Here is a 111,461-nt window from a genome sequence, read left to right as displayed (position 1 = left end):
GTAATTATTTCGGGGCATAAGCTAGCTGGGCAGGCGGCCGGGGTGTTGGGGACACAGCCCCGCTGCCGCCCTTATTACTTTAGTGTATCTCACAGTGGAATAGCTAGGCCACATGGTAGATTTATTTTGTGTCTGTGTTGTGAGGAAAGGCCAAATTTTCCCACAGTGGTTGCCATTTTGTATACGTTTGTGTGTGTGTGTGTGTGTGTGTGTGTGTGTGTGTGAGAGAGAGAGAGAGAGAGAGAGAGAGAGAGAGAGAGAGTGCTCACGTGAGTGCCATGTCCAAGGAAGCCAGAAGAGGGTGTCAGATCAAATCCTCTGTACCAATGAGAGTACCTGGAGTGAAATTTGGGTCCTCGGGAAAAGTAGTAAGGGTTTGGTGTTCTCCCAACCCAGTTCACCTCCTTGATGTCCAAAGGTCTGAACTGGGATAAAGCCATTTCTCCTCTTTTGTTCTCATTTTTGCGTCATTCAGAATCCATTACACAATCCAAAAATCTCCAAGAATTACGCTGTGTTTTCTTCTAAGAACTTTGGAAGTTACTTTAAGGTTCCCATGCCAAATATGAGTATAGATAGCATCTTCACACACATGTACACTTGTCCTCATTTCTTCCCCCACACTGCTAGCCTTTGTGCCCCTAACTCCACAAAATGCTACCCCTTCTTCCCCAACTCTCTTCCCTGTCCCTTACTCAATATGTCTTCCCTCTGACGGTTCCTTTTGTAATTTCATTTCACATACGTATCCACACTCACACATACACACACGCGCACACTCATGTGAGAGGAAACATACTATTTACCATTTGAGTCTGGCTTATTTCATTTAACGTATACTTTATTCAGTCATCAAGAAAAAGAAAATGGCATTTTCAGAAAACTGGATGTAACTGGAGATTTCCACGCTAACAGAGAGAATGCAAAATGATTCCCAAACCAGAAGTATTTCTATGTACCCACGATATCGGAAGGCTACTGAATTTTTTGAAAGTATGTAAATTCTCTTTTTCTTACAATGAACATCAAGGCCTTTTTGTTTTTTTTTTCTTTCCTTTTTTTGTGAACAGAATTAACAATAAATATGGGTACACAGGCATCTCAGGGGTCTGTTAACACAGAGGGTGTACACCCATAAACTGATTAGCTAGGTCACATGGTATTTCTATTAGAAACACTATGTAGAAAATGTTGAGATCCAGGAGCTTCTTGGTGCAATCTTATTAGGGTTTTTTAAGTGTAGCTTTGGGTTATCTACAATAAGGATATATTAACTTTTCCCTGTCATGTTTGTGTTCATTGTGTTTCTTTTTATTCTTTCTCAAGCTAAGACTTTGAGTAAGAATTATGTAAGCGGGCACTTGTAGGAAGCACAGCTTACAGAACGCATTGGAGGAACCAGAACTGTTAAACACACGGGCCTGTTTTCTTCAAAGGAAGAACATGATTGGCGCTTGGTCACCTGGATGGCTGGAGTGGATGTTGTCTTGACTACCTGGTGATATTTTTGCTATTCTGTGGAGTCAGTCTACCTGAATCCCTCCAAATCCTGGGGTGTTTAGGCTTTAATCCTGAGCTTTGTGACTCGAACCCATCCTTAGGACAGAGGGCCTATGTACTTTGTATCCTCCTCCAATAGAAACCATTAGATTATTGCTTATGCTCATGACAAGTGCTTCCTCCTCAGGCCCTACCTCAGCACTCTTTACCAGTCAATAGAACACATTGCAAAGGTCACAGGTGTTTCCCACTTTGCTAGGTAGTCTATGAACCTGTGCCTCTAGCTTTGTTGTGATAATCGTCACATGGAAACCTCTTTCCAAAGTTTTACTGTGCCTAAGTGTGTAAGAAAAATAAACCACAAGGTAGACTCTGGAAGTTTTGTTCCAGTGCCTGAAAAATTGGTGCTGCCTCAAGTTTCCCTCTTCCCTCAGGCAGGTGGTTTTCCTGCTATCCATGACACTTGTGTGGTCCCTCATAGACACCTTTATCTCATTCCCTGCTGTAGAGGAAATTCTTTTTTTTTAAATATTTATTTATTTATTATGTATACAATATTCTGTCTGTGTGTATGCCTGCAGGCCAGAAGAGGGCACCAGATCCCATTACGGATGGTTGTAAGCCACCATGTGGTTGCTGGGAACTGAACTCAGAACCTTTGGAAGAGCAGGCAATGTTCTTAACCTCTGATCCATCTCTCCAGCCCCGAGGAAATTCTTTCATTCATTTCCTACTTAATTTAGTCAGCTAAAGCTTTGTTTTCTATAACCTTTATTACACTGGCATTTGTTCCTCTATTCTTAGTTTCTATAGGGTTTTTATCATGAAGGGTGTTGAATTTTGTCAAAGGCCTTTTTTTTATGCATCTCTTGAAATAATCATGTGAGATCTGCCCTTTTCTGCTTGTGTGTTACATTAGATTTATTGATTTGTGTGTATTGGACCAACAAACTTGCATCCTTGGATCAAACAAACTTGGTGAAGGTGTGTGATTTTCCCCAGTTTGTTCTTGGCTTTGACTTGCGGGTGTTTACTGAGAATCTTTGCGTCTCTGTTTGCCAGGTAGTTTTTTATTTGTTGTGCTTTTCTCTGGTTTGGAGCAGGGCTGTGCTGGGCTCCTGGAGTGAGTTTGCTGGTGTGTCTTCACTTCCTGTCTGAGGAACAGTTGAGGAGCTTTTCTTTAGAGTGTTTTTGGCTGGCTGTGTATGTGAGTTGCTTATATCTTCCTGATTTAATTTATTTCGGTTATACTTGTTACCCTTTTAAACAATCAGTTGGTGGAAACATGAAGGTTTACTCCTGGACTCAGAATTGGATCTCATTGATTTAAACGCCCTCATTTTCCCTTTTCTGCTTCACCCCTCTACAATATTCCCACCTACTATCCTGTTTCTTCACGGTGGTGCTCACTTAAAGAAAAGCCAAAAGAAAAGTGGCTAGGGGGAGACAAAACTGCTGGTTCTGAATTGATACCAAAGCTTGCCTGGCTCCTTTATCTCTGTGTACGTCTGTGGTGTCTGTATGTATGCGCATATGGGCGAGCACACTGGTGTGGAAGTCAGGCGGACATTAGGTGTCCTCCCGATAGCTGATCAACAAGCCTTGGGGATCCTGCCTCCCCAGCACTGGGATTATAGGTATGCTCTACCACATTCAAACTCAGGTTCCCCGTGTGTGTGCAGCAAGCACATTAGCGATTGAGCCCTCTCCCAGGCTCTACTTTTGCACGTCAGAGGCAGGGTCTTTCTAGGCTGCAGAGGCTGGCCTTGAACTTGTGCTCCTGCGTCTTCCTCTCTACTGTGAGGATCACGGGTTTGTCCACCACACCTGGCAGCAAAGCTTCCTTTGAATAAATACATTGTGTTGACTCTCAAGCATGGAGACTCTGAGAACGATACAGAGGATTTTGAGATAGAATGTTTCTGCTTTGCATACAACCGTATTTAATAATTTGCGTGTATGTGATGTGCATGTGTGCACACACATGCTATGTCACACAGGTGGAGCTTAGAGGTCAATTTTTCAGAGTCTGTCTCTCCTTCCAGCTTGACCTGGGATCCGGATATTGAGCTCAGGTCAGCACGTTTGTAAAGTAATCACTTTTATCCCCTGAGCGCCTCCGTGGCTCCACACATTGTATCTGATGCTATAATTTTTGAGTACCGTAAAGCTTTTGTCCTCAGTTTTAAAACGTCTATGGGCTTCACGCTTGCTGATATGCACAGCAGAGAAATCTAGGAGCTGTGGGTAGAATTTGTGTAGTTAGCAGTTAAACACAATACGTAGATTAAAGAGGCTTTATATTGTGTGTGTCCAGCACTTTACCTTCATGCAGTGTGCATAAATGCATGCTAGAAAAAGAGTCCCCTTCGTTTCCTATGCAAATGTATACGAGTATCCATGCACACGCTGTCAGTAAGCTTCGTCTCTTTGTATGAACACCAGTTACCTTTCCCTGCCTTGCGTCACTGTTAGCGAACTTGTCTTAACCATAAGTTAGACATTTTATGGCATTTTACTTCATATCAGCAAGTCCTTCCAGACGCACTTCACAGTATTCTCTGAGAATAAAGGGTTCCCGGAACCAGTTATGAATAAGAATTGAGTCTAGATGACTGAGAAACTAGTGACAGATCGCAGGGGTCTGTGAAAACCGCTGGCTTCATGAATTCAGCGGGCATCTCTTGCACGGGCCACATTTCCACCCAGATGAACGAGGGAGCGAATGCCTTTGGAGTCTCCTTTCTGTCCACAGACCTTCTTTGTCTGTAATTGTACCAGAGCTGATGGATCATTTCCTTGAAAGGTCTGGTGGTCAAAGTGTAGATGATTGGGTTCAAAGCGCTGTTGATGGGCAGAATAAAGATCACAACCCAAGAGGTGATAGTGTCTGGAAGAGAAAAAGTGGAAAAATCTGAGTGTTCATAGATGGCACAGGCATCTCTTGTGTCTCCTATCTTCAGCCCCCCTTTCCTTTTTTGAAGACCAAGTCTCTGGTATTTTCGGGATGTCTTTCTGGAGTGTCAGTGTTAAAGGAATGAACGCCAGTGCTGTGAAGGCATGGGGTTCTTTCTGCGTGTTTTTTCCTGACTACATTGAAGTGCCATCAAAAGAGCTCTATTGGGAGTGTTTACACGAAGTCACGACATATCATTATGAATCCATTTAAAGAAAAACCATGTTCTTTACCATTTATCACCCTTTGATATATGTATATATGTATATGTATGTATGTGTATATATATATATATATATATATATATATATATATATATATATAATTTCTTGAGACAGGGTTCCTCTCTGTAATGGCTCTGGCTGGCCTGGAATTCACTGTTGACCAGGCTGGCCTTGAACTCACAGAGTTCCACCTGCCTCTGCCTCCTGAGTGCTGGAATTAAAGGCGTATGCCACCATGGCCCGGTTGTTGCAAATGTTTCGATTAATAGGAAGTATGTGAGACCCAGGGCAGGCTGGTGACACGTGGGGCCCAGGCCACATACCTGCCATGGCAGGCAACACAGGTTTCCAGGAAAAGCCATAAACTGATACCACCCAGGGAGGGACAGTAGCTAATGTTCCAACCGTTAGATGAAATTAGATAAGATCACCAGATGTCCCTGAGCCTAGGACTCACCTATTCCCCTTTGCCAGGACCCCTGGACAAATGTCAGCCAATCAGGGTCCTGAACCCTGGAAATCCCCTCACTTCAACCTCTACTGTGATAAAAACCCTATCCCAACTGGGCTGAGCACTCTCTGCTCTCAACCGCTCAAGGGACAGGTGGCGAACCCAAGCTTAAGCTTGGTTGACTGAAGGCTCTTTGCTTTTACATGTGAGTAAAACCACTCTGTGGTGGTTTTCTGGGGGAACCCATGATAAGGCATAACAAGAACATGTTATATTTCTCATAATAGATTTATTTTGAATTCTCTTTTTTGTGATTTATTTGATTTTCTTCTGCTTTTCTTGGTAGCACTGCTAGGGATGGGACCTAGTGCTCTGTACACGCTAGGCAAGTACTCAGCTGCTCCCAGACCTGTTTGTTTTAAAAATCCACACACATTTTAAGGCTTGCGCAATACACATTGTGTGTGTGTGTGTGTGTTTGTGTGTGTGTGTGTGAGAGAGAGAGAGAGAGAGAGAGAGGGAGGGAGAAAGAGAGACATGCAGGTATATGTACACATGTGTGTTCATGCATGTGGAGACCAGAGGTCAATGTCAAGTCTATTTCCATTGTTCCCCACATTATTTTTTGAGACAGGACCTCGCAGTGAACTCGATTCCAAGAGTCTTGTGTAGGATGAATCATAAAACTCTTGATCCTTTTGTGTCAAGGTTATCTACTCAACACCGTCAAGATTCAGGTATCACGCAGCATGTGCCAGAATCTCCTTCTCAGGGATGGCAAGGATGCTCAGCGAGTCAAGATTCGTGCTAACGAGCCTGACAGCCTGAGTCTGGTGCTCAGGATTCTCATGGTGAAAGGGGAGAATTGACTCCAGCAGACTGTCCCCTGACTTCCCCGTGTGTGTCATAGCACAAGTGTGTATGCACATATGCATACACATGCGAAATACATAAGTGTGAAAAAATAAAAGTTCCTTCCTTTATACACATGAGTCATGAATGATCTGTGTGCATTTTGGATCCATCCATGTGTCTGCAGACACTCTGCTGCTGCTCTCTCTTGGCTGTTGTGACTAGCGCTGCTGTGAACATAGGTGTGCAGATATCTATTTTAGTGTTGGCTTTCAATTCTCTTGGACATTTATCGAGAAGTGGAATGGCTCGGTTGTCTGGCAATCCTATATCTGAAATTTGGCGGTTGCCAGCACACCTTCCTCTGTAGCTACACTGTGTTCCGATTTCGCGATCAGTGCACAAAGTGTCACTTTTCTTCTCGCCAACATATTCACATTCATATCCATATTTTCCCTCTCTGAACATAGCAGCCACTGTGACACATGCAATGTACATTATTTTAAAGCCCTGTCTTTTTCTCTATTATGTCATGTCCCGGTGTGGTGTTCCCTAGCATAGGAGGTAGGGAGGAGCATCCATTATGTTCTTAAAAAATGAATTCATGGGGCTGAAGAGATGGCTCAGTGGTTAAGAGCATTGCCTGCTCTTCCAAAAGTCTTGAGTTCAATTCCCAGCAACCACATGGTGGCTCACAACCATCTGTAATGAGATCTGGTGCCCTCTTCTGACCTGCAGGCATGCACACAGACAGAATATTGTATACATAATAAATAAATATTTTAAAAAATGAATTCATGATATGGTAACTCCTTCAGCTTGTTTTTCTTCATGGTTATCTTAAGCAGGCAACCAGTTCCAGCCCTGCAAACCACTTTGTTTGGTCATGGTATTTTGTTTTTGTGGCACTTAGCGTTTCTGGAAAGGACCGAACAGTCCCCATCAGTAAACATTTCCTTGATGGTGGAACCAGAGTCCCCACTACTCTGACTGGTAATTTAAAAAAAAACTTTATTTTTATTTTATGTGCATCAGTGTTTTGCCTGCATGTCTGTGTGAGGGTGCTGGATTCCCTGGAACTGGAGTTACAGACAGGCTTGAGCTGCCATGTGGGTGCTGGGAGTTGAACCTGGGTCCTCTGGAGGAGCAATCAGTGCTCTTAACTGCTGAGCCATCCAGACCCTGACTGGGAATTCTTGAAGTGAGTTAGTATTAAGCGTGTTGGTCGTTAGCCCTGCACGGATTTATCCTTTCCGGCAAAAGCTTGTACCTGGGATTTCCACCTGAAGCAGTGAAAGAAACTTCAGGATGAAGATGGGGATCCAGCAGAGCGCGTCAGTAAAGACGATGAGGAAGAAGCGCTTGGCGAGGACCACCTCCCGCTTCACCTGCTTCTGGATCTCGGTCGCTGTGATGGTGCTCTGGTGGATGCTGTAAAACATGCTGCCATAGGAGAACACGATGATGATGAACGCTACCAGGTTGATACCTGTGCAGATAACGAGAACAGCAGTAGTGTGTGTTAGCGTTCTCCTATGAAGAACAGACAAAGCAGGCCTTAGACTTCACTATTAAAGACCGCGGAGCCCATAAAGTGGTACTTAATTATTTACCCACTTCATTACTTGGTGACGGGGCCTTACTGTGGAGTTCAGGCTAGCCTTTAGCTTGACTAGGTAGCCTAGGCTAGACACCAGCTCACGGTCCTGCTGCAGATTACAAATGTGTACCAGGTCTCCTTCCTGACCTCCATTTCCACTTCTACAGTCTCCTCCCCATTGCTGTCACAGACTACTTCCCCAGGGACTCTGCAGACCCTCTGGACCCAGCCTTCCTCCCATACCCCATCCCTCTGTGTCAGACACCGATACCCAGAGACACACTCTACCTGTGAACATGCTGAGAATTAGGTAGGCACTGATTCTCTCACTCTCCTTCCTGTCCTTCAATTCCAATTCCCCAGTCTCACCGCAGCTCTGTGGCAGACCACCTACAAGCGCCCGTCCTTCCTCTCTGATTGCACTCTCTGGACTCTCCCTCAAACCTTGCAACAGACCCAGCTCTCCTCCCTCTTGTAGACTCTGGTGGTCCCACCTCTCTTACCGCCCACCCCCATTCCTTTATGTCAGCTCCCAATACCTAGAAATACATTCAATCTGGAACTCCCAGTAGCCACACCTGACAGGACTCAAAAGCACTCCCTCCCAGGCAAGCCAAAGCTACCATACTCTCCGAAGATCCAGAGAGGATAACAGAAGCAAGAACATTCAACCTGTCAAAGACAAGACCTGACGTCAGCACCTAAATCATACTAATCCCAAACCTGCTGTGGAACAATGGTCTTGTATCCTGTCATTTGTATTATTTTAATAAGACACTGATTGGCTAGTAGTCAGGCAGGAAGTATAGGCAGGGTGACCAGGCAGGAAGTAGAGGTGTGGAGACAAGAACAGGAGAATTCTGGGAAGAGAAAAAGGTTTAGTCTGCAGTCATCACCCAGATTCATCACCCATCATCTTGCAGAAGATGCAAGATGAGAATGTCTTGTTGATAAGGGTACCAAGCCACATGGCTAACACAGACAAGAATAATGTGCTAATTTAAGATGTAAGAATTAGTTAATAAGAAGCCTGAGCTAATATACCAACCATTTTATAATTAATATATTTCTTTGTAACTTTACAACTGCAGAACGAGGCAGGACAGAAACTTCTGTCAACACAAACCCAGATGCCTAGATGCCATTGCAAAAAAAACCCACAATAGTTAGTAGCCAAGACAATATGTCTCCACCAGAATCCAGGAACTCTACTCCAGTAGGTCCTGAAAAAGCTATATAGCTTCAGCCCAAAATAAGCATTTCAGAATAGCCACTATGAATATGCTCAAGGACCCCAAAGCAGGCATAAATAAGTCTACCAGTAACGTCTGTGAAAGCATAAACAAATAGCGGAGACTCCAAAAGCCAGACAGGCATAGATGGATGTTTAATAAACTCTAACAGATGACCACAGATGCCTCCCCCAGATTACTATACCCAGCAAAACTTTCAATCACAACAGATGAACAACACCCCACAATAAAAGCAAATTTATTTATCTACAAATCCACCCCTAGAGAAGGCACTAGAACGAAAACTTCAACCTGAAGAGTAACCACGCCTAAGAAAACATATGCAATAAATGATCCCAGACCAGCAAATCAAAAGAGTGGAAAAATCTCACACCATAACATCTAAATAGCAGGAATGAACAAACACTGCTCATCAATAGCTTTCAACATCAATGGTCTCAATTCTCCCAATAAAAAGATGCAGGCTAACAGACTAAAAAACAAGATCCACCATTCTGCTGCATCTAGGAAACACACCTTAACATCAAGGACAGACATTGGCTCAGTGTAAAGGATGGAAAAAGTTATTCCAAGCAAATAGACCTAGGAAGCAAGCTGCATGCAGAAGAATTCTAATAGATCCATATTTATCATCCTGAACAGAACTCAAGTTAGAGTGGATCAAAGACCTCAACATCTGGCTGAATATCCTCAATCTGATAGAAGAGAAAGTGGGAAATAGTTTTATCATAGAAAAAGATTGTTTCAACGGGCACTTCTAACAACAATTAATAAATGTGACCTCATGAAACTGACAAGCTTCTGTATGGCAAAGGACACCACCATTCAGAAAAAGCAGTAGGCCGCAGAATGGGAAAAGATTTTAATTAGTGACACATTCAATATTTAACATATATAAAGATGTAAAAAGAAAAAAGAACTGGATATCAGTAAAATAAACCAATGAAAAGTGGGGTACAGACTTAAAAAGACAGTTCTAAAAGAGGAGACACAAATGGCTCAGGAACATTTAGAGGAGCATTAACCAGCCTTAGTCATCAGGGAAAAGTGAATCAAAACTCATTTGAAATTTCATCTGACACCAGTTGCAATAAGCAAGATCCATAAAACACATGACAAGTCATGCTGGCAAGGATGTGCTGGGAATTGAACTCAGGACCTTTGGAAGAGCAGGCAGTGCTCTTAACTGCTCAGCTATCTCTCCAGCCCATTTTTAACTTTTAATAAGTCTTTTATCTTACTTTTTGTTTGCTTCTCAGAATCACTTCGTACACAGAAGTCATGAATCCTTTTGACTCAAATATTGTTGAAGTAATGAAGGATGGTATGTTTAATTTTAATTTAGCATATTAAATAAATTTGACAAATATCACGGACCATTTGCTCTCTAATACTAATGATACTTTCTCATATTTTAAAAACCTTGTGCTCTACTTTGAGAATATTTTCATTTGTTGGTTTAGAACAATTTCACATATATGCTGCAGCCAAAGTTATGCATGCCTGTACATAGGAATTTGAAAAATAGCAAATATCATTATGTTTATATTGTTGGGGCAAATATGTGAAATGTAATCGCTTAATGTTCTTTATTGAATACATCAGATTGGAACTTAACTGATAAAAGTGTCATTTGGGGGAAAAGAATTCTCCCTTGGTATTCTGATTCTGTTGCATTCACCCCTCCAGCTGCAGGTTGGAAGGACAGAACTTTGTAATAATAGAAGGCGTAAATAAATGAGTACCCCGCTGTGAATGACTCTAGCTAGAGCTGAAACACACAAAGGCTGGCAATGCAGGGTTTCTTTTTTTCTTTTTTCTTTTTTTCTTTTTTTCTTTTATTTTTTTTGGTTTTTCGAGACAGGGTTTCTCTGTAGCTTTGGTGCCTGTCCCGGAACTAGCTCTTGTAGACCAGGCTGGCCTCGAACTCCCAGAGATCCGCCTGCCTCTGCCTCCCGAGTGCTGGGATTCTTACCAAGAAAAATCACCACGGAATAGATCTGGGCTCCGGTACTTCCCGAGTCCTCTGAGTGAAGTGGAAAGCACACTCCGTTCGTGCCGTAGTAGTTTCTGAAAAATTCCTTATTGCTGAGAGGAGCAAAAGCCACGACGAACCCGACAATCCAAATGAAAGTCAGAACCGCGATTGTTCTGCATTTCCGAGGCCTGAGACACCGAAAAGGATACACGATGCAGATGTATTTTTCCAACGTTAGGAATGTTAAAAGCAAAACGGATACTTCCGTGGATAGAATGGCCAAAGACCCCATAAGCTGACAATGAGCGCTCTCCATCCACGGCTGGGCGTGTTGGTTATATTCGCCCCGAAACTTGAGGTCAAAGGCTCCGATCACGAATAAATATACTCCCATTAGGCAGTCAGCACCTACGAGAAGTTTACAGGTTCAGAGAAACACAAAGTATGCTTATCTTTACACGAAACATTTTTTTTAACGATCCAGTTTCTTCTGTATTAAGAGGAGACACATTTTACTCTCTTAATCTCTCCGGCCTCTTTGGCCCCTTTCTTTTTCAAGATTTTATTTTTATTATGCATGGGTACATCTGTGTTTGCATGTGGGTGTGTGCACATGCTTGTATTCACCCCTGGAGACCTGAGATGTTGAAGTCCCTGGAGCTGAAGTTACAAGCCACCGTGTACGGGGGCTGGGAACCCAGTTTGGGTCTTCTGAAGGAGCTGTGTGTGCTCATTACCACTGAGCCATCTCTTCAGTTCCACAGAGTTTATTTTCTAGTAGCAACAGTTTTGCACGTTTCAAACCGAGCTCCTCTTTAACTGGGAGATACTCACAGCAGAGAGAAATGATGGACAAGGCATGAAGCTTGTTCTCAGACCTGATGTAGGGTCGCATACAAATGACAAAAATGTTTCCAAAGCAGGTAACTGCAGACACAACCCAGACAAAGACTCTCTGAATGATGTTTGCCAAGAGGTTCTCCAAAGACGAAATTCCATCCGTGTTGGGCTTACAGCTGCGCACGTGCGGAGCATAGCCACAGTACTGAAATCTCTTAAAATAGCTGACGTATAAAGAAAAGACAAAATTAGAGCGTATGTTTAACATTAAGTTAAACATCACTGATACTTGTTTTCAACATTTTCTCAGTCGAAAATGTGTTCATATAAGATTTCGTGGAATAGAAAACATTCCTTACTGATGCCTCATGATTCTGAAGTTCAAAATTTAATTCTTAGTCACTTGGCTTTACAGTAAAAGAATGTGTGGATAAGAACTGAAAGCGGGTGTAATGAATACATGTTAGACATGTCTTAGCATATGCATAATTGGTTAGCTTGTGAACATGAGAAGCAATTTATCCAAAGACGCGTTCAGTGACCGTTTTCAGAACGGTCCTTATAAACACACGGTTATGGAGTTTTTATAGCCATAACTTTGCCACAGCTGATCTTACTGCTAGGCTCTTGGGTAAAAAATCAAAAGCTTTCTCCTTGCTGCTTCCATAGCTTTTTGTCATAGAAGTTATAACATAACATTACATCAACTTATTATCAATAACTGCTAAACATACTTAACACTCACACTAGATTCTGAAACACAATGAAGAATAAAATGTTTTCTTCTATAGATACCCACTTTGATAAAGACAGCATCTGGATAAACAAGAATCACTGTGTGTCAGCAGCAACACAAACACCACTTCTTGGGCATCTTTTAGACATCAGAAATAAATGAATTCCATTAGATCAGTGGTAGCACCGCCATAATAGGAGATGGAGAAACATTTATTCTAGTAATTGTAGATATTAGAATTCAGACTGTGCCAGTCTGCTTCATAGGCAAAGAGGGGTAGCAAAAACCTTAGAAATTATCTCTGCAGTATAAAAAGTTGCAGTAGTAAATGGTACAAGGCGGATGGTTATTTTGTGGCTTGCAGAAGGCAAGGTCGGTTGCTGGTGTGTCCATTTGCTTGTTTGATTTCTCTGTGAGCTGTGATGGGGTGGAGCAGAGTATAAGGGAGGATGTGATGTTTCTTCTTAAGTGTCTTGGAGTGAACTGCTTTCATGGAAAGAACTTCAGCAGATACTTGTTTGCTAGTTTAGCTGCTTAGCATAGACTCAACTTTTAGCAACAGTGTCTTGATTTCTTCTGAGGGAAGTCATTCTCTAGTCCCAGGATCCTCAGTGGACTTACAGTGGAGACCCTCCCCTAGTCCAGGGTGGGCAAATACCCTATAAGGAATCCTGAGCCCAGTGCTGCCGTGTGAGTGGCTAATTTCATCCGTGTGGGGAAACTCTTGTTTTCACAATACCTGCTCAACTCTTTCCCCTTTTAGTTATTTCTCAGTTTTACAAGCTACACCAGTTTCTTCCAATCAACTCAGTTTTTCTGGGTCAGACTGTTTTGTTGTAGGCAGGCAAAGAAACTTATAAAAGCCTTGTTTCTGAGAAATCATGGGAACATAAACAATGCCTTACGTTAGACTTACAGTGCCAGGAAGATTGCAGTGTGGCTGACAAGGTACTTCTAAGTCATTGAAAATTGCCAGTGTGAAGAGCAATCTAGCACTTCTATTAGCTTCGAGCACTTGCTATGAGGTTCACTCAAAATATTTAGAAAAGTTATAATCAGTGCAAAACAAGACACACTGCATGGAATTTACAAAGGCTACCATTTCATCCGTGCACTTCCTCTGATCATACTCTGACAGTAGGGACAGTTTTCCCTGGGGAAGAGTTCTCCTGCCTTCATTAATTTGTAGCAACTCTTTATTTTGAATATTTAAATTATGTGTTTATATATTATATATGTATATTACATATACATGTATATCATATATAATACTTAAAAGGTAGAAAATAATTGCTACAAATTAATATATACACATGTGCATACATACACACGTGTGTTGTATGTGAGATATGTGTATGTACCTCATGTGTCTCTCATGTATGTCATGGTGTGTGTGTGTGTGTGTGTGTGTGTGTGTGTGTGTATGTGTTTGTGTAGGTGAGAGAACGGCTTTGGGTGCTGGTCCTGACCCCCCACCTTGTTTTTGAGGCAGAATCTCTCTTGTCTGTTGTTGCACTTCCTAGTCTAGGTTATCCGGCCCCCAGGCTTTGGGGTGGGCTCTTCTGTCTGCATCCCAGCTCACCCGAGGGGCGCTGAGATCAGAGACACAAGTCACTTGTTCTTCTGCTTGGATCTGAACTCAGGAACTTTTACCCGCTGAGCCATTTCCTCAGCCCTATTTATAATTGATTTATATAACCTACACACATTCTTACTTCTTCATCTGGAGGCACTTACATAAAATGTACACATGACTGACTGGGGTAAAATCAGCACCCGTAACTGGTATCAGAGATGAAGGTGTCCTGGAAGACTGAGTAGACCCCTCTCACATTTGTGTTTCCTGGTATTTGAAAAATTTCCCATTAACTGTTATCAGAGTGTGGGAAACTCAAATCCATTCACCCAATGCCAAACTTTCAGAGTAAATCATTGACAACTGAGGTCTGAGACCAATTAGCCTGCTGAAAAACCGCATAGCCTGGGAACTTCAACAATGAACATTTCCTTCCCAGTTCTCCACACTGGGGAGTTCAAGGTCAAGAACCCAGCAGGTTAGGTGTCTGGTGACCTGCTGCTTCCTGAAACATTCTTACAGTGTTCCACAGGGTGGATGGTGCAGGAGAGAGTCTTCCTTCCCTCCCTCCCTCCCTCCCTCCTTCCTTCCTTCCTTCCTTCCTTCCTTTTCTCCCCTTCCTTTTTCCCTCTCTTCCTTCCTTCCATCCTTCCTCCCTCCCTCCCTTCCCCTCCTTCATTTCTCTCTCTTCCTTCCCCTTCCTTCCCCTTCTTTCTCCTCGTTTTCCTCCCTTCATTCCTTCCTTCTTTCTTTTTTTCCTTTCCTAAAGTTTGATACTTTTAATTCTCTTATTTTCTCTTTTGTGTAAACATTCATGATAGAACTCTAAGAAGGGGAAGTTGGGAAGTCTCCCTCTGTTAACGCTCCTTATTATTCCCTTAAGACAAAACCTCTCTTTGAAACCAGAGCTAGACTGGTCACCTAGCAAGCCCCTGTGATCTTTTGTTTCTGGCCACCTTAGACACTTTGATTACAGGCTCATATAGCTCACATGGGTGCTGTGAACTCATACCCTCTTCTTTCCTAGAAGGCAGACTCCCCAACTGAGCTTTCTCCCCAGCATGCCTTCCTCTCTCCGTTCCTCCTACCGCTTGCTTGGTATCCATCAAACCCAGAGCTATGATGCATTAGCTTCAGTCTTTCTCAAATTCATTTCGAGGCAAAGTCTCATTATGAAGCCCTAATTAGGTTAGAACTTGCCATATAGACCAAACTGACTCCAAACTCAGAGATCCACCTGTCTCTGCCTCCCAAGTGCTGGGATTGGAGGTGTGCACCACCACCCCTCATCTTCAGTTCTGTTTTAAAGACACTAATGCTGTTCATGAAGGCTCTACCCTCAGGGGCTAGTCATTTTCAAGACTTGGCCTTTTAATAATGCCATCACTCTGGGGTTAGCATTGTAACATACAATTTGGAAGAGGGACTTAAATACTAAGCATACAGAGGCAAATTAGTAGAAATTATTTATATTTTATTTGCATTCAGTATGGGTGTATTATCACAAGACATGTGGGGACACAGATTAAAATGACGGCAAACGACAAGTAAACGTCTACTTACATGTGAGAGAGATTCACGAGAGGCCTAAACATCCTCTGCTGGATATTTGTGATCTCAATTCCCTCTAGGCTGCTAAAAATACCAAGTAGTGGTCAAGAGAACATAGGTTATCCACAGGTGAAGGACAATGCAGTCAAATGCTTTAGGTTAGCATCACTCTAAGTGAAATGCTCACACTCAGCCTGCCTGAACTTCTCCAGGTTATAGACATGCACAGCCTATTTTAAAAATATTCCCAGTTCATGATATACTGCCTAATGCATGCCAGCTGCTCAATAAATATTTGTAGAATAGGGGCATGCATACTATATTCTGGACACCTATTAATTTTCCTAATGCCTTTTAGGTCATACTTTTACTGTAGAATAGTTAAATGAGATGAGCTAAGACTTATCTTCTAAAGACCATTCTTAGCATTAATAGAATTTTGTCCTTTTTGTGTTGTTGGAGGCATGATTCACATAGTCTAGAAAACTATTTTAGGATAGGGATGCTAATCTTGGTGTTTAACTTGACATGCTTAAGAAGAGGGAACCTCAGTTGAGGGAACTGCCTCCATCATTTTGGTCAGTGGGCATATCTGTGGGCATATCATATTTTCTTGATTAATGGTTGATAGGGAGGGCCCAGCCCACTGTGGGCGGTACCATCCCTAGGAAGTTGACTCTGGGTTGTGTAACAAAGTCTGCAGTGAGAGCTAGGGAAGCAAGCCAGTAAGCAGCATTCCTCCATAGTTTCTGCTTTAAGCCCTGAGTTCCTCTCTGGTTTTCCTCAGTGATGGACTGTAACTTATAAGCCAAATAAACCCTTTTCATGTTGTTTTTGGTGAGTGTTTTATTACAGAAACAGAGACACAAACTAGGACATACACCCATAGAAAATCTCAAGTACTCAGAACTAATGGGGCCATGACTATATCCCATACACGAGATATATAAATGCACAATTCAGTATCTCTGGGGGCAGAGATGTAGGGATTCATTATCGCTTAATTTTTAGTTTATTAACACTTGAGGTAGAAGTAATAGCTGTCTATAGTCAATCAACAATTCATATATTTTTGTGGAGTTGGAAATAAAACATAATTAGAAGACATAAGAGCATATGTGCTATTAGTATTGAAGCAAAACTGTATATGGCTATACTTACAGAGACTTGAGTTTGGAAAGATCATCAAATTGATTTACTTGAATTTTCTGGATTGGATTATAGGAAATATTCCTGTTGAAAAAAAAAGCAACGTCATTCCTAAAAATTGCTTGAGCCAAGAGAATTTATTTGCTGACTTTGAGTGAATTTGAAACACTTACCAAAAAAGTATAGTACAGTTCAAAGTGTCTTGAAGATTTAAACGTAAGACCTGAGACTGTAGAGAAGGATCTCCCTGACACTGGCCTAGCAGTGACTTCCAGACTCAGACAGGAAAAGCCAGGATGTGAGTTCCAAAACGCAGACAGTAAAGGCAACAATAGACAAAGAGGATCACATTAAAGCCAAAAGCTTCTTCCCACCGTCAGAGAAGACTGCAGCATGGAAGACATGATTCGCAAAGCTGTCTCTTTCCTCCACGGCTTTATTCTTTTCCAGGGACCACAACCACACACTCTACCACTGAGCCAGATTCCCTACCCCTGCCAGCGTATCTCCGGGGATGGATTAATATCCACAAAGACATAAGCAACTCAATGCAATAGTAAAGAGACAAGTAATCCGATTAAGAAAAAGAGTAAGACTCTGAGCTGACATTTCTCCAAGGAAGACGCACAAGCGGCCAACAGATATATGAAGCACTTTGTTCGAAAATGCTAACTTATTTATTAGAGACAACATATGTCTGAGGGTGAATTACATCTCACAAGATCTGACCTTGACTTTTGAACTCCTGAACTTCAAGATCAGTGAGCCACACAAAATTAATTATATTGTTTATAAATTAGCCAGGCTGTGGTAGCCTCCTACACTAACAAAAAATGGACCAGATCACCGCCAGTGAAGAAGATATTCTTGTGCATGGCATTGGAAGACTCAGTCCATATTAAAGTTTATGAATTCATGTAAGACATCAAAGAAGCCCAAACAGCAAAAGCAATCTTGAAAAAAAAAAAAGAACAAGGAAGTCAGGGTTTGCACAGTCACCCACAGCTACGCACACCAAAGGGACTGACTACAGAGCCCAGCAACAACCCCACTCAGACATAATCAGATAACGTTTGACGCATGTGCCAAAGGCATTCAACAGGGAAAGGACAATCTTCCTAACAGTGATGGGAAAATTGAATATCCTATGCAAAGGAATAGAAACGGACCCTTCTGTACCATGCTCACATGCTTAAATAGAAAGCTATCAAACTAGAAGAAAATAGAGGAAGAAAACTCCACTGTGTGGATTTGGCAGTGTCATGTATTTATTGTGAAACTTGAAGTATAGACAATAAAGCAAAGGATTAAAAAGCGGCAGTGTGTTAAAATGAAAGAACACTGCATCAGAAGGACCTGCCACCCACAATAGCGGAAAAATACGAGTCTGGGGCTGAGCCCCAGGAAGGATGAAGACGAGAGCTCAGCAAGTGCCAAAGCCGCTCACGTGGAAATGAATGAAGAACGTGAGTGGTGTTCTTCCCCCAAGAAGACGAACAGGTGACCAAACACGTGGGAAAGATGCTCAACATCACTGATATCAGAGCGATGAAAATCAGATCCACAAGGATGCTCAGTTGAGACGGCTGTGAGCCGAAAAATGAAAGCAGCAGGTGTTGGGAACCCTGTGCCCTGATAGTAGAGGCTAAGGGTGGCACAGCTCTATAGGAAGCAGAATTAAACAGAACCAAAGTAGAACTGCCATGTGACCCAGCCCCCCAATGTCGAGGGGTGTAGAGGGGGTTTCTGGTTTATTAACTTCTCACTTTACAACAGCGAAGAACAACCTTTAGTGGAAGCTGTACTTTAAGGGAGGTGGTTAGTGGTACAGTACTCGCATCCCTGAATTCCAGCACAGCAACACTGAGGAAGGAAGGGAGAAAGGGATAAGGGAAAAGATTCTATTTGATCTTTCCTTGGGATAGCAGTGTGTGTTACGATATAATGTGTGCTGCAGCTCCCAGCCAGCCATGAAAACACAGGGGCACAAAACTGATACTCTACAGTGAACTGCTTCCTAAGTTACCATAGTTGATAGGGTAGGTGCATTAAGTGAATTTTAGAAATAACAGTTCTAATTTATGATGCCCTCATTGGGTGTATTTGAGTTCGCTGTGAGCTGAGAAGGCGCATAGAACCCAAGTGACTGAGTGTGGGCATCCGGACACGAGTTTGCACACAGGTGGAAGCAACCTAAGAGCCCACGCGTTGGCAGATGGCTGTATACAGTGGACGAGGTGCTGTTTCCGCTTTCAGAGCAAAGGGAACTCTGACACAGACCACCACACGGATGCACCATGTTGGTCTGGTAAAGAGAAATAAGTCAGCCACAAGAGGGCAACTAGGACACAGAGAGCGCGAGCACGGTGGGGCTTGCCGGGACTGCGGCGGGACGAACACGGCGTTACTGCTGGACGGCTACAGGGCGTTGTCAGCTCCGTACTCGGTGGAAAGCTAGGAGGGGGGTGGATGTCGGTGAGAGCTGAACAATGACATGGAAGATCTCGATGTAATCCAGTGGTACAGAAACAGATGGAGGACTCCGTTCTATGTATATTTTACCACAGTTAAAAAGTAAGGTAAAGAAAGGAAGTGGTAGGTCTTACAATTGTGTCAGCTCCTTCAGATCCTTAAAGATGTTTGGTGGAAGGTTTTCAATCCGATTGCTTCCCAAGTCCCTAGAGAAACAATTGCCAGCAAATCATATTATTGTTTTCTGAAGACTTCATTCATTGGTAGAAAATTTATTAGAAAACCATTTGCAACTTTCCAACAGCTCCGTTCGTTACTTGTTTTAAATACCAAGAAGTAAGTGTCGCCTTTTCGTGTGCGTTGGAGCCACAGCCTCTCCCCTTATCAGCATGTGCCCTAGCACTCCAGGTCCTGGAAGCTGAGAGGCTTCACAGAGGGAGTGGAATAGGGGCACAGAACATTTTATCCTGAGCCAGGCATGGGAGTACACACCTATAATCCCAGCATTGGGGAAGCAGAGGCAGGAGGATCAGAAGTTCATGGACATTCTCAATTATAACTGAGTGTGCGCAAGGCCAGCATGGGCTACCAAAGCTCCTCCTCCATTTCATGTTTCCTTGGAGACAGATCACTGATGGTATTTAATGTGACGCTGACATATTAATTTCATTTATGGACTGTATGATGTCCCTTCAGCCTCTCTCTTCCTTTTCTCCTTTTCTGTTTGAGAACATGACTTGAGGCCCTGGTTTTTCTTTTGCGCGGGTTTATTATGATGCCGTCAAAGCATGCCATTTAAGGTTCAAATTTCTTTCAGAGAGATGCACAGGCTTCTACTCTCCTGGGAAGGATGCACATGTGCAGAGGGGGTGCCTAACATGACGTCACCTCGGAGCTACGAGGGCTTTCAGCAGCAGAAGCGGTGACATTTCTCCAGCGACAGATTTCATGAGAAAGACTGCAGCTTCTTTGAAACAAGAAGACGTCTCGGTGAGCTTGAATTAGGTGACTAAATTCAAACGGAAAACGTAACTTCCCCCACGCACCTCCAGGGGACAGACAGGAGAAAAGCTGAGCGTATGTCGTCTATGCCAGTTGGTTAATCAACTTTGAAGGGCAGAATGATTTATTTTTAGATTTTTTTTATTATTTTAAAAATTTTGTATGTGTCTGTGTGTGGCTAAGTGAACAAGCGTGGAAGAGCTTGAGGGATGAAGAGTATCAGATCTCTGGAGAGATGGTGGTATCGGTCCTTGTAAGCCACCGACAGGGTCCTGGGTACTGAACTGGGGTCCTCTGCAAGAGCAGTACATGCTCTTAACCAACGAGCCGTATCTCAAGCTCTGACCTAACTTATTTCAACTATTTATTTCATATTTTATTTCATGTTTACTTTTGTAAGCTATCTGAATTGTTTTGTGATCCATGTTACATATAAATACTGTTTGGAAAGAGAAATTTAATATTTCTGAAATATATGAACATTATATGTATACGTAATACAAAGTAAAACGGACAAAAGCATTCTTAATACATATTTAGTTAAACTTACAATTCATCTAGTTTCTGGAGGTGTGTAAATGCATGTTCACTTAAGTGATTAATTCTGTTTTTCCTCATTACCCTGAAAGGAAAAGGAAAAGTAAACGTTAACATGTCAACATAATGATCACATGGATTACTAAATATAACTGCTAAAAGATAATGAATATAGAGTGCATTTTTTCTTTAAAATTTTTATACAGTTTATATATCAACCACAGTTCTTCCTCCCCTCCTTCTTCTCCCCGCACCTCCTGCTCAACCACCCTCCATTCACCGCCTCTGCGGAGTCAACAAAGCCTGGCACATTAAGTTGAGGCAGGACCAAGCGTCCTCCACCTCCCTCCCCCACATCAAGGCTGAGCAAGGCATCTCATCATAGGGAATGGGATCCAAAAAGCTCATGCATGAGGGACAGATCCCGATCCCACTGCCAGGGGCCCCTCAAATAGACCAAGATAGAGTGCATCCTCATGTCAGGATATTTTGATTAGTATGATACTATTTATTTCAAAAACGGTCTCAACTATGCAGTCCTGGCTGGTCCAAAACTCATGGCCTTTCTGCACCAGTCTCTTGGGAGTTGCAATTATAGGTGTGTGCCGCCACACCCAGCTTCAGTTCAATTTTATTCTTAAATTTCCTGAGTCTTTTTAACAGGGGCCATATGAAATGTAATTTAAATTTGTAATTAGAAATGAAGAAGGGCTTTGAAAGGAATAGGGAAACCTCACCTCTCCTTAACAAGAACTGAGCGTTTTGCAGCTACGAGCATGGGAAATTGTTTTAGACTTACCTCCTCAATCTGCAAAGTGTGTCTGTCTAACAAAAGACTCCATGCACCACAGAGCTCTTGTTTGCTAGAGCATAGAATTAGGATTGACATGCTTGAGAGCAAGTTGTCTGAATGGACCAGTTCAATGTCTCTTTAGTTTGGAAACACGAGTCAGACTGTAGTGCTTGTTCTTGATCGCGCGCGCGCGTGTGTGTGTGTGTGTGAGAGAGAGAGAGAGACAGAGAGAGAGAGAGAGAGAGAGAGAGATAGGAGAGGGGGGGGGTTTGAATCTAGGACCTCACACATGCTTCCCACTTGCTGTACTTTATAGCCCCACACCCTGTCCCTGTCCCCTCTTCACGATCTCTGTTAGCTACCAGCATAAATGACTAATTTGGGAAATTTCAAAGGGCTTCCTACTCTTTTATTTAAAAACTTTTAAACTTAGTTTATAAAATAATGGGATATATATATATATATGCCTTAATACCTCATTTTTATTCATACCGTGACCCCTCTGTTGCCCTCAATCTCACCTGCCTTACTCTCGCTTGTTCCCTTCCTCTCCCCAAATGGTCCTTGAGTTTGCTTTGATGTGATATGTGCACTATTGGTGTCTTTACTCTCCTCTCCAGCTCCTTAAGATCTCTTCCTTCTCCTCATGGCCCCCTTTCTACTTTCATAACATGCGCGCGCACACACACACACACACACACACGCACACACACACACGCACACACACACACACGCACACACACACGCACGCACACACACACACACTTCACAAATACAAATTCGATTCCATTTATGAGAGAAAACATGCAGTGTTTGCCTTTGAGTCTGGCTTATTTCACACGCACAGACAAAGACGTCACACATTCCTGCCTCTGCACACACTCAGGCCGGGTTCTGCCCCTAGACAAGATTGGTGTGGTTTGTAAGGAGAGTCGATATTACTTAAAAAAAAAAATAGTACTTACAAAACAGTTAAATTATTGCAGGAGATAAAAGTCAAATTTCTTATACTATGGATATGGTTGCCTTCAAAGTCCCTAGAACATAAAAATAAAACACAATCAAATTAAACCGTAGACCCCTTGAGTGCTCGCGCTGTGTGGGGCTATCATCTCAAGAACTCCAGTTGCATCATCGAAAGGTACCTTTTTTTCTTTGTGCACGGAGCACCGAGTGTGTTAGTGCCCTACCACTGAGTTGTGTCCGCAGCTGGAGTTGTTTCTCACACGGCCCCTCTTCTTTGACCCCATCACTAGGTGCGTGGTAGAAGTTGGCAGAGCCGAAGGGGGTGATATGTTGCCTTGGACACTGCCCCTGGGTCTAGGGGCACCGCATACTTAGTGTAACGGTCGCCAGATGGCATGGAGTTACTCAGAAGAGACAGTGATTCATGCACGATCCACGTGTGGAAGAGCTCCCGAAACCGCTAAGGAAAAGCCGGAAAGCTCTAGAGAAAAGCCAGTGTCCGCCAGCTTCGGGGGACTGCCGGGAACTGCACCGAGTGAAATATATCTGAAAGATTGCGGGGACTGGGAATTAATGGATCTAAAAATCGAGTCCGTTGAAGATGAAGGTGTAGTGAGTATGGAGAGTATTCTAAGAGAAATGCATTTGAAGTCAGGCTGTAGAACGAACAGCCGACTGACCCTCTGGCTGCTAATGCTTAGAGTCCCGACTTGGTGTAGGCCTTTTGTTGGTTTTTAAATCAAGTGTGTATTTTTATTTCTATTTATTTTATTTTTAACTTTTAAATTTTTTATTTATTTTTTTTAAATTCCCTTTATTTTATTGCCAAGGGTTAATCATGAACCTACCACCAGGTGGCAGTGCTCTCTAAAAAATACTCAAACTGTTGGCTTGCAGTTAGCTCCCATCTCTATAATCTCAGCACGGGGGAGACTGGGGCAGGAGGATACCCGTGAATGAGTTCAAGGCCAGCCTGGGCTACATAATGAAACCTTGTTTTCACGAAAAAAATTAGTCTTAATTCACATTTGTGTGTGTGCGCGGGCGTGCGCGTGTGCGCTTGGGATTCAACGCAGGATGCCGCGCACTAAGTAAACTCTCAACCATTGAGCTCCCGCTCTGGTTTCACAAGGTCCACCGTTTTAACTGTTGATTGCTTGTGCAAGTACTGCTCAGCTGTCTTTCATCACTAATTAAAACGGCTGTTAGAGAACCCTTTTGAATCAGGCTTCATTTACGAAGAAGGTCACGGATTCAATGTTTCCTTTTCGTTCTGGCTTCAGCTTGTTGTCCACGCACAGAAAGAGCTGGGCTGTTGCACCAAAATGCCCCTGACCTTAGAAGTGCGTGTGAAATGCTTGCTTCCCCGGAGGCATTCTAAGTGAGCACAGGCCAAAGCTGTTTTGTTTTTTATATGACTCCTTTCTCTTGTGTTACAATGGGGCTGACAGCTGTCACTACTCACAAACCCGGTGTTTCTCATCATCTTTCCGTCCTTGTAATTTAAGACCTCTAGTTTGCTGTGGACTTAGATACCAAACAAGCAACTTTTGAATATTTCTTATAAAACAAGATGTAGAAGGTTTTCCTGATTCTGGTAGGCAGTTTGTGGATTGAACTTTTAAGTAATAATTTTGGTTATTTCTTAATTTAAAACAGAACAAACCCCTTTAGTCTATTGTTTTTTTCTATGGCCTCACTCCATACACCTGGCTCCCTTTGAACTTATGGTGCGTCTCCTTTCTCAGCCTCTTGTTTTAACCTCCTGAGATTACAGGTGTGAGCCACCACACTTGACCAAACCTATATTCTAAATAAACAAATTTACTGCTGACTGACCTCTCCCTAGTGGAGTGATAGTGGTATTTGTTACCAGTAAAGCCACTGTGCCAAAAAAACTACACAGAACTGGTAAGGGACTGTCTCAAAACGTCCCACAGCCCCCATTTTCTCATGATTAGTGTTAAGCAACACATTCTCACTGCTCAGAATTTAGGGGATAACATGATAATGACTTAGCTTTCTGTGCCAACTTAATAGGTGAGTGATTTAGCAGCCAGAAAAGGAAGTGTGATGCTGACCACGTGACTTCCTTTCTGTCTTTCTTCTTCCCGTCTCTAATAAATATATATATATATACATATGTATGTATATATATATATATATATATTCTCTTCCAGATATTGCATTTTGGTGAAAGTTTAGAGGAGTTAGCCAATGAGTATGTTTAATATAAAAATACAATAAAATAATGCAAGGAAACGATGCACTAACCACCTGGCACAGAAGGCCCCTGGTGTCTTAAGTAGTCAAATTCAGAATATGTAATATATATGTATATATACGTATATATATACATATACGTGTGTGTGTGTGTGTGAGAGAGAGAGAGAGAGAGAGAGAGAGAGAGAGACTTACAGCCAGTGTAGCCGGGGCATGTGCTGACAGAGGGGTTTGTCAGGCAACCGGGTGAGGACATTGTCCATCAGCACTCTAGAAAGGAAAGAGACCACCAACATCACATTTTCTGGTTCTTTTCTATCTCCAGGCAAACACAGTTATCGTTGCTATTCGGAAACTGCTAGACCCTCAAGAGGCAAGTCTCCCCACCGCCTTCTCTCTACACACCCCGAAGTACTGAAGTGCTTTGGTAGTAAGAACATTTCTATACATGCCGGGTCTCATGCAGGGAGCAGCAATGCCAGTCTTTGACGAAGCCTGCGCCCATCAGCAGTGGGCTGTACAAAGGCCGCATTTGAGGCTTTTCCTTTGCGGGGGTGGGGGTGGGATGGGGGGAGTTGCTGGGTAGGAGGGGCAGTGCTTAGGAGTACTTGAGGCACCACAGTGAGTCTGTGTTGACTGGTCTGGCAGGACTTTGTTACAAGTCGGTCAGACCCGTAAGCAGCCTTAGAGAATATAGGCAAGGTGGGTCTTAGTCAAGAGAGCTTTCTTTAGGATTTAATAATTGCAAATTTAATGCTACTATGCTTAAAGCCTTAATTCTTTTATTTCTGTCTCTTTTTTTCAATTGGAATAGTTTTAAATTTTTTGTTACATTGATTTACTTATTTATTGCTGTTTGTGCATGCTTGCATGCATGTGTGTGTGTGTGTGTGTGTGTGTGTGTGTCTGTGTGTGTGTGTGTGTATGCCAGTCTTTATGTAGAGTTGATAGCCAGCTGCAGTTGGTCTTTCTACCCCTTAGGTCCGGGGAATTGAACCAGGCTGCCCATGAACCTTCTCACTCACTGAGCCATCTCGCCTCCCTGTTTGTTTTGAGTACTTACAAGAGAATGAGAGAATTCAGTCCATAAAATGTGAGTGGGGAGATCCGGCTGAGGTGATTGTCTTCGATTATCCTATCAGCAGGAAGAGAGCAGAGTGACATATGTATTTTCGGCACATCGGAACTAATACAAGGAAATGCCACACAAATGAGACGTACAGCCATTCCAGCCTGTGCAGCTCTTCAAACACTCCTGGCTTCAGGAAGGTTATTCTGTTATGGCTGAGATACCTGGGAAGAAGACACAACCGCAATGAGTTTATTCTTTTTGATGTTTCACGAGAAGGACGGTGGCTATTGTCACCACCCTTCCGGAGTCCCCTCCTACAGCACTCTCTTCCTGCCGCTTCCAGCTTGGACTTCTAAGGGCCCTTGCCACCTACGGTGTCGTTTCTCACCTTTCATTTCCCATAGGTGGCTAAAGAATTGGCCTATGTTTTAATGGCCTACTCTGCTGGATAGGTTTCTGTGGGTCAAAGGCTTGGCTCCCAGGGGGCACTGTTGGGAGGAGCTGAGGACCTTTCGGGAGTCCCTGTGGGAATCCTCAGGTCACTGGGGATGCTCTTTTCTGTGGTGCATTTGAAGGATGTCTTTCTCTTCCTTACCTCCCAGGCATGAGGTGGGTGAGTGCTCACCACGAGTTCCCACCGGCTTGTGGTGCCTCAACCACAATGACTGCCCCTTCTGCACTACTTGCAGACCCTTGGCACCATCCTGGAGCAGGAGAACTGGTTTGGGCTGGAATGGGTTTGCCTGACAGGATGCTGTCGGTCCAGGGAACCGTTTAACCCCCCTTCAGTCCCCCCATCTGTGCTTACAGTTTGGTGAGGCTGCGCAGTCCTCTGAAAGCCGAGATGGACACGAAGCGAATCTTATTGTTTTGCAGGCACCTGTGAGCAAGAGCAGGCAAAGAGAAAATAGGAAAACATCAGCTTGGCAGGATGGAAGAGCCTGCAGTGGCAGCGGCACGCGCATGTGCGGATGACCTCTGTCAGCCGAGATAGCGCATCTTACTGAGAGTCTTTTTACTGAAATTAGAAATTGACTTGAAGCCGGGCGGTGGTGGCGCACGCCTTTAATCCCAGCACTCGGGAGGCAGAGGCAGGCGGATCTCTGTGAGTTCGAGACCAGCCTGGTCTACAAGAGCTAGTTCCAGGACAGGCTCCAAAACCACAGAGAAACCCTGTCTCGAAAAACCAAAAAAAAAAAAAAAAGAAATTGACTTGAGAGGAAAGGGGACACGGTAGATCAACTGGTTGAAACTGGTATTTTGCTGCCAACTTTGTGCCAGCTTGGGCCAGTTTTTATTTACAAGTGGAAGGGGTAAATGCAAACAGTATCAAACTGCCCTCTAAGTGTGTGTCTATTCAGCTCTGGACCTCTTCAGAGACGGTTCCATGTGGCAGATGCTAAAAACGGGTCAAAGTGCAGAGTTCATGTGCCGTGGGACGCTCGGTTAACTGGGACATCTGCATCACACCCCTGCCCTAGGTGCGGGGACCGTTGTGAAGGAGGAACGAACTTTGTAAGAACCAGAGGTCTGGAGGACAGGCGTTCTGGATGTGAGCCGACTGTTACATTCACGAGCTCACAATAGATGTTGTTTTGCATAAGATCAAGTCAGTAGACACTCTAGCATGGGAGGGGAGGGCATCATGAGCCTCCACCCCTAACTGAGGAGCTATAGATGGTTACTGACTTCTAGGAGGAGGGGGAGACAGGTTTCTTTAAGAGTATGAGCCCTGGTAGGTTGACTAGGCTCCAGGGGATGGCACCCCTCTGTGAGTATATGGGCAACACAAACTGGACTTAGTGGTCATTGAGAGACACACACAGAAAGAAAACACACAGTTGGGAGGGGTGGGGAGGCGAACCTGGGGGGAGTGTGGGATGAATGTGATAAAAAATACATTGTATGAAATTTGCAATCAGTAGAACTATTATAAAAATTTGAAGCATTTGTGCAACCATGTTCATAGCAACATTATTCATGATAGCCAGAACCTGGAAACAACCTAGATGCCCCTCAACTGAAGGATGGATAAGGAACATGTGGTACATTAACACAATGGAGTACTGCACAACAACAAAAAATAACAACATCTTGAGATTTGCAGGCAAATGGATGGAACTAGATAAAAACATCCTGAGTGAGCTAACCCAGAAAGACAAATGTAGTAAGTACTCACTCATAAGTGGCTTTTAGACATAAAACTAAGAAAAACCAGCCTACAGCTCCCAAACCCAGAGAACCTAGACATCAAAGAAGACCCTAAGAGGGAAAAACATGAATCCTCCTAGGAAGGAGAAAAAAGACAAGATCTCTTGAGTAAATTGGGAGTGTGGCAGTTAGGGTGGTTGGAAGGGGATAGGGGAGGAAGGAAGAGGAGTTGGGAAAATGTATAGCACACTTTCTCTGAGTTGAGCATTGAGCTGATCCATGACAGTAGGAGGCAGAAAAACTTATTTCCATTCGGTGGAGCATGGTGGAGGAGCCACAGCATATGGGTTCCAGCTTGTTCAGGAATTGTTATCCGAGCTTTTTACTAGAATGTCTCCTAGAAACACCCAGAAGCTTTGCCTACAAGGTTCCAGATAAGGGGCACATAATTTCTCCAGATGGGATTATTAGACTTAATGCTTGCTATGATGCTATTCTCTACAGAAGGAACAGGAAACAAGCGCACAAGACCGCAGGGTCATCGCAAGCCCCAGCGTTAAGAGTTTTCCTTACAGCTTTTGGAGCTCACGGTACTTCCTGAAGCCATTGGGAGGGAGCGTTCTTATGAAGTTCCGCTGCAGGGACCTGAAACACACACATAGTTCGGTCTTGCTGAGCAGATTTTCACTTGAATATCTTACTTCTAATGATATCTACCCCACGATCTTGAGCTGGAGCCTGAGCTGGATGCACTGGCTTCATGATATGTTGAGGAGTGACCGACAAAGCCGAACTAGTCACGCTTTCTCCAAGCCCCTCTGGGCGGCGAGGCCACCGCTGAACCTTGTCTTTATCCTAGCTCACCCTACATCCTTTCTAACCAGTGCTCTGACTGAGCTTCTGAACCAAACTCTGCCTTACAGTCTCGGTGTTTCTATACCAAAATTTTGAACAATATCTAGAAAAACTATGGAGATGATGGTCTCTCCCCCTCTTGTAAGAGAAGATTGGGACCCCAAAGACTATGCATGGAACCACTTAATATTCTTAAAGAGAGGGCCAAGTATGATTCTATGAGAACCCCTAAAGCAGGGGCTAACCACCTTCCAGTGGAGTGGATTGCCATACAGGGAGGTAGGCTTCTTCAAGGGTTTCCAAGAAATCATTCTTGACAAGCTGGATCCTTATTAACGCATCCCTAGGGTTTATAGACAAATATCATTCTTTCTAAATGATATAAAATATTTTAAGAAATAGCTTCATTTATATTTTCAAAATATCCTCATATTAAAAAGGGTAGATATTAGTTACATTGATTATGAAAACCCCCACACACTTTTATCAATAAGATACCTTTATATTTTAAAATCTGGTATCCTGTTTGGCTCCTCACTAAATCACATGCATACACACACTCATATATAGCATGTGTTTGTCACAGAGAGCGAAGGGCAGGCCAGAGCTTCACTTTTCAGTGGTTGCATTCGGGGATATAAAAGTCAACTCTCAGAGTTAACATTTATTGAGCAAGAACGATGCATAAATATTCACAGCTACCTGTGTTTGCCCATCTCTTTAGCATTTATTTGAAACATTTCCCCAAAGTCTCAACTTCAGTAAATACTCATTGGATGATTGGTCTCTGAGATACTTTTCTTACATGTGAGTTAAGCCATTCCTGAAGTTTTTCGATAATAGTTGCAACTCAAAATCTGGAGGAACTCAGTAATGGAATACGATATTTAGTCTTTAATACATGTACACTGAAGTCTAGAGATATTTTCTCCTTCTTGAACAGAACAGAGTGGAACAAGTTATGAAATTGAGCCAGGATCTGCAGAGAAGAGTCTATAGGGACAACTGGAATCAAGTGGTTTAATCAAAAGTATGGGACAATGCTGTATAGCTATATTTATTGGTATATATACACTTAGAGTTTGTGCGTGCTCATGTGCGTGCATGTGTGTGTGTGTTTACAGTCCTGATGATGAATTCAGGGGCCTCATGCATCTTAAACAAGTGCAATATTACTGAGTTACACCCCAAGTCTAATAATGCTTTTTAAAAAATCACAAATAGTCAAATATTGTAGACTTAGACCTCTGAGCATTAAACCTATATCTATAAATGCCTATTGACTATCACCAAATGACCTGCTAATGTTAAGTTGAAATAAGAAATCTATCATTGAAGTCTTGGTCATTCCCACTTACTGGGGCTGAGCCTCTTCATTCCTCCATCCATCTGTACTCCAGAGTAGGTGCCCTGAAGTCACTTCATCCATGGTCTCAACTTGTCTTCTAGCAGGGTATGATCTTAGCTTTAGTGTTTCCTCTCCATCCCTCCCTCTCTCCGTCTCTTCTTCCCTCTTGCCCCTTCCTTCCTCCCTCCCTCCCTCCCTCCCTCCCTCCCTCTCTTCCTTCCTTCCTTCCTTCCTTCCTTCCTTCTTTTTTCCCTAGGTTAAAGTTGACTGATACATACCTATTTATGTATGTATACTATACATATGTGGTCAGAACATTTCTTTTTTAAATCGAATCATAATTTAACTATTTACCCTGTTCCCCCGGACCTCCCTCCCTCTAGCGTTCTTTCTCTGTTCCTTTCTTTCACAAGGGTTAGTTGGCTTGTTGGAAAATGGATTCCAATATTATTTGTGGGCAAATGAAAAGTCAGGTTGGCTGCACCAGTTTTTTCATTTGGATTTTCCAGCAACTCGATGTAATCAGTGGGGGTGATAATTATTTCTCTCACCAAGGAATTTACAGAAACCCTTCCTAGGACCTCCTTCAGTCTCCTTGGGGGGAAATCATTACTTTTCCTCTAGCAGGACTAATTGCTATGATAAGTCACGGGAGGTGAGAAAGGAGGAACACTAGCAGATACTTCCTCTTTGTTCAGGAAATGTTGCTTCCTTCAGAAAGCAAGTTTGTGTAAATAATTTTTCCTATGTTCTCTGTTTATGTTCGCAGACTGAGATCCACGGGGCAGTACCCAGACTCTGCCAACTTGATGGGACTCTGCTGCAGCTCCTTTACCTGTGTGCCAAGCATCTAGGTTGTCTGGTAGGTTGTTTGAGAAAGGCAAGACTTGCCAACACCTGTATACTCAAGGGTTACTCTTACTGTGTCTGCATGAACCAGAAAGCCAGAGTCACAAGACATTAAAACACATGGAGGAAGAGCCCACACAAACAAAACCCCAACCCCAACCGGCTGAATAAAAAATATATCGAGACTTTTACTTTCCATTGAATTCTTGAAAAAAAATCTGGACCAAAAAACTATGTGTTTGTGTGCTGCTCACATCTCGTTGAGTTCAAATAACCAGAACTAGATATTAGCACCACAAACACTGAGCCCAACAAGACAGTATTACTCCTAATAGACTACTTTTGTCTTCTGTATGTAAGTTTGAATTTCATAGGAAAGGACCACAATGTCAAGGTGATTTAGAAGTTAATTTCAATGTGAAGTTCTGGGAATAATTTATCCAATTTATTTTACTTGTTTCTCAAGTAAATTAAGTTTACTTGTACTCAAGAATACACGAAAGTGTCTTCCTGTATAATAAACTCTAAACCAGCTCTTGCAATAAGCATCCAATAAAATTTCTGTGTAATGGGGAAAGCTGGGGATCGTCCTTTCTTTAGTCCCCCCACCCCCAGTAACAGTCGAAATGGACAGCATCTTCTGCTTGGATAAAATACGGTGAGTAGTCAACACCTCACAGAATTGTTTATGGAGTAACTTGAAGTGAGGCCTAGTATTTAAAAGTGTTTAGAACTATGTGCGAAAAGTTCGTTATAACTGATGGACAGATGAAGCGGTCTTTGAACACAAATGCCTCGTCAGGAGTGACCTGGTGTCAGTCCGGCCAGTCTCCCTGTTGTTCCATCCAGCCTTAAGGACGAGCCAATCTTTGCTACTTACATTACAGTCACATTGGCAGAAACTGACGGGACAGCTCGTAAATTGGCTCCATCACAGTCAAGCTCTAGATCTCGGCACATACAGTGCTTGGGCACAGAGCCAACCACTGAACAGAGAGGAAGCGGGGAGGAATGATAAAGTGAGGGGCCAGGGAGAGGAGGGGGACGAAGAGAAAGAAATGCAAAGCCATGAGAATACTGATGAGTATAAAAGTCTACCATGCTTTCTTTACCCAAGCGCTTGGGGGAAGGCTTTAAATTAAGGTTCCACAGTTCGCTCTGAATTTAACTTCAAGACCAGACTGATCTAGCATTAACATTAGGAAACACATGCATTGAGGAGCCCATCCATTTTCCTTCTTCCTTTCTTCTTTTTTTTTTTTAAAGATTGATTTTTGTGTGTCTGTGCAAGTGTATATGTGTGTGTGTGGTCCTGAGCACATGTGTTTGATTGTGTGTGTGTGTTTGTGTGTTTGTTCCTGGGTGCCCAGAGGGCAGTAGATAGATCGCTTGCCACTGGTGGTCACAGGTGATTCTGAGTATCTGCTGGTGAGGGTGGGGATGGGAGGATGGGAATGGGAGAGGTGGGAGGTAGTGGACTCCGAGAACCAAACTCTAGGTCTCCAAGAGAAGAAAATGTTCTTGACAACTCACATCTTTGTTATGTTAATGGAAATCTGGCTAACTTGGGGTTAGGCAAAAAAGAGAGTTTCCTGAACAAAGTTCCTTAGGATCTTCTAAGTTCTCTAGACCTAAGAGATAAAGAAAGGAATCACACACAGTGGGATGGACGGGAGAGCAGAGGGCAGGAGCAGAAGAACCATCTTCCCAGCTCCACCCATTTATTTTTAATATCGGATTGACCTTCATTTGCCACAAAATGAATGAAATCTTCTGCTTCTGTCTCCAGCTGGAGAAGTGGTAGTGTGTGTGGGGCTTAATGTCCGCTTGCAAGCTTCTGCTTGAGAATGAGGATCGGAAGTAACAAACAAAGCCTTTGCTGGAAGACTAAATCATTTGAACCAGAAGCAAGCAAGAAAGGAGACCTAAGCACTAAATGGTGAGGCTTCATCCTTTCAGAAGGGTTTTCCTGGGTAGCTCAGGGTGGAGGACTGAGAGAGCAGAAACCCTTCAGGAGCTTCTGCTTGTCCACACAGCATTTTAAATGAGCTATAATTGTCTTAAAAATAAGCAATGATATTGAAAGCACTGTAATTTTAGCTGCTTTGAAGAAGTTGGTAGACATGGCTACCCATGTTCCTGATTGACACCTGTTGAAAGTGGTTTCCCTTGTTCACCGGGGCAGTAAGTGTTGGCAGCCATAGCTGCAGCTGGGAAGCTCCCAGCACCAGGGAGGAGTAAAGCGGAGGGCAACCCTCACTGTCTTGGGAGTGTCAATCCACAGAGAGCAGAAACCATACTGTGTAAGTTACACGGGATACACATACCAACGAACTGCTTGGCTGTGTGCACTGCAGGTCTCCAGGGGATTCTAGATGTGCCGAATCTCATCTTTAAGATACTCCAGCCCTGCATGATGGCTAAAAGCATCCGCCCATCCCATTCTGCGTCTTCCCACCACCCAGTGTTAGTGACCTTGGAATGCCCGGCAAAGCTTCACCCCGTAAGTGCAGTTTTAGGCATGAATCACCCTATGTATGATGAGAAATGATGTTGTACACTAGCCTTTGAAGAACTGAATCCCATCACATCCCAAAGATGTACCTGTTCTGCAGACCGTGGTGGCACACACCTGTGATCCAGCATTTGGGAGGCAGAGGTAGAAGGGCTGTGGGTTCAAAGCCACCCTGATAATATAAAATCACATTAAAAATTGTTCGTGCAAGAATTTCAGCTGGGTTGAAAAGATGAAAGCGTTAGCCAGTTAGTGCTTGTGGACACTGAGTAAACAATTTCTTCCTCAAATCCTTCAAAGTAAAACTTTGGTCAGGCATTGGCTTGCCTGTGTGTGACGCTTCCCATGACCTTCCTCCGAGGAGCGGACTTTACAATGTGAGCGGCTCACATCCTTTCAAACACCCAAAAATGTTTTTGAGCTGTTCTTAGGTGAATTTCCACCAGGACTCTGATAGGAGAACAGTGCTGCAAATAGGAACCTTAATTTAAGTTTCACCCCAAGATTTTTATCCTGTACTTGTATTTCATGTACTGCTTGAAAAAGAGGTTTAATTTAGCAATTTTAATCCCCACTCTCTCTAAAGAAATCTAACTAAAAATCGAGCTTTGTATGTCTTCTAAGTATTGATAAAAAATTACCTCTGTGCTGATCTTGAGCCTCATTTATTGTGTAGTGCCACAATCTTTGAGTAATTATACCTGTGACAAATCTCTTCCACGGTGACAGAGTGGGCTAAACAGGGCTTTCTGACCAACTCAGTCTGTTTTTTCCCCATTATTTTTGCTTTACAAACTATGAGTTAGGTAAGCTGCTGGTTCCTCTCCTTGACCTTAGTGACCTGAGCTTTGGATGTGGTCACTAAACTCTCCTCAGCAAGAGCTTTCCAGCTTGCTCTCTCCATCCTCTATCTTCTTTTTTCCCCTTCCCTCTTCCATCTTGTCTCCTTCTTCCCTTCTGCCTCCCTTTCCCCTTTTTCTTTCCAGTGTTTTTTGGAGACAGGTTCCCACTGCATGGCCCAGGATGGTCTTGGAACCTACTACCCAGGGTTCTGGTGCTGTCATGACAACATTGCACATCGGGTTTTTCCTGGTTGACATATGTGCACCGTTACCAAGCATTTTCTTAGAGAATATTTTTTTTGAGCCATTACCTTTTCATTTGCCATTCAATTTCTGCCTCTTATAACTTGTTAATATGTTATTGATTTCATTCTGATAATACCTATACCTTAGCATTAAATCGATAAAATTTTTTGGAATGTAGTAAAATAGAAGATTCAGTTCAATTTTTAAATAGTGTGAGATATAAAATTCAATTAAAATGTAAGAAATGGAAACTAATATATAAAATGGAAAATGAAATTACATTTTAAGATAATACATCTAGTTCATATTTCTATTATATTAATAGCAGTGTTATACCTTTTAAATTGTTTTCTTCAAAAAGGTTTTAGCTCACATTTTTTCTTTCAGCAGTATTAGAGATTGAACCTGGGGCCCCACAAACACTAGGCAAGGGTCCTACAGGAGCTGCATCGACCCTGGACTTTTAGCTTTCTAAGGATCCAATTATTTGGCTCCCCTCTTTTGAGAGGCAGGTGTGATGCTGCCCTAACTTGGTGGGTGCCCCTGAGACTCATGGGTGGGTGGGGGAAATGTGCAGGCCTTTATATGGGGGATTGTTGGGAGCCTATCAATCTCATTTGAGGAGTGAAGACCAAAAGTATTAGCAATTTGAAAAGCTAAACTTTAAATTGTGGAAAACAATACAGCCAAAGAGTCCTCTTGCCCTCCAGCCCTCGGCTTGAGAGGAGAGCTTTGACATTACAGGTCCAATAATTTATTAACTGACAAAGGGCACTTAAAAGGCATTATTTTAGCAAGTATTCCTGGTCTGAAACGTGACAAAGCTGCTGCTTAGGTTTCTCCCTTCTGTACCCTGTGCAGTGTCTGCAAGTAGACAGCAAGTGACTGCATAGCCAGATACAGTGACTCTGGCTTCCAAAAATCTGTGGTTTCAAAGACAGAAGCAAGCGTTCTCCATTTACAGACGTTAGGGCCCAACCAGTGGCTCCCCTCCTCCACCTCCTTGCTTTCCTTCGCTGCAGAGTTTATGGCGGTGGGCAAAAGAGGGCATTCTAGAAAACAGCAACCCTGACCGCCGACACTAATTGTGTTTGCGATACCTGCTTTGATTGATTCCAGGTGCACTTGAAGATGGGATTCCAAACCAAGGCCTCCTTTCTTCAAAACATTTGCAACTAGAACACTCTAACCGACTTTCAGAAATTTTGCTGTATCCAAAACGGAATAGCTTGGCATCTTACCATGAGCTCATCTGCTGTGTGGCTACTTACAGCATGCAGAAGGGGGTCGTGGAGTCAGTTTGGAGATATTGGAAAAGTACTTGTCGAATTGTAGAGACCAGCCATTGTTGTCTCCTGAAAAGAAAAAAAAAATCCGAGAGCGAGAGAGTCAAAAAGGAAAACCAAGCAGGTAGACTTCACTATCTCGGCACAGACAATTCCTCTAAACAAACCAGTGAATCTCCAAGGTGGTTCGGTAATTATGACCAAGGACCTCCTGCAGGAGTGCGTTTCTGTCCCCAGTGGGAGGTCTGGGGTGGTCCAACTCTCCCTGCTCATTAAACACTACCATAGCTTCCTGCAAGTCATTTCTCCCTATCCGTGAGCCAGTGGCAGAAATGCCGAAACGTGGTCCACCATTCTCCACATCGTTTTTAGTTTTCTAGACTGCCTTCATGAATGGAAACTGATCCCCGGTGTATATAGACACATATTTATTCATCAAAGCTGGTGGTTCATTGGTCTCTGGCAATGTTGAGGGGGCTGCTGTTTCTGCCTCCCTCTCTCCCATTTTTCCCCACCCTCCCCTCCCTCAAATTCCCTCCCTCTTCTCTTTCTTCTTTTGCTGTGATGCTATAGATCTAACTCAGGGATTCATACATACCAGGCAAGGGCCCTACTACTGAGGTAACACTCCCAATTTTCTCATTCCTACAACCAAGACTGTTCTTTGTCTCAGAGCCCAGAGAGCAGGTCTTAGGAGGGTCTGCAATCTTGACCTTGTAGGCTGCAGGGTGGGTTGTGAAATCGTGGACCCGGCAGCCGAGGCTCATTTGGCCACACCTCTATTCCGAAGCAGTGCGGGGGAAACTGACGCCCCGGCTTCTCTCCCGAGACACGGGGCTGTTTTGCAGGTGGTATTTCCTTGCTGCTGAAACCGACAGACACGCCAGTGACTGACGCGATGTTGCTTTTCTCAGTGCTCCTTTAGCAGGTCCTATATTTAACTCAGAGCTTTTGTAAGCGGACTATTTTAAGTTGTCACATCTTTGTCATACAGAGTACAGTGACTTGACACCACCGGCTTGGTGCCCTTCCTGGTTATTTGTCTCTCATGAGTGCTCTCCGACCTTTCTGCTATTTTAAGGCATGCGCTATGCGTGGATATCTTAGCTTCCGTACGGTTGCTGTGATAAAATCCTCTGACAAAAGCTAGTTAAGGCGAGAGTTTATTTTAGCTCCGAGGTTACCGTCCGTTGTTTTGGGGACATTACATTCACATAGGAACTTGGCGGCTGGTCACCCTGCACTGAATTCGTCTACTACCCGGTTCCCCTTCTTTACCCTCGCCAACTACAGGAAACCTTGCCCAGGGATTGGTGCCATTTCTCGGTTAACCCAGTCACAATACCGCCCCTCCCCACAGACATGCCCAGTGGCCCGTTTATCAGGTAATTCTGGATTTTGCCCAGTTGACAATTAGCGTTGGCCGTCACAGTGGCAACAGTTCTGTCAATCAAGTTCAAACGGTGTAGTTGCTTAGGTCTTGTCGTTGCTAGCTCTTTCTCCTTTCTTTTCTGTTATAAAATGGCTTTAGTAAGGCTTTCCCTGGGACACTGTCTGGGATCAGGTGGACTGTTACAGACAAGGGTGGCTTCACAGCTAATATGGACCCTCTATCTAGCAGGTGTTACCACAATGTATGTATCACCATAAACCCCACCGCATGGACTGCATCTGTCTCATAACGGGTATTAAAAATCATAAATATTTACACCCTTGTCATACGTATTTTTGGAACCTTGGGATCTAAAGCTCCTTCAGCAGGGACACGCTGCGTGCAGAGCTGGCTGTTGGGAAAAGGATGACAATGCCATCCATTACTCTTGTGGTTGACATGAATGGTAAGGGAAGAGGGGCAAGGGTCTGTGGATATCAGCGATGGGAAAGCCTGAAGCCCAAGTAGCGATGGGAGACCTGGCTGTAGACAGGCGGCTCTTGCAGCACGCCATCGCTGAGGTACAGTCGCTGACCAAGTGCCAGCAGCCCCTTCAGCACGAGTGACTTTCACGACGGTGACCTTCTTAAAGGTAACATCGCTGGGCAACATGGATCATTCCGGAGGGGACCCCTGCACCCCTGCTGTTTTTTTTTTAACTTCTTCCTGTCATTTCCACGGACTGCTGAAGCTAAGCTGCTGCTCATGATAAACAATTGTGACTTTGTTCCAACTGCTGTGTCTGGGACAGTGTCCTCGACACACTGAGTACACACGAGGGGTTAGAGTGGAGCCACAAGCATCCCTGCTGCTCCTTCTCTTTCTCATTCTTACGTCACTCCTTTCCACCCCCCCCCCCACCACACACACAGAGAGCAGTGGGGAAACAGAAAGAGGTGAAATAAGAAAAATCGGAATGGCAATGAGGGATTTCTAACTAGCAGAAACAGAACAGACCTGCTCATTCTTCTTGAGTTCGGAGGTCTGTATTTTGTAGAAATTTCTTTTTAAATAGTACAAGCATTTGGTAATGAGGTTTTAACCTTCTTTCTGCTTGCCAAGGCATTTTCTTCTTCCTAGCCTTTACTTCCTCCAGCAGAAGGCAGGCACACAGAACAAGAGACATGTAGCCAGAATTGCAAAGTCGGAGTTTGCATTTTTAAGAGAACAGCTTTTTAGTATTATGTGTTTCTATATTTTAACTCATATACGCTTGGTATTTTAAGGATACACAGTTTTTCATACATTAGTAACTACTGTGGGAATTTAGATCTCTGCTTTTTTGGAGGTGATCTCGGGTAATCTGCAGAGTATTTTACGTTGAAAGAAGACTGGGGATATCCGCTGAATGGGTGGAGTACTTAAAGATACACCAGTAAAAGAGAACTCAGTCTCCTTTGCTCTAGTAGAACTTGCAAATTAAGGCACTACCAAGAACATAGACTTTTTTTTCCAGTTCTCGTCAATTTTGACAGTATGGGATCTGGGTTTTGCCACTATGGGGCTGGATAGCTGCATTTTATGTATCCTGGGGAATCTTAGTGCAAGTCCTCAGGGGAACTGTTTGCTATTACTGTATTTTCATAGAAGGACAACCCTTTTAAATGATTGTTTTGAAAATAGCATTCTTCTCACAGGGCAGCAATGGGGAGTGAGCTTGTTGCCTTGCACGGCAGTCCAGTAGAGAAAAATGACACCTCCGTGCTACTACAACCTAGTCTTCCTTGAAGTTTGCAAATACTTCTCCTGAATGAAGGAGGGTTTTTTTTTTTTAAAATCCAACCAATGGCCTAACTGCTTCAGTAATTCTAAATGCAGTAAACAAGAAGCGTAAGAATCCAGGACTTCACCTCCCACGAGGAGGAAGGGGACAGAATCCCATAAAAAGAATGAGAAAGAATGAGCATAAACTGTACAAAGAGATGACAGAGGACACAAACTCTTGAGTAAATTCCCAGAGAAGGCAAAAGAAGTCAACATAGGGCAGGGAAGTATGAGTTAATCAAGAGACACAAACACTGAAGAAAAACTAAACTGAAATTCTAGAAATGTAAAATTCAAGGAGCCAAGCCAAACAACAACAACAACAACAACAACAACGACAGTACTCAATAAAAGCCTCATCAGAAATGGAGACATGGTTCAGTGGCCGAGAGTGGGTGCCGATCTTCCAGAGAATCTGAGCTTGATTTCTAGTTAAGTGACTTACAACTGTTGGCAAGCCCAGTTCTAGGGGGTCCAATCTTTAGAACATTAAGAAAAGAACAAATATATGAATCATGGACATAGAAGCAGGTTAAGAATTTGTCTTCAAAGAAATAGAAAATAGTTTCAATGAAATCACAGCAGAAAACTCCCCAAATTTAAGGAAAGAATACCTATCCAGATATAGGAGGCATTTAGAACCCCACTGAAACGAGACTAGAAAAGAATTTCCTCATCAAGGACTAAATATCCAAAATAAAGTATGTCGGAACTGGAAAGACAGAAACACAGAGCCAAATATAAAGACAGATCCATCTTAAAAGCAGCAAATTTCTCAAACAAAACAAATCAAGACAAAGCAAAACAAAATAAAACTTTTAAAGTAAGGAGGACCTTGAAGGATGTTATTTCAAACTCTAACTGACAACAGCCAATTCAGAATATTATACCCAGAAAAACTAGCTATTGTAAAGGAATGCAAAAGAAAAAGTTGGCCACTAAGCGAACTGCACAGACAATATTTGAAGAATACTTCAAACTGAATGGGAAGACAAACACATCATCCACAAGGTTACAGCAAAGAATAAACCATGCCAGAATGGTGGTTGAGCAGAAGAAGACTTGGAAAACATCAAACACTGCAAAGTGACAATAAATGGCACATTTCTCAATAATAACTCTGTTATGGTTCATCAACCAATGTAGCAATTCAATCTGTTGAAAGAAAAAAACTCACCAAATTAGGGTCAGGGCAGGGTTTGTCTTTGCATTTCCAGGAAAACAAAAACATCCAACTGAGGAATCTAAAGATCTTTGGACAAATCAAACATTGAGAAAAGAAGGGAAGAACCATCCAGAAAAAAAATACCAAGAAAAGGAGTAATTGGCTTTATGATATAAAATGCTTCTACAAGGTAAAGTTTCATAAACCTTTTTATTTATGAAATGTTGGTTTTTGCTGGATTCTACAGACATGCTAAACAGGTAGTCTTTATGTAGTTCCGACTCAATTAAAAGTTAAAGCTAACTTTGGAGTTGGAGTACCACTCTCTCCTTTTCTAAACCCAAGCATGTTGTTAAAAGAAAATTCAAAGTCTCTGTCTCATATCAGAAGAGCCACCTGGTATGGGACAGAATAAAATAAAAATCTAGGACTATCATTGTCACAAAGCTCATACCCCTTGAATTTATTTTGACTCTTTAAAATTTTTTCTTAGGGTATAAGTACTATCTCGAAATTTAAAATTTCTTTTTAATATTAATGATATCAAAAGTACTAACTAATTCTAGCCTTAGGTTTCATGTAGCTTCCTGCATGTGATTTCAGGCTTAAGTTTAAAGAGCTATTTATTATTAAACCTGGATACCCTGGATATACTTAATAGAAAATGGACCCTTAATTTCCCTAAGATTTACAGCTTATGACATTTAATATGTTTACATTCCTAACAGATCTCTGAAGTCTCCAAAAGGATGATGAACCCCACAACGATGATTCAACTTGGATTTTAATAATACCACTAAGCCGATAATTTTCGCCTAAAGGTTGTCTTTGGACTAGAAACTGTTCAGGACAGTTTCAAGATGGCTGGCTGAGATGGTCTGTCCTCACGCAATTAGGATGAAGGAGTACCCCTGACAGTCTGCAAAGCTTTGGAAAGAAGGAACGGATCTGGCACTCTACAAAGCAAACATCCCGTTGGTGGATGAACAAGGAGGGGTTCATTTGTAAGGTCCGAATTCATGCAAACCAGAGCGTTCTTGGTGTTCACACTCAACGTTTAGCACCCATTCTTGGAAAAGAGTGGAACATCTTTTACTTATAAAGTGATTAAAAAGAGAGAGGCCCTGAAGAGCTCGAGCGAACCTGGGAGTGTGGTGTGGATGAGTTCAGTGGTTTGTCAAAACAGCTACATGGAATGGAGTCTCTTTGAATTTTAAGGGCAATGGTGGTTTGCTGTACAGAATGCTCATGCCTCTGTCTGTGGTCTTAGTCAGTAGAGGCAACCATTTGAAGAAGTCAAAGAGTGTGTCGAAACCCTGGGCATCTTTTAACAAAAATTATGCCCACAAAAAGGAAATACTGCCCCTCACTCCTTATCTAGTAAGCTGTGTTCTGAGAAGAAAATCAAGACGATAATTCAAACGTGCCTTATGTATTACTTTTAGGTAGTTTCTCTTGATATAGGTCTCATTCTGTTGTCTACACTGGCTTCAGATGCCTGGGTTCAAGCTATCCTCTTTGAGACAATAGCTGGGTGCCACTGTGCCTAACCCTGAACATTGTTGGATAAGCACTTCATTTCCAAATACATTGGAAATTAAAATCAGGCTGGTAATTTTAGAAGAGCCAAGGGTTCTTCTTATATTTTTGAGACTACTAAATATAAAACCAATTAGTTTTGAACACCAAATACATGATTATAAGATGTTCTTGATGGTGCAGCTACTTGGGAAGTCAATCTAGAAGGGACAAAGTTTAAGGACTGCTTAGGCTGCAGAGTGAGTTTCTGGACAGTATGGGGTCATATCTCAAGACAAAAGCAAAAAGAAGGCTGAGCCATGGGTCAGTGTGAGTGCTGTCCCATGCCAGTCTCAAGGATCAATTCTCCGCCCCCCCCCCCAAAGACACAAAGACCCAAATCACGACTACATTAATACGAGAGTCATGGCCCATGTCATTTTCCCCCTCTGTTTTTAACTTTAAAAAGATGAATCAATGACTTTAGTGAGGTATTCTGAAATGGGAGCTGATTCCAGCATTGTTCTGCTGGGCACGGTCATCCGCCTGAGAACAACATAAGACGCTTACTTAAAAAGTTAAAGAATATCTAATGTTTTTGAATTTTAAATGCAGGACAAATTAACATTAAAAGAGTCCTTGAATATGCTTCGGGTTTCTAATCCTATTAAAAATACATATCATCACCATCACACCCCAAAATAGGCACCGCTTATCTTGTTCTCAAAGTCAATGCCAAGCCAGTGTCAGAAAAATCTCCCCTGGGTGTTAACAGTTTCTCTTCTCTTAAATATCTTGCGGCCCCTACCCCTTTCCTGCTTTAGACAAGTAAACGTTCACACTTGCATCATCTGAAAAAGATGAGACAGAAATTCAAAGGTTCACAGAAGAGCTAAATTCCTGGAATTTTATTTTCAAATGCTTAAGAGTGACATTTGACAAGAGGTTTGCAAGCCTGTTAAAGAGAACCATTGGGCTTTTCTCCTCACAAACGAGATAAGAGAATTGGGCCGAAAAAGGACAGCTGAGATGTACTTCATTTCTGGCTTAGTTATGGGTCATATTCCCCTCACTGGATTCTGGAGCAGGGCGACCTGGAGTCACGGGGCAATTGTTACAGACAGAGCCTGGCTTGACAATGGAGCAGCCGAGTGGACAAGATTAGAATGGTTAAGGCAGCTGAGCCTCAGGACCATGAAAGTTCTCTAGGGGCAAGGCTAACTCAGGTAATGAAATGTTACCCTCGAGCCCTGGAGGGCTAAGGATGGAGGCAAGAAAGACTGGGTGTGGAGTGTCTGTGACAGGCTGGTGACTACTCAGAGGTGTTTAAGGAAAGGAGCAGAATAATCCATGCGTGTCTCAGCAGATTATGTGGTTTCATAAGAAGACAGAGAGCCAGACCTCTGTCCCTGTGGATCCCGTATAGTGTCCTGTTCACTACAGAGACACATGAGCCCAGCTGTAATCCTAGTAGAAAGGAAATAGATGAGATGTTTAATGGCTTTTCTCTATTGAAAGGATGGAAGCTTGTAATAGCAACAACCTTTGGCCACAGAGGAAGGTTTGCTTAAAGACTGTTACACATTTGGGAATGGGAGCTGACATTTCCAGTTCATGTGCAGTGCAGGGCTTTAACTTCCCAGTTTAAAGGTAATAAAACAGTTCCTGTCTCAAAGACCGTCATGAGGATTAAATGAGGTAAAATACAGAATTAGAATTGTATCTTATATTTAGTAACAACGTACAAACATCAGCTCTTACTTCCATCATCACACTTGATATTTAAAATTTGGAGGTATCTCTAGTTTCTCATACACTACTTTTCTAAGAAGAAAATTTAAAAATACTTTCCTTTAAAAAGAAGTCTAAATGTTAAAAATATCATGCAAGAGGAGGTGCCATCCAATTTAAATTTTATCAACAAGACATTTGTTTGAATGCAAAATCATCTAATAATTAACGGCATGGGCCTTGTTCTTCTACCCAGGAAAAAACAGAATGTGGACGCTTTCATGTTTGGATAACTGTCTCTCAAAGTCCTTAGCCCACGCCATTACTGGGAGATGGTGGAGCTCTTAAGAACTGGGGACCAAGTGGGGGCTTTAGGCTACTTAGAGTGGTCCTTGAAGGGACCCTAGTCCCTTTGGCCTCTGACTGTGAGCAGTTCTCTGCCCATATACCCCAATCATGGCACACTCCCTTGCTGTAGGCTAAAGCCATGGGATAAACTGATCATGAACCAAAGCCTCCTCAACTGTGAACCAAAATAATCGGATTCCTGTTACCAGGTTGATTATCTCAACTGTTAGGGTGAGGAGAAGCTGGTCCACAAGCCAAACAGTTGGGATGGTATTTTACTAAACCTGTTAGCAGGAGACTAACGTCATCTTTGTGCACTTTTGTTTTCCATATATATGGAATGCATATCTTACAGCATACTTATTTACAGTGAGGATGAAATGAAAGGCAACATATGAGGGACTTATATTGTGACTGCACACATGAATACTCAAACACAGAAGACAATCTGGTTATAACTCCTGTTAGATAAAACCAACTACTGTCAAGAAGAAGGTAAGAAAAACATAAGAAAGCTATGAAAAAAAAAGGGCTCTCCAGTGCCTTGGGATTTTTCCAAATAAAGCACAGCATTAACAATTGATGTCTAGAGGGAGGGGCAAAGGAGAAGCAGTTAAGGTAAAATCTGGAAAGCTCAAGCTGAGGTCTGAGTGTTGACTATCTCCCAAAGGTCCATGTTTTAAAGGCTTGGTTTTAAAAGTGATGGTAATGGGATTTTTATGTGTGTAGACTAGTTGGAAGTCTACAGATCCTCAGACACGTAGCCAGAAAGAGGACTGTTATCCCTTCCTATTTTTGTTTTCCTTCCTAGACATGAAGTACATGGCTCTACTGTGCCATGTGCCTCTGCCATGGCAAGGCCCATCAATCATGTACCAGAACCCATGGGCTGAAATGGCCCAACGGGTCTGTGAGCCAATTGTGAGCCGCAATGAACCTCTCGTCTTTGTAGATTTCTTCATTGATTTTCTTAAAAATTTGTTACAGGGACAGGAAGTGAATGCACAGCTGCGATATAAATTCTGTAAGCGATCGTTCTTATCTTTGCGGGGAAGCACAGTGCAGTTTTCAGTGCAGTCAAAGCTGCCTTCCGTTTATTGCTAACTGCTTGCGAGGAGGAAGGCAAGGGCGTGCTAGTACAGCTGAATTCATGAAGACCTCATATACTCCACACTAATTTTTGTTTGCCTGTGCCCAGGAATGCTATGCCACTAACCTTCCTGGCTGAGGACAGCTGGCTCTCCACAGCCCAGACAGTTCTCAGAGGGAACAAAGAACACAGCTGGGAGAAAGGCTCATGACCATCTAATAATGAGCAATGCATTTAGCCCAATTACACATGAAATCATCAGTCTGAAGCCAAAGGAGTTCATCTATTTGGCCCATAGACCCAGGAGACAACTTCTTCTTCCTGAAGCATCCAAAACCAGCTACAGGGGGAGGAGAGGCAGCCAATGACCACTACAGCGTGGAGCCCTTTGAAGTTATTCAGGCTTGGCCTGTTCAGTTTGCTTTTCCTCTCCTACGGAGCTCACAAAAAAGACTCTGGTCAAAGACCTTCCCTTCCTCCTGTCTGTCCCTTCAACACATTAATGTCTTTCTGGGTGCTCTGTATGGAGAGCTCTGTCTCCTGCCACTGTGACTCTTCTCCATTCCCCTCCTGTGCCTCCCTTGTGACTATGGATGACTGATCATCACATAAAAGAACAAGGAGTATCCACCAAAAAAGATGTTTTTCGAGGACAGCTATCTGAGAAGAGAACCCTATCCTTGAGTGTCTATGCCGCACGCAGTAAGGTGCGAAGACGCCGCATTGGAAATGCTGTCTGTGATGTACCCAACTCCAGATTGCTTTCATCTGGATTGGGGATCAGGTCTACAGAGGGGCTACCCTTTTCTGTTTCTCATCCCCTGCCTTGACTGCTCTAACAAATTACCGCCATCTGGTGACTTGAAACAATAGAAATGGATTCTCTCATGGTTTTGGAGGCTAGAGTCTGAACTCAAGGTGTCAGCAGAGCTACATACAAGGCTCCAGATCTTTTCTTGACTGTCTGGGCTGTTGCTTGCTTCTGGTGTGCCAGCAGAAGTCTAGCCCTTGCCTCTGCCTGCCTACGAACACTACATCTCTGCAACTGTTTTCCCTTTCTTGCAAGGACACTGTCATTGGCTTTGGGGTCTATCCTAACGATTCTGTCAGAACATGGTCTTAACCCTCGTCTTGGCAGAGACTTTGCTTCTAAATAAGGTCACATTCATAGGTTCCAGGAGGGCACAAAGCTTTCTGGACATTTTGTCTCTACTGTACAGCATTCCAAATGTCATAGAAGGCGTTTCAAGCCATTTCTTCTATGGCTTACAGAAAGGCTAGTGTGGAAACTGTCAAAAATGTCTTCATTCCTTTTCTGTGCATGGCGCTGTAGAGGTGTAGAGGAGGCGAGAGATGTTCAAAGAGCAAGTCTAGTAAGGACAGGCATGATGACTTGGTCTTTAGAAGTCTTGAACTCCATAATAGGGCAAGCAGTATAGCTTCAAATGAGGTGGTGTAGCTGACGTGAGAGGGGTCACTCTGTGTACTGGCTCTAATTAAAAAAAACATGAAGAGAAGTTGGAAATGCAGAGCTCTCTCAAGTGGAAATCTAGGTGTGGTGAATTGATCTGATAGTCACACACACACACACACACACACACACACACACAAACGCACCTTGGCTATGGAAGGTAAATGACCCCAAGGCCTTGCACATGCTAGGCAAACGCTCTACCACTGAGTTCCAACCCCGGTCCTCACCCAAGAATTGGATGAGACTTTAACTTTACACTTTCACGACCGAGTTGGCATTCAGTTCGAAATGAGCACATGTGATTTCTAAGTGAGAACTGTCAGCATTTTGTAATCAGATTCCCTTGCTGTTTACCCGGGCACAAAAAAGGAAAGGTTGTTTTTTTTTCTCTCTCTCTGCTTGGCAACGGACACACCAAATTTCTTTCCACTCTGATGACTTCAGAGTGTTGTTTGCTTTGTGCTCAGACTGCATTCGCGAAAAGTCTCAGGAGAGATGAAAACTGTATTAGTGACACATGGTAAAAAATACAGAAATTATATGTTAAATACTACAACTTGGAGAAATTCACTTTTCTATCTAAGTAAATTACATATGTGGCCTCTATATTACTCTTTAGAAAGAAAAGGATTCCCATATATTCAATTGAAAGTTTCTAAGTAATTTTTTTCTTGCATTATGCCCATGGACATATTCAATGATTTAATATGTTTTAATGATTTTGTTTTAGGTACTTTATTCCTCATACTTGGTTATTGTGTTAATTTCTTTCTGTTTGTATGAACTACCACAAAAATAGCTTAAAGAATTAAGGGTTTACTTTGTCTCACAGTTCAAGGGTGTAACTCATCATGGCACAGAAGGCAGGGCAGAAGCTTCAGGCAGCTGGCTGCCTTAGAGTCAGAAAGCGTACAGAGATGAATGCTGTGACTTACATTTTTATGGTTATTCTCTTGCTTACGCTAGTCCCTTTTTAGGGTTTGCTGAATATGGCGGTATATGCTCAGTTTGCTTTCTCCATTTTATTCAGTTTGGGACCCCAGCCCATGGAATGGTATCCACACTGGCAGGGTGGGCCTTCCTACTACAATGAACTCAGTCTGGAAACTACCTCACAGACAAACCTAGAGACGACTTTCCTCCTTTGTAATTCTAGGTCCTAAATTGATAATCTGTGTTAACCATCACGAGTCTACTTCTTCTAAGCCCGGCATACAAATGTATCACCCTGAAGCCACATCTTCCACTGTTTGTACTCATAGGTTCACAACCATCTAATAATGAAACCTGCATTTAGCCCAACTACAAAAGGTCCCCAGACAGGGCAGGGAACCCTGACTGCTCTTTGGACTGGAGAGGGAGGGGGAGGGGAGTGGGACATGGGGAGTGGGGGGAGGGGGAGGGAAAAGGGAGGTGGGGAGGAGGTGGAAATTAAAAAAAAAAAAGGTCCCCAGAGTCTTGAACAGTTTCAACACTGTTTAAAAGTCCTAAACCCAAGTCTCAGCTGAGACTCAAGACGGTTTTTTAACTGTGCTTTTTTAGGAAATAATAATAAAATCTCATGCACTTTTAATATACAATGGCACAGACTAAATATGCCTATTTCAGCAGAGAAGAGAGGGGGCAGAGCAAGGGAAGAACAATCCAAAGGAGATGAATACCCAGGAAGGAAATCACTGTTTGGCCACTCGGACTTTTGAAGGAATCATCTAGACTCCAAAGCGGTTTATTAGCGCTGTGTCTCCAGCTCTGCCTCCTGCAGCATGCAGTCTCTTTCTTGGGCGGCCTCTGTTCTGTCTCTGCAGCATTCCTTAGTGGAAACCACATGGTCCTTGCATCCCCAACATCCCGAAGTTTCCACTGCAATGTAGATTCTACCCCTTCAGCTTCATGCAATTGCTTTTTAGAATCTCCTTTTATAGGGACTCCAACCCTAGCACAAGATAGATGTTCGACCTGCTTTTAAAAACCTTCCTGCAAGCCTGCATGACTCCCTCACCCTCGAAACTTTCATGCCTATAAAACCAGTACCATACAGATGCTGCTGCTGAGTTCCGTTGCCAGCTCCTCTCCTCTCCTCTCCTCTGGTTCTCTTGGACCATGGTTGCAGCCGCTGATGTGTCCTGCTCAACCTTGAGCAACTCTTTTTTAGGTTATTGCTTTTGAAAAAGAAAATAAGTATTCCTATCTTAGGCTCTCACCTCCCAAATTAATTGGTGTTTTGCAGGCTGGAGGCTTCATTGGCTGGCTCTTGCTTAGGGCGCCTTTCTTATGGTCCCATCGCGGAACATGATGTTCATCTTTTCCGGTGCTAATCTTTTGACATATCATAGCTACTTTTGCTACACGGTCTTTGTCCACAACCTCAAACCCCGCTCCTTGGGCGATTCAGAGTTTCCACCTCCCTCTCCTTGCTTTCACCTTAGATCTGGGTAAGAGAGCGAGCAGCCGTCATGTCAGGGCCTGAATGCTGTGCTGCTTTGGAATTTCCATTGCACAACAACAACAACAAGAAAAATCCATTTCTTTGGATTTCAGCAACACTCACTCCCACGTTTAATCACCTGACTCTACAGAGGATGGGTGATTCTGCTTTCCTTCCGGAGTGTTCCAGATGATTCTGGCACAGACAGACAGCAACAGTACATCCCGGGACATCGTGGAGGTTTGATCAGAGTGAAGATCAGGACACAGGCAGAATGAACTCAGAATCTCTCCCCAAATGACTTCTGGCCTCGTTCTTTCTGAAAACTCAGGAGCTGGGCCTCGACTGTTCACCTGTCCCTTGGCCTTTTGGTCTCCTAAACTCTCATCGGAATGGCCTATTCATCTCTGCTCACAGTGTTCTAGGATTTCCTTGGCCTGTACCTGCAAACTGTTCCACATTCCTCTCACAGACCAGTTTTTAAAGCCAATAAACCACGTGTTCATGTTTATCACAACAAAGATGCTACTTCCTGGCACCTGTTTTCTGTATTAGTTGCTTAAAAAAATAGTGTGTGTGTGTGTGTATGTGTGTGTCTGTCCACCCAGAGGGTGAGTCAGATTTCCCAAAGCTGGAGTAACAAGCAGTTGACAGCCCCCTGATGTAGGTACCAGGATCAAACCGTGGTCCTCCGGAAGAGCAGCAACTGCTTTTAATTGCTAAGCCATCTCTCCAACTTTTGAATCAGTTACCTTTAATGTTCATTGCTATGACAAAATATCTAACAAAAGTGATTTAAACTGGGCAGTGGTGGCGCACGCCTTTAATCCCAGCACTTGGGGTGGGGGGGCAGAGGCAGGCGGATCTCTGTGAGTTTGAAGCCAGCCTGATCTACAAGAGCTAGTTCTAGGACAGGTTCCAAAGCTGCAGAGTCCTGTCTCATAAAAGAAAGGAAAAGAAAGATTATAGATCACACAGGCCTCCAACTTGCAAAGAACCGGCTCCCTCTGTCTCCTGAATTGTTGGAATCTTAAGTTTTACTTTGAATTTTTTTTCTGATTAATGAAAAATGTCCTCTTCCACTAAAAATGGACATTTGATTTGACAATATACTTTTAATCACAAATGATCATGAATTCATTCCATCTATATAAGCTAAAACACTTTATTTTGCATAGTTGGAAATATATCTAATACTGCTTCATCAGATACTCATGAAGTTTATATATTCTGAAAAGACTGCATTTCTGGTTTAATTTAATTAGCATTAGCAAGAATTTAAATATGAATGTCTTAAAAGTGAGCAGCCTTGGGAGCATAAATTATCCAGATACCATAAAGGGAAGAAATAAAAAGCCACAGCTGGCCAGGGAAATCAGAACAACAAGAGGCAAAAGCAACACAAGCTCCTAGTTGTAATCACCTGACTCTACAGATGGTGGTGGAATTCTGCAGGCTCTCCTGAGCGTGCCAGCCCACTCTGGCAAGGACAGACAGCAGTAGTACATACTTGGACATCTGAGAGGTTTGATCAGAGGGAACATTTAACATGTTATAGGGTAGGATTCTCATGCATAAACTTGGGGTGGGGTCACAAAGGCATCTTATCTCTCTTCTGCTAAACACCTCTTATATAGCATCTCATTTAATCCTCAAGCTCCCCCCCCCCCCCCCCCCCCCCCGTCTGTGTCTCTGTCCCTCTGTTTCTCTCTCTCTGTGTAGAATGTGTGTGCTGCTCTTGGAAGGAGTCATATTCTCTGGAGCTAGAGTTAGAGATGGTTCTTCGGCAGCTGAGTATCCTCTGCAGCAGTAGCAAGCGCTCTTGACGGCTGAGCTCTGTCTCCAGCCTTCACTGAATCCTTTTACCGACCCATAGTGATAGGCACTTTTTCTAGAAAAGAGAAGAGTCATTCACCACCCTTCAGGCCAGGACTGAAGTAGAAATTTTGGAGGCTGAGCCAGCTGTATTGAATGCCTTATTGTCTGTGTTTGCGCCGCTGACTGGGGAGTCTTGAGGAATGCACCAGACTAAAGATTATTATCACAAGAATGGCTACTTATTGTTATTTTTATTATTTAATATGGTCTCTTTAAGACTGCCACTAAAGCTACCGTTTCCTTTTATGCCGAAGACCTGCTTTTACTGGTGAACTTGAGACAGTTACCCGGCTTCTGCCTCCTGGAACCCATTCTGCCTGACGGGACGCCACCTGGGACTGTGTCCAAATACCAAGCAGGTGCAGAGGGAAGTGGCTGGCAGCGTTCAGATCAGGGTTGTATTTGCATTGCAATTTTCGGTTATTTTAGCAAATGCTTTTCCTTGAAATGTTTGCGGACCTCTCACTCAAAGGTAAGCGAAGCTTTCACTGCTGAGTTAAGTGTCTGCACTTGGTTTACCCCCTGTGGCGAGAGAGCGTTCCTAACGGAGAAGCTGTGAAAATACAACCAGGGGAAGGTGTTAAACCAAACAAAAACAAAACAAAGCCAAGCAAAACAAACCATAAAAGCCTGAGGCTGGAGGGTGTGGCTCAGTGAGGGACGGCTTTCCTAAACAACAGCTTCAGTTCTGTCTGCTTGGCTTGGGGAATCAAACACAGGGATGCTGGTGGTCAAAGAGAAAGTGTATCTTGTAGTTCTGCACCTTAGCCCAGGTGAGAAGCTGAGCCAGAGGAGGCTCAGGCAGTGAAATTGAAGACGTTGTTAGCACTTTACGGTTCTTGGCTATTGCCCTGGGATTCCCACACGCAGGAGTTGGGTGAAAATGGTTGTCACACCCTATTACAAAGATGATTTGAGTTTGTTTGTGATTATAAGATTCATTTACAGGAAATGACCTGTTTCTCAAGGCCCAAGCGCTGGCTCTATGATATAAGCTGGGCGAAGCTTACTCAGAGTGGAGTTTTTTAAGCCTTGTCTCCTTTCGGTTCTGTTTGTAAAGGAAGTTTCAGTCATTAGGGCGGTGTTTTGCAAATCTGGAATGCCCAGAGTAGGCAGCAAGACCTCCTGCAGGCTTATCATTTATACAGTGCATCCAGCCTTAGCATTGTACGTATGTTTTCGCCTTCCAAAAATAGCCTCATGTTTTCCCACAAGTGAGAATATTACTAGCTTGTATATTGATTAACAGATTTGTTTTGCGGTGAACCAGCTTCAGGCATTCAAGTGGTTTTGATAAATTTGTACTTTAAAGTTTCAGAAACTTGAACAAAAATACCCTCTGCAAGCTAGCTATTTTTCTAAATATCCAATGTGGCCAACAGCCTCACTTACTGCCCTCGTAAGGCCATAGGATGGGTTTTGTTGGAACAAGTCAGCCTCATGCGAATACTTCTGTTTTCAGGATTCTCCCATTTCCTCCCTAGCTGGACTAAGTATAACAGCAGTCTCTAACATGCTGTGAGTCCCCGTCATATGCCTGGCACTATCCTAATTCTTTATACTTAATCTTTCCAAAGTCTCAGTGTAGGTACCATCATCAAACCTTTTTACAAAATGAGCAGACCAAGGCACACAGTGGTCAAGAGGTGTTCTTGAAAGTTTGCGTAATTGGTGAGTGAACACTGTTCCTAGGTTCAGTTTTCAGAGACCCTGTTCTCAATTTTGATACCATTGTGCCTCAAAGACATGAGCTCTGCAGGTTTCTTGGTTTAAAAATACTTGACTCTACCGAATAACTACTTATCTGAAATACTGAGGGTAACACTATTCCCTATGAAACAAGCGGAGCTGTGCAGCATAGCCAAAACAATCTTGTACAATAAAGGAACTTCTGGAGGCATCACAGTCCCCAACTTCAAACTCTACTACAGAGCTACAGTACTGAAAACAGCCTGGTATTGGCTTAAAAACAGACAGGAGGACCAATGGAACTGAATCAAAGACCTGGATATTAATCCACACATCTTTGAACACCTGATTTTTTGACAGAGAAGCAAAAAGTATAAAATGGAAAAAAGAAAGCATATTTAAGAAATGGTGCTGGCATAACTGGATATCAATATGTAGAAGAATGCAAATATATTCATGTCTATCACCATGTACAAAACTCAAGTCCAAATGGATCAAAGACCTCAACATAAAACCAACCACACTGAACTTCATAGAAGAGAAAGTGGGAAGTACACTTGAAAGCACTGGCACAGGAGACTTCCTAAATAGAACTCCAGCAGCACTGAGACAATCAATTAACAAATGGGACCCTCTGAAACTGAGAAACTTCTGTAAAGCAAAAGACACGGTCAATAAGACAAAATGGCAGCCTACAGAATGGTATAAGATCTTCACCAACCCACATCAAACAGAGGGCTGATCTCTAAAATATACAAAGAACTCAAGAAATTGGTCATCAAAAGAACAAATAATCCAATAAACAATGGAGTACAGACCTAAAAAAAGAACTCTCAACAGAGGAATCTAAAATGACTGAGAGACACTTAAGGAAATGTTCAACATCCTTAGCCATCAGAGAAATGAAAATCAAAGCAACTCTTGAGATTTCATTTTATACTCTTAAGAATGTCCAAGATCAAAAACACTGATGACAACTTATGCTGGAGAGGATATGGGGTAAAGGGAACACTCCTGCATTGCTGGTGGGAGTGCAAGCTGGTACAGCTGCTTTGAATGTCAGTGTGGTGATTTCTCAGAAAATTAGGAAACAACCTTCCTCAAGACCCAGCAATACCACTTTTTGGTATATGCCCAAAGGATGCTCAATCATATCACAAGAACATGTGCTTAACTATGTTCATAGCAACATTGTTTGTCATAGCCAAAACCTGGAAACAACCTAAATGTCCCTCTATTGAAGAATGGATAAGGAAAATGTGGTACATTAACAGAATGGAGTACTACACAGCAGAAAAAAATAATGACATCTTGAAATTTGTGGGCAAATGGGGGATCTAGAAAACATCATATTGAGTGAGGTAACCCAGACCCAGAAAGACAAATATCATATGTACTCACTCATAAGTAGCTTTTAGACATAAAACAAAGAAAAATCAGCCTACAATTATAATTCCTAGACAATAATGAGGACCCTAATAGAGATAGACACACATGGATCTAATCTACATGGGAAATAGAAAAAGACAAGATCTTCTGAGTAAATTGGGAGCATGGCAACCATGGGAGAGGAGTAAAGGGAGGGGAGAGGACGAGGGGGGATGGGGGGGAAATACATAGCTCTATAAGAACAAATTAAAAAAACCCAGCTGGAACTGGATGTGACAGTTCATCACTATATTAACAGTAATAGGGACGCAGAGGGCTCTAGTAGGCCCAAACATGGCAAACATGGCTCTGTCAGGCCTTGCCCTTCTCCACGCCTTCTGTCTTGCTAAACTATTAGATTATGTTCCTAAAGCTAGCCTCCTAAGTCTATTCCCTTATTTAGCCACTTCCTTCTCCTGAGGCTGACTACCAAGGTTGAGCTATCAAAGTATTGAAGTCCAGTAATAGAAAGTCCCCTTTTGGCTACCCTAATTAATAATGCCCGATCAAAACAAATCAACTCATCCTAACACAGGGTTTCTCCTTTTCCCTTTATAAATTGTCAATTACTATGGTCTACATCTGCCTCCTCTCTATCTAGAGGCAGACCTTTGTCTCTCCATGGGGTGGGAAGTCCTTCTGTATATGTGTTGCTTCTATTGGTTAATGAATAAAGCTGCTTTGGCCTATGGCAGAACAGAGTAGAGTAAGGCAGGAATTCCAAGCAGATAGAGGAGGAAAGAAGGCGGAGTCAGGGAGGTGCCATGCAGCTGCCAAAGGAGAAATACGCCTACCCATAGGTCACAGTCTTGTGGTAAAATATAAAATAATAGGAATGGGTTAATTTAAGATGTGTTAGTTGATAAGATGCCTAAACTAAGCCAGGTGGTGGTGATGCACACTTTTAATCCCAGCAGTTGGGAGGCAGAGGCAGGCAGATCTCTGTGAGTTTGAATCCAGCCTGATCTACAAGAGCTAGTTTCAGGACAGGCTCCAAAGCTAGAGAGAAACCCTATCTGAAGAAGAAGAAGAGGAGGAGGAGGAGGAGGAGGAGGAGGAGGAGGAGGAGGAGGAGGAGGCGACACCTAAGCTAATAAACCAAGCAGTGTTTAAATTAATATAGTTTCTGTGTGTGTTTATTTCAGGTATGAATGGATGAATGGCCAGGAATGAACAAGCAGCCTCCTACTATACCTCCAGGACAAATAAATCTCCTTTGTGCTGAGAACTTGGTCTTGGGGTGTCTTGTGCTGATTCTGGCCCTTTCCCAAAGTAGATACGGAAGCCAATCAAGCCCCTGCCCACACACACTCAGTTCTCTTCCAGGTTGGCATGGCCAGGCCTTGCTGGCTGTGACCCGGCTCCTCACTCACCGCAGTTATCCTCGTCTGCTCGGTTCCCACAGTCGTCCACACCATTGCAGTGAAGCAGCTGGGGCAAGCATTTGGTGATGTTCCCACAGGGGAAGGAACCAAGGGGACAGCTGACATCCTGTGCACTCCCAGGAGTGACTGGGGAAGAGGGAGAGAGATGCGATATTTGGAGACAGTTAATACACACATAGCACTAAAGGTGGTCCCCTCATAGTTCCCACACGTTTGTTCCCTGGACCAGTTAGAGCAGGAACCTGGCATTACCATCTGTTGTGGCTGTGGCCGCTTTCTGGAGTCTCTGCCTCACTAGAATGCTCATACTGGCTTCTGTTCCTAGGATTCTCTTGCCAATCTCTCTTTCTTTATCTACTGCCCCCACAACTCTATGAGTGCCAAAGTGGTGGGGATTGAACCTATGACCTCAAAGAGTTGGGCACAGTAATTATCCCTGCCAGACCTCAACCTAAAATAAAGGCAGCTCACAAAAGGACAATACATCTTGGTTCCCAAATTCTCTTACATGCTTGTACCACGAAATTAGTCTATTTCCATAACATTATGATATTATGATATAGTTATAATATAATTAATATTATAATAGATTGATGTTAATTTACAATTTTAAATTCTCCAACTGACAGAACACCTGCAAATACGGGCTAAGAATCTTTTCATCTCCCTGAAATGTCCGAGAGTAAAGTGCTCCCCTGCTATTACCCCCAGACACTTTGCTATATATTCCCTACAAGTAAAGGCCTTCTCCACAACAGGACACAACCACCAGAATCAGATGAACACTGAGAAGCCATTGGCACGGGACTCTCAGGTTCCATTCAAGCTGGGGCTCCCAAATATCCTGTAAGTGAATGGGACAAGTTTAGACTTAGCCCCGAGATGATTTCTTATGTCTTTACTTTTATCTGGAGCCACCTTTGGTTCTTTTAAAAATCGTTATTATTGTGCATATGTGCAGAATGTGGGGATGAGCGGGCAAGGGTACCAGGGCACATGTGTGAAGGCTGGAAGATAGCTCCGAGGACCAGGAATTGAACCCATGACGAATGATTAGCCAGCTGATCCATCTTACTGGTCTTTGTACCCCTATCCCCAAATTTCTTCATCTTTGGTGGTGGGAACCTCAAGCTGACGTTGATCCTCTCAAGCCTCAACAGAACCCACTGGTCTCTGAGGACTTCCATGCTTTCGGGCACTGAATGATTTTTCCAGAATCATCTATTTTGCCTGTTGTGGCTTTCAAATCCACCATTTCTCTGAGTTCTGGCTCCTCGGGAGTTGAATCATATTTAGAAGCCAAGGTAAGGACTCAGTACACAAGGCTACTGGGCTGTTGTTTCCCCGGTGTCCTCAGTGGATGGACTGGGACTGTGCAGTTGTTCAGACCTGTGCATGTAGACATTTACATTTACTTTCCAGTCCATCTCTCGATGCTGAACCCTGAGTCCCTCCTCCCACGCAGTACCACAGGACTAAAGCTGTTTTTTTTTCTCTCATTAAGTTTCTCTCCCTGCTTTTCTAAGAGTGAGGAATCTGCTTTCTGTTGCTTCAACATAATTAGGCTGACAACTATAGCCCCTACTGTGGATTGCTTTCCCTGCAGAGACTTTCTAGCATGCTCCACCACCTGCCACTCCTTACACCCCCAACACAGAATACCTTCCTGTGGGCTCCCAAATGCCTTCAGGGCACAATTGCTCAGAACAAACAGCCAGGAGGCAGAGCGCTGGGAAAGTTCTGGAGACACTGAAGGCGACCTGTAAAGACGTGGGAAGAATGTCTTCCTTCGATTATGGCATCAGTTCCTTACAGCAGAAGGAAGACATCGTGTTGTTGTGGGACTGGCAAATATGAGACGTGATAATGAACCTCTCTGGAAAGTCACCCAAAGGTTTGCAAAGAAACATCCCTAGGAAAGCATACCAGCCTGCCTGTCACCTGACTATCCAGATGTCCCATGATGTTTGGCTTTGTCCCAGCACAGCCATGGGACTGGAACAAAAGTGAAAGACTTTGAAACTGGAAAAACGCACAAGATCACGGAAGGGAGTTATCTTGACCTCACAGCTTCTTTGTTTTGTTTGTTTGTTTGATTTTTGTTTTTTTCAGCTCTAGCATATAAAAATGCAAATAGCCATTGTCCCTAGAAATACAGATTTTTCTGTGGTAGAGGCAAGATGGTGATATATATTAATTATTGTTCCATGGTATTAGTTGATTTTGTATGCTTTTGTTCCATTGTTACTGTTGGCTAAACACACACATACAATATCTCTTGAATTACCACTGGTTTTCTCATTAGTAAATGATTACTAGTCTTTGAGACACTTTGATTCTCTATCTGTATGACTCATAACTCTTAATCTCTTCTTCCCCCAATTCTTGTTAAATTATCCTGTAACAGGTGTGGGGATTTACTTGGTGTTCCAGAGTTGGTATTTTGGACTAAAGACATTTGGACCTCAACAGATGGAGAAAAGTGCCTTCTCAGAACTCATTTGTCTGACTAACAGCAGAAACGTCTGGGGAATAAAGCTGGCATTGACTCCCTCTTTGGGCCAGTCTAGTTAGTCCCCGGAGTGAGGCCAAGGGTAACCTCTAATGAATCTCTTTCCTGAGGGTATGAAAATGAGGATGGCCCCCATAGCTAATATATTCGAATGTTTAGTCACCAGGGAGTGGGAATTTTGGGGAGAATCAGGAGGTTTGCACTTGTTGGAGGAGGTGTGTCATTGGATGTGGGCTTTGGGGTTTCAAAAGAGAGGCCCAAGGTCTCTCTCTTTGCCTGCTGCCTGTGGATCAGGCTGTAAAGCTCTCAGCTACTGTACCAACAGCGTGCCTGTCTGCTCCCCACTGTAATGATAATGAACTGATCTTCTAAAACTATAAGCAAGCCCCAGTTAAATGCCTTATTTTGTGAGAGTTGCCTTGGTCATGGTGTCTCTTCCCAGCACTAGAGCAGTGACAAAGACAGCCCCAAAGGATGGATAGAAACCCACATCAGATGTACAGGGACAGAGGTGACACAGACTTTCTTATCTGCTGTTTGTTCTCTTAAATATCTTTTTGGGCGAGTGAGCTGGCTTAGTGGTAAAGGTGCTTGCCACTAAGCCTGATGACCTAGCTTCCATCCTGGGACTTACTCTTGCAAGTTATTCTCTGACTTCCACATGTGTGTTGTGGCACGAGCATGCGCACGTGCACACACACACACACACACACACTCCTTTCTACTTGTTTGTCCGAGATGAAGCTTTGACTGACTTGTACAATTCTCCCCTTGAATATTATATATATATATATATATATATATATATAATGTATTTTCTTAAAAATTTATTTATATGAATATGTGGGTGCTGAGGAGGACAACAAAGGATGTTAGACACCCTGAAGCTGAAGTTCAGGCAGTTGTGAGCTATTCAGTCATAGAACAGGAAATAAATTTGAGTGCCCTGGAAAAAAGGTGTGATTTCTTAACTTCTGAACCATCTCTCCAACCCCAGATTTCTCTCTCTCTCTCTCTCTCTCTCTCTCTCTCTTCCTCTTTCCCTCCCTCCCTTCATTTCTTTTTTCCCTTTTTGAGACATATCCTCTTATATTGCCAAAGCTGGTTTTGAACTCATATCCCCTAACCCTAGATTCCCAAGTAACTGTGGTTACAAGTAAGCAGCACTGTGTCTGGCTCTACATGTGCACTTTAATCAGAAAAAAATGGAATGAAATATATAAGCAGCATTAAAATGCTGAAGAAAACTTGACATTTGCTATATTTAAAATTCATTTTATTGGATTTTTTAAAGAATTTTAAGCAAACATTTGAACCATATAAAATAAAATTAGTTCACGTCTAAGATTTTCTTCAAATAATAGTTCAATATGTTTGTGAAGGGTTTTGTAAGAAGCTCAGCTCACTCAACTTAAGCCGAACTTGGTGAGTTAGAAAGCGAGGATGATTTCCCATCTTGAAAGATTATGAATAGAATAGTAAGATCTGAAACAAGAAATCAAAGGTTTCATGATTGTGCACATAGTAAGCTCAGATCACTGTTACACGCAAGTGTGGTGGGCACTGTTGGCTTGTTGATTACCTGGCTATCCCAGCAACCCTGCCCGCTCACTGCCTCCCCATGAAGGCGCTGGAAAGAACAACTTTCCTAGCTCTCTTGCCTTCAGTTGGCTACAACACACTCTTCTGGCGATGGAGACCACATCCTGGCGATGGAGACCAGAAAGTCCTGGAGGAGCTCGCGTTCCTGAAACTAACAAATGCCTTCCATGCTCCAGCCTCCAACATGAGATGGCATGTAGACCCTCAGCAATCTCCTCGCAGCTGTGATTAGCAAGTACCGACACACGAAAGGAGCTCCCTGATGCTGAGTCACACATGCTGACCTTGGAATCACTAGCCCACCAGGTTCTTTTCAGTGAGAAGAATAAACCTCTGTTACTTTAGACTTGGAGGGTCATATTTTTTCTTCTAATAACTGAATTTCCAATATACTGGGTGTGGTGGCACATGCCTTTAATCCCAGCACTGGGGAGGTAGAGGCAGGAGGATCTCTGAGGGTTCTAGGTCAGTCTGGTCTACATAGTGGGTTCCAGGACAGTCAGAACTACATAGTGAGACTCTTTCCCAAACAAAATCAAACCAACCAACCAAACAAGAAAGAAACACTAGTGTCCCCCCCCCTCCCCCCAGTTTCCTTTTAAAGATGAGAAATTTCAGATCAGGTTGACAAACTATTTGAAAGGATGACAGACTCGCCAGAGAGATGGATGGAGGGTACATTAGTAGCATAGGTTGCTGTGTTGGGAGGATTATCGCCAGAGAGATGGATGGAGGGTACATTAGTAGCATAGGTTGCTGTGTTGGGAGGATTGTGGTGGCCTGATCACAGTGACTGAGATTAGAGACCTTCCTGCGCTATCACATCTTCTCTGGTGTTTAGCTGGATGGAAGCAAAGAGCTTTGGCATGGGGACATTGTGCCAGAGGCGAGTAGTTGTGTTCTGTGTGACAGTCTGGTCCCAGTGGCCCTGCAGCCTTGAGTTCACATTCTCCACATAAGCAGGGGAGGAGCAGCCAGAGCCGAGCCTGGGTCCTTCTGTTTCCTGAAAATACTATGCCAGAGTCCCTAGGCTGTGGAGGAGATCTTGACTTTCCCCTTGGGAGAAAGGGCCCACTAAACATTAGAATACCCTGCAAGCTTTATACCTTAGTTTTCTTTGAATGAATAGTCACAGTTCTGAGGTTCTTTTGGCCTGATGGTAAATTTCATTTGTCATTTAATTTTTATGTATTAAGCTTACACGGATTCAATAACCAATCTAGTACACCCCTCTCAGTTAGTTATGCTCCTCTACAGAACTCTGAATAATATGTGTCCCAGGTAGCTCAAACTACAGGTAGCAGCAACTACATCTGGCTGGAAAAATATTTGATTGCCAGCATGTAGAGGGTGTTACTGACATCTAGTGAGTAGAGGCTAGGGATGTTGATAAATATGCCACATGCACAGGGCAGTTTCTCTGCCCTAAAATCTCAGAAGAGTTTAGGCTGAGAGATGCAGAGCTATGTGTGGACGTAGGGTAAAAAGAGCCAGTGAAAGAACACCCTGCCCCTGAGACTAGAGTCAGGGAAACACACCCTTCGCCTAACTGACTCAGGAATTGAAATCCAGCTAATCCCTGAGCACAAAATCCAACCTTAATCTGTGAGCTTGTCTCAAGCTCAGGAATTGAGAACCCTATCAACCCCACTCTGAAAACTGTCACCCTGGAAAGCTCCAGCCCTAAGAAATCCTACATAAGCCCTGTACCTGTTCGGTTTGGGGCTGCCTTTTTACACCATGGTAGAGGCAGCCACTCACCTAGACTCCTCCCTCCCAATAAATCTCTAGAGTGAGGTTGATTGTAGCGACTTTCTTTGGCGGAAGTGAAGCAGAGCTGCTACATTTCCCCCAGGAAACTTCCTTAGCAGAGCAGAGCAGAGCAGAGCTGTAATGGCTCTTGCCAGGGTGGAGTCAGAACAGAACTCTAACATTTTGGCTGGGAAACTTTCCCTTACTGGAAGCAAGTTGTTACACTCTGGGGAAGATGAGCAGAGCTGTGTAACCCTTCTCTGGAGCAGAGCCGAGCCAAATTGTAACAACTTCCCTGGGAAAATCCTCCCCTGCTGGGTCAACATTGTTACACTTGCATTAACAATCCTTTCCGGGAGCAAGGACTGTAACACTTGGCTGGGGAGACTGTCCCCTAGAGCAGAGCTTTAACACCGCCAGGGTATTCCTCAGCTTCTGACGACCAGGATATCTTTCCCTTCAGAGCTGTAACACTTCCAGGTATTCCTCAGCTTCTGATGACCAGGATACGCTATACTTTTTTCCTTCATAACTGCAACACTTACAACGGAGTAGCTGGATTTCCATAATTGTCACGAAATATGTGAAAAACACACCCTAAAACAAGGAAAGATTTATTTGGCTCAGAGTTTTTGTGGTGTTAGTCTATGACCAATGGCCTGTTGCATAGGGCAATACATCACAGTGAAATCTACATCAGAGGAAGGTGACTGGCCTTTATGCCAGCCAGTCAGCGAAGAAGAAGAAGGAAGGGCTGGGGTTTTGACATCCTCTTCAAATGCACATCCCCAGTGACACACATCCTTCCAAAAGGTCCTACCTCTTAAAGATCCCTGTGCCTCTTATTAGTGTCACTGTCTGGGGACTAAGCTTAAAATATACCTCTATGAGACAGTCTTCCAAACCACAGAAATGCATAATAGAAACATCCACAGACTGCTCATTGTGGAGCAGACAGTTCACTATTTTTACGATTCCTTATCTTAATCCTTATTGTTGAGATTTTATAATTGAGAATTATATCCCAAGAGAATTAAGAAGTAGCAGGACACTAGCAAGTAGGGGATGAGTGCAGCTGTTCTACTATTTTGGAAACAGTGACGGTTTTTGTTTTGAATTAGAGTCTTGGGAAAAAGACTACAGTTTGTGCCACTATTACCAGTGGGGAATATCCATGTTAGTGATAACCGTGAGGATTACTGGACAATGGGCTGAGTTAGCAAGAACATTTCAGAAGTTTTTGACAATTCAAGTCTATTCTGCTCAAGGTAGGGAGCACAGGCAGAGGACATTTTCTGGAAGGGTGTGTTAGCACCACAAATCCATGTTAACATAAACAGATACAGCAGTAAACCAAGAGAGCATGTTAGACTTTGTGTGAGATTTGAGATGTGTCTACTGAACACTCACGAAACGTCTTGATGTAGTAAATCTGTGCTGAGTGACTCAATGTCTGACTGAAATAGTCAAGACTTTTGAATCTGGCTTTTGTTAATTTGTAGCAATTGAATTTTATACCTAACCAGTGTTAAAGCATGATTCCACTTTGGGAGGCATGTTGGACTCAGAAGAACTGAGACCCTAAAGTGATGTCAGAAGCAGACTCAGAAGCACAGGTTCTGACTTACTCTTGCCTTCCTGCCTCTCCACTTTCATTCTGCCTCCACTTCACTGGTGAAGCCATAGAAGCTGGAATTCTTCTTTCCCATGGTAGGTCATAGAAACTGGAACTTTCTCAAAAGTTAGCAATAAAATCTAAAAATACTGCCCTGACCTTTCCTTGGTTTTCTGTGTAAGTACTAGCTATAAAGAGCTTCTGCGACCTGCCCTTGCCTCACTCTATGTCAGAGATCTTCTGTGGCATGCCTACTTGAGAGAAAGAAAAACTTAGCAGAGAGGCTAGGAAGAGTTCAAACACACAGATCTTCTTGATCTCTGCCCCCCTCATAAAAGACCCTTTTTGTGCAATCACATTTCACATAGCTGTCTATAGGTCATTGAACCTATAGACAAGGACAAAAATACAGACCAATTGCCTTTATGAACAAGATGCAAAAATTCTCAATAAAATACTTGGAAGCCAAATCCAAGAACACATCGAAAAAGATTATCCTCTATGGTCAAGTAAGTTTGGTCCCAGAGAGGGAGAGATGGTTCAACATATGTATATTGATAAATGCAATCCACAACATAAGCAAACTGAAAGACAAAAACCACATGATCATCTCAGACACAGAAAAGACCTTTGACAAATCCAACATGCTTTCATGACAAGGGTCCTGGAGAGCATAAGGATACAAGGGACGTACATCAACATAATAACAGCAATTTCCAGCAAGCCCACAGCCCACATCAACCCAAATGGAAAGATCCAAAGCAGTTCCTGTAAAACCAGAAACAAGACAAGACTGTCTCCTCTCCCCATGCTCATTCAGTATAGCACTTGAAATCTTCACCAGAGCAATAAAACAACTGAAGGAGATCAAGAGGATACAAAGAGGAAAGCAAGGAGTCAAGATGTCTTTATTTGCAGATGATAGAATTGTGTATATAAATGACCCTAAAGACTCCACCAGGAAACTCCTACAAAGGATAAACACTTCCAGAAAAGTTGCAGGTTACAAACTTGACTCACAAAAACCAGTAACCCTTCTTTATGAACTGAAATGAAATAAGAAAGAAACCAGGGAAACAATAACTTTCACAGTAGCCTCAAAAACGTCTTGGGATAACCGACTTAAGAATTGGAGAAAGAAATAAGATACCAATAGATAGAAAAATCTTCCATGCTTTCAGTGCAAAAATTCAACCTACCAAAAGCAATCTACATATCCATCACAATCCCCACCAACATCCCAATGCAACTCTTCACAGGGAATTGAAAGGACAATTGCCAGCTCCATGTGGAAACACACACAAACACACACAATGCACACACACACACACACAGAGCAGGAGATACACACACACATACACGCACACAGCACATACGGAACAAGATATATATATATATATATATATATATACACACATGTGCGCAGCTCATGGCTGCGTTCAGTTCACAGTACCCACATGGCAGCTCACAGCTGACTGTAAATCCAGCTCCATGGGAGCCAACACCCTCTCACAGACATACACGCAGATAAAAAGACCAATGCACATTAAATAAAATAAATAAAAAACCCAAATAACCCAATTTAAAAACGGGGTATAATTAAATATAGAATTACTATAAGATGAAGCACAAGTAAGACATATTCAACTTCCTTGGTCATCAGGGAAATGCAGATCAAGATTGCTTGCAGCTTTTGTCTTACACCAATCATAATGACCAAGATCAATTAAACGAATGACAGCTTATGCTGGTGATGATGGTAAGCCAAACACTCAGCCATTGTTGTTGAGAGTCTAAACTAGTACAGCCACTATGGACATCAGTACGGTGGCTCATCAGTGAGCTGGGAGTAAATCTACCTCAAGATCCGTGGATACCCTTCTTGTGCATATACCTGGAGAACTCAATACCCCAGAGACACCTGCTCAACCATCTTCATAGCTGCTCTTTCCATAAGGGCCAGGAGTTGAAAATGGCCTAGATGTCCACGAATAAATGAGTGGAAAAAGAAAATGTAGTATTTTCACAATGGAACATTACTGTTTTAAAAAATAATGAAATCATGAAATGCTCAGATAAATGGATGGAGCTAGGAAAAAAACATCATCATCTTGAGTGAGGTAACGCTGACCTCAAAACACAAATCTTAAATGAGGATTTTAGCTTTCAAGCCTTTGAAAAGCAAACCATAATCTATCAGACCACAGGGATCAGGTATAAAGTAAGTGGTGAGGGGAGCATCTTCCAAGGAAGGGGAATAAATATATAGTAAGGAATGACAAGAGAGAGACTGGAACAGGATGATTAAATGGGGAGGGTCAAGGGAGGGAACATGGGGACAGCTGATACTAAGATGTAACACTAATATTTGAGAGGTCATATGGAAGCCTACTACTGTAGAAGCTGCTATGTGTGTGTGTGTGTGTGTGTATATATATATATATATATATGAAATTGGGGCGATAGTGCCCCAACTAGACATTTCTCACTACCAAGTGAAACTTCAAGTGCCAAGAAAGGGTTAAATCTGATTGTATTGTTGGTCAAAGAGGCCCTATGGAAATACCCAAATAGCCCAATACCAAATATCTATGTGCCAAGGCTGTTGGTTGGTCTCCACAAATTGATGGAAAGTCCTAACTGCTGAAGATAAGACTTAGACATCTCAGTCAACATGGAGAAGTCAAGTGGGTGCCTAACCAGAGCCTTCATCCCCACTGACGAGTGTTTATGGTATTGTAAGGTTATCACACACACACATGAATCCACAGAGACTGTGACAGTGTGCATGAGACCTTCACAGGTTCAAGTCAGACAGAGTTCTAGCACTGAAGGGGAAGAGGAGACAAGTCCCCATTTCTATCCCTGAAGCTGCCTCCAGTTGACATCATCTTTCTATGGAAAAATTAGTTTTCTTCAATGGAGTCTCACTGGGTACATAAACCACCTGTAAGGGTAGGCCCCATGTTCAACAGTGCGTGGTCAACAAAAAACCAACTCAGTGTTATTTTTGTTTCATATTGCTTTGTTTTGCTATTTAAAAAATCTACCTAGTCTTCTGCTTGTGTACTCTAATTTCCGATCTTCTGCTTCTGTGTGTATGCAGGTATGTGTCATGCCACTCCCTCTGTGTTTCTTGTACTTTCTCTTTTTCTCTCTTTCTTCTTTTTGCCCGTTTGTTTTCTAAGGAGAGAGATCAAGGAGGTGGATGGGTAGAGAGGTGGGGAGGATCTGGAAGGAGATGGGGGAGAGGAAACAGTAATCAGAATATATTGTATGAATTTTCAATTAAAGGAAAAAAAACAAAAGAAATAGTTTCTTTTTTTTTTGCAGGGTGAGGTTGAATGTTTATTCCGGGGGTTATGGAGGAGGAAGGTTGAAGGGGGGGACAGAGAGAGAGGGAGAGAGAGAGAGAGAGAGAGAGAGAGAAGAGGAGAAAGAGACAGAGAAGGGGGGAAGAGAGAAGTGGGGAGAGAGGCAGAAGCAAAGCTGCCTCTCCGAGAGGAAGATGGAAAAGAGCAAGAAATAGTTTCTTGATTCTCCTTCCCATGTAACTTAGATCCTCATTTCTTATATCTCCTCTGTAGCAAAATGTATGCCAGAGCTCCACACGGGCCTCTGACAGACGCTCGTTGGCTTGACTTGCGAAGTTTCCCTAATTCCCCAAATGGAATATTTATCTTGTTGAGCAGTGCGGTGATGTCTTCAGGGCCACTTGATTTTCACTCTGTTCTTTGGAGTCCTGTCAACGTTGGTTAGCTTTTCTCTGCTGTGCTTCCCCAGCCACTCACTTGCGGCATTAACCTGTCTGCCTCTGTGCAGTCCCGTCTACAGTTCTGAGCTCAGTAGCTGAGCTGAAGCTCGCCTGGGGCAGCGGAAGACATTCTCATGGCGGTTAGAGTTCTGCATACAGAGCAAACAGAAATGCTCTGGGAGCACAGAATACCTTTGTTGTTGTTCTTGCTTTGTTTTGTTTTTTAAATCCTAGGATGTTAAGAACCGGTTTTTGAGGGTGTAGGATAAACAATTTGTAGTTGTGAGATGTTCTACACATTAGTCAGGGCTCACCATTCTGCATAAAAAACACATGGATGACACATTTTCCAGCGCACAATAGCTGAGGTTTCTCCATGTTGTGTTTATGTATTTCTTTTTTAATTAACATAGTTTTATTGATGCTTTTGTGAGTTTCTTATCGTGTACCCCAGCCTCATTCATATTCCAGTCCCTGCACGTCTGTCCTCCACCCTTGCACCCTTCCCCCAGACCCAGACACTTCATTCCTTTGTCTTTGTTATCTCGTCATCATATATTCATTTGTCATGGAGCCTTGGGAACTGTGGCATGTCACACAGTCTTGAGCAAGCTTGCAAAGGTTCCTTGCAATGAGTTGTTGGTCAGGTTCAAGGCCTCTGACTTCTGGTACACCATGGGTATTGAATCCCTATGAAAACTTCTCTCAAACATCCTGCTGTTGGGAGTCATCAAGATTCTTTGGCTATAGTTGGGCAACTTCCTTCATAAGCTCCTGCAGTTCACAGGTGGGGTGGATAATGAGTAGGGCCAACTCCAAAGTCCTGGATGTCGGCCTGGGTAGTAGCTGAGTTGGTCAGTCCAGGCCTCCACCTATCTCAACACTGGAGTTACAGACAGTTACAACTCCAACATGCAGCTGCCATGTGGGTTCTGGAACCCAGACAGATGTCCCCTGCAAGCTCAACAAATTTCCTTAACTCCAAGCTGTCTCTGCAACCCCTGAACAGATTCTTTTTTTAAAAAAAAAAAAATTCTTTCTTTCTTTCTTTATTTATTTATTTATTATGTATACAATGTTCTGTCTGTGTGTATGCCTACAGGCCAGAAGAGGGCACCAGACTCCATTACAAATGGTTGTGAGCCACCATGTGGTTGCTGGGAATTGAACTCAGGACCTTCAGGAAGAGCAGGCAATGCTCTTAACCGCTGAGCCATCTCTCCAGCCCCCTCTGAAAAGATTCTTAAACACTTTTTATTTTTAGATATAGGGTTCACTAACTCCTAGGCACCTAGTGTGGTTAAGTGAACGATATGGAATCTGAAGCAGCTACTCGCTGCTGCCTTGGCTGACATCCAAGTTCAGATGTTCATTACCTCTGCACGTCCACCTGTCTTTACTTCCAGGTTAGTTATATGGTAACTAATAGCTGTGCTAAAATCATTTTTCATGGACTCTGTCAAATATCCCATCAAACACCAGTCCATAAAGTTCTAGGCACTCTGTGTCAAACATGTGTTGTCACAGTGTTTTATGTGGAGGGAATGGGCAACTTCCCTACTGCATAGAGATCATTGGCATCTTCCATCATGTCTTATAAGTGTCTATCGGGAACCAGCCAATATTTACACTCCTTGGTGATTGCCCCGTCACGGACAGGCCTGCTAGCAAGCACTTAATTGATGTTGCTGGATGTATGACTTCCCCTCTCTGTCCATGCTGCCACCTCATATTAAGAGTAAAGCTTGTGATGGACATGGTTGCCAAGTCCGGTCACTAAGTTAAGTAGTGAGGGAGGATTGATTTCCTCTGTCGTCAGTTGCACTTTGGTAAAGCCGTTGCCAGCAGACCTTGCTTTGTGTGGCTGGTTGCTGGATGCCCATCTATATCCAGCTCTCAAGATTGTTAGGTGGGTTAGATACACACCTGGGGCAGGGAAGAGGCAAGCGTGATCAGGGAGAGAAGAGCTAGATTCCTACATACGCCCCCCCCTTTTTTTTTAACTGAAAATGATTGACCGTTTTGAGTCATTTTATATCCCCTTATTTTCTAGGGGGTAAGCAATTCTCTTCCTCGTTTTTCATCTGGTTTTCAAGTGCTAGAGAACGTTTGTGTATGATTGTACACAAACAGTGTGTAAACTCCTCATCTCTACGGTGTCCCGTGTGTGGATAACCAGGCTGGCTGACTGAGCAGTAGCTGTCCCCTACTTGGCCTTCTGACTTCTTCTCAGTCTCTTGCCAGCCTGGTCATCATACACCACCTAGAATATTCTTCAAGAAACGAGATTACAAAGTGTTCTCCCTCCAGAATTCCTCTGGGACCTCACAGTCCCTAGAGTAACATTCAACCTTTTCACTTTTCCTCTCAGATCGTCTATGAATAGGTCACAGCTGTGCCCTGGCTGACTTCTCAACGCTAGCCTTGCTGTGTTCTCAGCTTCTCCAGGTCTTTGAGTGAGCCAGTCTATCTTTCTAGATATTTGGATTATTGTTGTTCAGGTCTCTACAAGGCAAGGGGTTCTTCTCGTAAGTAACACTGCCTTAGAAAGACTGTTTATGTCTACCAAAACATTGCCCTGATCTGGAGGGAAGCATGCTGGGCTTGGTTAGTACTTGGATGGGAGATGCTGTTTAGGATTGTCCCAGCTAACCTTCCCCCGCATTCTTTGCTCGTTACTATCCTAGCCCATGTGTTTATTTTCTTCAGAACATATTGAGAAATTTATTAGCGTGATGAATAGTTTTGATTTTTGGCTCAATAAAACATAGATAAAACTGGGAAGGGAGTCTAAATGAGGAGTTCTCTAGATTAGGCTGACTCATGGCCATGCATGGGAGGAATTTTCTTTCTTAAAACTTAATGTTTTCGAGAATTTCTGTATTGACATCATATCCACCCCACCTTTTCCCCTCTTCAAATTCTCCTTTGTCCTTCCACTCACGTTTAAGACCTCTTCTGTAATCATTATTGTTACACTGGGTGAACTGAGGTGGGAAGGCCCATACTGAAGATGTGCAATCCTATTTCATGGGCTTGGCCCTGTGCTGAATGAACGGAAGAGAGAGAGCTGAGCATGAAGTCACTAATTCGCTGGTCTGTTTTTGGCTGTGTTTGTCATGTGACAGCTGCTTCCTGCTCTTTTGACTTTCATGCATTTGTAGCCTGGAACTCTGAGCCAAGGAGACCCTCCCTTTCTTCTCCTGGAAATCACTTTTACCAGGGTGTCTTATCACAGTCATAGGAAACGAGACTCAGACAATGAGCTTGTCTTCTGTCGAGTGCCAGAATGAAATTCCTATAGGTGAAGGGTCTTTTCAGTGTTGCCCCCCAGTGATTGTTTATGACTTTTACTGGTCCTAGGTATACTGTGCTAAGCACACAGAGTAGAAGGAAAGAGGCTACGAACGATGACTAGGTCTGTAGTTACCGCATTTAGGACAGAACTCAAAGTCATGACGCTGTGAAGCTATCTTTAATATGCGCAGAAAGTGGACCTTTTCTCCAGCCTCTACCACTCGATGTCTGCCAACACCCCTGATGTTTGAGATTGGTGTAGTCAGTCAAGAGTCCCCGTTTCTTGTTTCCTCAGAGTATGCTGCTCCTCATCAGCCTCTCGGAAACTCTAGGGTCCACAGCTTCTGTCTGTCAACAATTAGACTAAGGAAACTTAACATTTTTGATTTTTGGTTTTTTTTTTTTTTTTTTTTTTAGAAGGTGGTGAAGGAAAGTAAGGCAAGAAAGAGATTAAGAAATAGGATGCTTTAAATCATGGCTAGCTGTTCAGTAAAGCCACCTGTGGGGCTAGCACTGATTCCTCACAACGCCCTTGTCACCAAACAATGGTTAAAAACCTCAGCGTGATTGCACGTAGACTTTAGAGTGTACATTGTACATTCTAAACTAGAAGTCAGCTTTCCCAGAGGAGCTCAATCCCGATCATTGGAACAGTGCTTGTGGTGGTTATGAGATGTCCCCTCTCTAAGCGATATACCTCTGAATACTTGATCCCTGCTTGGTAGCTGTTTGGGGTAGATTCAGATGTGTGGCCTTGCTGGAGAAAACGTGTGACTGTGGGCGGGTATGGTGGTTTGAAAGAGAATGGACGCCATAGGGTCATATATTTGAATAGTTGGACCCCAGTTGGTGGAACTGTTTGGGAAGGATTAGGGGGGCTTGGCCTTGTTGGAGGAGGTTTTGTGGGCCTTTAGGTTTCAGAAGCCCATGTCATTTCCAGTTAGATTGTGTGTGCTCTCTTCCTCTCCCTTTAGCCCCACTCCCCCCACCTCAGCTTGTGAGGAAGGACGTAAGCTCTCAGCTAGTGCTCCAGCGCCATGTCTGCTCACCCTCTGCCATGTTCCTGGTTAGGATGGCCATGGACTCATTTTCTAGAACTGTAAACCCAAACAAACTCTTTCTTCTCTATGTTGCCTTGGTCACAGTATCTCACAGTAATAGGAAAGTAACTGAGACAGTGGGCTCCGAGGTATCCAAGGACTCTGGCCATTCCCAGTTAGTGCTCTCAGTTTCCTGCTGGCTGGATGAGAGGCGAGCTCTCAACTCATGCTCCGTCTGCCTGCCATCTGCTGTGCTCACTCCGCCATCATGGACTCTAATCCCCTGGAAGGTCACGGCATATTAACACAGAAAAAGAAAAGTAGCTGTGACAGTGTTCACTGTTTATAACAGACGGTCAAATGGTGTAGCCCACGTTTAAGAAATTCCTGTAGCCAGCCAGCATGAATTTGATTGAGTTCACTGATTTTGAAATTGCAGAACACATTTGATTTCCTGGCAAGTGTCGTTTTGAGATCCTGCCCACACTTTTCAAATGTGTCTTCAGTTTATATCAGCAAGAAATTTACCAACTAGGAGAGCCCGACTTAGTGCAGCTGTAGGTGAGTGCCTAATCTTCGTAAGTATATTGAAGTGGTATAGATTTTTCCTTATGAATCTGTATTTTTGTCTACTCACACAGAAGCAATTGCAATGCTTTATAATGTATCTGCAAAAGGTCCCTTTCAGGGATCTTTTAGCTACATTATTGTTTGCAAAAATGAGTGGATATATTCTCTCCTATTTTAAGGATTTTTTCCCCAAACTAATCAGTTAGTATAACTACAGTTATGCAGTTTTTATGGAAATTAAAAACTGTGCTGAGAGAGTGGGGGGATTCCTGGTCCAGAGTGAAGAGTGCAGCTGCAGGTTCAGGCCTGTTGCATTCTGCTCTTACAGATTCTTTCTCCTATAAAGAAAAACCCATCCCCCATGCCCCCCCCCAAAGAAAACTCCAGGTGAACTACAGACAGGCACATAAACCTGTGCACAGACTTACCCTGAGTGGTGCCATTATTCAAAATATTAATAAAGTACAGTAAAAACTATTTTCTTATAGATGCCACACTTTGGTCCTGTGAGCTAAGTAGCTGAAATTATTTGCACATATGATGCTTTCTACTGTTGTGACGTCACAGGTGAGGAAAGATGCTTTTGTTCACAAATGCTTTCTCAATACCAGCTCCTCACTGTAGAGAACCCACTGATTAAAGAGTATATAACATACTTACAGAGACTGCCTGTTGGGCTGGAGAGATGGCTCAGAGGTTAAGAGCATTGCCTGCCCTTCGAAAGGTCCTGAGTTCAATTCCCAGCAACCACGTGGTGGCTCACAGAGACTGCCTGCCTTTTTACTCACATGATTGTGTCATATCATTGCGTGCCTTTATTTGGGGTCTACTATTGAATTAGCCATCGCTGACAATGCTTTCTCCAATGCTTTTATCTCTTGCCTTATTCTCGAACTTTATCTAATCTTATTCTGTTTTATTTTGTCATGTTTGGTTGTCATTTCTTAGACACTTGCTCTTTTCTAATGAGAGACATAAAGGGAGTGGATCCAGAGGGGAGGAGAGGTGGAGGAGGAACTGGGAGGAATAGTGGGAAGGGAAACTATAGTCACGATGTAGTATATAAGAAAGGAACCTATTTTCAATTAAAAATATACTATGTAATGTGCTCCACATGGATTCTGGGTGTTTTATATATGTGTGTCAGGGAGAAAATACATTAAAAACATAAAGGCGTCCTTCAAAACCTTGAACACCAGCAACTGAATCGGTTGGTCATGGCCTCTTCCTTTCTGACGACTCCCTGCAACAGCCACGCCTCTTTGAGGAATTCTTCCAGCGTCTCCCATTCTAGCCCGTTTCCTTTTAAATATCAGGAGCTGCTTCCTCAGGCACTCATTGCCTTCCACCACTTTGTGATGAATTCGTTGAGTGCAGTCTAAGTTGCGAAGTGTGGCAACCAAAGGCAACCAACTTCATGACCCGGTTGCCACCGCGCTCTCCCGCTTTCTTCAAGTGTTTGCTTCAGCCTTTTGTAAACCACTGAACTTCTTGTCATCTCCCACATCTGCCATGCCCCTCCCTGTCCTGGACCCTCAACTACGCCATACCACTGCTGTTTGTGTGGTGTCTTTCTCCTTCTGGGGATGTAATCCCTGGTAGATCTAAACGAACTGCGGATTACTGGATCAGCGTGCTCATCCGTGTGTGGGAACATGAATAACTGCCCAAATAACAGACCACGCACAAGCTGTGTAATATGCCTTTGGTGTTGGCATGCTCAGCAGAAATGCTTGACTTGGGAATTAGATAAACCCGAGTTTAACCCTGAGTATTTGTGGGCCTGTGACCTGGGTCAGTTCGCAAATCTCTCTGAAGCTGAGCCTTGCGTTTGGAGAGACAATGCTATATGTACCCCCCTTTATGGTTTAAGTAGACATTACTGAGTCATTTAACTAGAACTTCAATGATGTACCTGACTACTACAACTTAAGTAAGGTCAATAATTCATACCAACAACCAAAGCGCAGTGACTTTGTTCGAGCACGTCTGTGTATTTAAGTACACGGACTAAAGAATATTAAAACTCATATTAAAAGTTTGCCATGATTTCCTCTGGCGTAAATGTTAAAGTAGAATACATTCCGCAGTGACTAATCAGACAGCTCAGCTTCCAAGCAGAGATTACTGTATTATATCATTCTTTGCTCCTTCTAATTATGGATTACACATCATATGGCTTTAGGGACTTCCTTGGAAATTTTTTTTTGTATAATAAAGCTCATAACACCAGTCATTAGGAATTTTCCATATTTAGAGCAACATTTCTGTGTTCGGCTATTTTATTTTATAATACTATCAATAGTGTTGCTAGGAAAAAGGGAAAAGCATATTATGAAATGCATACACTATTTTCTTTATGGTTTGAATATGACATGTCCTTTTCCTGGGTTTGTGGTTTTATGGTTTAGTCCTTGGGTGTCGCTACTATTTGGGGAGGCTGTGGAAATGTTGGGAGTCAGGACTGGAGGAAGCATGTCACAGGACTGAAACCTACACTGGTTCCCTCTCTTCTTGTCTCTGCCTGCTGTTTAAAAGGATGCCTTGAAGCAACTCTGACTCCCAGTCCCACGCCACTGTGTTCTGCCCAAGCCCAGGCAAGCAAGCACCTGGGGCGGAAACACCTGAATCTGCGAGCCAATTAAATCATGCCTCCTTCCTACTCTTCCAGGTATTTTAGTCCCAGCAACACAAAAATACCTGCCTCAGAAACCAGGATAAGGGATTAAAAATAAAATTTACATGCAGTGTAGGTACATGTAAGCAAAGGTAAAGCAACAGGAACTAGTTTGGTCAACTGTGGTAGTTTGAATAAGAACGGTCCCCATATGCTCATGTATTTGAATGCTCGGTCCCCACTTAGGGGAACTGTTTGGGATGAAGTAGTAGATGTGGCCTTGTTGGAGGGTGTTCTTTGAGGTTTCAAAAGTTCGTACCATTCCTAGATAACTCTCTCTCTCTCTCTGCCTTGAACTTGTGGACCAAGGTATAAGCTCTCAGCTCCTTCTCCAACATCAGCCATACCCGCCTGCCTGCTACCATGCTCCCTGCCACAACGGCTACAGGCTCTAAAGCCCTGGAGCTATGAGACCCAGTTCGGTCCGATGAGTCGCCCTGGGCATCACATCTCTTCACAGCAGCAGAAAGGTAACTATGACAACAACAAAAAAGAAAAACGTGGAGGAATGACATCTAAAGTGAGGTAGGACTGTGAGTCAAAATATTTGAGTTTGATTTAAACACATTTTTATTTCCCAGTAGGGGTGCTTCTCTGCGAAAGGAATAAACACACACCACCGGGAAAGTTTCGAAGATCTGGACTCTCTGGTACCATCTCGTGGGATGACAGCTAGCATGTGCACTCACTGGTGTCCACTGGTCACTGCTAGGTCAGAGGTAAAACTCTGATGCTGTAAACCGACAAGTCTTGAGTTCATATTTCACCTGGGTTTTCACTACAGCTGGATTTCAAAGTACTATGGCTTTATGGTTATGACTCCTACTGTCAAATGTTCTCTGATTTTATGATCTACGAGATTTTTTTTCTCACTTGTTCAGAACAGAACTGAGTAGCTATGATAAGGCGAACATTGTGTACCCCATCTCAGAGGTAGTGACAAACCATGCTGGCGTAGGACATGGAGTAACAGTTGCTCCGAGATCACCTCCAGCCTGTATTCCTTGCTCTAATGCCTGTCCTGGCGCTAGGTCCTAAGCTGCCATGAAGCCTTCTTTATACCTCAGAGCTTTCGCCATGCCTACAAGACATCCAAAATACCATTTATTTTTACTTAATACCACCATTCATCATTCTCTTTCCTTCCCTCCATAATTCACATTCTTGCTGGAGTCCAGTTTTCTTCATGAATACCATACTGTTCATCCATCCGTTCTCACCTCTTCAGGCATGTATTGTGACTGCGTTAAAACTAAATTGTTGAGGGCTGGAGAGATGGCTCAGTGGTTAAGAGCATTGCCTGCTCTTCCAAAGGTCATGAGTTCAATTCCCAGCAACCACATGGTGGCTCACAACCATCTGTAATGAGATTTAGTGCCCTCTTCTGGCCTGCGGACACACACACACACACACACAGAATATTGTATACATAATAAATAAATAAATATTTTTTTTTTAAAAAAAAAACTAAATTGTTGAGCGGATGAAATGATGATGCTCTGGCTGGCCTTGGTGTTTCTGTTCACACTTTAGTAAACCAAGTTTGTGTCTATTTCAATTTGTCTATTATTGATTATGAAGTCTTTAAGGGAACCTGAGACTGTGTTTTTTACATTTTGGCGTGTGAAGGGCTTCTGGCTTGCTGGATAGTGAGAATAATTTTGGACCTGCACAGGAGCTGGAAAGCAGGTGTCCAAGAGTAACTCAGACGAATCATATGCATCTCTCCCCATTAAAGTGGATTTGCTGGACAAATGCTACTGCATTGCTTCTGGCCAGGGCTGGGGTGAATTCAACTGTCCAGAATGTTGCTGAAACACTCAGAAACTAAAATCCATCTCTTCTCAAAGGACTTAAACTCTGCTGTCAGCTTACAGGGTCAAGGTAAGACAGTCAGAAGAGCAAAAACAAAAATCTAAATTTAATTGCGCTAACTGGCCATTTCTCTGGGTCTCCTCCCTCCCAGGGTCTTATACAAAGAAGGTGGTCGGCAGAGGCTAGGAGAAGCCGGCGGGAAGTGCGTCTGATAGTGTCGTCATTTTAGGTTTGAGATGTGTGAAAAGATAGAAAGATTTATAAACCACGAGGCCGTTTGCAATTTCCAACCAATTAGCGACAAGTGAGAAAGTAAAAATGGTCAATCTTCTGGACCATTCAAAATGCTCCAGGCATGTCCAGCCCACCTTGGGATAACACATTAAAGCATCAGCAACAACAAAGCCCCAACAAATAAAACAGCAGCAAGGATGAGAAGACGATGTGAAAGAAAGACAGGAACCAGGAGTTGTGAGGGATGTGGGGACGGAGACTCGAGCTCAGTCCCTGAAGCTGGTGCCTGATGTCCCCAGAACTTGATCAGCTGCTTTTATTAACATGTTGGAAATATGTGACCTCAATAAAAGTGGAAATCACTATAGGACTGCTTATTTGATTTCTCTCAGTAGATCAAGATACATACATTTTTATTAAGGTCTGTAAGTTCATATTCATTTTTATTCCATAATATTTTAATTTCAACCCTATGAAGTCATATTTATCTGTTTAAATGGACGTGGCTAAGGAAAACTGTAGGATAATAGTTTCCATATGTTTGGGAAAGATGTTGGAACCAGTTTATTCAATAACTGAAAACTTCAGCTCCAGAGCCTATGAATCTAGATAACAACAAAATAAGTCTGTGTGTATTTGTGTGGTTGTGTGTGTGTGTGTGTTGTTGTTGTTGTCGCTTTTGTAAGGATGCCTCACACAACTCCTCTGTGGAAGTTTCTATTCATGAGGAGGAAGTGCTTGGGAGAAGAGGTGAGGAGGATTTGGTATCAAGAATGGAGAACTGTGGGTACTATGTTAGGAGCCACGGAGAGACTAAGGAAAGGAGACAAGATAGAAGGGAGAAACGAACACGAAGGGAACAGGAGGACATGTCTGATCCTCTCAACGCACACATCTGGGCTCCTGGCAGTGGGAAAGGAAACGTACGAGCACATGTGACAGCCAGTTATTTCGGCACAGGGGAGAAGAGGGGCAGACCAGAGCACACAGCAGGATCAAACCCAAGGAGGTTAGAAGGGGGCTAGAGATAACGGGCTGGGTTTTGACATGCCCATTTCATTCCAAGACCTGAATCCAACATACAATGACAGTCTTGCCCTGTGTGGTGAATGAGAGATGAGATGTGTCATTCCAAGACCTGAATCCAACATACAATGACAGTCTTGCCCTGTGTGGTGAATGAGAGATCAGATGTGTCATTCCAAGACCTGAATCCAACATACAATGACAGTCTTGCCCTGTGTGGTGAATGAGAGATCAGATGTGTCATTCCAAGACCTGAATCCAACATACAATGACAGTCTTGCCCTGTGTGGTGAATGAGAGATCAGATGTGTCATTCCAAGACCTGAATCCAACATACAATGACAGTCTTGCCCTGTGTGATGAATGAGAGATCAGATGAGTCATAACAGACAACAGACTACCAATGTAGGCTCAACACGGCAGCAAGCCATGGCTTGTTAGAGCCTGAGGTAGTTTTCCCTGACAATGAGGGCTCACTGCTTGCTCCCACAAGCACCTTTTACTCCACAAATAAAATAAGACACATTGCTCTAGAAACTGGACTGGGAAAGGAACAATAGGACCGGTGTAGGTAGCGTGATGCTGTGTCTCAGCAGTGTTTCTCTTGTCCTAACTCTATGGCACCAGAACAGTGGGAAGGCAGGGAGGTGGCATTCTTTCTGCAGGGAGGAAGAAGCAGGGAGAGGTGGGAAACACAGGTGTTCAGTGCCTACACTCCCAGAGAAATCGGGGGGAAAAAAATAGAAAGTGACTTGGTACCTGGGGGCACTGGAGAACAGAGATTGCCATCTCCGACAGAGGGCCTGGCAGCGAACAGCGCTGGAGACATGGGATCAGAACCTTTCTATCTGGTTCTGAGAAAGACCGGAAGCGTCTGTTTACCAAGCAGGTGCAGGAAAAGTGGCTACTGGGTAGCATATGGTCTAAGTCACACATTTGAGACCAGCATTTCGGGGGATACTAAATTTAAGAGCTTCAGTCTAGATTACTTCTATGTTTAGGCGATAATCTGCCCTTCTGTTACTTCCTGTCCTTTATCACCTACGAGTGCAACTGGAGAGCTGTGGTTAGAAGGGAGCCCAGATCATGCAGAGAAAAGGAAAAGCCGTAACGTCTTCCCGTGTCAGAGACGTGGGTGTCATCTTCCGAAACTTCAGGTTTCCTTCCAACTCAAAGGAGCTTTACTTGTGTAAAGCCGAAATGTCTTTTAAAAATACTTATGGAGTTGCCTAAAGTAATAGCAACTCACTTGAGCTTCAGACTCCAGGCAGCAAAAAAAAAAAAAAGAGGAAAAAAAAGAAACTTCATATTATTTCTCCATAGGTGAATTAGGTAAGAGCCAAGGGGAAAAGATGCTTAGAAGACCTCTATATAATTAAATGTTACAGTCATCAAAATTGCTCAGGATTCCATGGCCTCTGAGCGCAAGTGCCTATGGGTCCTCTAACAAAAACATCAGATTACTTAAAATGTCAACTACCTTTTTTAAAAAATAGCAAATTTCACCGTTGAAGAATTTGCCAGAACCGCTGCTGCTCCCTTTTGTAGTTAATCATGAGGGTGACATTTGGGCTTTCACTGGGCACCTTGACTAAAGGTAGACCTGGAGCTGACTTGGGGAAGAGGCTGAGGCTGGGGGTCTACAGTGAATGAACGCTCTTGTTCCTGAGACAGTCCTGGAAGAATCACATGGAAAGACAGGCAGAAAGGGAAGACACCACAGCCAGAGACAGGGGTGCCACGTGACCCAGAACAGCCAGTGAAAGCTCTGAGAGAGAGCCCTCTTCTCCATGAGGAACACTCAGAAAATTTTTGATTATTTCCAAAAGATATACTCATTATAATAGAAGATTGAAGTCATGAGAGACCCCAGTTAATTCAGGTAAATATTGAATCAATTATAAAATGAAGGCCAAGTAGCAATGAACCTGACACTGTAGAACATAACGATTTAACAAGAAAAACCATTTCCTAACACAAATTACAGGAGCGTTTACTCTGTACGGTCCTCTTCTTGTTACTTAATTTTTTGTTTGTTTGTTCGTTTATGGGGTTGGAGATGAAAACCTGAATCTGAAGTCTTCCTAACTTCCTGTTGCTTCAGCAAAGACGGAAAGGGGTCTTGGTGTCAGGGGTGGACTCCGGGTGTTCTGACTGGACCAATGTCTGGCTGTAGAACTGAACAGTGCTGGGTGACTCTGGATCTCTCTCCATTAGGTAAGAGAAGGTGCTTCCGGGGCAGCAGAGCTAGCAAGGGGGAACATAGCCATGGAGGAGGGAGGAGGGAGTTGACACAGGAACTAAGCTGATATTTAGTGGCATTTGCTACATGGTTGGAAACAAAAGTGTTATCTGTAGATAAAAGTAGCTCACATCTGTACCCCAATCCTCTGATTGTTGGTATGTGTTAACTGGTACATGGAGCCTCACCCGTCCAAAAGAAGACGTGCCTGAACACCGAGGGCGGAGGAGTTCCACTGGCTGTCCTCGCCCTGTCTGGTAGAACACCTGTATTTCTGGTTTTGAGACCTGGGGTTGCTCAGATTCTGAAGTGGGTGCTATGTAATTTGAAAGCAAGTGAGCTCAATCAGGGTGTCTTCCCAGTACTTTTAAGTTCTAAGATACTATAATTTTAGAAATATTGGGACAAAATTATGCTTTACTGGCAGGGCGTTGTTTACAGACTTGGATGCAAATCTCTTTTGCAACACTTTTTGGAAAGTGAATCCAAGGAGTGCTACAGAGCAGTCCTTGTTTTCCACATTAAGGTAGGAACATCTCCTAAGTCATGGGGGAACATGAGACATTTGTGAACATTTGACGTGGTTCCTGGTTCTTGGAAAGCTCACAGTAAATGGGAAATATAAAAACAATCACTATAAAGTTTGAAAATAAGTTGTTTAAATGCTAACAACTTTTTTCCTAAATGAAAAAGATCAAGCTTAACTGAAGCACCCACCTCCAGGCACTTCAGTTGAACAAGTTTGTTCTGAGGTTTGAAATTATGCTGGATGCCTATTTGCTTCACAAACGTAGTTTGTTTCCTTCTGTTCTGGTGGTAATGCATTTAAATAGATTTATTAATTGTTTATCTGCTTGAAACTTAAAAATGTGAGTCCAAATTCAGAGGAAGAATAGCACAAAATTGTAGCGACCTCTACAGACTTGATTAGGAACACTAGAAAACCTATAGACTGTGCATTGGTAAACTTATTCTCCCGTGTTTGGACATGGATAAGTATATCAGTCAGTGTGGTAATACATTTACATAGATTTATTAATTCCTTGTCTGCTTGAAACTTAAAAATGTGAGTCCAAATTCAGAGTAAGAATAGCACAAAATTGTAGCAACCTTTACAGACTTGACTAAAAACACTAGATATCCCATAGTTTGTGCATTGGTGAACTTATCCATTTGGACATGGATAAGTATGTCAGTGTGGGTCTTTTTAAATGTCTTCATCAAGTTTATGGGCATTCATGGGATGTCTGTCTTTGCCTTTCTTCTCTTCTTAGGGAGTTGCTAAGAAGTTACACTGGTATAGGCTCCAGGGCCAACGTCAGACAGTCTGCTAGGTCTCCTTGGGGTTCTGTAGCTGAAGCCCTCAACATCTGGGCTAGTCCTTTAGAAATTCTAAAGTGGCCGGGTGGTGGTGGCACATACCTTTAACCCCAGCACTCTGGAGACAGCCAGAGTAACAAGGAGAAACCCTGTCTCGAAGAAGAAGAAGAAGAAGAAGAAGAAGAAGAAGAAGAAGAAGAAGAAGAAGAAGAGGAGGAGGAGGAGGAGGAGGAGGAGGAGGAGGAGGAGGAGGAGGAGAAGGGGGAGGAGGAGGAGGAGAAAAAAAAGAAGAGGAAGAGGAATTCTAAAAATGGTTCAGGCTTGTTTCAAAGCCCCCTGCTTTCTTCTATCTTGTTTCTGCCTCCTTAAAGTATCATGTACAATGACTATTTTGCTTGATGATATTGTTTAATACTTAAAATATCTCTGATAAGGATTTATGATAAAACACATTCTGAGAATTTTTTTTTTTAAATTTGTAATTTCGAAGTAACTGTAGACTCACAAGAACTTAAAACATGTCACAGTGTGATCCCACGTGCCCTTTGCTCAGCTTCCTTTGATGTCACAGTCTCACATAGCTAAAGCAGCATCACACTACAGATTAACTTTGGTTTATTCCGATTCATAGAGCATGGGCAGAGGACTGAATGATAAAAGCCTGGCTTTCCTGAGCCCAGCTTGGCAGCTGTGTGTGTCACCGAGCAGCACTGGGTTAACATGCTGCCAACTTCGGCAAGGCTGAAGTTTTAGTGACACTTTATCTCATTGCTTATTAAAGCATCTGGCATTCAGATGGGCTTTTTCATTAAACGTGGCCAAGAGCTCTTTCCATCTATAGGAAATTTTGCTGTTTTCAAGGCCCAATTATCTGTGCCACCCCTGCTGTGGACAATCATTGTCCAGAAGGAAGAGCACGAACCCAAATCACTCAACTCTTGGCATTATTAGTGTGAGTCTTGTGACAAGGCACGAAATGTCCCTGGGTCTTACTGAATTGTTTCTACATAATTGTTATTGTGAAGACTTAATTTTTTTTTTCTAGCAAAGGCTGAATACAACGGTCCTGGAAAGTAGATACCATGAAGTATTTGATTGCCATTTTACAAACTAAGGTTCAAAGATGGTAAATTAGTGACGAGAAGAGTAGAAGCCATACATGGCAGTGTAGCTGAACGTGTTAGGATGATCTCTCCCATGCTATCACATTCCCTTTCTGAAGCACCAGAGGACTGCATCAACACAACACAGCAGCTAACAAAGCCGAACCAAGCAAGCCCAGCAAGCAGAGTAAGCAATCCACAAGTCAACACAGCTGTGGAGGGTTAGGAGCCTGCCCTGATCTGCTACTCATGATCACCTTGCTCATGTCCTTTCTGTGTGCATAGAAAGTCCCCAGTTGGAGTTGAGTGATGGGCTACAATAAAGGTGGGCTGAGTTTATTGTGGGTACTAGTATAGGATTTCTCCCAAGGTCCCCCAATTATTCAGATAGCGCGTGCAGCCTAGAACCCCACCCCTCACCTCTGTATCACCATGGTTCCCTCATCCCCCATTCCCACATCCCCAAGGAATGTGGAGAATTTGGAGTTTGCGCCTGTGCAACAACTTACACTGTTTATTGTTTTTTAAACCTAAGAGAACTTAAATGTAAAAGGATAGAGGGTTCTGACATTGTCATCGTCTTTATCACTTTCAGTATTTTGCTCATAAAAATAATTTATTAACAAAAGAATGTTCACATGGGACATTTTAATAGCTTGGAATGTCTTTAGTACCACACCAGCTCAAATTCCTTTTTAGCCTGTCCTGAACACCTTTTATGTATCTGAAATTCTTCATCATAGAACACCTGTTCTAGGAGGATTTCTTTGGGTCTCTCAATCCATGCACTTCCTTCAAATGGAATAGAAAATGCTAAAATCGATATTTCATTTCAAGGGACTCCTGTTGCAAATATCAAAAGCTTGGGCACAGCTCGTGTGTGTGCGTGTGTGTGCACGTGTGTATGTATGTGGTGTGTGTGTGCGTGTGTGTGTGTGTGTGTAGCCCTGATCCATTAAGTAGTGGGTTCTAATTAGAGAGATCCAGTCTTTTGGTGATGAGAAGTTTGAGGTTTTCTTACTGCAGTTACATGTGGGAATGTCATAATTAAGACTGAGGCAGAGAAAAACAGGAGCAGAATACTCTCAGGGATTCCTAGACATTCTTCTGGTTTTGAAACCATCTCAAACTTTGACTATTTAGATTAGTTGTACTGTGGAGAAAAGGAGGAAAAAAATCATCAAAGTATACTATATGCTGTCAGAATTAAGAGATTTAAGATGGAAGGTTATCCTGAGAAATTAAGTAGAATATCTTAGTATAAACAAAACTTTTGTAGACTCTGAGAGACAGAAGAATATAAACACGCTTGTGTTTTAAATTTGGTGATGTTTACTCCCTCACAATCCTAAGGTATTAGGGGGACTCAGAAACTCTCATTCTGTACCAGGTTTGAATTATTCCATTGTTCGAACACACATAAGTGTTTTCTTAGCCCAGACGTGACAGTTTAATGAGAGATAATACATAACAGCCCTTTCCCTAGAATTTTAAAAAAGACCTATGGCTACATACACCAAGGAAAATTGCCATTCTATTACAAGCAAAATGACTTTTTACTTTCTTGGCTGTCCATGTTTTAAACTGCTTTTTCTTTCTCTTGTTTTCCTTTCAAGGACCCGTGCAAACCCTGGCAGAAGGGTTACATGGCTGCATCCCTGTGTGGATGCAAACCTCAGGGAGCACATTAAGGTGGCAACGCGCGACAACCACACAGAAATGAGCCAATATCAGAACTCCCTAGGACCTCTCAATGGACATGCGCCTTGCACAGAATCTACAGTCTTTTTCAATATTAAAAGACTACTTATCAATTTTAAAAGTTGCCTGATATTAATCATGGGCTTAAAACATGCCAATTTTGCTTAACTTTTGATTATGGCGGGATATTCTAGGACAAACATCAGAAATCTACTAAGCAGAACGACTCTAAAGTAAGACTGCAGTTTTATCAGAGCATGCATTTCAGCTTCAAAGCGTACGTGTAAGGAAGGAACATTTGCACTTGTGATTATTTCACAAAACACTAAGGCACATAAAATTAGATGCTGAGCATACTCACAATATTTTCCAATAATGAAGACGCAGAAGAAGAATGGACCAGATGTCATTTCCTTCTTTCTGAGCAACTGATTAATGAACGTAGATAAAATGTGGTCTTGGATACAATGAGTCGCGCACAGCTCACAGTGGTTGTGCTATTTCTGTCCGCTGTCTTAGCAGCTAGAAGGCAGTTCTCTCTCGCGCTCTCTCGTTGTCCCTCCCTCCCTCATTCCCTTCCTTCCTTTATCCCTCCACCCCTCCCTCTCTCTTCTCTTGATTCCCTTTTCTGAAAGTCTTAATATCTTTCCACACACACACACACACACACACACACACACACACACACACAGAGAGAGAGAGAGAGAGAGAGAGAGAGAGAGAGAGAGAGAGACACGCAGACAGCAAGGAAAGTTTCTGGGAGCACACAGGTCCATTTCCTCTAAACATCTTGTTTCTCTGCCTTGAAAAATCTCCACATACATATACGGACACTGACAGTCAAAGCTGTTAGAAGCAGACTGAGCTGAGGTAAACCCCAAGCAAAACATTATTTTCTTCTATGGATGCTCTTGTGGCACAACTGTATGTAGATCGGGAATTAAGGTGTGACTGCAGTGGCCTTTTAAGTTTATTTGGAAATCTGAGCAATAGATACAGCTCAGAGAAAAAAAATAGAAAAATCAAATATTTCAAACTGTGCATGTTGGTTTGACTATAGCCAGACCTTGATACGTTGTGACGGAACAGTGAAGTCCTCCTGGCTTCAGATTCTAGGGAGCCAGGCACTCTGGGGCTGGCAGCTATTATTCCAAGCTAGGTTTTCAGGAAGAGAGTACCAGTTCTGTAAGACAGCTCTGGGCTCTCCTCCGGGCACATGGGATGACTGGCACAGCCCCCAGTGCACAGGACCTAGTGCCCAGCAGGTAACTGCCAAATGGTGATCCTTCACATGACAGTATTTTAATACTGGCCTTCTGGTGAAAAAGAAAAGTATATAAATACAAGTAACATTTCCGTGGGCAGCATTTTGTCTTAGGCAGAGTCTACAATTCTTATATTTGACCTAGCACTGTATCTCTAGAATTAATGGTTATCCCGCTGACCACCAGGCTTTGAAGGGGGGGGGGATGAGGAAGCAGAGGAAGGAAATGTCCGCCAGGAGGGAGTGTGCACAGAATTCTTCGGGATCCCAAAATCTTGCAACCCAATAAGAAATATAATGAGTGGATAGTCGAACACACATGTTATATATATAAGTGTGTGTGTGTGTAGGGGTGGATACCAGCAGTCAAAGGTTTAAGCAGGAATGAGGGCATGGGACAAAACAATGTAGGGATAAGGGATGTGTTAACCAAATTAAGAGTATATAAAGAAGCCTTATGGAACACACTATGCTAGTTTGAACCGGACTCGCTGAACATAGCGGACAATGAGGACTACTGAGAACTCAAGAACAATGGCAATGGGTTTTTGATCCTACTGCACGTACTGGCTTTGTGGGAGCCTAGGCAGTTTGGATGCTCACCTTACTAGACCTGGATGGATGTGGGTGGTCTTTGGACTTCCCACAGGGCAGGGAACCCTGATTGCTCTTTGGGCTGACGAGGGAGGGGGACTTGATTGGGAGAGGGGGAGAGAAGTGGGAGGCAGTGGCGGGGAGGAGGCAGAAATCTTTAATAAATAAATAAATAAATAATGAAAGCTAATTAAAAATACAACCAAATATAACCGCAGTCCAGTGGTGGTGGCGGTGGCAGTGTACACCTTTAATACTGGCACTCAACTGGCAGAGGCAGGTAAATTTCTGACTTTGCGGAGAGAGCTCCAGGACATAGATCCTGCTGTTTAAAGAGAAGAGTTTAAACTGAGAAAAGCCACATGTATGAAAAATCTACATGGTTTTCCCATGGATTTTGAAAGAAATCTCAGTGTTACCCAAGGCACAGGTTATCTCCCTTTGAGTTGAGGTCAGTAAGGCCCAGAGGCACTCGAAAAGGAATAGGCTATTGCCATTGTTCCTGGTTTTCCACACTCAGTAGGTGGTGAGACACTTTGGCTGTAGGGCATAGAGAAACAAATCTTATAAAAACAACAGCTGTGCACACTGCTGGGGGAGAAAAGACCTCCCTGGTCCTACCCAGAGCTGAAACCTGCCTCGGCAACACTGACCTTCCAGACAAGATGCCTGGGCGATAACGGCAGGCTGTGAGTGGAATAACCACTCTCTTGATTCGTTTGAGGCCGGTTACACAGAAGGACATTCATGCACGGTACTGTAATCACAGTCAAAACTCATGGCTAGGGGAGTGGTGACTTTCTTTCTATGAAAGAAATGATTTCTACAGGGGAGAAAAGACAATTAAAATAACTTTTTGGCTACTATTTGGAAATAGACTTCACATACTTAAGTCAGTGAAATATATATTGTTTTCAGAGGCCGTTCTCTTCAGACATTGGAAAAAGGATGTAAAATGCCTCCCAATTGAGAATCATTGGATTTTTGTCAAACATGCTTGAATGATTTGGCTGGATACACGGTGCCACAGCCAGTGCATGGCGAAGCATCCTTCTGGTTTTCCACCCAGACTGGGCGCTGACTTAGGTTAAGAGAGCTATGCCCTCCCTTATCTTAGAGTTCCTCTTTGTAAAGCCCATTGGAGCACTGCCAGTAACAGCAAAGCTCTCTGTCTGAAAACCACTTCTTGCAGGGTGGTGGTGCACGCCTTGAATCCCAGCACTCTGGAGGCAGAGGCAGGTGGATCTTGTGAGTTTAAGGCCAGCCTGGTCTACAGAGCTAATTCCAGGACAGTCAAGGCCACACAGAGAAACCAAGTTTAGAGAAAAAAAATCAATGAAAGGAAAGAAAAAGAAAATTATTTCTTGTCACAAACCAGTGAGTCGAGCCAGAACAGCCTTCTTGCACAAGCACACTTACAGATCGGGAGACCCTGTGACCTACTCATCCCTCCCCACCTGGAAGCCCCTGTGCCTATCAGTCACTATCATGATTAGCAATGGAGACAGTCATTTTGTTAACTTTTTTTTTTAAATTGTAGACCTAAGTTTTCCCAGGATAAGAAGCTAGTGAAATCTCCTCAGAGCTTCACAGCATAGAGAGGTTCCCAGAATGATTCGCTAGCCATAAGATAAGAAGATTAAAGTACAGTCCAAGGGCAAAACAAGCATTCTGTCAAGTTGCTCATCATGTTTTCACCCTTTCTATTATAGGTGACAGCTGCCAATCAGCCAAGACTCTTGAGGTACTCATCACTCCCAAGCTCCACCGAAAAGCAATTTTAGCTGTCTTAATTTAGCATTAATCAAATAATTCCAAAATGAGGTGACTTCTGGAGAAAGATATTGATAACACTGCAGAACATACAATTGGATGGAGTAGTCATAGGTGCAGGGGTTTGAAAAGGTGTTTTACGCAAACTCCAAGCATATTTGTTCTCGATGAAAAGTGGCCAAACCCACTATTTTTGTGGAAAATTTTTTAGTAAGTGGTAAACCAAGTCCTAATTCATATGTTGCCAAATGTCCCATTGAAGGATTTAACGGCGAAGTGGATTTAGTATTCCTCTGTATAACTGATAGTATAAAGAGAACAAGGCATGGCTAAAAAGCACAACTTTCTCTCCCTCTGTGTATATATGGGTGTGCACAGAAGCATGTATGCATCTCTGTTCTCAATCTACCCTTAACTGTAGAGTATATGATATTTGCTAAGTGTGAACTCTGTATAGACCTTAGTATCATCAGCTGTTTTAATTGCTTCCCTCATGATCACACTATAGGTTCACTCTTCTTCAACTAATGCTCAGCTGATTCAAGTCCAACAGGCTGAAACAGCAATATGGCAAATGGGCTAAGAGCAAGATGGAGAGTTTTAATCTCGGAGAAAATTGCTTACACAACAGTCGGCTGTTATATTTTGATGTGACTGTGCGGTGTGCAATCGAAATCTTTATTAGAAAGAACAGTCTATGTTCTTCCTTTGAGACATCTTACTGTGTACTCAGCTTGGCCTAAACGCCTGCTCGTACAACCTCACAGCCTCCAGAGTGATGGTATTGCAGACATACGCTGGTATAATGGACCAAAAGCACCATCTTAATTGTATTTAAACATAAACACAGCTTGACTTTAGAACAGGGAAGCCTAGGAGAAATGAATGTGAACTATATATACAATTTTAAGGGATTGTTTAGAATCTACATTAAAGAACTAAAATAAATATCAAGTGACTTTAGTTTTAATGATACATTTGATCAGATTCAACACACCCAAAATACTAATGTTATGCTTTGTGTGTTAAATGTTCCTCACAGTCTCGTATGTTTAAACACTTGCTCCTCAAGTGGTGGCAGTTTTCTGGGAGGCTGTGGAACGCTGACAAAATGGGGACTAGTTGGAAGAGGTTATTCATGGGGTAACCGGGCTTTCAGGGGCATAGTCTCTCCTATTCCCTGTCTTATCTCTGTTCTAAAATGGCCAGCTGGGAGGAATGTGAGCAGGCTTCCACTATCACAGGTACAAGGGCCCCCATCGTACCTTGTCTGTTGCTGTAGACTGTATCCTAAAACCATGAGTCAAAATAACTAGTTCTGCCTTAACTTACTCGTTGTCAGGGGTTGGGCCACAGTAAGAAGAAAAAATAACTAATATGTGAAGAAGGGAAGCAAACAAGACAGTTGGAAACACACTGTTTGCATGTGTGAAATTCTCAAGGAACAAGGGAATACCGAGTATATTAAAAAGCAAAATAATGAATGCGTTAAACTGGTACCAGATATAGAGTCCTGGCTGTGACCGCCTCACTGAGTGATTCATACGCCTTTGGAACTCGCTTGTGGGAGGAATGTGGAAGCTAAGACCTGAAGGCTGGAGAAGTCCTACAGTGCTGTGAGCAGAGATTAATGGGCCATCTGGAGGGAACTCAGAAGATCAGGACACAGATAAAAGTGTGGACCGGAAAGGCGGGCCTCATAAGGTTATGGAGAAAAACAAGGGCTCTTTCGGGAACTGGGCTAGATGTCATTCATGTTATATCAAGGCAAACAAACCCGGCTGTGAGTATCCAAAAACTCAAGTGATTGTAAAATGAAGAGCAATGGACTAATTTGTTTGGTGGAGGAAATTCCAAGACAATAAATCATGGAGTTGGTGGCATGTTTAGATCACATCTACTCCGATTTTAGTGAAAGAGGTTTCTAAAATTTGGAATAGAAAGATACGAATAAAAGAGTGCCGTTGGTGAGAAAAAGAGCATGAACAGATTTAAAGTTGTGGGCAGACACTGTTGTTGACAAAGGGCTTGTATTATTGAAGAGATTAGTGAAGTTAAGAAAACCCTCAAAAATGCCTTGACTCAGTCAATGAAGAGCTCCAGAGAGTAAACTAATCTGTGAAACTATCAGAGAAAGAAAGAGAGGGAGAGGGAGGGAGGAAGAGGAAGAAGGAGAGAAAGAGAGAGAGAAAGAGAGAGAGAGAGAGAGAGAGAGAGAGAGAGAAAACAAGGAACCTCTCCCCTAAGGGCACCCTGCTCCTCAGCAGGACTTCCCACAGAAGTGTTGCAACAGGGCATCCTTGAAGGCACATAGAGGCCACTGTGGTCCAAGGGGATCTATTTCCAGCTATCAGCAGAATTGGCATGGTACATACAGTACTGATTTTATAAACAAGAAAGCTCTAAGAGTTAGGGGGTCATAGAGACTTCCATCAAGGTTCCAAAGAGCCACCAAGGTCAGGCAGTATGAAGTAAGGTCAGATTCCCCCATGGAGCTCCTGAGACAGTTACATGTAAAGCTGTAGGGGAAAACAGAGACCCCAGTATCCTGGAGATGTCTGTGGGAAGTCCACAGAGGAGAATGGAATGTATCAGGAGGAACTGTCCTGAGAGAGACCATGTGTGTTGCAGGCATCACAGCTGGAAGAGTGGGGCTACCAATTCCTGTTGGAGTTTGGATGATGCTATTGTGATCCCACAGATGCCAGACATGGACTTCAAGGTTTGTTTTTGTCCTTCTGTGGTTTTTTTCCCCAAAGATAATGCTTAGTCTGCTTTATTGTGTTAGAAATGCATAACTTAATTAATTAATTAAAATTGAAAATAGATTCTTCTCTCATTCAATACATCCCAAGCATAGCTTCCCTTCCCTCCATTTCCTCCAACTCTCCCACCTCCCCTATCCCACAGATCTACTTCCTCTCTTTCCTCTTCAAAAAAGAGCAGGCAACCAAGCAACAGCAATCAAACAGGACAAAGCAAGATATGATAAGACTAAGAAAAAGTCCTCATGTCGAGGCTGGACAAGGCAACCACACAGGAGGAAAAGAGTCCCAAGAGCAGGCAAAAGAATTAGAGATACTCCATCCCCACTGTTAGGAGTCCCACAAAACACCAAGCTATCAGTCATATATGCAGAGGACCTGGTGCAGACCCATGAAGGCCCCGTGCTTGCTGCTTTAGTCTCTATGAGCCCTGCTTAGTTGATTCAGTGGGCCTTGTTCTCCAGGTGTCCTCCATCCCCTCTGACTCCTACAACATTTCCTCCTTCTCTTCTGAGGGGCTCCCTGATCTTCTAGAGGAGGTGCCCAATAGATACCTTTCAATTTAGACTCTCTCTGCATAATGTTTGGGTCTCTACATCCACTCTCATCTATTACCAGAAGAAACCTCTGTGATGATGATTGGACAAGGCACTAATCTATGAGGACAGCAGAATATCATTGGAATGATTTCATTGATTTTTTATTTTAAGAACAGTCATGTTTGGATATATCTCAGGTCTCTGGTCTGTCCAGTTTCCAGTTCCTGGCAATCCAGGCTGTGTGGGCATGACATCCTTCTCATGGGGTGGGCCTTGAGTTCAAGCAGACATTGGTTGGCCACTCCAACACATTCTGCACCATCATTGCCTCAGAACATTTCTCAGGCAGCACAGATTGTAGGTGGAGGGCTTTGTGATTGGGTTGGAGTCCAGCTTTCTCTTTCTGTAGTCTGCAGAGTGCTTTCTCACACCAAAGAGATTGCAATATAAGGTGAAGGCTCCAGGCAGGCACCAGCTTGACCCCTGATATTCATTGGGTTGTATGGATGTTGTCCTTGGCAACAAGGCCCTGCTGAGAGTTTTCAGAGAGCCGCCTTCTGTTTTAGCATCAGCCTGGGTTGTTTAAGGATCTCGACAAGATAATTGGTTGGCCAATAACTCAACCAAAGGCAACCCAGTCTGACCACTGGAAACCTTGCCTGGTTACAAAAGATGGCTAGTTCAGACTCCATGTAAATGACTTATTTTTTACTGTGAAAGTTCACATGAGATCACCTTGAGTGTGGAAGAGGCTTTGGACTTTTGGATAAGATGAAATCAAGAGACTTAATGTTGCCACATTAAAAACATTAGTAACAACAATGAAAGTTACTGTTTATTACCACCATTTGGCAAATGTAATGAGATTTTAAGAAGATGAAGCTAGGAACGTCACTCTTTCCTAAGTAAACAGTTCTTTCAATGGAATCCTTTATGTTTAATTAAGATAATCACACTGCCTTCATTTCTCTCGTGGGAAATCTGATCTACTCCAGGCTCAACTGGTGATGGAAGTCTTTCAAAATATTGATGGGTGTGTTGACATGTGCTTGTAATCCCAACACTTGGGAGCCAGAGTGGGAGAAACAGGAGTTCAAGGCCCCCTATCTGTTCTTTGGAAGCCATCTCATGGAGGAGGAGGACCTGCCAGTCTTCTCATGGAGGAAGACGCTTCCTTTGACTGGTGAAAAAAAATCTATATCTGAAGTGGATGTGGGAAGATGGGCCCTCTTTGGAGACTTATTGGGATTCAGGCCATTGTGTAAACAAACTGACCCATCTTATAGTTTGTTAGCTAGACTGATAACTTCTGTAGCAGCCCAGAGCCATTACTGGGTTCCTATTTTTTTCTCTCTGCTCAGTTTTACAATTGAATAGCTACTCATGGTCTCTTCTTGGGGTGGTTCTGTGGACGCTGCTCTCTGATTTGCCGTGCTGTCCCTTCCTTTCTGTCTCATTTAATGACTTTATGTAGACACCCTGCCTCTGCAAGGCTGTAGTTAGACAGTCTTTTCTCAAGAATCATTGATTTAGTTAGAAAGCTGTGCACGGCTGCACTAATAAGTAGTCTGACGCTCTTAAATTTCATGGGCGTTCCAGAGATTTTAACAATGTGCATAACGACCCATCTTACACCAGTTCTTATCAAAAGGCTGTTTTGAACCCACCTTTGCTACTAAGAGGAGTTTTCAGTTTTATCTGTTACTTGTTGAGGCTAAGACGCAGCTGCAAATATAATTGTTTTAAGTCACTGAGTTCTGAGCTTCTAGACTCAGGTATTTCTTCTTTCAGGATTTCTATTCTTAAAAACAGAGCTGTTACTGTTGTCTGGGTATGGATGTGCAGGCACATGCCATGGGGTAGATGTGGAGACAAAGAGCAGCTTTGCTCAGTTTGCTCTCTCTTTCTAGAGTGCCAAGGATCCAACTTCGGTGTCAGACTTTTGGGGCAAATGACTACTCAACAACTCCTCTCTCTTCTCACCCCCTTGTCAAGTTGGCTAACAGTTAAAAAGCCAATTTATTATTTTTCTTGTAAAAGTGTGTGAATCATGGAAACGAGCATCCGTCATTAAGTTGGTGTGAACTCTAGTCCTAGGATTATAAATTGATTGACATCATCTGCTTGCCAAATTATCATTGGTAACCATGTCAATAAACGCCTATCATGCTTGACAAGCTCCCTAGTCTGAGAGCCTGTCTTCCTGGCTGTCACCAGTCTTGGTGCTAATACTTCCTGCACACATGTTTTATGTGGGTTATTATATAATGCACCCTATAAACAATACCATGCGAATGATCACACACCACGTCTAGCAATCAACTTCACCGTCATTTAACATATGCTAGGCTGTGACACATGGACGACCAGCCCCCACTCAGAGCTACTCCTCACACTGGGATCCCTAGAGACTCCAGCAGACAGGACTCTGCGCCACAGTTGTGCGTGGGGGAAGTGACAAGCAATGCCAGAGGCTTAAATCCCAGAGGCAACTGTTTAATGAGAGGCCGCTTCTTATCTGTGTCCTCAAAACGTTTTCTGTTTCTTTGAAAAATCCGTCAAACATTATGTCAAATAATTTTTCACAGTTTCTTTGATTTAATCTTTAAAAACTAACTTTTTTCTTCATGATTACAGAAATATTCAAGCCTCTTGTGTAGCCTCTTGTTTCAATGTAAATGGGAAATTTGATGATAAAATATTACGTACTAATGAATATTTCTACAAAATTTGAAATATCTTTAATAGATGATATGTTCTTATAAATAGTGGAATAAGCCTCTGTATTATATCCTTTAAAAACATGTAATTAATTCCCTAAGAATTTCATACATGTCTTTACCATATTCATTTCTCTCTGCCAGCTGTTCCTAGATATGAAGGAATTTTTAAATGAGTAACTAACCTAATGGCTTCCCAGGTTGGGATGAAGGAATCTTATGACTTTTCACCTCCCACTGTTAAACATCATTCTCACTACAAAGAGAAAGAGAGAGGAATTATTCTGAGCTGAATATGCATGGTGATGGCCTGGGAATGTGGATTCAGGTTGTCCCAGTCCCATGGTCCAGTGTGGAGGCAGTGGTATGTACATCCATACTCGGTGACAGAAGGCAGTCAGCAATGGAGTATTTTCTCAAGACGTTGGTAGGAGCGTTAGGGAGGCGGGTCACAGCACCGTGTGGAGAAATGTGTGGCGGGTGCGAGAGGATGGCGTGCTCAGCTTCTGTGTTGGGAGAAGTCACCTATCCACTGATGCATTCCGGAGCCGTGACCTGATCGTTGAAAGGATGCTAGGTCAGACAGACCATCACAGCTATTCAGGGGGACAAAATGAGCCGAGATAAATTGACTTGGGATCTGTGGCGTTTTAACTCTTTACAATCAGAGTTTTAATCATTCACCCTTGAGGCATCTTTTTTTTTTTTTAAATTACGCTTCATTACATTTATGAGCATGTTATGTGTGTGGGAGGGTGTTGGCGCGCTTGTACCTCTGTACGTGTGTGGAGGTAAGGAGACAGCATGAGAGAGCTGGGTCCTTCTCTTGACCTTATGTAGGTCAGGAGATGGCACTCATGGAGTCAGGTTGAGTGGCAAGTGCTTTTCCAGGAACTCCAGCTCACAGCCCTTTCTCCCCTCAGCTGTGTTCACAAGCCAGCTGCTTTATAGGGTCATCCACTTCCCAGTTTGGTGTTCGTCAGGCTCAAGGAAGTGCGGATGGCAGGAATCCAATCCCACTGAGGTCTTCTGCCTCACCCCTGTTTATAATCCTTCACCCCAGCCTTTCTCACCTGTTCTCTTCCTGGTTTCGCTTGGCTTAGAAAGACTTTCTGTGTGCTTTACTAAATGGCTGCTAATGGTTTTTCTCTTTTAAGCTCTGTGCTCTGCAGAGCAAGGAAACATCTTCTAGGAGCTCTCAAGAACTGTTGACACCAGTCCCTGACAAGGCTACACTTTAAATATAAACTAAGAATTGTGTCTAGGGGCTCATGACCACCAACAACCTTACTGATCTGAGATTACATTATGAACTTGATTATTATAAGATAATATGGGACACAATCGGTAGTCAACAATTGTCCAAAAACTTGGAGGGCAAATTTTTGTTTTAACCACTGTCTTGAAGTTTTCTAGGCCAGTGAGTATTAAAAAAAAAGCCATCCTAAATATGAAAAAGACTTACTTGGGTGCTCTTAAGAGTCAGTGGGGTTGGGTGTGTGGACTCGCATGCGCAAACCTAGCACTAGGGACGTTGAAGCAAGAGAATTCTGTCTTTGAGGCCAGCCTAGAATACATGGTGCGTTACAAGTCAGATACTAAGCCCTTCTACTAAAACCTAATAAAACAGAGTAACAACAACCATAAAAAGGAACAAAACAAAGTAACAGTGGGCAAGGGTGAGAGAAGAGTGGGCTAGGGGATGGAGTAGTGATGCAGGAAAGGAAACTGTCACAGGAAAACCCAGACATCAATGTGTGGATCGTCAGCCAAGTCGAATGAGGCTACTGTCTTGCCTTGTGAGTTGGTGTTTATAACACACATGGACTGTATCTACAACCATCCCAAAAGTCACCACGCAGATGCTAATAAAGCATTATGTAACGATGCAATTAAACTCCTGATTTTTCTACATGAAGGCAGATGATTCTGTTATATTACATTTCCTCTGTGAGTTAAGAATCTTTACACGCTGCTAATTATGTAGCTTGCTGGAGTGAGCACCCCTGGCTGTGAGGACAAAGACACGCCCTTTCCTTCTCACTTAGTCTTTAGAGGGAATCTCTCTAACTAGAGCTCCTGGGACATCTCGTCTATGCTTCAGGTAACTTTCTATTACTTGTGTTTGGGTACCAGGCAGCAGCCATAGGAATTTCTCATCTACTGTGCCTTTCAGAGTTTAGCAGCCCACAGCCCACAACTCCATCGGACTGTGAAAAAGCTAATGAAGACAGACTCTGGGCTACTTGCTTGCACCACGTCCTCAGGTGGCTCTTCCCTTTCTGCAGACCCTGTAAACACATGAATTAGTCACATACTTATAGCAATCAAATATCTTACTGCATCATTTATACACGTGCAAGGCGCATGTAGGTGTTGGGACCAGGTGCAGTGGAGGGTAGATGCTGGGTGCACAGTGACCTCCGTCCTACCAGAGTCTGGCAAGACATGGGATTACGCCAACAAGCCGTTTTATTAGTAGAGTCTTAAGAGTCTTCCCTACCAGAAGGCATGTGATGTGACAGAATCGATCTGTCTTCATGTAGAAAACCCTGAGCTTAGTTGTGGAGTTATATAATGCTTTCTTAGCGTTTACACGGTAACCACTGTGACGGTTGCAGCTACCCACATTCCATGTGTGTCATACACGCCATGTGTTCAGGGGAAGCCAAGCTAGAAACACAATCTAGAAACACCAGGAGAGAAACAGGGACTAGTGAAGGCACGGATGAAATGGAAAGGATAGCTGGGCTCCAGATCGAAGACTAGCTAGGTTGACTTAGTGTGCTGGACCTCTTGCGTTTGAGGTTGCTTTGGACAGATGATGAGAGATCTCAGACATCCTCTGGTACTGAGTAGCTGTGATGGAGCTGGAGGAGAAGGGCCGGGAAAGATGGTGCTGTATCACAGGACTGGGAAGAACAGGTGGAATATACAGTGGCGAACACAGGCGCTCCATTCCAGTCTACTCAGCCAGCAGCCAACCCTGCCCATTTTCACATCTACCGTGGCCGCACACAAATTGCCTACCTTTGTGTTAGCAACTATTCATTAGCTCCAACAATATATTCATTCTATTAATTTTGGCCAAAAGACTTGAAAGTCCACAGAGCACAGTAGTACTTTTCAGACTTTTGAGAGGAAGAGAAAACATCGCAAAAATGAACTTCTGGGTTGGGTCGTTATTAAGACTGTGCTTAGCTATGAAGTGAAATACTAAATCCTAAAAAGTAACCTCATCCAAAGATAATGCCACAACAACAAAAAAAATCCTTTTTATCTCATTTAACCTGTGCAACTGAAGGGATAAATTCCAGAGAGACCAATAGTGGAGTCTGTGAAATAAGCATATGCTGTCACTTCAAAAAAAAAAAAAAACAACCCTGATTCTGTAAATATAAAAATATATGAAGTGTGAAATCAGTGGAAACTAAGCTTCAACATAGATACATAGTAATTTGCAGTTTCAAATCCTTAATTACCAAGTGAAAATAATTCCTTTGGATGTTAATGTATACCATACAATTCAGGAAACTAATATGTGGTACATGTATTGCACTCATACTATCATTTACTTTCTGTGTAGTAAATATTTAGTACTCTCAGGTGTGTTGGGTTTTAGTTCAAATGCTATTTATTATACTACCATAGAAAATGTCAAGAGATACTTCAGATTGTACATTTTAACACGTGGTTTCAGCTCAACAAAAATTATACATAATTGGTGGAAAGCATAGCTGCCTTACTGTGAATGTGCTTAGAAAAATTAATTTCATATATACTGCTTATTTTTAAAGTTCTAGAAAAATCTATAAGAATGTGTGAAAATAATTTTCTTTGGAGACAGAATCTTATCGTCTATCCTAGGTCTTGAACTTGTGACTCTCCCATCTGAGCTTCCGAGTGCAGTGATTATAGTCACCATACCTGGCTTTCTGCATGTGAATTTTACATGTGCTTTTCTTTAACTGCAATACAATTTCTTTAATTGTATGTTATATTGAACTGGAAAAACTCACATTCTTTCCAAAATTGCCAATCTAAAAATAAATAGCCATGCCTAAACTTCTAAATATGAGGACAAAAAAGGAGACCCAGTGTGCTGATGCTAGGCATACGTTGGATGTTTAAGAATGGATACTGGGGCCAGAGAGATGGTTTGGCATGTAAAAGTGCTTGCTGAACAAGCCTGCCAACCTCAGAGTCTGAGCCCCAGAACTCACAAGGTAGAAGGACGGAACAAGCTCCTGAGTGGTCCTCCGAATTCCACACAGACACAGTGGCACGAGATAAGTAAAATAAATATTAAAACCCTAAGAACAAAACAAAGCAACAATAGGTACTACCTCACCATTGCTTAGTAAAGTTCACTTCAGGACACTTGGGTCCGAAGATAAATTTCTGGGCTAGAGGTATGAACATATTTATTCTCTTTAACAACAACCGAAGATTTTATTCGTTTTCCAAATCACAGCATTTGTGCCCTTACTGGATCCATCTGACAGCTAGGACAGTGGCTTTTAGAGAAGCAGAGACCCTTGGGGGTGGGCCCAGTGGTGTGTGGCTTAGCACTCTCTCCTGGTTGCTCACCATGCTCAGACAAGCTTGAGAACCTTTGTCTGAGAAGGGCCTGAGATCCAAGCATTACACATACATGAATACACACATGTACAAAATAGGGCAGCCTTTCAGTTTCTTGTTTAAGTTTTTCCTGATTTACCAGTGAGCCCAAGGTCAAGGGTGTCCCTAGAATGTGCTGTAGTAAGAAAGCAAAAGTGGAAACGGAGGGGGAGTTACATTCCTTCTGTGCTTTTTCTTTGTTTTTCTGAGAGCAAAATAAATATTCATGTATGAACCATGAAATAATGAATTTTGCAATTTTGATGATTTTTGCACACAAATAAAATGTTCTTATATTGAAATTTAAAATTGGAATTGTATCATATAAAGATTAATGCCAAAATTCATGCTAACAATTTAAATTTGTAATTTTTCCTTTCCTATTACCATAAAGACACATAGAGAGTAGATATATACATTAATTTTTTTTTAAATATTTATTTATTTATTATGCATACAATATTCTGTTTGCGTGTATGTCTCCAGGCCAGAAGAGGGCACCAGACCTCATTACAGATGGTTGTGAGCCACCATGTGGTTGCTGGGAATTGAACTCAGGAGCTTTGGAAGAGCAGGCGATGCTCTTAACCACTGAGCCATCTCTCCAGCCCCTATACATTAATTTTATATACTATTTTATAGCATATTAAACATATTATTAAAAATGGAAATGCCCTCCTAGCTTTTGAAGAAAACCAAGCTTTGTTTTGCACCTAGTCTGCAGGACCCACCCATCTCTGTGTCTGTGCTGGCACAAGTCAACACACAGGAGCCAGCATCCCTTCTCTCTCATGAGTCCATGACGGGATGAGGCCGTGACACCTGCTCTGGAAACACCACTGTCCCCAAGTGTTCATTCTAGGTCAATGTTCAAAGAATGACTCTATTGAATGGGGGATATTACATAGTGCCTCCCGTGCTCAATGATCCGGGTTTCGTTCTCACAACACAGACACGGGTACATGCACATGTGCACACACACACACACACACACACACACACACACACACACACACAGAGACAGAGATACGCAGAGACAGAGACACAGAAGACAGAGACAGGGACAGACAGAGAAACAAGCAGCTTCCTTTCCTAAGCTATTCCATTACAAAGACTGTTTTCACCCACACCCGTTCCCTTATCATCAGGTTCATTTGCTGCTCCCCCAACTCAGAAAACAGGGTTTGATGCTGTTCTCTGGCAGAGCTGGTCACTGGGAAGCGGGGCCTTGTGCATGTGAGCAGGCTCTCAGCACTGAGCCACTTTCCCTGTCCAACTGCAATGGTTTGAAAAATCAAACTGAAATGTCATCATGGGCTCTGCCAAGGAGACGTGTGAAATGTTTGGCCTCAAATGACATTGCTGTTAGCTTCGCAATTCATTTAAGACAGATATTAAATATGGCTTCAGTTAATAATAAGGAAATGCCTGTTTGCCGTGAGGAATTATTCTGAAGCTCCAAGAAATAAGAAATTTAATTGGGGACGAATTGAATTGAGCTTTTGTTAGTTTTGCTTAAAGCGTCTAGTAAACCATATTTCCTTTTCCTTAATGGACTCTCACAGCTTCTCATTTAGCACCCCAGGTGTCTTTTCGGCGTCTGCCTTGTTGTGAAGACACGCTCCTTTGTATGCTTTAGTTTTAGGAGGTGTGAGCAGTGCCACATCTTTTCCTATACAGAGTCCAAAGTTAAAGGACAATGTTTGCTAGAAGTGATGCTAGCAACAGATCCAAGACTGAGTATAAAGGTTAGTGACGTGACTTGTTTGGTGACTTTACCGCTTACCTCAGTTTCCCCTCTTCCCTCCCATATTCCACAACAACTCCACAACTCTATTAGTACTTGGAATATAAAGAAATAAGCTGGGATTTTTTTTCCTCATTTGTTTACTTAGTCACTCAATCAAAAACATTTAAAGATGAAACTCTAAAATTTCAGAGTCTTCAATGAAACTCAATGGATCCTTCAATTAACACCTCAACTAATGATTCTTTTGGCTCCACGCACTAGAATTCAGGGTTCCTGCCCACATGGGTTTTCGTGTCAGCGCAGAGATACATGAGCATGGATGGATAAGCTAAGTGGTCAGAGAAGGCCTCGCTGCCAGGTGACTTAGCAGTAGCCTGCATGAGAAAAATGCACTTCCTCGTACTTGAGGGATACCTCCTTCTTTCTTGTTGGAACTTCCCTGGCTTCTGATTTGCTCCTGCTTCCATGCCAGGGGCCTCAAAATCTTCAGATCATGTTTCCCGGCTCTCTTCACTTCAAAATCCCTGGCTCAGAATCGTTTTGGATGACAAATCTTTGAGGACCCAGAGAGTACCAGTTGAGTGTTGTCTCTGCTTCCTGATTGGGCTGGACATTGAGAGAGTAGCGCCAGGCTCTTGCTATCACAATCAGGAGCTGCCACTGCCACCATGCCTTCCCTGCCACTGTGGGCTGTAGCCTCATACTGTAAACCAGGATAATCCTTTCCTTCCTTAAGCTGCTTCTTGACAGATATTTAATCCCAGTAACATGAAAATTAACCAATACAGAAAACTTCTGTTGAGAAGAGGGTTATTGGGATAATCTTGACCATGTGGTTTTCTAGGCTTTCAGACTAGTTTACTGGTGGTTACATGGGAGAGTTTGGAACTGTGGATGGAAGAAGCTTTAGAATGCTGTAAGCAGAAATGAGGGGACTGTTCTGGAAGTTTGGAAGACCAGAGCACCAAGAGACATGTGGGTCATGAAGGCTTGCCTTAGGAGATTTCGAAAGGGAGGGAACACAGACCCTACAGGGAGTCTGCCTCTGCTGCAAAGGCTTGGGTGAGTCTAGATTTAAAGTAAAAGACTAAGTTGTTTGGTGGAGGAAATAGGCAGACAACAAACATTCAGGCTGTGGTGTGGTTAATGCTCACTGACCTTTGCCAGATTTATGGTGAGAGAATGGAGCAAAAAGACATGGCAGTGTGAAATCTGGCGAGAAAAGAATATGACTGAGTTTAAAGTGGAATCAGCCCAAGAGAGTTTACATATGTAAACAGAGCTGGAAAAATGGGACTTTCTAAGTCTGATAGAGCACAGGCCATGCCATCAGGATCCTAAAAGGTCAAACACAGAGCTGTGGTTTTGTGTTTTCCCTGTTAGGGTTGTCTTGCTTTGGTCCAATCTTTAATTGCTCTCTTTGTATTCCTCCTACTTGCAATGGGAATGTCCACTCTAGGCTGCTGCATATCGTAAGTGTGTGTCTCTCTTACATATGCTTGCATATTTGATGATACATGTTGCTAGTTGGTGGAACTGTTTGGGAAGGATTAGGAGGTATGGCTTGTCAGAGGAGATGCATCCTTGGGGGTGGGCCTTGAGGTTTCAAAGGCTCACACCATTCCCAGGTAGCCCTCTCTCTGCCTTGCCCTTGTGGACCAGATGTAAGGTCTCAGCTACTGCTCTTACACCAGCCCTGCCTGCTGCCTGCTGCCTGCTGTCATGCTCTCTGCCGGGATGGCCACGATGTACTCTCTGAACTGTGAGGTCCACACAAAGTGCTTATAGGTTGCATCAGTTATGGTGTCTCCACACAGCAGTAGAAAGTTAAGAGCTGGGTGTGGCACACACCTGAAATCCCAGCACTCAGGAGACAGAGGCAGGTGGATCTTTGTTGAGTTTGAGGTCTGCATGGTGGGTTCTAGGACAGTTCTAGTAAGTTCTAGTAAGACCCTGTCTCAAAAAGGGAGGGGGGCCGGGCGGTGGTGGCGCACACCTTTAATCCCAGCACTCGGGAGGCAGAGGCAGGCGGATCTCTGTGAGTTCCAGGTCAGCCTGGTCTGCAAGAGCTAGTTCCAGGACAGGCTCCAAAACCACAGAGAAACCCTGTCTCGAAAAAAAAAAAAAAAAACTTAAAAAAAAAGGGAGGGGGGAGTCACCATCTTGTATAATTTTTAGGTGATGAAAAGAAACCTCTCCTATTATTCACGGTATTTAAGTGGGTCCGTGGACTTGAATGGGGGAACATCTTCTTTACTTTCTCTTTGTGGTCAAATTCAGCCATACTTATGGCTGTGGCCGCAGAACTTGGGCCCCTTTCCTTAGCCTCGGACCAGTGTGCTGTCTGTTTGCTTCCCGATGATTTCTACTGCCTGTGCTTTGGAATACATGAGAGGAACGCATGCTGCCCCAATTCTCTCTGCGTTTCTTTTCTCTTCAGCCTTTGATTTTTCTTGTGTAAAATATCTCCAGAGGTAGCAGCAGCATTCGCTGGGCTGGAGACATGGAACCCAGCGTCACTGGTATGTCTGGCTCTCCCCCTCTGTTCCTGTGAGATCAGATATTTTTCCTGTTCCCAGGAGTTCTCACAACTGTCACTTCCCCTACTCCTGGTGCCTCCTCTGCTTGGCCACTCCACCCTAATGGTTTTTATTTGGCGCTCTCTCTCTCTCGGATATCTCCAGAAAGAGGGAGTAGGAAGCTGGTGTTGAAGGATGTGATCAATGCTTGGAAACACTGTTTAGAAAAACAAGTCCATTTGTTGCTTTCAGATTGCCAGCAAGTACTGACATCCAGTCAGTTCTCACTATAAAGAAACGTTCCTTTTCTCTCACCAGAACCTCTGGTGAAATAGCAGGGCTTGTGTTGCATTGTAGTTTTTCCCTAACCTGAAGCCAGTTATTAAATTTCTCATTGCCTTCTCACTGACCAGTGAAATTGATTCTGTTTCTTTAATTTCCACAGATTTGCATATGTATGACCATCGTTTGCATCTTTTCAATATTTTTCTCATACATTTTAATGTCTAATTTTGAACTAGATGTTGAATCCTGGCAATTTTTATCAATTCATCAATTAAATGTTCTTTTTGGAGCTCTCCTGATAGAAAGGAATTAGAGATTAGGTTTATGTAGAACACAATTAGGCAAAGAAATTTCAGGCAATGATACAGAATGTAAAAACAACATATCACAGACATCAGGTTTAGAGATTCGATATGCATGGCTCTGAGATTGGCAGAAAAGTGTAAGGTCCATAAACTATCAAGTGAGTTCTAACTATGTACAGATCCACGCTTTTGAGAAAGCCTTAATTAGCAAGGATTAGTCAGTGGGAGGGATCTGCCGCAGAGACAAAACTTTCTTGGTCTTGGCTGTTACTTGTGCAGTGATGAGCTTTCTCTAATCCCCACAAGGAATGACATTTAGGTCTGTCTCTCAGCTTCTAGTTTCCTTGTGTTCTGCATACAATTTGATTAAGTCTAAAGTTTCGGGAAAGATTTAACAATGACATGTAAAATCATCATCATTGGGGTTATTTAAACAATGTAAGATATTTAAGGGTCTGTAGAAAGGTACCGGCCTGAACTACCTTAGAAGGGCATTTCAGGGCGAGTTATAGCATCTTTACTGCAGGTAGTGATGATGGGACCCTGAAGGATAAGAACGATCTTTTGGGGAGAAAGAAAAGTTTCAGTAACAGAGACAGCTCACAGATAGCGTGAGGGGTTCCTGAAGGGAGAGATGGGTGCTTCAGCTCCAGAGAAACAAGGGAATATTTATAGGTCTCTGGAGAGAAGGGTGCTGCAGGGTGAGATTTGCCTTTTATTAGAAGGACTGTTCTTGGGGACACTACTGTTTGGAGGCATTAGATAAGAAGTAAGGCTGTAACTAGTGGCTGTCCTGGGCTGGACAGTGGGAAGATGTGCGCCATAGTGGTTAAGGTGGAGTCAGGGACTCTTGTTAGCATCCGCTGTTGGACCTGCAAGAAGACATAGAGTGTTCCTGTGGGTAGGTGTGACTAGATTTCTCCCTGGATGCCACACCTGCTCTCTTGAAATGGATATGTTGCCAAGTGACAGGTCGTGGTCTAAGATTAGATTATGAATAAAGTCATTGGATTTTTTTATTGCTTGTATTCTTATGTCAAAATTCAAAATGTTAACATTTCATCATAGGCAGAATTCAATGTTCCTATCTTTGTTTATTGTTCCTTTCTGTATCTATGGTCCTATCTGCGTCTATGTTCTATGTTCCTATTGTGCTCTTTGTTCCAATCTGTGTTTATGTTTTTATCGTGCTTTTTATGTTTTTATAGTGTTTTTTATATCTGCCTATGTTTTACTCTGTATCTAAGTTCAGTCTGTGTCTACGGTTCCTATCTGTGTCTCTATTCCTATATGTGTCTGCTTCTCTCTGTGTCTGTGTTCAATCTGTGACTACGGCTTCTGTGTGTGCTATGGTTTCTATCTGTGTCTCTATTCTTATCTGTGACTATTGTTCCTGTCCGTGTCAATGTTTCTATTCATGTCAATTGGTCCTCTCTGGGTCTACTTTCCTGTTCATATCAGTAAGTCCTGTCTGTGTCTATATTCCTGTCTGCGTGGATAGGAACATAGGTATGAGGAGAAACACAGACACAGATAGAAACCGTAGACACAGACAGAAACTACAGATATAGATGGGAAGACCCAGAAAGGAACCGTGGATATGGATGGGAACATAGGCACAGAAAGGAACCATAGATCCAGATGGGACCATCGACTTAGAAAGGAACATACACACAGATAGTAGCAGAGACACAGACAAGAATGTACACACAGATAGAAACATAAACACAGACAGAAACTGTAGATACACATAGAAACATAGGCACAGGTAAGAAGATAGACACAAATAGGAGCATAGTTACAGAATGAACATACACAGAGATAGGCACATAGACACAGAGAGACGCATAGGCAGAGATAAGACCATAGATATAGACAGAATCTATAGACACAAGTACAAACAGAGACAAATACAGCAGCAATAGATATATACAGGATAATAGGGATAGGAGCTCCAGACATGGATAAAAACATAGACACAGATAGGAACATAAGCACAGATAAGAACCAAAGACAAAGACAGAACCCGTAGACACGGCTATGAACATAGACAACAAGGGGAACAATAGCGACGGATAGGAACAATAGACACACACAGGATCATAGACAGAGATGGGAACCATTGACACAGATAGGAACCAGAGACACAGACAGAACCCATAGACACAGGTATGAACATAGATGCAGAAAGAGACAGAGACACAGATAGGGACCATAGACATAGAGAAGAACACGGGCACAGGTAGGAACAATAGTTAAATATAGAAGCATAGACACAGATGGGAAGGACAGACATAGATAAGAGCACAGGCACAGGAACATAGACACGGGGAGAAGAACAGATAAGTATAGGAACATAGACACATATAGCAATGGTAGACACTGATAGGAACACAGACACAGAGAAGGGGAAAGTGTAAGAGCTACTCTTGTGGTCAACTTGACTATACAACTAGAACTAATAGTCAAAAGTGGAGGGCGCACAGGTGAGAGATTTTTGCTAATTTGGAGAAGGAGGATTCACTCTAGTCTGAATCTTCGAGGTGGGAAGGCACACCGTTAAATAAGATCTAATCTGGGCCACACCTTCTGCTGGAAGTCTATATAAGGATGGGGAGGAAGGGCGGTTTTGCTCTTTGCCTGCTAGCCTTCACTCTCACTGACAAGTCCATTCCTTCACTGGCGCTAGAGTCTAATTCTTCAGGATTCCAGCATATACTGAAGCCCAGCTGAGACTGCCAGCCTCGTGGACTGGCAACTACTAGATTCTTGGACTTCCCATTCACAGCTGGCCATTGTTGGATCAGCTGGACCTTGGCCTTTAAGTCATTCTAATAAATTTCCTTTCTTTCTCTTTCTCTGGAGAGCCATCCTATAAATTCTGCTACTCCAGAGAACACTGACCCAGCAGGTATTCAAAAGTTCTTCCACCAGCTTAGCGAAGAGGAGTAATCATGGCTCTCAGTTTCCACGGAGAAAGGTGTGGTGAAGTCAAAGGGTGAGGCTAACACAGTCCGGCCCAATACGCAGCTTTGCAGTCCCTTTGTGCACTCTGCTGGAAGAGCCGATTATGCCCACTACTTTCTGGCTTTCTTATTCCAGTCTTCCTTGGTACCACGGGAAGTATAGACTTCTTAGATTTGAGGAGTGATATAACTTTTATTTTCTTTATATGTTAATCATCTTCGTGTATTTTTTTTTTTTTTTTTTTTTTTTTTTTACTTTTCTGTTGCTGTGAGAAAGCCTTCTGACAAACACAGTTCACAAAAGGGTTCGTTTGGCTTTGTGTTTCCAGAGGGTCCAGAGGGGTAGTGTCCATAATAGCAGGGTGGCAGGGGCAGGAAGATGGCTGTTCACATCTTCATCTAAATGGACTGAAGAAAGAGAGAGAGAGAGAGAGAGAGAGAGAGAGAGAGAGAGAATAGGAAGTAGGTTGGGTTAGAAGAAATCTTCAATTCCACCCTAAATGATATACTTCCTTCCTTCACCAAGGTTGCCCCTCTACAGGTTTTATAATCCTCCTAGAGAGATCCACCAGCCGGGAACTAAGTGTTTAAATACACGAGGTTATTGGGAAAATTTCCAATTCAAACTATCCTGCTGTCTTCCACAGGCTTGTGGCAGTCTCCTATTGCAAAATGCATTTTTCCCACCCTCAAAAGTCCCCATAGTCTGTAACCGTCTCAACAACGTTCTTAAGTCCAAAGTTTGTTTTGAGGTTCAAGGCACTCTCCTACCCATTATCCTCTGTAAAATATAAAAATGAACTCTCTGTTTCCAGCATACAATGGCATCGAATATGAATTAGAGACCATGGATCACAGTTAGTGCAGTTTCTGTACTCAGAATCAATTGTGGAATAAGAAACGCCTTAGACGTTCTCTCTCAGCTGGGTGGGGCCATGCCTTCCTACTGTCTCAGAGCAGAGCAGTGCACAATCTTTTCATGCGCAATTCCATTTACTAATTCCTGCCTCTTTTTCAGCACATGGTTTTGCAGCAACATTAACTTTCCCAGTGTTCTCTTTACAGACTGGGCATTTGAAATTTTTCCTCTCTTGTGTTCATTTGTAGCTCTTCTTCGCTGCTGACCAGCACAAGAATAATCAGCCATATCACAACACAGAGAGACTCAACATCTTATTGTCCTGAAATGGTGCTCCTCAGATAAAATAATCTACTATATTTTAATTGAGCCTTATACCAAATTTCCAGACATGGGTATAAAGCAGTCAGATTCTTTGCCAAAATATCACATGAATGGGCGCTAGTAGAGCCTTGCACCGCCCCTCCCCGAGACTCTGCACACCACGCCTCCACTGTTTGTATTATTCTCAGCACCCTCCCACATTCCTACTACAATGGTTTGTTAAACTCCGAACACTAACTTGTTTTTCTAGTATAGTACTTCTCCAAAACACAACAGGGTCAATTTCTTTCCAGCGAAAACCTCACTCTTCTGGTTACCAGTTTCTGTATTAGTTACTGCTTTATTAAGAGTCCTCTTGCTGTGAAGAGACACCATGACCATGACAACTCTTATAAAGGAAAGCATTTAATTGGGGGCTGGCTAACAGTTTCAAAGGTTTAGTTCCATTATCCTCATAGCGGGGAGCATGGTAGCACAGGAACAGACATGGGAACTGAGAGTTCTAAATCAAGATCTGAAGCCAGTAGGAAGAGAGAGCCACTGGGCCTAGCTTGGCTTTGGAAACCTCAAGGCCCACCCTCAGTCACACACTTCCTCCACCAAGGTCACACCTACTCCAAACAAACTTGTACCTCCTATTCTTCCAAATAGTGCCACTCCCTAGAATATGCAGTCAAGTATATGAGCCAATGGGGGCCTTACTATTCAAACCACAGTATTCAATTTCCTGGCCCCCATAGGTTTGTAGATAAATTAAAATGAAAAAAATGCATTTAGTCAAACTTCAAAAGTTCCCATAGTCTACCATAGTCTCAACACTGTTTCAAAGTCCAAAGTCTCTTCTGAGACACTTGACAGTCTCCTAATTTTAACCTCCTGTGAAATAAAAATCAAAGAAAGCAGATCACATACTTCCAAAATACAATTGTACAGAACATACATTGATATTCCAAAAGACAGGAAAAGGACCATAGTGCAGGAATATTGGCCAAAACCAAAACCAAAGACCAGCTGGGCAAGCTCCAAACTCTGAATCTACACATCTGATGTCAAAGCACTCTTCAGATCTCACACTTCTTTTAGCTTTCTTGATTGCAACACAGTTCTTTCTCTTGGGCTGGTTCCACACCCTGTTAGCTGTTCTCCTTGGCAGGTGTCCCAAGACTCGGGCATCTCCAACATCTTGGGCTGTCCAACAAATCCAGCCTTTGCTTTCACATCTCCACACAATGGTTTCTCTGGACCTCTGTGCAGGGTCATCCCTGTCACATAGCTGGCCACAGCAGCTTTCCTTAGTCACATAGGCAGATCCCACAACCCCTTTCTTGTGTCTTTGATGCTGAAGACACAACCACTCAGCTGAAGCTGCCAAGCTTTGTTGCTGGCTGCAGCTGGACACGGTCCACTTGTTCAATTACATCGGCTTTCTGTTTTCGACGATTTCTTTCACCACTTAAGGTTTTCTTTAATTCTTTTTCACAAGTTGGAAACTTGTCTGGATGGAGTCTTGTCATGAGGTCACTACTCTATTCTATTCAGCACCAGGCTTTAATCTTTTTATCTCCTTGAGCCCAGGGCTTAGCTCTATTACACTTCCTGGTGCCCCCTTTTTCTTCAACCTGCACCCTCATAGTTTTCGACATAAGAGTGACGATGTGGCACAGATAATAACCACATGACTCAGTCAATACTAGGCTGTCTTGAAATCTCCTCTGTCAAAGCCATTAATCCAAAACTCTTCAATTAAGCCTCATGGAGATATTTTAAACAAGGGCAAAAAGTGGTCACGTTCTTTTCCAAGACATCACAAGAACAGTCTCTAGGCCACTTATTCTTCTCCTCTGAAACCTCTTGAGCTGGGCCCTCACAATCTACACTGCTTTCAGCAGCAGTCTCCCATGCTCCTTCTAGTATGACCCATAAAAACCTACCAAAAGTGTTTAATTTCTCTCCTAATCCCAAATCCTACAGTCCCCTTTCCAACAAGCAGCGTGGTCAGTGCCACCAGCTGAGGGTCAAGTGTTCGAATACGTGAGCCCGTGGGGACTTTCCTCATTCAAACTATCCACTTCGACATTTCATTGTAGTAACAGAAAATGAACTAGCATCTTCTCTCCCCCGCCTACTCATTTCTAAAGCCTTCAAGACAAGTCAGAGATTAATTCCATTATTATTGAGTGCAATTATTAGGGTCCAGTGTAGATGATCCCTAGGCCATGCCCACCTGCAGAAGCTACTTTTTTTTTTATAAGCACTGTGGATGCAAGGATACGGCCAACCCCTACTAAGGGTCTCTTTGTGAAGCTCTAACCCCTCTAAATAGAATCCCAGGTGCTCAGCTTCCAGGAGAATGGCTGGTCCATTCTCAATTCAAGGAGGTCTATAGACCTCAGTTGCCACATTCCCTAGGATATTAGAGCATCAACATGTCCACACCACACACATTTATTGTACACACCTTCACTATCTGTGTTCCTGCTCTTGACTCTCCATATGACCTTGGATACACATCCTCCTTCCCTAGATTACCTTCCTTCCCTTGCCTGGCTCCAAGCTCCTGCTGTGAAAGCCTTCCCTTTATTTGAGACCTATAAGAAGAGATCCCTAGCCTGCCTTGTGGACTTGACTAGTCCCATCATGCTGTCTGTCTTCCCATGGGGCTGGGACCTGAATTCTCACTGGGGTTCCTGTTATCTGTCTTTCTGTATATGTGACCATGGTGTTAATAACTCTTCTAACAAACTCTACACCCCAAAGGAAAATCATCCTCAGTGCTTCCCTTGAATGTCAATCCCAAGACCTTTCAATAATAAAATAATAAGGACCATTGTATGTGCAATATAAGCCAATTATTTTCAAGATCTTACATTACCTTTAAGGCTATGTATGGGGTATTTTACATGTGTTTACAAAGAGGTACAGAAAGTTTTATTTCTTTTATATGGGAAGTAGAAAAGGACAAGCTCTCCTGAGTAAATTGGGAGCATGGGGACCATGGGAAAGGGTTGAAAGGGAGGGGAGAGGAAGGAAGGGGAGCAGAGAAAAATGTATAGCTCAATAAAATCAATTTTTAAAAAAAGGGAGAAAATGAGAAAGTTTTGTTTCTTTTTGAAATCAACAGAGTTGCTGCAGAGCTGAGACGAATCATCAGTTCAGGGCTTTGACTGCGAGGCCGATGCCTTGTTATGGGCTGTGTTAGAGCTGATGCCATCAGATGCTCGCGTCCGCTGTTCATGAGACATCCTCATGTTCTCGGGTGGAAGTCACCTGCCTTGGGCCCTCCTCTCCTGGGAACTGCTGTGCTCATCTGGAGCCCCTGGCTGCCTCAGGCAGCCCATATGTGGGAAGCGCTGGCTCACGCTCTGGCTCTGTCCATGTGAGTTAGTGCTGTCCTCCTCTGGCGTTGGCTGTCCACAGCACATTTGAAGCCATAAAATGTGAAGTATTAAAAGGCAGATGGTTTTATTTACTCTGACTTGGAGACTCTTCTGGAACATACCTTTAAACGACTAAAAATCTTTTTTTGCTGTGAGAAGACAGAAACTTTAAGACCTACAGTTAAGGGTGCTTTTAATGCCCACCTGGTGTCGAAGAGAATATGGACTTTGATTTATTTTGTTGTTGTTGTCTCAGAATTGAGTCTAAAACCGAAGCTGAGAACACATGGCACTGAGGTTCTCTAAGCCACTGTTAGACGTTGGGGCTTACTCTATGACAGTCGTCACCGTAACTTATCACCAGCCACCCTCAAATCCCCATTTCTTCGTGCTTTCCCAGAATTTGAGGGAGGGTAAACACTCAAAATTTACGGCTGATGCTCTCCCTTCCCTGCCCTTGGAGGAGGCAGTACTGCTTTTCTGTCCAAGGAGCTGAGTGATGCATTCTCAACACCACCCTCATGCAGACCAAGGGCATCTTGGGAAAGTAGAGGTTGTCAGCCTCTCCCTTCAAATATTTACTTAGGTGCAGAATCTTGAAACTTGTTCTGTTTTTGAATATATGATGTACATTTCAGCTTTTTCCCTTCACCTGGGGGAAGAGAAGAAAGAGTGAGACTGTGGTTCTAAATGTTTTGACACATGCTTGTGGTGAGGTAGGGAGTGAATTCTTCTGTGGAGGGGCTCCTGGAGATAGAGAAGGTTCCAAACGTAGAGAGGCCCAGCCTGAAGCTTCACACGTACATTGTTGATGCAGATGCGGCCCTGTTATGGGGAGGGATTTCATTGCATATCTCTAGTACCATTCTTCTCTGAATCCAGAGTGGTAAATGTCTGTGGCAAGGAAGAAACGAAGGGAGTTAGGAGGAAACCACATCCGTGCCCGCACTTTAGACACTATGTCTTTAAGGGGTGACAGAGGAATGAGGCAGAAAGGAACTTTGAACCAAGCTTGATACCCAGGTTTTAAAAAGAGTAACGAGTCAGATTTGAGTCCTAGTTAGTTGGAAATGGAGAATTGTTCTGGCTGTGAAGTAGCTGTGACGCCCTTAGAATATTAAGAGACCAGTCACCCAGTCATGGAGGCCAAGTTAGTTCAGCCTTGCTGGTGGATACGCTAGGAAGGCAAAGTCATCTGGGACTTAAACTACAACAAATTGTGATGCCTTGAGCTGGTGAGTTTGAAATCAACCTTTTTCTCTAACAAGTTTCCTTGTCATTTGTTTCATGCTGACTGTAGCTACTTTTTATGTTGTCTAGGCCATGTCTGTTCCATAGACTCTCCAATTATAAAGTATTGAAAATACTTGGTATGTGTGTGAGCCATACAT

General features: G+C 43.0%; 1 protein-coding gene across 5 annotated transcripts; it reads right to left on the bottom strand.

Moving 5' to 3' along the window:
* Positions 1-845: 845 nt before the first annotated feature.
* Rxfp1 (relaxin family peptide receptor 1) lies at positions 846-83,882 on the bottom strand. Of its 5 annotated transcripts, XM_041659573.1 has the most exons (18): positions 83,772-83,882; positions 55,139-55,276; positions 35,809-35,892; positions 31,815-31,920; positions 28,456-28,527; positions 26,540-26,611; positions 25,881-25,952; positions 25,723-25,794; positions 24,855-24,929; positions 22,436-22,507; positions 20,691-20,762; positions 19,273-19,344; positions 16,679-16,750; positions 15,530-15,601; positions 11,649-11,878; positions 10,812-11,222; positions 7,254-7,472; positions 846-4,390 (listed from the first exon to the last, which is right to left on the bottom strand). In XM_041659573.1, exons 1-18 carry the CDS (start codon positions 83,818-83,820, stop codon positions 4,089-4,091), a joined length of 2,262 nt encoding a protein of 753 aa, XP_041515507.1. In that variant the 5' UTR covers positions 83,821-83,882; the 3' UTR covers positions 846-4,088. The 5 variants fall into 5 exon arrangements, with proteins under 5 accessions (XP_041515507.1, XP_041515511.1, XP_041515510.1 ...); XM_041659577.1 differs by lacking the exons at positions 31,815-31,920; positions 83,772-83,882 and having other exon boundaries at positions 55,139-55,153; XM_041659576.1 differs by lacking the exons at positions 31,815-31,920; positions 55,139-55,276; positions 83,772-83,882 and adding an exon at positions 36,537-36,567.
* Between the last annotated feature and the right edge of the window lie 27,579 nt (positions 83,883-111,461).

This window comes from Microtus oregoni, unplaced genomic scaffold (genome assembly GCF_018167655.1).
Source record: "Microtus oregoni isolate MIOR12 unplaced genomic scaffold, Mior012 000010F_ref0000083, whole genome shotgun sequence".
In the NCBI taxonomy this organism is placed as follows: Eukaryota; Metazoa; Chordata; class Mammalia; order Rodentia; family Cricetidae; genus Microtus; species Microtus oregoni.
This window is presented reverse-complemented; position numbering and strand designations above follow the sequence as displayed.

Bases quoted from the DNA above. Each gene is read 5' to 3' on its own strand.
- Rxfp1 (XM_041659573.1), bottom strand. From the start codon at position 83,820: ATGACATCTGGTCCATTCTTCTTCTGCGTCTTCATTATTGGAAAATAT. The intron at 28,528-31,814 runs GTAAGTAGCAAA...TGTGTGTTTCAG, and splicing joins TCTGCCAATGTGACTGTAAT to GTCCCTGCAGCGGAACTTCA. The intron at 7,473-10,811 runs GTAAGAATCCCA...TTATCTGCACAG, and splicing joins TTCCGTGGTGATTTTTCTTG to GTATCAACCTGGTAGCGTTC.